Below are 143,869 nucleotides of genomic sequence, written 5' to 3'. Positions count from 1 at the left end.
GAGAGCCGTCTATCGATCAATTGACGGCACCTGTGTAGCCAATCACATTGCACAAATTACCTACAATGTAACAGACAGTAAGTGGGTTATGCTAACAGTTTTACTACTAAAACAAAGTCATGACAAGTACCTCCTGCATATCTTTGGAAAGTTTTTCCTTTTCATTCTGAAGGCTCGTCAACTTAGCCTTTGCTTGAAGTTTTAACTTTCCCATCCTGGCATTTAAATCTCGTAACTCTTTTTCTTTTGCCTCAACTTCAGCTTTTGCTGAGGCAAGTTCCTCGGCGATTTTGTTGTTCTGGTCAAGCGAACTTTGCAGTTGAACATGCAGAGCTTTTTCGCTATCTTTAAAAGCCTCCTTTTCATCTCTGAACTGTTGTTCCTTCTCTGCATCAAGAAGCAAGAGCCGTTCATTAACATTTTCCTTGGACTCAAGCCCTGCAAGACTTTCTTTCAAAGAAGCAATAGTTTTCTCCAAGTCATCATTCACTTTGGTTTGTGATGCAAGCTTCATCTCTTTTTCACTGAGTTCACTTTCATGTTTCTCTTTAATCTCCTCAAGTTCCTGATCCTTGGCATGAATTGTGTCTTGTAACGCCTTCACTTCTGCTGTTTTATCTTCAACTACCTTTTCCAGTGATTCAATGTGAGTTTGTTTGTCTGCAGTATCCTTTTCAAGTGCACTTATTCTATGAGAGTTGTTGTTGATCATCTCTTCACGTTCTTTTATCTTTTCTTCAAGTAGAGCCACTACTTTGTCGCTGTGAGAGGTTGGCGAGGTCCCCTCACTGCTCAAGTTTTTTTCTTGCATGGCTCTTTTGAATACTTGAATGGCTTCATCTTTAGACTGGGAATATAGAAATAGAAAAAAGCATATGGCATCAGCAACATAAATAATTAATTTTATTAAGCTTCAATACAAACAATTTTTGCTAACTTTCTCAGGGGAAGTATGAGAAAACATGAAGGGCAACTCAGTTGAACAGTTAAACATGTATGCATCAAATTTCTTGTTTTGTTTTCTTTGTAATGTGTATCTAAGCGTGAACACATGCGGCCCAAACGTTTGGTCATCAAACGTTTGAAGTTTGGCAGACCGTAACAGAAACTTTCAAGACAAAAGTTCAACGCATTCTGGTTTCGAAATAGTGGAAAGATTGGATATAGAGACTTCTTCTGGAAAAAACTGTGTTGATATGCATTTGCAGGTTTTGCTTGAATCACTTCTAGTGTAAAGTTTCTCCTGTACTCAGTGTTTATGGTGAGCATTTTGAGTGCAAAAGTTTGATTATGCCACAGGCCCTGTTGTTAAACATAAAAAAAATCCAGTGATTATAACTACTAACCTCTATAATTTGTGTCTTCTCCTCAAGCCGCTCTCTAAGATCATGCTCAGTTGCTTTGTAGACTTGTTCAGCTTCAGCAAACTCGGCAGCGAGAACCTTTTCCTTTTCCTGGACATGATGCTGCAGCCTTAGGACAGTTTGTTTGTGCTGTTCTTCAATTTCTTGAATGTGTTGCAACAAAGAAGCTTTCTCTTGTTCCAGCTACATGAACAAGCATTGAAAACACGTTATAGAAACACTTTTAAATCCAGTACAACACACATGCCATGTCCATTTGCAGTACATGACCAAACTTTAGGTGCTGTGGACAAGCATGAATGGTTGGCTGTTTTAACCTATCTTGTCATGAGATAAAATTATCTGACAGATAACACAGTAACACAGTGTGTTACGTATGTATGCGTGTAAATAAACATGATGGATCAAAATCTACCAATCACAGCCCACTAGCATGACCTTCGGAACTTGCAGCTATTTGCAAGAAACAAACACCAGTATGCATTGGTTTGAATTGGCTCATTTCAAACAGCACAAAGATGGATGTTGAAAGAAAGCTGCTATGCACGTAATACTGAAAGCAGATGTAAATGCCATCTTACCTTTTCGGCAGCAGCAATCATTTCACTCTTGGCCTCCAATTCCTTTTTGAGTGCACGGACTTCATTCTTAGCTGACTGAGTTTCATCCACAGATTTCTCAAGCCTACCATTCATTGCTTCCAGTTGTTCTCTTAACGTGGCAACAAGCTCATCAGCACCACTGTCAAGATTCTTCATGGCTTTGAGTTGATCAATAACCTGATCACGGCTATCTATGAGCCTTTTCTGAGCATCAAGTCGATCCATCAGTCCTTCAATGGTCTTGTTTCGATCTTCCAGCAATTGTTTGCATTCCTCAAGTTTCAGTTGGAAACCTTCGGCAGTTCTGATTTTGACGGCCAATTCACTCATAACCTTCTCTTCATTATCCCTTCCCTGCTGTTCAAGCTGTCTGACCATTTTCTCACTCTCATCCAGACGCTGCTGTAAGGTTTGAATGGTGCTGTCTTTTTTGGCAAGCAATGCTTGAATCTGTTGGATGTTGCTCCTTTGGGCTGGATTTTCCTATAAAAGGAATTGTATTAGTACAAAGCTGTGTTCTTAGAAGGGTGCTGGGTGGTCAAAGACTCTTATGTGAGAAATGTTGGGTGCCCAGTGGCCTTTTTTAAGGCCCGAAAAATTTCCAGCTCACCTGGAAAGCCATCGCAAAATCTCAAACCCTATTTATTATATAATATTTTTAATATGGAAAGAGGTTCCCTTTCATACAAAGTTTTAGGCTTAGTCCTCAGGTGGTTATTATCCCTGGATACATAATTTATGTTCTTTCTGTAGTCCACAGGGAAAGGGTTTTCAGACTGTATCTTCTCCTTTCATGGAAATACATGAACTCTTCTATTTAAGAGAAACTGAGGATGAAATAGTAAAATTTAATTACCTTATTCTCACTTAATTTCGCGAGTACTAAATTTTGCGATTTTAAAATCGCGAAAAATAATTTAATACTCGCGAAATATAGGACACGCGAAGTTTAAAATCCCGAAATTTAATATCGTACTGATAATATAAAAAAATAATGAAACTCGATGTGTTTTATCATAGTTATTCTAACATGTCTGAGCTTCATGTTTAGGAGTTTTTTGTTTAATTTTGTCCATTAGTTATCTCCCACTCTATCGGTCGCACTGTTCGAACTGTTCTCTGCCGCCAAGTTCCTCAAAATCTCGCTTTTGCAGTCGTAGATGAACCTATTAGGGATTTAGACTGTTGAATACCTTATGTTTTGTCATATATGTGTATATTGTTTTGTTTGCTGTTTTTACGATGACTTTCATATTAATTATTGTGTTACAGTTTCGAGGTAAAAGCTTCATACTGAAGAAGAGATAAAAATCACGAAATTTAGTACACTCCAATTGTACCTTACTCTCAAAATCGCGAAATTAAGTGCTCGCAAAATATGGCTCTTGAGTTTTCGCGAAATTAAGCACTCACGAAATTTAGTGAGAATAAGGTAGTACAGATGTAGCTTACGGGATCTTGGATCTCTGCAAAGAGTTCAGTACTCTCTAATGATGCTCCTGCTCTGACATTCTCTCTGAGCTGCACAAGTTCCTCCTAGAAAATAAATGAATTGTTTAGAAACAGATCAGTGTATAGCCATGACTATAAAGTTAACATTAAGTTAGTGTAAGTACTGAGGCCTTCCAAGGGGTTTTAGCGATAGGTGACATTGCTCCAAAATAGCTGAAACTGTAGCGACAATCTTGTTCCAGAGCACCAACAGCCGGCAGAAACTAACATTATTTCACTTACCAAATAGGGACAGGTGGGTTGTAAATGAGCAACAATGCGACATCAGAAACCCCCTTGGAAGGCCTCAGGACATTGGGTTGCAGTACTGCAGAGTGTATGTTAAATTTTGACCCACATGCAGTTGTAATGAATCATGAATCCCTATCTTTTATTCTATCTAGCTTCCTGATAAATTTTCATGGCAGTACAGTAGTGGTTCTTTCTTTGATATAAATTATCCAGAAGGTGTGATCAGAAGTCACACCAGAAAAAAAAATTTGTTGATTATGCAAAGCAGACTTAAGAAGTGCAATTTGTGTCCATTGCATACTATTATCTTCGCCATAAACCTCTTGTTACACCGTTAAACAATAATCTAGTCGAGGTAATACTTTAACTTATCTCCTTTTCACAACACTACTGTATTACAATTGACACCTTTTTAATCCCATTACACCAAACTATAAACTACAAGAAATAAACAGTCGGTTTCACAGTCATGTAAATTCGAGAATTAAATTATTTTTTTCTTGTGGTTCAAGAGAAAAGGATAACATAAATTAATCACCGATTGCAAGAAAAAACCATCACCTACATGAATTTTTTTACCTACACAATGTGAAAATATATATCCTGGTCTACGGACCAATATTTTGTGCGGAACTTAACAAAGAACTCAGCATGTAAACACAAAATTATAAAATACAACACCTCCTTCTGTCGCAACAACTTCTGGAATTCGCGGTTGATTTCTTCGTTCCTTTTCTCAGATTGACTTAACGCTGTCCTTAGCTCTTTGATAAAATCATCCTTTAAAAGAAAGAATTAAACATGAGAAGGAACGACACTTTGAAAGAAACGATCTCAACCGAATGAATGAATTTCAACCTTGCTCTGCGACGGACTTCCTGTCGATGCTTCCAAATCTTCGCCTGGATCTTCGCCTAAAGACTCTTCCAGTTTGTCCTGCACGGCTTGGGCCATGGAGGATAGTCTCCCCCACATCTTGGAGGGACTTACCTGTTCCTAAAACGAACAGTAAGCTGTATATGTGGAATGGAATGGATTAGTCCCGATCAGCTGGATTTCATGTTGTTTGACTGCTTCGGACTCCACACTACACGTCAGCCGCAGGCGTGGCTGCTAAGTTCTGTCCCAGACCCTTACGAGCGAAGAACTTTGTCACCGTTCAAAAACCCTCCTGGCCCTCCGTAGCATTTATAGACCTTCATAGCCTTCTTTTAACCATTAGTTCATGGGACCGAGTAAAAATCTGCTCAAAAGTGAACACTACTGTGCGATTGGGCCCTTACTATCCCACTTTTACTGTGCTTGTTCCACGACTTCCACGCTTTTCAAGATGAATACGCAAAAGTCGAAAACTAGTGGCCGATTTCTATCTCAAAAATTGACTTGAACAGTTGAAACATACCCTGCGAGTAGAGCCTTCTTCGATCTTCCTAGAAAAATTGGGAAGACTCTGTTCTTCTATCGAAGGAGACTCTACTCTCAGGGTAGTTGAAACAGAGCATGCGCTAAAGAATTCCAATGACAAACTTGTCTTTGTGACGTCAAGTTTGTCAGTGCATGAAACCGCGTTGGCCAGATCCGCCGGTACATGTGTTTTTCAAACCTTGGAATCTCACTCGCTCCAGGAAAAAAGACAAGAAGCCTAAGTATTGCCATAGTTAGTAACTAACTATGGTATTGCCAATCATTCGACTGAAAAAGAATGTTTTTTTCCTTTACAGCAAGGCATGAGTGAGAACAGTTCAAAACGTGAACTAAAACGCGCTATTTAATGACTTAGATCCTAGCTCTCCTCTGGGAGAATAGGGCCATACGCGCTATTTAATAGTCTATAAATATTTCTGCCGAAGTAACACCTACTTTTTATGTTATATAACCTAGACTGTTAAAAAGCTAGTTAAAAAGTTTCTCCTTATTGATCCCATGATCTTCGATCAGCAGAAGTTTAGCTTTTTACAAGCACACAGATGATTTTTGATGCGATTTTCGTCACACTTTCCAATGTCTTCCAATGCATCTTTGTCATCTTTCGTCACACCATAGTTAGTAGAGGGGACCACCAGTCTCCTCTACTAACTATGGTCACACTACAGCTCACAATGAAAACCGCAAGTGTAAAATTGCAGCGGTTTTTCTGCCGCGATATCGCAAAGTGATCCAGAGTTTTTGAAAAGGCTGGAAACCGCTGCGAGATGCCCGAGATCGCAGCTACAAAATCACCGTTAGTTCACATTTGCGACTCTCGTGCGATTTTCATCAACAGCTCGAGCGCAACAAAAGTTGCACTGGAGAGCGCGACAAAATTCGCACCAGAAATTGCCTGTGTAAGTAAACGGGCCTTGTTTTCCATTCAATACTCCGAACAGCTGCCATGTATTAAACAAGCGATGTCCTAGTGATACAGGAAAGGCACACAGAGCGAGGGTACAGATGGCTGATAAAGAAAGGATACAGAGGGGTACAGGAAGGGTAAAGAGCAAGTAGAGAAAGGATATATAGGGGGTATAGAAAAATTACAGGGACAAACTTTGCTCGTGAAACTATGAGACGGTGATGGCCCACCACAATTTCATTGTTTCACGAACAAAATTTGTCCACCACGGTGGTGAAGGAGGGGGAAACAGTATAATCGTGGTGCGCGTGGTGGTAAACAATAGATTTGTGGCGGTTGTAGTGTAGGGAAACAAACCATACTGAACAGATCTCTTGACTGGCGAGTCAGTGTTGAGGGGTTTGCGAGAGAAACAAGACAAGTTTGTGAAACACTGCAGCTTCAACGGAAACTGAACAAGTTTCAAGAACCAGAGATCAAAACAAGAGACAAGAATATCGCACACGTATAATTTGGCACCCTTTATTTATAAATATAAACACAGTTACCGTTCATTTCCTAGCCTCGTTTCTATTGCAACATCAATCGCAGCTTGAAACGCAGTGTGCTTCATAGCTGACATTTTGAGAGTTCACCTCAGTTGCATAAAAGTTAAAACACCCAGACGACGTCTCATCGTTTTAAGCAAGAGTAAAATTATCATTTCTGATTTTGCGTTTTGCTAAATACAAACACTGAGACGGAGGGGCTCGTTTCATTAACTAAATATTAAGTATGTGAGAAACCATTCAATTTACAGCTTGCAAATAAATAATCATTTCTGTGGACAGAAGAGAATGAACAACTTCGGATAGTTACATGTGTCCAGTGACTTTATTTGAGTTAAAGTTGATTGTTCACAGCTTGTCGGGGGAGGGGCAGCTAGTCGGGACAACGGGATTTTCACGTGTTGTAAACTTTCCCGCGAAAATCCCGTAGTCCCGACTACCTGCCCGTGGGTTTCCGAGGAGGGGAAAGCCTCATATTCAGGAGATATGCAACTGGTAAAGTGGTAAAATGCATTCGCTATTAAAGTTTCGTCTGGCGCCGCGTCAATCTAGATCTGGTGAATTAAATTAAAAACATTTATCACGTTGTCACTTTTTATTTAACGGGAAAACACATAGCTTCGCGACTTTCCGATACTTTCTGCTGCAAAATGCATGAAAACCTTTAAAATCAAACAAAAACCTGCCTTTTCTTGAAGGTAAGTACATCTCGTGTGTGTTCGCACGCTTCTAGCTCGTTAGCACTATTTTTGCATACAAATTCTGGAAAAACGACGTTTTTTTTTAATATGACCATAGAGCGACCCTAAAAATCACATCATCGCTGACAAGAATTTGTAAACGCAAACCAAGTGACAATTATTTTTTCAGATCACTAAGAATCGAACAGCTTTTAAAACAAATCTCTACCGGCAGTTTTGCCACTCTAGTGCTTTTGACAGTAGTGTAGATTGTTTTGTCCTTAATTTATTTCTAATCGGTAGTCTTGTTTCCGTTTATTTCAAAAGTGAAAAGTAAGAATATAAAGCAACTTTGGATATTTACAGATGTTTGTAGAGCTAGTACGAACTAGTTGGAGACATAGAAGTATGCATCTCCAACGATTCCAGTGATTTCACTTGAGTTAAAGTTGACTGAGACGCTACGAAATCCTAGTCTGTTCACCGCAATGAAGGTCGCAGTTATCTCGGTCTTTTTGTTAGCACGTACTGGGCCCCTAAAATATCAAGAAATAAAAACAGAAAAGACGCTAATTCTAAAAATTATAAAGGGACAGTCCCAGGGGTGGCATATGAAAGGGGCAGGGATGCTCGTCGAAAATTTTGGAAAGAACCCATAAAAGAGAGCAATCTGGGCGGGGTTGAAGCTTTTCTTGACCCCTTAAAGATACCGAAATATTAAATATATAATTTTTTTGTATATTTCTTCGTGTGCAACCCTAAGCGAGATCTTGATGGCTAAAATTATTAGCGTTTTTTCCGGAACACCCTAAGTGTGACCAAAATCCGAAATTTACACCCCTAAGCGAGACGACGAGCACCCCCACCCCTTTCATATGTGAGTCCCCCCCCCCCCCGGGACAGCAAGAAAACTCGCAGGTCCGATAAGCGAGCAATTTTGGGGTTCGAGCCGGATGTAGCTAGTGAAGAAAGCTGGCCTGCATGAAAGCTCTATCTTCAAGAAGTCTATAAAGGAAATTCTAGAGATCCACATGCCTGAAAACAAGGATAGCTACTGCTCATGAAAGTAATTCGTCAGTATGCAATCTGTGAATCTCATGGTTTTCATACATTCACTGTCTAGCCATTAGCGGTTGGTCGCTTACCAGAGCTTTTCAACCTTCAGGCTAACACTCTTTTTCAGGCTTACGTACTTTCTTAAGACCTCTTAACCATCTTGAACTCTCTTCTGGATAATCAATTATCCAATTAAATTGTCTAAGTAATGAGGACACTGAAAATAGTTCGTTTGTGATACTCGTCATGTATACTCTTCTCTGGAGCTGTTTTGGTTTGGGGTTTAGAAAACAAAGCTGCCTCAACGATTGAAAACTTATTAAGTAAAAAGAAACCCTGATGGGTTCAGTGTAAGGGAATTAACGATGCGATAAGGGAGATAACAAACCCTTACTTGCAATCAACAACCATTGTTTTCGGCTCCATATTCCGGCTGAACTCAAAGTGGAATTTCCCGTTCGTCAGGTCAATCGGTAACGGGTTTGTTAAGGACACTGACACTGTAACGTCTTTATTTAACTCCAAAGGAGTTGTAAGAACCTGGAAAAAATAATAAAAGCCAACAATATAAAGGGATATGTAGAATATACTCTTCGTGAGAGAGACGTGTTTGTGTATTATGGTCTTTTTTCTCCTGTAATGTTTCAGGACAAGATACTTCAATCCCGTTGAGCCTCTCTCTAGAGGTACTAGCGAAATGATTTAGAAAACTAACAGAATGTAATCGGTAACCTTGATGGACAAGCACCCCACCCAAGTGATCAGAATCTGTATATTCTGTGTCTTCAGTAGTGACTTCGGGTAGCTGTTGTCTTAACCTTTTTCGTAATTTATCTTAATTTTCTTACTTCATTTGCCTTATTAAATCTTTATCAGTCGAAACCATTCTTGGTTATTTTGGTCTTTTATTACTCCTTTGTTGTTTTTCTTTGTTAGAAAACTATTATTTCGAGGTTTCATTCAATTTGAAAGGAATCAGAAAAAATGACTTAATATATCGTGACATTGGTCCTTTAAGTCAAAAATTACAAACAATCTTCGAGTTACTCTAACAGATAACTCTACTAACATTCGTACCGTGACTTTCAACTCTGGCTTCATAAATTCGACCACATCCTGAAGGGCAAAACGCTGATCTGTTTCATCCACTGAACCTCTCATAAATATCTTGATACTGGCGTCTGGTACAGCTGACTTGCCCAGCAATTCACGGGTTAAAATGTCTAGAGTAACACCTTTTTCTACAAAAAATATGGGGAAATATTAGCGTGTTGACAAAAGCAGGAAGGCTTGGACGGGAAAACATTTGGTTCAAGGCCATGGCGTACCAACAACAACAACAACAACTAACAACATTCAGTTAATGACTGATCTTTTCAGTAGTACACTCCCTTTTGAAAAAGAACAGTCTATTTTCGTCCGAGGCTGGACGTTCTTATTTATATGCAAATTAACTGACGACTTGAGCCTGAATGCCGAATGTTCTTAGTTTTGAAATATTTAAAAGCAAAGTGGTTCTACAGTAAATTCACTTTGAAACGATATGTGCATGCATTTGCATGTTCACGTTACTTGCAGGCGTCATAACAGTGTTGTTTCTAGGGTAGTTTTGAATAAAGGTTGATTCATTTTGTACCAAATTTCAGCCTTGGGTACGTTCTGACATGTTATAAATCTTGCCGGCCTTTCACAGCCTTAAAGTTCTTATAAAAAAGCTCTTTATACATAAAAAAACTGAGACTGTATGTTTTGTGACTATTGACACAAATATCTCCGAAGGGGACCAATATAATCGTTGATTGTATAACAGCTTCACAGAATTCGCCGAAATAACCTTCCACGAAAAAAATACCAATGATTTTTTTCTTTCTCATGTCAGTGCTATCTAAAAAGAGTAAGCTTTAACTGAGTAAAACGTAACAATTTCAAATTCATAAATTCACTACTAAGTAGGTGGTCTAAAAACTAGTAATTCCAGTTATCAAAATATCTTCTGTAGTCCTTGTTCCACAATTCCCAAGAGATCAAACAAAGAATACTTCTTTAAACTGCTTCAAACGACACAGTGCAATCATTTACCTTCGCCTGGTTCCAAGACAACAGTGGTTTTTTGTTCTTTTAGAGTTTTGGCTGCTCGTCCAGTGTAATGCACCAAAATGGCTGTAAAATCACTAGTGACTGTTCTTTTTTCGCTTGATTCGTTCTTTACAGTAGCGTTGGCCTTAAACGCTTCTCCAATTTTGACTTCATCAACCACGTCAAGTTTGCAATTGACATCTTTCACGGCAGGGTCGTAGATTTCGAGATCTTTTTTGGAGCTAAATTTGTTTACAAATTCCACCACTCTTCTCTCCGCATCTGAACCTGTGAAGGATTCGTATAAGGTATCTTAAAACAGTAACATTATTCTTCCACCCCCTTCCCCTTCTCTACCCTACAAGTTTAAAGCGCCTAACAACGTTGTATAATTCCAGTGCATGCAACTGGGATTTTGCGGAATCTTCGCAGAAAATATATCCCTTTTGACAAAAGACCAAAATTCTAATATGGCACCGAGGCTTAGGGGGTTAAGGGACTTAAACAAAAAAAAAATATTTATTCATCTTCAAGCTTCGCTAAGACTGTCCCACAAATATTCGGCAGGTGTTCATATTTGGAGCAACCCTACTAGATCCATTACAAGCCACACGAACCTTCTGGATGTTTATAGTGGTTTGTAAGGTCGCTTCTTACTGTTGTCTTCCCAGGCTTTCGAGTACTGATGCATTTCCCAGTTGACTTCTCGTCTATCTGAATTGTTCTCAGCTCGCCGTCGAAGAAGGGAACTTCCCAATAAACTTTGTCGGCATTCACTTCAGCGAAAATGAAGTCCGTATCATAATGGAGGTATACCTCCCCGTTCTTGATGGCATTCACCGAGGCTGGTCCACACTGATATATACCTGAAATAAATAAAGAGCAGTGGTATAGCGAATGGTAGCAAATCGATAAAAATGGTGCCACCATGTGTGGATAAAAATGATATCAACACATGTGTGATATTTTGACCAATCAGCTCGCAGAGTTTGCCATGCTTCAATGCTCAATGAGCCAAAGTTCATCGATATTAAGTCAGCTTAATTAAGTCGAAACATTTCAGAAAATGTTCGGAAACATACGTACGACCTTCGGACAACACTTTGTGAAATTATTCGAAAATCTTCGAAAAATCGTCAAAAACCTCGTTATTAGTAGGTTTATATAATAAACAAAATAACACATGGTTGCTTGGGGATATGAAATTCCTCTTCGACAAATCGATATTCCACGAGTATGCAACAACGTACAGTATGAAAACAGCTTCAAGAGAGATTAAAACAGCGTGAACCCAATAAAACGCCCCTGGAATCGCGAATGATACTCTTCAGCCCAACCAAGGCTTACGTGAATTGTGTAGAACTCAGTAGAACTGAACCCTGGTACAACGAAATGACCTTTACAAATTAGAATAACCGAACATCTATGGATCCCAATATGACGATAAATATCATCACGAACTGGAGTTGAATGCGAATCGGATCAACAGAGCAGAGATAGTTAGACTAAAGGTAGTCTGTCTTTTCTCTAAGGTTCTGACAAGGGCGCGGTTATATCAGGAACGCGAGCTAACTGGTTGAACTGGATAGATCTGACAAGGAGCTTGGGGCGAGACGAGAAAATATCCGATCGCGCGCGCACTCTTGTCCCGCCCCAATATTTCCTTGCGCGTCTTAACCACTCGCCAAGTCTCGCACTCTCGTATATTTTATTATTTACTAAGTTTCGAGAGAAAAACAGACTGCAAGCAGTCTAAGAGTGGTGATCATTCAACAAGTCAGCGCGTGGGATTGGGCGATATTGGGGAATTACGCGTAAAGAAATTATAAAGTGGTGTCTTTGCGCTCGCCGCGAGTATCTTCGACTTACACCTCGTATTTACTTTTTTGACTAAAGAAAGAACATTAAACAGCAGCATTTTTACCTCCACTCTGTTCCTGAGGGGTTCCATCAATAGCTTGCCATCCATCATGTCCATCTGGCAGATCAAGGCGTTTAAACCAGCACTCGTTCCACACGTGATAGTTCCTAAATGGCAATTTAGCGACAGCGTGAGTATTTTAAAACTATCCTCGAACCTTATAGTCAGCCATGTTGTTGACTTATTATTTTAGTCTTGCAAACTGGCGGGTGCCACCATGACCCAATGACTGAGCCAACTATCGCCCCTCTCGTACTTCCCGGTGTTACTCCTCGGTGTTTTAGCCGGGTGGGGTGTGGGCATATGGATTACATTTATTTCTCGGGTTTGCACAGCAAATTTGGCTTTGTAAAATCATCAAGAGAAGTACTGTGAAATTTGAATGTTTACGCGAACGGGGACTTAACAGTAACGGCCTACCAATAAGGGGTAATCTCAATGTTGTCTTATCTTTGTATGGTACAAGCAGAAACTCTCTAAGCGACAGAAAAATCAGGCCGTGAGCTCTAAGAATCGCTGGCGCGCAGAGGGGAAAGAAAACGTACGAGAATTTAAACATGATGTTAGCACGCCGCGGTTTCCTTCTTTCCGCTTTTTTCTCGCTTTCCAAGGTGACAATGCAATGCAATACTTGATTTAGAGTGGTCGGGACACTTAGCTAAAAACTACTTTACAGGTTCGCTACTAAAATAAAAACAATAAAATAGAAAAATAAAAATAAAAAATGCTAAGCTATTATGAAAAATGAATTCGATTTAAAATAGTAATGGTAGTAATATTTGTGTATTTAAGTATAAAAATTTAAAAATTGTAAAAATAGTAAAAAGAAAAGGGAGGCCCTAACATTCTTACCACACTGAATCGTTGTTATAGCTTTTCTCGGCTTTTCCATCCGCGTCAAAGTGGTAATCAATAGTTAAACTTTTCTCTGTGTCGTGTGCTGACTCAAAGTTTGTCACGCTTCTTGTTGGTATTCCTAATGCTCGTAACACTGAAAACGTAACAGATCAATCAAATTATGTCACGCAGCTGTCACACAACCCCGTTACTGGTCGCCTTCCTGCAATCCAAACAACGATAATAAATAAAATTCAAAATATCAAACTGGCTCACGTACAGGAAGTCAGAAGTCCAGAAAACACCCAGCACTGCCCGTATTTTACAGTCTCCTTTGTGTTCCAAAATAGTTCCAGAATCTCAACACTTCCGCTCCAATGCCAGGGAACTTTGCCGTCTGGGAAATCTTCTGCCCAGCGACCTTCCAAGACTCCGCCACGATCTGCAGAGTTGACCTGAGAGGTTGTAGGGAAAATAAGCGAGTAGAAACTTTGTATTTATTAAAGTCAAGCGTGTAAATGGATTCAATGTCAGTGAAGGATAACTCTCATGAACTGTTCAGCCCCCCTCTATCGTCCCCAAAACATATCATGCATGAGTTGAAGAAGACAGGTTTGGGATTTAGGAATTCTGTCTGAGTAAAATGATTGAAATTAAGAGATTTTTCCTATTCTACCAAAGTCACCAAAGTGCTAAACGCGATTGTAAAACAAGAAGCATAATCAAGCTTAAAACCGCGCAGGCAGTTTAACTTAACTTAACGGCTTCAAAGGCATGGTGTGATACAGTTAAATCTTGAAGGTTTGCGCGAGTCGCAACATGCTGTACCGAGTGATGACAGCCGGAATTGCACCCTCTAGCTTCTGTAATTCTACATAAGGGAGGATGGAAGCACTTACCATAGATGTCATGGTTCGAACCACATGGATTACATTAGACATCGACTTAGGGCTGAGTTCTGCTTTTTTCAGCAACCACAGAGCGGATTTTAAGACCACATCATCAAACTGAATATAAAGGAAAATTAAAATACGTTCCATATCAAAAGCAAACGAAAGTTATGAAACATGGCAGCTGACTTGTCCCCAGTAGACTCTTATGCGAAAATCGCAAGGCGATTCCATGATTCCCTCCGTGTTCAACAGTCGACTCAAGACGGGCTCAAAAGACGACTGGGGACGAGTCAGACATGGTAGGCCACGAATCGAATTATTGATATCTATACTTGCCGGCCACCCCCCTGGCCGGCCTCGTCACTCAATAAGCACCTTCGTTTTTTGTTCTTGTACTCTCATTTACGTCACAACGACGTTATTTCACTTTCGAGATGACACCAACCAAGCTGAGGGGCTGCCAATTCATAGCTATTCTTTACTGTTTACCAAATCGAAGAGGGCTTTCCATGTGCTAACTGTCCTGGGAGACGCTCTTAAAATATGCATATACAAGCCAAATATCAAGAATAATTCAATTCCCAAGAAGACTAAGGCGTCAAACGAGGACACATCTGCTGCGGACACAATGTTGCTCATAATGCATCTTGGTGGTTCTTGGTGGACAATTACGAGCGGGACGCAAAGAAATGTTTTGTGCCCTATTTTGTGACCTCTCATCGGCAAACCCATGGCAAATGGAATCGAGCAAGGTCGCAACCCAGTAAACTCAAATGTTGTTTTTCTTTTTCACAATTTAGTTCACCATAATCACGAAGAACGGTAAACCGAGTAACTAAACCGAATGATAAAAAAATTGAAAAATCAACGTATATTCCCCCTCCCGAATTCATAGGTCATACCCAGGGGGGGGGGGGGAAGCAACTTCCCATACATTCTCTTATATGAAATCTGAGCGATGCTCTCACAACTTGCAAAGCAATCATCGGGGCGGTAGTCAGCGGATGTCTCTAAGGCGCATGAGCAGCTCCTTTCTTTGTGAACTTGCCAAAACAAAAACAACATGGGACCAGTGAGAGAGTTCGATTTTTTTATATATGTAGTAATAAAAAAGAATTTCTAAGTTTTGTCTTTAAAGCAGCTAAAATTTCTCCGGAAAGGTTCTTGGTGTCAATATGTGGTGTTTGTTATGAAATAAAACCATCACGGGAATGGTAATGAAAACGTGTCGATCGAATATTCCCGCGCTGGTCGGAGCTATTGTTCTTGCTCTATTGTTTGAGGTTGTTTGTTGACTTGGTCTTTCTTTGTTTTACTTCATTTACAATCCCCATGTGGGCCAGTTGAAAATCGTGGTACAAACATGTCAAACATTTGCATTTCAGCACTGAAAAGTAGCACGGCATGCACACAAAATTCTGCGTTCTTAAAACTACACGACGATGACGAAATTTTCGGATTTAAACACGCTGCTTTTAGATTTTTAGTTAAGAGAATTGAACCCCTTTATAATAAGTGATTCCACGACAGCAGCTTCCATTTCGCGGGAAAAGATTGCCTGTTGCATTATCGTCCAAAAACCGCTGACTACATCGTGAATTGATCGCTTTGCAAGTTGTGAGAGCATCGCTACTCGGTCCCAGACCTCGTTTCTTCCCCCCCCCCCCCTGGTCATACCTGTCCAAAGTTCCAGGGTATTTTTGAAAATCTTCTCCAGCTACCCCTCCAAATATGACCAGCTTCCTTTAGCACGTATTCGTCAACATCCAGATCAAGGTCTTCATTGTTTTCCATGAACACCACATCATCTGTGAAGAGTGAACACAGACACTATAGTATATAATATGTAGTTAAGTTTATATAATATGTAGTAAACTACTTATGGCCACCAGTAAACTATGATAACCTCGTTAAATGAAGGCGTATTATTATTACTATTACGTACTTGCTGGCTTGACCAATTGCGACCAATTGGTCATAGCATAGAAAGCTACGTAATTTTCTAGCTATTCTTGGACGCTATGGATTTTGCCGATCCTCTTTGTTTTTATGCTTTGTACCTTTTTAAAATTTTATTAAGAATTGTCAACTTGAAGTTAATAAATTAAGAGTTTGAAAAGTTGTCCTTGATTTTTTTTTCGCGGATCGTTTCAGGAAATTATGCTTATACACCATAACGTGAGACTTTAATTGCACTATTTGCACAATCCCATTTCTCTACGTGTAAATTACGATTTCAATCGATGAATTAAACTTGTTTTTACGTATGCATTTATTATTTTGCAGTTTTTGATATTCATCTATGAAAATTATACTAAAACAATTATTCGCCTCAGGCTCAGTGATTATATAGTTAAATAATAACTTCGCCTTCGGCGAATAATTGTTAATTATTTTTATGTGAAGGTACTGTCATATACTATCTGCCCACATTGTATTGACCTCAGAGGACGCCTGGACCGAGTCGTTGTTCGCGTGGCAGACATGTTTTTGTCGTATTTGTGATGCAAAATACAATTCCTTCTATCTCTCTTATACCAAAAATAGACGACGTGGCCGTTGCTTGTGCCTCTAACCTTAAATTGAATCATTACAGTAGACTTGTACTAATAAAAGCATAAGACTTTTCAATTTGCTTGGTCAATGACAACATTTTTAATAGTTTCAATTCTCATAATGTTTAGTAATACGGACTTTATGGAAAAAATTACCTTGACACCACGCATTAAACAAGATACAAATCTGTTCTTCGTGTTTGTGTCGATGCAGAGATTGTTCTCCAGTGGAGTCCTTAGACTTGGTCTCCACCATCACATCATAATAGCCAATCGCAGCTTGACTTGAAGACATGACTGACAGGCGAACTGTATTTCCATTGGCTTCTTTGACCTGCCATCCCCATTTCGAAAGGATGAGTGTATCTTGTTTTTGGACTCGCACAATACCACCGCGTTTGCTTTGCTGAGGATTCTTACCTACACAGAAGTAATTAAAAACATGTATATACCGTAGAATTCCGGTTATAAGCCCTGGGCTTATACAACTTCATAAGGGGTTTTGGGTGGGCTTATAAACGGAGGGGCTTATATCCGGGAGGGCTTATAAGCGGAATGAAAAAAATGTTTCGAAACGAGCCACGGGAGTGTTGATCGAAATACGTTTTTAAGTTAAAAACGCGTAATAAAGCAACATTTAGCCCTGTTCAGTACTGTCATCCGGTAGAGGGGGGCTTATATCCGGGGGGGCTTATAATCGGATGTATTTTTTTGTTTCCAAGTAGATGGGCCTATAACCGGGGGGGCTTATAAACGGGGGGGCTTATAACCGGAATTCTACGGTATTTACTCAAAAAATGACTTAACACCATAGGCAACAGGAAATAATTAAGGATTAACTAAAAATACGTTACCGGTGACGAACTGCAACGTAATGACATCGGTCTGTGAATTGTAGTCTCTGTTAAACGTCACAGTGACGTCAAAAGACTGCCCCCTCCTGAGTATCAATTGATCAATCTCGTATTCATCAGTTTTATGAGCTTCTCTGTTTTCTTCTTTATGTAAATTCACTTTTTGCGCCTCCAACTGACCAGCTGAAATGCAATTATAACAAGATTATTAGATCAGTCTCTCCTTTAGAACGTGCCACCATACTATAGAAAGTGTGCGCATACGCGAGTCGTGACCTAGCCCCTTTAAACAACCAGACGTTTCGATGTCATCTTGACGTCGACATCCTCACCATCCTAGGGTAACACAGTAAACCTAATATTCATTATTTATTTATTTTCTTTAAACAACTTGGCAAGCGTTGTTTACTTGTAACTCATGACGAAATTGAAGTGTGACTGTCGCAAGTCACTGAATTCTCTCAAATTCATCGTCCGAAAGTTTCAAATTTTGTAAGCTATGGCTAGAAACGAAAACTGCCATAAAACATAACAGACAAACAAACAAAAAACATTGTTTATGTTGTTTTTTCACTTAGCCACTCATCATGACTAAAACAAAAATCTTCAATCTGATTGGTTATGTGCAGACATCATTTTAACCAAATAAGACAACATACGTGCCATTCTTGCAATTGGACTGCAAGCGTCAATCATTCGTGTTACAGCACGGACAGTACGCGCTTTTTGCGCACGTTGTTTTTTAGACTAATTCTTCACCTTGAATGGGTGGAAAAAGTTATGATATACAAATTCTTTTATAGTTTTAATTTATTGTTTCAATATCGAGTTATAGTCGTCTAATTCTCGTGACGTTAACTGTTTCATGAGCCGAGTTGGATATGAGGTGATCAAATAATCAGTGAGCGCGTAGTTATAGACTATTTTTTTCGAGCCTACTTCTTTCAGCAGTATTTTTTCTTCATGTCAATGAATTTTCCCAGAGTTAAAAGAAAATACAAAGAAACGCGTACAAATTGACACCGCAATAATTTTCCGCAATGAGGTAATTACCTTTTGGCTTCACATTTCCCGGCTTCAAGACACCGTTGGTCGCCCTGATAACAGTAAGAATACTGTTGATTAGGGAAGAGAAAGCAAAACTTCCCGCACCTGAATATAAACTCGACCGTTAAAAATTGGGTTTTTAATTGTCGTCAAGGAGATACGCCGCTAGGCAACGTGACATGTATAGTGTTTAGTGAACCAATTTTTTTCCACTCTATTTATGCCAAGAAAATATAATATATCCCCTGTAAGTTTCACCCGTCATTAATAAGGCATTTATTTTTAAGCTCCGAAAAAGACAGCTTAAAATTAAATAAATAATTTTGAGAATACAACTGTCCGAGTAGGAAAATACATACATGTTGTTATCGTTGTTATTGACAGTTCCGAGTAGTGGTTTAGGCTGGGTTGCGATTGGTTCCTCTCTGTAAAACACAGCAATCAATTAAAAGCTTGAACAATTGGCAAATTTTAACGATTTGTTATATCTTTTTCAGGCGAACTCGTTTCTTCTTTCAGTACACTTCGCATTTCTAGAAAAAACAAAGAAACAAACAAACTAACAAACTAACAATGATCTAGCCTGCGTAACAGGCGATTGTGTAGTTTTTGAGCACGTTTTCATTTTTGCTTCGCGTGGCCGTCTGGCGCCTTGCGCGTTTTCCAAATACGCGCTCAAAAACTACAAAGGCGCCTGTTATGCAGGCTAACTATGATCACGAGCAAACAAGGAATGGATATATAAAATATTTACATAGCAAAAAAACTAATTTTTTGACAGTGAAATCAGCACAAACAAGACGATATCCTCAAGTTTGTGCAGATTGATGAATTGTATTGCCCTATAAGGCCTAAGCCCAAACAATGACACCCCTTTCAACGGTAAAATTTAACGACCACTGAGAATTTTGTGAAGCGAACGTTTTGTTTTCTTTTATGCAGCATGAAAAGTTGAACGAGTAGTTTAGACTGAACACTGACACATCTTGAGTTCAGTTAAGCTGAACGTTCAGTACGGTCTGTAATGTTAGCTTAATTATGCAAGTTAAATAAACGCTATCTAAGGACTACACCCGAAGGATACCCTTTTTAAGGACCGAGATACTAAACAAAGCCATACCCTGTACCGAGGCATATACCTATATAGCCTACTTTTGGGAGTATTCCCAACCCCCGCAATGTGTTCAATCACCAAACAGTAAATCGGATTTCTCCCTTTGGCCTCTCAGGCCCTGTCCACATTAACCCGGGTAAATTTGAAAACGGAGAAATTTGAAAACGCCGTATAAACGTTTACGCAAGTCGTTCAAACATTGTCTCTAAATTTTTCACGCACGTGAACGCATGGAATAAAATACGCGTCAATGGAAATCCACCTTAACCCGGGTGAATTTGAAAATGATACGCTTAATCGTACGCAAAGTTACGCATGACTTTTAGACGTCAGCGTTTTCAAAAAGTTCTGTTTTCGCCCGATTTCGCCGTCCACACTACACCACCTAACCGGCGTTTTAAATTTACCCACTTTGGAGAGCGTTTATGTAAAGTACCGTTTTCGGTGAGCGAAAACGTCGTTTCAGTGTGGACGGTTGGCCTATCTGGAGAAAAAAAGATACGTTTTCAAATTTGTCCGGGTTAGTGTGGACAGCGCCTCAGACAAGCACAACATGTACACTTAACGAAAATGTCAATACACTTACCGTCTCGTGTTGGTATGATAATCCACTGCTGGCTGGACTACGCGGACGCGATTTCCGCTGTGTGTTTGAAAAAAAAAACGACAAACATTGGGCATGTTAGACATACGAAAAACGACAGGGGCTGGGCATATGATCAAATCTGACAGGATTTGATTTCGATTTTATAACCACGGCAGTACTGACTCTGTTTCGACATACCTTATTACCCTAAATTGTTGCGCCCTAAATTTTGCGCGTTGAATATGGTACCAATTTAACACCCTAATTGAGAAAATGATAATTTCTGGGAGATTTCGTTTTCTTTTACGAAACTAGTTAGTTAAACAAAATGAGCCCTTTTTGTCTACAAGAGTTAGCTTCTGCAGATCCTACCAGCTTCGTATATAAAATGCCCTAGTCAGATCGTGTGATGTTTTCAGATGTTACGGATCGTTTTTCGGTTAACAGGGTAGATTTTGAAACAACACAATCTTCTGTTATCTTAACGCTAGTGTATAAGTGTTTTGTACCTGCTCTTAGAACAAAGCCTTTGAAAATTCCTTTGAATAAGAAATGAGCTCGAGGTTTTAAGGCGTGAAAAGTAATATACTTGTAAAATTCATTAAATATTCATGCGGGTGCAAACCAATCCCAGTAACATATTCATATCACATGTACACAACTGTAAACCCCAATATAAATCAAACAATAGAATTAACTTTTGATACAAACTCCTGCTCAGCTAATTAGTATTCGTTAACTTTTGATACAGATCTGTACTGATTCGCATCACAATACTTTGCATTCAATTTATTGTTTTCATTTCACAAGTAGAATAAAATATTCGCGTCCGGTCTGTATGGCCGTTTACAATGGCTCGCCTATCGGCTCGCCATTGTAAACGCCCATACAGATCTCCCGCTCATATTTTATCTACTACTTAGAATTTTCTCTATTTGTATTTGTATATTAAAACCATTTACTATGTTGTATAGCTTACTAAAGTCAAACTGAGTTGTCGAAACGCTATTTGTGTAAATTTTTAATGTAATTTCCACTTTTAATTATTTTTTTTACTATAAAGCGCCGTGAGCCACGGATATGGTGCCATATAAATCTTTTTTTATTATTATTGGCTACAACTCGTTTATGACAATTGTCCTTTTTGTAATAACTTAGAGTTCTGCCTGTAAGCGAGTGAGTCAAGATCTCCATTAAACACCATGTTCCTTGTTTTTTTGGTCCAAGCCATATAAAAGATCCCGGAAGATAGCAGGGCACCTCCCGCTCGGCCATAGAGCTAAATTCCCGAAAAAGCCACTGTTACACAGAGAAATGTTCCTTCTTTATCAGAAAACACACACACTTAGGAGGCAGCGTGGCCGAGTGGTATAGGACGCTGGTATTGCAATCCAGAGATCCAGGGTTCAAAACCTCCACCCTGCCACTAGCTTGATTTGTTTTCGGTCGTCCCGAGTTCAAATCCTCGGTCACTTCTCGGTCTGCCCCCTGCCAGTTGAGATTTTTATCATGTTACGTTTATTTAGAATATTTGTTTCCCCTGTTTCAGTGGCATGCCTGTAAACTATCTATCTCGAAGCTTAGTGCATGACCACTATAAACAACAATTACGTATACATTTTTACATTTACATTTTTACATACTTGTCGACGTAGATACATCTAATTTTAAATGAGAAAATGTATTTTCCGCTGGTATTTAGGCAATTCTTTACAGGTCTCTGCGGGACGTTATAAATGACTAATCGTTACCATAAATTCACTAAAAACCTTCTGCCCTAAATAAAGGCCAGTGCTGACGACTCCAGCCAAGTGCGTAAATTGTAGGAAGCACAGGAGGTAGAAGTTATAATGAATTAAGATTGCGGGCTGCAGGACGGCTGCCTAGAAGTACAATAATACGAGTCGCCATCTTGCCTCAAACACCGAAGACAAGAAACGCCCCAGGAAAGCAAAGAATACAGTTGAAAGAAGAGAAAGGATTGGGACAGGTTTAAGTTCAGGGGCGAATCCAGGGGTGCACCTCGGAGGCGTTACTAAATTTTTTTTGCAGAATACCAGTTGTATTTAATAGAAAGCCGAAGGTCATTTCAGGAGGGGGGTACACACCCTTTGCACCCTCCCCCCAGATCCGCCCTTGAAGTTATGCTCTAAGTCTGACAGCGATAATCATTCAGCTTTTTCGCGGTAATATTTTTTCCTTTTCCCTGTCTTACTTAATGCCTGCATGAGAATCCAACCATCAAACAGTGCTGTTTGCTTTGTACGCATTTCATTTAATAAGAGGAAAATAATTTACATTCGTTTGCGCAAAGCGAAAGCGAATTAACACGTAAACTCTTAACCCTTTAACCGGCAATCGTACATATGTGTACGAAAAACACCAGCAGCGATTGAAAAAACTCTAGCTTTTACATATCTGGGCACATGATAGTAATGACTGCTTTTTATGGCAAAGTGATAATTTTCATAGCTTTAAAAGCCAACTAACTGACTACAACTCTTGATTTCTGTTGTATATGGTTGTTTGTTCAGCAGCAAATCTGAAAATGCCCGTTTTCTACGTAACAGGACAACAACAAAAAACACACATCTTTGCCTCCATTTTTTTAATGAAAAAATAATTCTGACTTCAAAAATATACATTTGCAGCAAACTTCAACCCTATTCCCTTCCGTTCACCAAGGAAATTTCCCATCAATCATTCAGCAGACTCAGCAATTACTATTCGATTAGTGCTATGCTTGCAAACCTGTAATTTCCTCGTTGCTGACCGAAAGGGATGCTTGGGAAAAACAGTCATTGCGGCGGCATGAAAGGCTTCCTACCTTCATTCATATATTTTTTATAAGTGTCGAGCCACCCAATACTGCCGGCAAAATGTTGCACCGATTGCATTCTTTGGAAGTCAGAACTCGTCCAAAATGCCTTGGCAGGTCTTGAAATCCACCCACAGAACGGCCAGAGAGACAACTTTACCCATGAACCGCCATCTTTCGATTCGAATATTTCTGGCGTTCCAATCAAGACAAAATCATCTCTCACTTCTGGTTTCTTTCAGATGCTGGCCTTTACCCACCATTCTAGCTTAATGATGCCAGCTTGGGGGCTTCTGCAGTGAAAAATAACTCAAAAATCACTTATAAACACAAAACGAGCCAAATCCAAGCCCAACATCTCGCCTACGAAAGAAGCAACTGCCGACTACTGACGTCACAATAAAAATCTGAGCCCTCGGTGTTTCGAAACAGCACAAATTTTTACTTGAACTTCTTATATGCAATCACGAAGTTCTACAGAATGTATAAGCCCAGAAAAAACCTTTAGAAAGTCACAGAAATCTGCCGGTTAAAGGGTTAAGTAACATTACATCAGTCTAGAATGGGACAAAACCGCACGAAGCTAATTAAGGAGGTCTATATTTTATGCGAGGTTTCAATTATGTATGAAAAACAAATCGTCGCTGGAGTGAATGCTAAGTATTACTGAATTTAAATTTACACAAAAATTGCTTTGTATATTTGGCAAGGGATAATTATGTGGCAGTTTCTCTTAAAGCGGTCCATCGCATTTCGGGTTCGGAAAATATTTTTCCCTCAAACTTTGCCCAGTGAACTATCTTAGGTTGTAAGTAAATGCAACGACTTTAGTTTTTGGAAATACGTTAAAATATATTTTTTAGAGCTCTCAACAGTGAAGGCTGCAAAAGGCCTAATTTTGAGTTTGGCCAGAACGAGAAATTTCATAAGTTGACGAGCTCGCCGCTCAAAAACAACCAAACGCACCAAATTATTATTATTATTCCTAAGTTAAGTGGTCCTTCAAAGGTTGGAAACGCATGTTAATTTTGATGCATTTTGATTTACGGGTCCGTGAAAATTTAAATATCAGCAACCGTTAGATCGCTTTTTGTAAATATGCAAAAGTATGCCGTCTTCGCCGGCCTTTATTTCACGAGTCCAGACCAGATCATTCTAAATTCCAACTGAATCCTACTAAACAGATGTTAGGAAGCATAGAAATATAAAAATACCTTGCACTTTTTATCTTCCTTTGCCACAGCGACTTCGAAAATTTTGTGCTTTTGCGAGTAAGTAAGCTCATTTGCATAATGTGTATGAAATACTTGCACAAGCACGAAATGTTCGAAGTCGCTGTGGCAAAGGAAGATAAAAAGCCCGGGGGGGGGGGGGGTACTCGATAAAGTTTTGTACGGGGAGGCTCCGCCCGGAGATCTAACCCTTACCCTTTTATATACCATTTTGATAGAAAAAGTATCCCTTTTGTATACTTTTTATTGCAAAAAGGCACCCCTTCCATATACCTACACGACATCACATTTACCTAAAACAGAAAGTTTTCTTGTCATTTTTATGTAGCGCTTAATAAATTACGACGATACAGCCAAAAGTTGCGTCTGCTCGAAATATTTAATGTAAAGGCCTTTTAAAATATCATTATGACAGATTTCCCTACCCTTTCATATACCTAAATTTGTGAAATTCCTACCCTTTTATATACCTGGAGCCTGAAAAAGGTACCCCTTTCGGGCGGAGCCTCCCCGTATAGGCCATTATAAGGAGTACCCCCCCCCCCCCGGGATAAAAAGTGCAAGGTATTTTTACATTTCTATGCTTACTAACATCTGTTTAGTAGGATTCAGTTGGAATTTAGAATGTTCTGGTCTGGACTCGTGAAATAAAGGCCGGCGAAGACACCATACTTTTGCATGTTTACAAAAAGCGATCTAACGGTTGCTGATATTTAAATTTTCACGGACCCGTAAATCAAAATGTATCAAAATTAACATGCGTTTCCAACCTTTGAAGGATCACTTAACTTAAGAATAATAATAATAATTTGGTGCGTTTGGTTGTTTTTGAGCGGCGAGCTAGTCAACTTATGAAATTTCTCGCTTTGGCCAAGCTCAAAATTAGGCCTTTTGCAGCCTTCACTGTTGAGAGCTCTAAAAATATATGTTTTAACGTATTTCCAAAAACTAAAGTCGTTGCATTTACTTACAACCTAAGATAGTTCACTGGGCAAAGTTTGAGGGAAAAATATTTTCCGACCCGAAATGCGATGGACCGCTTTAAGAGAAACTGCCACTTATAACTTTATTCTTTTTCGCTAAGAAGAAAACGAAACACTGAAGATATATTTGTTGACTCTCATGAAAATAATCCGGAGACCATTTCATTGCTTTATACATTGCTGTATACATAGGACACTGAGTTGTTAGTTTGAAATCAATCAGTTCAGCATAAAAAAAAGATATACATGGACATTTGTTTTCTTTAGGTATATTAAAGGCCAGTTTACTAGATATGTTTAAACGCCACTTTTCTTGCGCGGATTTAACCTTGTTATGTTCATTTATAAATTATTTGTTTCCTCTGTTTCAGTGGCATGCCTGTAAACTAGCTATCTCGTTGAGATATGAAGCTAAGTGCATGACCACTATAAACACATATTTATTTTTTTTATTTTTATTATTTTCAAGTTCCAGAAAACCGCTCGATGACATATCCCGTTAAACGATTACACAAATTAAATTGCAAAGTAGAATACGCTTTAACATTTTAACACAGTTTAAATGTTCAAACAGCTGGTTCTCATACGATCGCCCCGATTGTTTCTATCGCATCGATTGTTTGCAAATACTGAGACGATCGAATCGATTGGAAGCGATCGGGTTCTCATATAATCGTCCCGATCGCCTGGAATGAGAGAAGACCCACGAAAAACAATCATTTTAGCCCTAGATCCAACACAGTGGCAGCCTTCAATGAAAGAGCAAACCTCCTGACCTCTATCTTCTCAGTTATTGCAGTTTTACGGCGAAGAAGGGAAAGAGAAGCTTTAAGGATAGAACACAGGCGATCCAAGCGATCGTGATTGCCCCAGTCGTCGCAGACTTGAGCGATCGTTTGTGTTATGTTTTCATATAATCGCCCCGATCGCAATGCAGTTTTAAAATAAGATAGAATTATATAAGAACCAGCCTCAGCCTTAAATATTCAAAGCAATTCTTTACCCTGCTCTACTAGTTCCAGCACCCATTTGTTTGATGCCTGCCCCTCAGCCACTCTTTCAACCTAAAAAAAAAACAACTCCACATACTTACTACAGATGCATGTATCGTTGATAATCTGATACAATTAGTGCTAACTTGATTGCAAAATTCGCTTAGGCTTTCGACGGATGGGAGAAAGAGACACATACCTGTAAGGGTGTTTTATCAGTGCTCGTTAGCAACTAGCGAAAGTCGAATGTTGTTATTTGGAGACAAAATGTCCAGAACGTATGAATGTGTTTATCTTAAGGTCTGACCGCTCTATCGAACCAATATGACAAAAAACACTGAAAATGAATTTTGCAAGGCTATTAAAAGCTCACAAAGTTAACATTTACTCACAGTTGTACACGAAAGAACAAATCGCAAAAACAACATGGAGGCCGTCTGGTTCAGCCATTAAAGTTTGCCTGTCACTATGGTTTTCCACAACAAAAGAAAACAAAAGTATAGTCAGTGAGTGATTATTGTACAAATGTTCATCGTGGCGTCCAGGGAATTGTGCGAAAATTCATTTCGTCTAAAATGCAAATTTCCGTCGGCGCTATTCGATTTCGTCTATTGTTTTTATGCGCGCCGAGTTGTTTTTGGCACATAATCCGTAACGAGGCTATAAAGTGAAAAAACACGCCCCCTTGACGGTTATCATTAGCTTTACAGTTGACCAGTTATTAGCCCAGAGCATTTCTACTTTTAAAAATGTTTTGATCCACAGATCGGACCAAAACAACCAATCATCCAATCAGTGCGCGAATATAAAGTCACGTGATGCGAGGCCTGCTTTATGAATTTCATGAATTTGTTTCGACCTAGCGACGCTGTAGTCGAAAACGAAACAGTCCAACAATAAATTAGCCTAATTACTTCTTGCCGGTTTTAACTTCGTACAGAAAGAGAAATATGTATGCCTTTGATATATTCTCTATTGGCCAGGAAAAGATTGCGCCGAGCACAGGAGATGTTCGCGACACATGCTATGTGAAAACAAATCGGTGTAGAGAACAATCTATTCAGTTTCTATTTACGTTCAGTACGTACACCTTACTCTATAGTTTAATACATAGCAAACGGGGATATTTTGAGAGTTGCGTAGTATTTTTCCTTCCTCTGTAGGGGCTAGTAAAAAAAAGCAATGAGTAAAATTTCCGCGCGTACTACATGTTAAACAATCGAATAAGGGAATTATTACTTCCACTATAATTCCAAGCCTAAAGGTTTGGATCGTTTAGTCCGGCCATTCTATTGCTCCGCTTACCGTCCGTTTTTTGCCCTGTTCTATGTTTTACAGTATATTACCAGCTCATATAGTTTGCGCGCGCTCTTGGCAGTTAAAATGGTCCAATAGACGATATGAAAGCTTTCAGAGAGGAAACAAAAACATAGCTGTGACATCTGTTGCGACGAGCACGCTGATATTTTTTCGATTCTGTTCTTGCCGCGCACTGTGTCAATTGAAAACGAAGCGAAGCTATCAGAGGAAACCGTATAAGAAAAGACAATCTATTTAAGATTAATCCTATTCAGACCGGGCTTTTTTGGACCTTCTCAGACCGGGGGGCGGGGGGCTATGTAATTTCCAGAATATTAAAGCAATCACCATGAAACTTATAGGATGTATTGTATGTCCGAAACTCTTTCTTTTGGTATACGTCACGTGGAATGGTGACGTCACGGCGCGTGACAATTACATCATGATGTCAAAACAGCCGCCATCTTGGATCCGCCATCTTGGATTTCCAAAATTTTTCCAAAATGCCAGAAAACCACCCAAAATCACTGCAAAGTACTCAAAATAAATAAAAATGTGCCTTAAACCCGTAAAAATGTAAAAATAATTCCATTTAAGTTGATTTTTATTAATAGAAACACGCAGAATTACAAATTTGGGAAAACATGCCTGTCAAAATGCTGTTGCCATGGTGATGTCAAGTTTCTGACACATTATCTAACCCTACTAGTCAGGTGGCTTAACGACCTGATCGTGACAAGAGTGATAAAAGCATCAAATTTGGTACACAATTTGCTTACACCCTACCAAATAATATTAGAAGGGGTGCCCAAGTCAATCTGCTCACGATTCCGTTTTAAGGGGATATTTCGGTTTTGACTGATATCAAGGTTGGGTATCCTGTGGTTCTATTTTCAAAACAGATATTTTGCCCTAGTTGAAACAAATTTTTGTAATTTTGTCTTGTTTCCCTTAATTCTCTATAAACTTTTTTATTTTGGAAAAGATGGCATGTTAAATAGTGTCAACAAAACCAATTTACAGTTACTAGTACCTAGTCTTCCTTCGGCTGATAGCACAGGACCAAACAAAGAAACGAAACAAACGGTGTAAATTGACCGCATCTTTTCGTACATTAAAATCTGATAGTATATCGGGAATGCTCATGTTCAATGTTAAGACCCTCACAAATGCCCCTTGCTCTTAGAATGGCTCTCTGGGCAGTCACATTTACACAATGGCGTGCACTGCAACTTTTGTTTGGCACCGGCATTTGCAGCGTCCTTTGCAGAGATACATTTGATAAGCTCTCTGCAAACATTAGAAACTTTTGGGATAATTATCTAAAGTGGCTGCCACTGGTTGTCCTCTCCTTTTGCCCATGAAAACGCTGCAGGAGAAGGAACGTCCTGAAATGCGTCTCGATTTCGTCCAAATTCCTGCCTGATACACTGACAACACTGTCCTCTGAGCATGCTCCAGGAGTGCATGTCTAGAGAGTAAGCTCAAAGTTCTTTTTCTGCTTTTAGGTGTTTTCTTCTTTCTTATCAATTTGTAAGCTGATCAAATTAGAATAAAACGCCATACTTTCTTTTTACCGATAACCAAGCGTTAACGCTTTATTATACCTGTCTCGGAGGAATAGTTTGCAGGTCTCTTTTTAGCTTTGAAAATGGCATCAGTCGTGTGTCGTTCACAGAATCCAGAGGACTTGATTTGTCATATATTATGACCGTATATCTCTCTAGCTTTTGGAAAATCTCTAAGGAGACACTCAGCTGCTCGAAGAGACGTGTCTAGATGTGGTCCGGGGCAGGTGTTACTTGACTACATAATTCTCATGCTCTAAGATACATGCTGTCTTTTTTTTTCCAATTATGCCACAGAACTGAGTTACATCCAGTGAATGCGTTGAAAACTGGTATAGTTTGGGACTTAGACTCTCCAAGGGTAGAACAGTTTCATTGACGTTTATTAGTGAAAAGTGGCGCCCCATGCTGAATGCCATGTTTTTTCAATAATATTAATAGTATTAAAACTTGGACCATAAGAAAACAATCTTAAAAAGACCAGCTGTGGTACCACAGTTTGAAACGTGTGGTTAGAGAGATTCGCCCCCAATTGGCTATTAGATAAACAGTATTTTTCACAGCGGATGAAAGATCAATGTAACGTCATCCCTTGCACGCTTTACCTCATACCCTATTTCCGCGTACGCTGTAGTGTTAAACTATTGCATTCTCTAACGGATCTGTCACTGTGCTCCTGGCGAGAATGGAAGACTTCCTGATTTTTCTTATCACTCTGTGCCGAGAACTATTTTTCTAGTGAGCTCACTAAACTATTATCTAATAGGCTTTTGTTTTCAGTCTTCATTAACTTCTACCGTGTTTGTCTCTATGAACCTGCATATCTTACTTTGTTATTTTTGTACATTTTTAACGGCATGATTTATGCCCAGAAAATGGGACCTTCCAAAAAGTGTGTCAAACTTGACAAAATTCAAAAGAACATGACTCGGCGAAAGTGCTTGCGTCAACGAAAAATCACCGTCATGGTAAATTCAAGAGCATTGTTTCCGAAGAATCAGCAAAGAAGACGCACCGGGGATTGTTCAGAGTCATCATCATCGTCATATCCTTTATTTAAACACAATAAGGGTTTTAAGCACAATGCTTGTGGGGTCGTGTGCTAAACTAATATATTACTTAATGCTTAAAACTGTATAAATATCTAGGGCCTCACCGTTTTATCTAGAGAAAAAGACGTAAACGACAAATGCCATCCACGCATTGTTTTTACATTGTCCAGAGTTTAAAATAAATTCCCGGAATTAAGGTTTCAATGGTAAAGATCTGATCTTTAAAACAAAAACCAAACCTGCTCCTCCTTACCACCCCACAAATAACACCCCCCGGCCCGCCCATTATGCAAACACCAGTGTCTACAGTCGCAAAGCAAGTCGATCAAGGTATTGATGCATAGTGGTTATGCATGTATACTCCATTGTGATTGATGTCAGCAGTAAGTTAGCAGTAATGAAGCCCATTCACACCCGCTGGCTTGTTGGTTTGTTTCGCCTGTGACCTCAGAAACACTGAGACACAATATATCATACAAAAAGTTTTTAAATTGGCAGGAATTTTGGAGGAAATTAAACTAGAAGCAGAAGATCTTTTCCAAGATCTTGCCGCAGTTATTTAAGCAACCTTAAGCTCAATTTTTTTTTCTTTGTTAGGCCATCCCAATAAAATGTTTAGTTTCCCATCGCCCCATCTTTTGTGATGATGGGTCGGTCGGTCGGGCAAAAAAAAAAAAAGAAAGAAAAAACACTTGGGTTCCAGAGAAGGCCGGGCTGCTAAGTAAGAAAGCCTGATTACAAAGTCAACTCGAAAACGTGGTCTTTTCGTTCGTTATTCCTTATCAAATGTCTAAACAGTCTTTAAATAACGTAGTATCGATGTTTATTAAAGACAAAGACATCGTATACCAATCGTTGTCAGTAAAACAAGATCGTGTATTTGTAAATTGAAGCACTTGCTTCTTTAACTAGTGAATCTGAAATTTTTTTTTTTTTTTTTTCGAAAAAAATGGGTCGGTCGGGCGATGGGAAACGAAACATTTTATTGGGATGGCCTTATGGAGCGAACTTTAGTGGAGAGACTTCTCGAGAGCGTAAAGACTTGAGAGTGCAGTTAAACAACATTTTTCACAGATGTTGTTTAAGTAAGTTCCTGTTTTGTATGTGTAAATTTAATTAGATAAGCCATGCTTTAGTGTCTGCAAATTTTGTCGGAAATTGTTCGAAATAAGACAAAAAGTGTCCAAAAGTAAACATCCGAAATTTTTTTGCAAGTAATTATAGTAGTCGAACTCGAACAGGAGCATTTGTATACAAATGATTTAACTCAAAACAGGATTAAAACCATTTTAATGGATAAAACAAGTGCTTATTGTTATGCTCTGTATATAATTTTAACAAATTTCCGAAGAAGTTAAAACATTTTCTTCAAAAAATTACAAAGACAGCAGAATGGCAAGAGCGCCGCCATCTTCGATGGACGAGAGAAGCCTGGGCGCCAATCATTTTGCCGGTTTTGACTAAATATCCCCTTAAAACGGAATCGTGAGCAGATTCACTTGGGCACCCCTTCTAATATTATTTAGTAGGGTGTAAGCAAGTTGTATGCCAAATTTCACGCTTTTATCACTCTTGTCACGATCAAGCCTTTATTTTGCGTTAAGCCACCTGACTATACCAAATTGTTGCCAGATAAATTTTAGGAAAAGTCAGAAAGTTTGGCAGCGTTTGGTTAAATCTTAAAAAAGTTATAAAAGTTCAAAGTCAGCGCGGGCCTCAAAAGCCCCCCCCCCCCCCCCGGTCTGAAAAGGGTTAATACGGATCGCTATTTAAGGCTTTCGGAAAGAGAAGTTACAGTCCGTTCACTGAAAATCGTCGACTTGTCACAAACACAGGGAACCCAGGCTCACGTCATGACCACTCGGTCAAAATGGTGGCGGCAAAATTCGGATTTGTATGGAACTTTATTGGTAAAGTTAATATCGAAAGAAAACATAATTAACAGCCAGGGAAAGTTAATATTTCACTTTATATGATGACGTTTCTCTCCGCCGAAAAATAACTTTTCGGTGGCGAAGAGAAACGACAGCCAAAAATACGTCTGCGTTCGCAGGCTAGAGCACCAAACTGTTGAGCAGCCTGGAAACTGCCTCTGTCTACAATTAATTTGGATTTTATTTTCGTCCCCAGATTCCATCGACTGTTCAGTAAGGCAGGGTCTAGGCACGTGTTTGTCAGTCGTGCAAAGGCTTCGTCGGTTTAAAAAACACAATTTCCTCAAGTTAGGGACGGTAACATCAAGTTAATAAATGCATATTAAGGAATTGTCCCACACAAACTGACGGCACTGTCATTTTATTTCTTTTCTATCTGTCAAGAGTACTTGTTTACAGTATTTGTATAGTCAACTCGACATCACACATGTGCCATCTCTTGCAATGAAGGAAAATAAAAACGAACCGTAAAAATAAATTCACAGCAACACAACCGAATGTCACGTAAGCTTATAAAAGGACTTCTGTCCAGGTAAAAAGAAAACACTCCAACTGATTAGTGCCCGTGTTAATTCACGTTTATAGCACACTCCCCTCGCACGCCAGCCAACTCATCTGACAGGAAACTGACAACAATATTACGCTGTCGGCCTCGGACGGCAGTGAAGGTAACAGTACCCTTAGCTTCCTTCTTAGGAGCCACAGGTCCTCTAAAAAAAGAAAGAAAGAAAATCTGGGTAAGTATATTCTGTGTATCAGTGAATCAAGCCTCATTTACGCATCCATAACAGTTGATTTCTTTATACGAATTGCGTGACATTGGGTACCCGTTTATTCTGCATATCTTTTGACATAGAAGCCAAGTAACCAACCCAGAGTGGCATGTGTGGTCTCGAGCCCCAGCCCCTATGTCCGCCACATATCCATACATTCAGCAGGGTTGCCACGGTCAGGGGAAAAAAATTTTCAAGGTCAGGGAATTTTGCAAAAAGTCAGGGAAAAATCTTAGTTCTTGGTAAATCAGTGAAAAGTCAGTGAATTTTGTTTTCATGCGTTCAAAATCCCTTGAAAAACGTAAAGAGATCGAAAACGAAGAGAAGAATATCGATGGTCTGCAGAAGAAGCTGAAGCAAATGTAAAAGTGGATTTGGCTTATTTGATAATTCGCCCAATGTGCAAGGTCAGTTAAACTTGTTTTGGGGTCATTGAAAAGTCAGGGAATTTTGGGTGTTCTAATGCGTGGCACCCATGTTAAATCAGTCTCTCCCCCCCTCTCACAACCATCTTCCCTAGATAGACTTCTGGTCGATCGCGATTTGCTAGTGCACACTTTACACCTGGCTGGAGAGAGACCGTGAGAATAAAGTATCTTGAAAACTTTTCAAAGCTATTACAATGAAAGCGTAGAAAGATCTGAGTCTTTACTGTAAGGAAGTTTTAGATACCTCCTTAACAAGGTAACGGAAGTGAATGGTTTAAATTAGATTTTAACGGAATCATTTTAAGGCCCGAGTTAAGTTCTTACTTTCTGTCTGAATCGACTTTCCTGGTAAAAGACATCTTATGGTTTGAGAACACAATCTATTGATTTGTTACATGTAATTGACTGTACACTTACGCGCATTCAATGACCGCAGACTTTGGTGACATTCCAGTAGCTTCCAAGTGAAACTGTCCGTTCTTCAGAGGAACTGGTAAAGGGTTCTTGAAGGACACTGTTACTTCCACCTTTCCGTTCAGCTTTACAGTCTTAGGAGATGCCTGAGGAGACAAAGTTAAATAATCAATGCCTGTTTCTCCCCTGTCGCTATTACTCCCCCTTCCGTAGATGGTAACTCATGGCAATTTAAAGAAAGGGGACAAGGCAACTGTACACTTTTAAGTTTATTTACACAATTCATTTATTATTGCTGTTTTTGTGAAACCCACAGGCAGACAAGTCTCTGTGTTTGAGGCCGCGTGACGTAAGCGTCACGGTATGCGCTACTTGATCCCATACATTCACTGTAATTTGTAAAGATTGACCTCCGCTTGAATCAACTGATCGTGAGAAATGCTCCATAAAATACTGAATTTCGCATCTTTTCATCCCAAACTTTGATCTACTCTAATCCCGATAAATAAAGATCACTTACCTTTCATCTTTTATGTGATCTTTTGTGTTTTTATTGGGTTTTGAGGCCGTTAATTCCTCGATGGTAGTCACCGCCCCCAGCTAAAGTAAGAAAAAATTTTCTTACTTTAGCTGGGGGCGGTGACTACTATCGAGGAATTAACGGTCTTAAAACTCAATAAAATGACATCTGGCCAATCACAACATGCCCAAATGATGTAATAAACCAATCAGAACTCGACGCAAAATTGCAGCTGGCGGGAAAACATTTTAGTCACCAGCCAAAAAAAACACCGAAAATGCCCTGGGGACGAGATTTCATTCTTACCGTAACTGTAAGTTTCGGTTTCCGCAGCTCAACTACATCCTGGGTACCGTACGACTGGCCTGTCTCCTGCACTGAGCATTTCACATACAGTTTGATGTTGCCATCTCCCGCCATCTTGCCCATGTAGTCTCCCCCTGCAATCTTCAAAACCACTCTATTCTCTGAAATAGAAAAGTAAAATTGTAAGGTCTACAATGGACACTTTGACATTAATTAATTTAAATAAATTTATAAATAAAATTTATTTCGCTATCTTATTTTTTTGGCGTGGGAGATGCGGTGACCTAATGATTAGCGCCGGATAAAGAGGTCCGGGTGTGAGTCATGGCCGGGTTATCCGTGGTGTGTTCTCGAGTAAGACACTTCACTCTCATAGAAGCTCTCTCCACTCAGGTGTATTAATGGCTACCGGCAAATTTCATGTTAGGCGTAACCCAGCGACATACTAGCATCCTATCCAACGAAATAGTACAAATACTCTTACTCTCCTAGTCACTTTATGCTACTGAAATTAACCGAAGATAAGCACTGACAACGAAGATCGAGTGCAGACTTAGACTTTGCACTACTTCAGAGAGTAGTTTTTTCCCACAATCAAATTTTCACCTATGACATCGTCTATGAGAATTGTTTTACTCGAAATCGGTCGATAACCATTGATTTATTTTATTTTCTTCCATAATTTAAAAACAGTTCACCAATTAAAGCACGATGCAATATTACTGGATATTACTGTACCTGCTCTTGGAGCAAGATTGAGAGATTTTATCTCCCTCTTCAATGGCTTTGCTGGAATTCCGGTGTAGAATGCCATTACGGAAGTGATGTTCACTTTGACAGTTCGCTCGTCATTGGATTTGTTGCGCGCCACAACTTTGACGTCGAAGCTGTCACCCATGGCAACGTCATCTAAAACTTCAAGGCTAAATTCCACATCCTCTTTTTCAGCATTGTAAATGTCATACTCACTTCGGGTACTGAATTTATAAGCGAACTCAACGGCTTTCCTTTCTTCTGCAGAACCTACCGTGATAGAACAGTGCAAGTGACGAAAACTGAGTAAAGCAAGTTCACAGCAACTGAAGCGGTACCTCTCAGATACCTTATTGTAAACGTTTTGTAGGCAATGTTAGCCACCGTAAAGTAATAAGACTTAAAGAACACGGCGAGAAAACGAAAAGAAATTAACAATAGCACCTGAATGGGAAAAAAATATTAACTTCTCGCTAGTTCGAGACATATGGATCCAGTCCCTGTAACTCTCCCTTTCCCACGCGCCCTCTTATAGGGGTTGAATCCACGCCTAGGTTCAACCCCCTATAAAGGGTGCGCGGAAGAGAGAGTTCAGGGACTGGAAAAAAAAAATTTTTCTAGTTCGAGACAGTAATCGGAGAATATCGGCGCTCGGTCTTTTTCGTAGGGACTTCGCTTCTCTCGGTCCCTACCAGACAGACCTCAAACGATATGTCCTGAGGGGCCTCGCGTACTGAGAGGCAAACTGGCACAAACTAATTGCACCGGCTTATGTTCAATTAAAAATCTACACACCCACCTTCTCGGTATTTGTAGCCGCCGGTGACGTCCAACCTGGAGCTCGATCCAGGCTCTTTGGTGCTGATTTTCTTGCCGATGCTGTTTGTATCGACATAACCAGCCTTCATGGAGCCATCATCATCGTCCACATCCCAGTACACACGGTCACCGTTCACTTCAGCGAAAACAAAGCCCGTGTCGTAAGGGAGATACACCTCGCCCTTCTTGATTGCGTTCACAGAGGCGGGACCGCAGCGGAAAACACCTGAGATGAAATAATTGTGTGGTTAATACTCCACAAGGAAAAGATTGAATAAATCGTTGCTGATTTTCTCATTTTACTGGCCTTTAAACAATATAGGTCGATCTTTATAGGTTAGTCTGGGAGAAAAAGGCCAATTTACTATTATTTATTAAACACTTGATGCCTGCTGATCCTCAGCAGTATACAAGGACGCCCCGTGTCACATATCAACCTAGTAAATGACCCAGCTCACCACGAGACTCTCGTAGCTAAGTTGGTTAGGGAGCCCAACCGGTATCTGGGAGGCCATGAGTTCGATTCCCGTCCTAAGGCATAAAGAAGAATTCAGGACGTTTATCATTTATCAGTATAAATAAAATAAAAATCACCAAACTTAGAACTTTACCATCGTATTCATTACATGGCTTTCCTTTGGCTGCCCCACCCAACGGGCAGATGAAACGATCAATACATCGGTGGACAGGCTAGACTGCTATGATTGATGTAAACCCGTCGTTGGTTGATGACTGCATTCATAAATCACAAATAATAACACCGATAATATTATACCTTCGCTTGTCTCTTGTGGCGTGGCATCGTGAGCCTGCCATCCATCATGGCCGTCTGGCAAATCAGGACGCTTGAACCATGACTCGTTCCACACGTGAAAGTTCCTGTAATGAAAGTCACATCGATGACGATACGCTTCGGTAATGGTCTATGTCAATAAATTATGGTCATTTACATTAATGCTAGCTTCCTCCTCTTTAGTATGGCAGACTTCGCCAGAGAGCGCTCAATTGCAACTGTAATTGAATTTTACAGAGCCTACTTCGAGAAACCTCAAAATGTTTCAGAAATTTGCCATACCCGTTCTATCACCATAAAATGTTTGATTAACTGAGTGATTGACTGACTGACTGACTGACTTTCTGACTGACTGTCTGACGGACTGACTGACTTACTGACTGAACGATTAACTGTCTGACTGACTGATCGAGTCAACTAACCGACTGACTGCCTGACTGACTGATTGACTGTCTGACTGACTGTCTGACTGATTACTGACTGACTGACTGACTGTCTGACTGACTGACTGACTGTCTGACTGAGTCAACTGACTGACTGTCTCGCCGACTGCGAAGATCACTTTAAGTGACAATGTTTGTTAGTCGGTTTCATTTGCAAAGGATTTTCTACTGCTACCACTACCAATACTGCCACTGCCACTGCCACTGCCACTACGTACCACTACCACTGCATAGCCTAGTACCTACTTCTACTATATTACTCACCAGATGGAGTCATTCAGATCATCAAGTGGGTTGCCTTCTTCGTCAAAGTGAAAATCAATGGTCATGCTACCGTCAGTGTCGTGAGCTGACTCGAAGTTTGTCACGCTACGGGTCGGCAGACCCAATGCTCGCAGCACTAAAAAATACAAGTAAAACGGTAAGGATGCATACGAGTCAAATTAAATGAAGCTTGGATAAGAGCCACGATGTTAGCAGGTCTCTATAGCTACATGGGTTGGCTCCAGACTATCTATGAATCTGTGCTCTAAATTTGAAAAACATGAAACCGCGTACAACCAGTACTAAGGGACTCTGAGAAGAAATAACAAACTCAATGTTCCATTACCACGCATTAACTATTACGAAAATAGCTTTACCTATTATTATAGCGGCGCAATCTTATGGAACAGTCTTGCTTCCAACATAAGGCAAGCAGAGTTACTTTTCGTGGAAACCAGATTCTTCTTTATATAGCTTATAATTTAGAATATTAGTATTTATGCAAGGATTACAGGCGCGTAGGAGGGGGGTTCGAAGGGTTCGAACGAACCCCCTTTGGAGGTCAATAATGGAGGACTTAAAACACAAACTGTTGATTTTCAGCTTTTAGCAAATAGTGGGGGAATGGAAAACAAACTTTGAGTGTTGCAACTTTTAAATTACCCTGCAAGAAAACGCTAAAAGTATCGGGAAAATATTATATTGTTAGAAGAATGGGTACAAAATGGCGTCTAAACGATCAGCCGGACGATCCAGCTCCTATTTTAAGTTATTTTCCTAAAGGTAAGAGACTAAATATTGTTGTTATGACTAAAAATACCTGTTATTTTACACTCCATCGAGTTTGAAATATTGACGTGCACAATGCTGAAAATAGCATTTCCGGGCCTCTCGATTTCAAAATATTCTGGGGAACATGCTCCCAGACCCCCCTAGGAGGCTCGCGCCTTCGGCGCTTGTATTTAATAGCCTCCTAATAAATATTCCTGTCAATACGAACACCCTTCCAAAAACCTCAGCTACGCGCCTGGATTATGTGTAGTAATTTTTAAAAAGAGGATGAGTTAAACTGTGTTAGAATAAAGATTATCTATCCGGCAAACACTTCTATTCTGCCACAAACACACTGTTTTCCTGCATTCAGTTACTTACATGTTGTGACCAACCCAGAGAAAACCCAGCATTGGCCGTATTTCACATAGAACTTCCTTTTCCAGAACTTCTCCAGAATAGCCGTGCTTCCAGTCCAGGCAGTTGGGGGAGTGCAATTCTTAGGATACGTCTCTGTCCATCGACCGAAAAGAATGCCCCCATCACTGTCATTGTAATTGGACTTTGAAACGAAAATAAACAAATAAATAAATACCATTAAATTAGTCCTGAGAGTTTAACATCTTTGTGAGTATTATACTGTCTTTGGTAAGCCAGCATTTCCCTTCCTCGCCCTTAAGTGGGCATTTTAAATCTCATTGTGGGTTTTATTTTGAAGCTATAAACGATTTCGAATACGATTTGGATCATTTTCGCGGCGACGATGGCAATAATAATGAGGATACAATAAATGCCAGCTCAATAATATCCAAAGCATGGAGTTGCGATGTTCTTATTGCAAGATTTACGCCGAAATATTCAGGAGAAATTAGACCCGGGATTGCTGGTAGTCTATTTTTATTGTTCAGGCTTCTTCTATTTTTTTATGATGGTCTAAACCAAAATTCACCTTTGTCACCTATCCAGTGTACCTAATATATATGGTATGAAACATGATGTGTAGGACTTTTCACTTGTCGTCAGTTCAGGTTTCAAAGAGTGCGTTCTAAAGAAAGGCATTATCCACAGTGCTTACCATTGCTGATATGGTTCGTACAATCTGGATTGGATTGGACCTCGCTCTAGGGGAGAGTTCGGCTTTGTCGAGGAGAAACAATGCAGATTCCAGAGCAACGTCTTCAAACTAAGAAACAAACATACAGGAACGTGAAATTGACTTGGAGTGTTTCTCATAGTGCTAAGATAAGACATCATGCAGTGAATGAAAGCTCATAAAGATCGCCCGGGTCGTGAAAACAAGTCGTCCAATCCCTGAACTCTCCCTGACACGCCCTATATTAGTGATTGAACTCAGGTACTTGGGTTCAACCCCTATATAAGGCGCGAAAGGGAGAGTTCAGGGACTGGATTATAAAACAAGCACATTCTTACTGTCTTTTTTTAGTGAAGCATTTTGAGTGGGTTATACATATATTCACAGGCAGCTAGTTTTTTACATCCTTTAAAACTAGATTATCTTTAAACGCTACATGTAGTTATTTACATTAGGTAACCGGTCGTTTCGCCTACGATTGGATTCGCCAACGACCAGTTCGCTTACGTCTTTGGTCGATTCGCCTATACGTCAAAAGTCGGTTCGCTAACGAACTGTAGGTCGTTTAGCTAACGTATCATATAGAGATTTGAAAGATTCATAAACCTAGAAGCGAAAGGACTTCGGCCAAAAGTTGATCAAAAGTACAAACTAATAACCTAATAACTGGGCGTTAGCGAATCCACTCGAAGGCGAAAGGACTGCAATTCATTTACAACGAATCGTTGAAAAATATTGGAAACTTGACGTTCACCTGGCCAAACTGCCACGGAATTCCTTCGTTATTCCTTGAGGTGCCCACCCAGATGTAACCAAAGTCTGCTAGCACATACTCGTCACGATCAATCTCTTTCTCCATGTACACTGAGTCATCTGCCGAGACAACAAGAACAAAGAAATAAGATATGAAAAGAAACCGCTGGAGTTGGAGTTGAATCGGATGCATTTTACACACACAAACAAAAAAACATTTAATTGCTGACGAGTCCAAGCGAGACAGCACATTAATCTTGTAGGTCCTGTGCGCGTTCTTGCAATCTTTGGGTGATTTTCAGCGGTCTTTAGGGAAGGTCCTCGCGTAGTATTGGGAGAACCTTGAAAACTGTTCGGAAGTCTTCGTCCTGATTGATTTCAGCATTTATCGTTTGATATTAAAACGTTCCACATATACGGCACTTCTCTTAGTAGGGAAATCAAATTGAAAATGTTTGGCATCTGTGAAGTTCTGAAATTTTGACGTTCATGCCATAATCAATCTTCAGTTTTCAAATGAAATTACAAGAGTGTTTCCATTTTCCATGGAGAAATAAAAATCAAAATTCAGTGCTTATTATACATAAGTTATTTTAATCATTCGGCACTCTTAACTCAAGTGGTCGCATCGTAAACTTGCTTTAATCGCGAGCGTCTTCCAATTACCTTTGCACCAAGCGTTAAACAAGACGCAGATTTTATCGTCGTCTTTATATCGAAACACTGTTTTGTTTCCAGCTGCATCCGTCATTCTCGTCTCCACGAATACTTCATACTGACCAATAAGAGCTTTGGCTGAAGGCATGACAACAAGGCGCATGGTTTTGCCGCTGATCTGCTTGATTTTCATTCCCCACTTGTTGGTGGTGAGGTTATCATTAAGGAGGACTCGGACAATAGAACCTTTGCTTTCTTGTGGGCGACGACCTGAAATTTTAAGAAAATCAGCTTAGCTAGAAAGAAAGGAAAGCAGGCTTCTTCGGAGAAGTTGACTTAGTTCTAAACTCTGACCAACCGCCAATGCCCAGTTTCTTCTACGAGACAAGAATACAGGGAATCATGGTAATTGTATTCAACGTTGCAATTGCCAATGCTGATTTTGTTGAATACGAATACTATTTCCTGCAGGCGTGTCTCATAAAGGGAACTGGTCAGTGATGTAGCTTGTGACGAGCCGATCCGGTGATGTTTGATACAACGTTTGTATGAGTCACAACAAGAGATGATGTCGAAGTCGCTTTTCGATACCCATGACCCGTGAAAATTAGTGTTTCAAAATTTATTTGACGGTGAATGTTAAAATAAAATGACGCAACTTATTAACTTGCATAGGAAATCTGTACTGTAAATGTTAATCTTTTTAAGAATAAACGCTAAAAGGGAACGACGTTTCGGCCATTCGTCCTTGAAATTTTTTTAATTGATTCGTGTTAATGCGTTCCACGGGACGATTCTCTCTTGGTAAAACCGAGCTGCCAACCTGTGACAAACTGCAATACAATGACATCACTGTCGGGTTTGTACTCTCTGTTGAACGTCAAAGTGACGTCAAAAGTCTGCCCTCTCCTGATGATCAACTGTTCTGCCTCGTAGTCATCTGTTTTGTGAGCCTCTCTGTTCTCTTCAATATGGAAGTCCACTTCCTCCGGCTTTAACTGTGATGCTGAAAACCAAACGTAACTGTTAGCACGTAGACAAACGGAGAGGTTTAAAAATTGATGACCAGCGAGCAATTGTCCTTCTTCACAATTTTCCGGTTCAACAAGTATGAGTAGTCGCGCTCTCTTTTCGATCAGATCCTAACTGCAATCGCAAATTTATTAATTACGCTAGTTGACGCTTTCTTCTGGCGCTATTGAAACGGAATAGGAAAAGAAATGGGAAAAAATAGGAAATGGGAGAGGCTGTGCGTAACAGGTTAGCCTTAAGATACCCAAAGTAGGACAACAACAACACAGCCAGGTAGCAGAATCTACACATTTATGCTTCAATTCATCATTGTTTATCTGATAGGTAAACATAAAAAAATGTTGTGTAAAATTTTGCAGCGCTCTGTTTCCGCATGCTTTTGTTTGGTTTGGGTTTCGAAGTAAACTGAATATTAGAAACCTCTTGTGACCTGCTTTAACCGATCAGAGTGAAGTTATTTTTTTCAGCCAATCAGAGGTAAAACGAAATCCAGTAGTAACTTGGTTTGCGCGACTCTTCCCGCCCTTGCCACCGTGCTACGAATTCTAAGTGGCCTAGTTGCAGTTGAAGTAATAACTGAATAGAAGAATCATGAAAACCTTGTTAACCAAGCACAGACTTACCTTGAGGTTTCTTCTTGTCGACCTTCAGAGCTTTGTTCAAAGCTTTGAACTTGTCGTCAGTGATGACCTTCGTCCTTCCTTCCAGCCCCTCTCCCAGCTTTGATTTTGCATGGCTCCGTGAGTCACTTAAGGACAAAACGTATTCCTTGCAAACTACACACTGATAATGTCTTGTCGTTAATACAATAAAAACTTTACACAATGACAAAGCTGAGCTATTTGCTTTTTATGGTCTCAAACGCTCAAAAAGTAAAGGTGATCGGACTGTTCCGGGGGAAAGGGGGGGGGGGGTCTCCAGATGTGAAAGGGACGGGATGTCGCCGTCTCTCAATTACGGATTTTGATCTCACTTGGGTCAGGACCCTTACGTTGCATGTGAAGGAAAAAAATGCCGTCATACAGTGTTGGCAGTCTAGACCGAACAAGTTGAAAAATAGCTTTATTTTGGGGGTTATAAAACCTTGAGTCACGCCCAGATTGGTCTCCTTAAGGAAGGAGACAGTAAGCGTGGGATCCACGCAGACCTATGATATGGGACAATTTTGCTATTTTTAGAACATTTTGCGCCACCTCCGACGTCATAAAAATGCGCAGATACACGCAAATTTGCCGATTATAGCTCCTGGTTTGATTCAAGTTTTTCGACTTTTTAGCTTGGGTCACAGTGGCCTGCGAACAGTCTCCCCAGTGGGGTATAGCGCGAAAACAATTTCGCCGAGCAAAACGAGCCGAGCGTGGTCTGGGGCCGGGTAGAGAGCTCGCGCGAGAGCCTCTTTCCCAGGCCACGCTCAGCCCGCCGATTTTTTTTTTCGCTGTATACCCCACTAGGGAGCCTGATCACAGGCTAGGCCGATAGGGTCAGAGTAGTGACAAAACGATATGTCCATGTCATTATGTTGCTAATGCTAATTAATAAACAAAGGGGTTGAAATGTTATGTAAACGGCCGCTTACTGCAAATCGTGTGATTGATCATGCTCTGTCGTCCTTCTTCGCTTGGGTCTGTAAGGAGAGAAAAACAAAGATAGCTGTCACACCCAGGCAAAACTTGTTATATTGAGTTAAATCCTGTTCAATTCACAAAAGACAGCATAGTCAATTTGCGGACCGGTTTGCATTTTAATACCTTTAATACAATAATGCTCGATTTACATTTTCCTCATTTTAATGCGTTACTCTTTTGTTTCGATTACTTCTTCTTCTTCTTTTCTTTTCTTTTTAGACATCTTCGGTTTAACCAAACCAAACGCACACACTGAGTCGTTATACAGCAAACTACATCTTGCAACTAAACTCGAGTAGGGCAACGGCTGAAGCGCACAAACACGAGAAAAGACAAAACTCTGACAAAGTTTGAAAGGTTGCATGACGGATATTGTGCGCTGTGTGCCATGTTGAAGGGCACAGACAAGCAACGCCTAGACTCTTCGATATGTAAATTTCTGCAGGAAGTCTTTGAATGGAAACACAAACTGTACGAAAGACAAACAAAACATATAGAGCCAAAAGGTAATTTTTTGCGAATACTTTGCCAACTATTTTCTTTACTTCTCTTCCAGGGACCGATAAAAGTGTTCACGGTTTCCGCCAATTCCCACTGTAATTAGGGTCGTGACCAGCCGATCGTGACGAATGTGAAATTTATTCCTGATTTCGTCTGTGCTGTTTGATGTTCTGCGATATGCTTTCTATTCTATTCTGTCTATCCAGTCTTAGTACTACCAAGTACTTGTAGACTAGATCATTCTTAATCATATCAAGACGTATGACTCCCCACCGAATGAAGCCAAAGTGCTTTAACTACTCTTTAAGAGTTTAGCGTCCATGCAGCTGGAATATTCAAATGAAGGCACGTAACGCTGCAGACAGCTAGCCACGCGGTGGCGATCAGCACGCAAAGCAAGTTTGGCCTGATCGAGCTTTAAATCTCGTTTAAAACCCTTTAGGCTGTTTCGATTTCGGTTTGTAATCATTTTAAAGCATTTTCCTGTTTTCAAAATTGAGTCAAAGCAAAACTAGAGTAAAACAATTCCAATCCTGGCACGATTTGCTTAGTGCATAAATTTATTTGTATGTCATGTATACTTACTCAGGGCTGCTCGCGGCTGCAGCACGACGCGATCCTGATGTCGCTCTTGCGCCGCTGCCCGATGTTGAGGCACCTCCGCTCCTACGGCTCCTTCTAGTTGGCGGCATTTTCAGGGATTCGCGTTCTTCAAGACACCCGTTTAAAGTCACACTTCACGCTCTGGTCCTGACGCCTGGCAATAACAATCGACTCGTGGTCTGTCACCTAATGCAATAATGAATTTGAAATCTACATAAATTCTCGAACATGATTGGTTCCGTAACGAATAATTAGGCAACCACACATGCAGTCTCAAGTGGTAGCCTCAAGTGTCAGTATTGTTTGTTGTCCAAAGAGAATCACAACCGTGACCGTGGTTTAGATATACGATCAATTAGCATAGTTGTTTACGATTGTATTTCTCCGTTTAATACTTCGTTGTAATATCGAATTGAAAGAGGCGAAACATCAAAAATTGTCGGTTGTTAGTAATCCACGTAACGGCGGAACGCGGAACGGCGAACGAGAAGCGGCGTAACGAGATTTTTTTTCTGTTTTTTTTTTTTTTTTTTTTTTTTTTTTTAACAAACTAACCAACAAACAAACATTAAATATATCTCACAAAATAAAGGGCGTGTATATCTTCTATATCCTTCGAGGTCAATCTAGAGCCAGGATGTCTTGTGGACTATTCACAGGCTAGTGCAATGCTTCAATATAATAAGCGACGATAAGATTATTAGGCTCATCCTTAGTTTGACTATTTGACGAATCACTTGATCATGTAAAAAGATGAGCATTTATATTTTTGCTGAATCTGAAGAAAAACTGCAGATGATATGTAAGCAGTAAGACATGGCTATTTATTAAAACTATAAACCTGCAGTCACTAGCTGTTTGAATGTTGCCGTATTCACATTTTTCTACAAGGAAATTTTGCCGCATAGGATTGGCGGGCAAATTCGCAAAGCTAATTCATATTAATCGCTGTTACGCCGTCTGAAATGGTCAGCGACATCTCTTAGGACCGGTATATTGGAGAACAGAATTATGTTGTTAGTCAGATCATAGGTGATTTCCCTGAATTTGTGGGAAAATCTACAAAGCGTGGTCGAGGATTTGAACTCGGGACAAGGAAAAATGCGTTCTCTTTTATCAGTATCAAACTTGATGAGTAGGTGCATGTGGGTAGGCCGTACCGCCTCAGACAAAAGAAAACCACTGACTCACCTACAGTTCTCGTATTATAGAAGAAGTTAGTTCTACTGCCGTTATATGGACCACCAAAACATATAACAACGTGGAAAAGAAGTAAGTAAACAAGGTGAATACTGGCTCCAATCAATGACGAATCACTCTACCATGCATGAGCTATTAAAGCAACAGGTAATTCAGTAGCGGGTGTCCTTAGCCAGTAAAAATGTTAGTGCGCAAATTGTACTGTGTCGGCAGGCAAGTGAAACACTTAGTTGATTATAATTATCACCTGGAAGTTGACTTAAATAAATAAATTAAACCGCCCTAGCTATTTTGGAAAAGCTGGCGTTGCGAGTTAGCACCGCAGCAAAGACGAAGGCGGAGCTAGTGATCGCTGACGTCAGTTTTTCAAAATTAGTGACCTTTATCGACCTAGCCTGCGTGGCCGGCGTTCAAAGGGGAAGGAGAAGGGGAGTTCGCGCTTCGCCCTCTTTTCTCGCACCTCGCGCTTCGCGCTCTAACTCTCCTTCTCCTTCCCCTTTCAACGCCGGCTGCGCAGGCTATTATCGACCCTGACTTCCAGTCAAAAATAAAAATGAAAATAAAAGGGGGACAAGCCGATTTCAAGATTCGAGGTAATGGTACCGATGATCAAGTTCTGCACGGCTTCGCTACCCTCGTTAATGACTTAGTTTTTCGCCTCAGCCCCCTCTCAGTTAATAAGCATCTGCTGACTACCGTTCTTCTTTTCAAGTTTCGGTTTAGATAGGAAATTCAAGCGTATTTTTGACATTTTGCCGCGTTAGATGTTGCAGTCTGTGCATTTTTTGATCATATATCATATAGTGGATCTATTTTATCTCAGTATAGCCTGTTCTAGGCGTTCAGGGAAGCAGCGCGAAAAACGGGATGAGCGCGAAGAACGGCAAGTGTAAATCAAAGGTCTCTGTGAGACTACGACTATTTTGCTATGGTTTATCTGTTGGCAGTCAATTGTGGTATGGAGTAGTTCTTTTTAAAGGGTGAATTAGGCTTTTCACTTTGTTTAGGAGTGCAAGTGTTGAAATATGTAAATTTGTGTTGTCCTGGATATTCTGGTTAGTTTATTATTAGGAATGTAGGAACGGTGGAACGGCGGAACGGTGGAACGGTACGGTTGATGGGAGGAACATTGTAAAATGCGCATTGACGTATTTTCTTAAAAGGCAGTATGTGTGAATTTTGTAAAACGCAGAAGTGTGAAACATTTTAAAAAGTGGCAACAACAGCTACCAAAACAAAGAACCATTTCAATTAAAAATACGCCAATTTAAGGTAAAGAAGGCGTCGAATAATGATTATTTGGGGGGGGGGGGGGTAGGGTGAAGTGGGGCATAGGTTCGAGATAAAGAAACGCATAAAGCCGAAGTAAGTTAAGAAAGCTGTTAAAAGGGAAATGAAAGTTCCTGAAGTTAATAAGTTTGTACTGAGAAATTTCTAATGGAATCACAAGAACAAGGGGTTTCTATTAAGGTAATTTATCCAAGTCAAACCCTGCTCAAGGTGAGCTGTTGTGAGATGAGCTACGTGTTCTCTTATACCACATGGAAAGTAGTTGTTGTCATCTTATCGCCAAAGTTAAGGTTTGTTGGGCGGGTTTAGTAATTGGATGGGGTACCAATAGGAAACGCCTTGTTGTTAAATTTTGTTGTTGAGTTTTTGAAATCCTTTTTGTCCTTCAAAGTGTTATTGTGTTTAACAAATTAACTGACAAAAAAGTAACAAGCCAAAAAAGAAAGCTCAAAAAATGAAAAAAATTTTAACCCCTTCTTATAACATAAAAATACACAAAAGACCATGATGCATGTTTTATTTAATAACTCAAAACTTATTTACAGCAGTTAAAGTTTCAATATCACATTAACGAGCAAAACATTTCGTTTTTAAGAGTAACACATCGGCTTATGTAAAAGTTATCAAGTTTCCAAAAAAAAAAATTCAATCACTTTACAAATTTGGAACTACAACAATACATTTTCCTTTTTCTAAGATGAAAACTAACCTGAAAACCTGAGAAAAATCGACCGAATTTCAAATTAACTACCAATAAATTGTACTGCGTAAACACAAGGATTGCATCTCAAAAACCATGGCAAAGTATTAAAACTTTACATTTCCAAATAAATCATTAAAGACACATAATTTATGATACAAGCGAGGTTTTCAATCTAAAAAAAAAGGTGATCCAAAGAGCAGTTTGTACCATTTGGAATTTTATCTATTCATACGCAGAAGAACCCAACGAAACCGCTCCACAAAATTTCCGCTCTGCAACCTGAACTTGAGCTGGCTGGCAAATTTAGGAATGAGACTGTTCGCTTGCTGGGACGGTTTTCCTTGGAGAAAACTTGCTGGGATTTTACAAAATATCGATTGTACCTGGGGAAAATGAACCAAAACCTTCTGCTGGCTAAAACAGAAGAAAACGACGCGCGGATTTATAAACGAGAATTTAATAACTGACTAACTTGTATTTGTAAACAATAAAAAGTAATTGTTGACTTTATTTCTATTGTTTCCGTCGGTTATTCTGCTGTCACTGAAGAGGCAAAACAGGTCTCTTTCTTTTCTGTATGTAATATGAGCATGTGAACGATTTTGAGTCAGTTGAACAGCGCGCTCTGCCCAAAGCTAATGTGTGGCTATCTATAACCAGCGTTTTATGGAATAACTACGTATAGGATAACCAGCTTGACCGACATAGTTCTTGGTGAGTATCGATTGTTCCGTTTTCTCTGCCGATTAAGCAGCCTTGAGCAGTTTGAGGGGCGTTCTATGAATAATATCGTGTTCAAATTTTCAGCTGCCCGGGGCGATGGGATGTAAAAAACACACACAAGTTATTCAACAGCATACGCAACAGACCGAAACACGTGCGAAGCAACAAGAAAGATAATTTACCTCAATTTCTAGCTTCGAATATAGACCCAAATCTCCAAGTAACTTTCTCTGACACTCGAAAAACGTTTCAGATCATAATTCCTTCTCAAAGACCATCTTAACGAGCTTTTAAACCCTATTAAAGCTCGTTAGACCGAGACCGCCATATTGCTGAAGGAATAACTTCTGCAAAAATCGTCATGTAAGGCACATTAAAGTTTCTTGGCCGGAATCACTAGGTAATTGGCGGATAAAATTCACTTCCTGTATACCAAACTTGGAGGAGAACGGAAGTAACGCGAATTAAAATAATTTTGGCGATTTACGGTCTAATTAGACCAAAAATCTGTTTCAAATTATAAGAAAGAATAAAATCTTGGGTGATAACTTAAAAAGAAGACTTCATCTGTTTAGTTTCTAACTAAAATTTATAAACTGTCGGGCTTGCTTATGCCCTACGTCAAAAACGTAATGTAAACCCGGTTACGGATTTTGGGAAGCAGGATCCGTGTTTTCCACCACCTATGTACTCAAACAATTACCGGAAATTCGTTTTATCTTGCTGTGCGTCCATTGTGTAAATTCAAAAGCATCGCTCACGAAAACATACTAAGGAAATTCAGGATTAAATACTAAAACTGCCATACCAAAAATTCATAGAATGTATCATACCGTAGAAATGGAATAAAGTGGTAGCTTATCTCTCTAAAAAAAAAAAAACTTCTTTTTTAACGGGAGAATTTTATCTCAACTGGTGTGTCAAGGGGTGTGTCAGCATTGATAACAACTAAGACAACGGAATAGCGTAAACGGCTATAAATAAACACGGCAGAACAAAAGAAAACACGTGTTAAAAAAAATTGAACATAACAGAAGTGAGAGAAAAAAAAGAACGAAAAGCGTAGCACTTTAAAAATTGTACGTTTTGGCAAACGATGGCAAATGAGTTAACCAGTTACTGATGGCAAAAATCACGAGCATAAATGAGAATTGCCAGATACTGCAACTGCGTTGATGTTTCCCCACTCGCTTACCAACCGCAGTGCGGAAATACTTCAAAGACTAAAAGCGAAACCATGTAGCGATAACTTTATCGAAAAAACATCTGTACCACATGACACATTCATACAAACAATCAACGCAAGATTGTACTCACTTAGCACTCAAGGTAACTCTCTTGCTCCACTGAACATGTCTCTTTTCCAGAGTGAATTCTTCCAACGGTGAAGAAAAGTTTATGACAACTGTCAAGTTCAGTGCTATTGAAAACAAATTTATTGAGCAGTAGATAGAGCTCTATTGCTCCTTTAAACTTCGTAAACCGTTGAAAACCACTCCACTCCGCAACAGTTAAGAACCACTGGAATTTGTATCCGTTTATGTTATTTCATTAACTTCACTCTTGCCAAACTAAAGCATTAACGTGCGTATCTTTGTACTGATAACTTGGTACTAATGGATAAAACGCACTCTCCAAGAACTTTCCTTTTAATACAAAGAACAAAACGTTTTTAGACAGTTTATGACCGATTTGGCTTGCGTATGCAAAAATTACAGTTATCTTCAATCCATGACGCCGCAATTTGAACCCGAAAGTGTTTACGCAATACTAATGAGAGCCCCTTTCATCACCTACAGCGGAATATGTGACAAGTCACGTCTTTAACACCAGCTCCCCAGTGTTATGTTGACCCAAACATTGGAAACCACCCCCAAATTGCTTGTGCCGGTCTCACCAGGCTTTGAAAACCAACAAGAAAAATACCATCTTTGGGACTTAAAACGATAAGGAGAAATATAGAATTTTAAAGTGGCCTTAAAACGGAAAACCATGGACTACAGAGTGCTAAAACATTGTTGATGAAGGATTTATCTTTCCTTCCACCGCCGCCATGCTGTAATGGTGCTTACAAATGCGTTTTGAATTCAAAACACTGACTAAATGCAGCTTATCAAATCTTTTAAAAACGAAATGGTAATGTACTGTTATTGCTTTGAACTTGGATGTAATTTTTTGAACGATCGGTAAATCCATTTAGTGTACAATTGACTTCAAAAGCTGGCTGCTAAAATTAAAACTTCGCTTTCAACATGAACATGTGGATAATTATTTCAGCCGTGCAGAACAGCACGGTGCGACGAATTTCGATACTCTGCCACTTGTTAACACATTTTTTTCTTGACTTCATACGAACTAAAAATAAATTCTAAACAAAGTTTCTTTCAAGGTTCTCTTTAGGAGTCTGAATTCTGTAATTTTGTAAGCATTTTTAATGCTTTTTCACGCCGTTGCAATTTGAACCCGCAAGTGTTGAAGCAATACTAATGAGAGACCCTTTCATCACCTACAGCGGAATATGCCCTTTCCCACCCTCCCTGGAGTTTTTTTGGTTCTTCTATTGTTCTATAGATAATAACGGCAAATAAACCAATCAAAATCTGTTTTCTGCGCATATTTTTAGAGAACTCTTGGGGTCCTAGAAGAAGGTTTTTCGTATTATTCCGTGCATTGAAATCGTACAAGGAAATCGTAGAGCCGCGCGGGTTGTATTTACAAACTTCCAAGGCCTTGTTTTGATTCTGAACAAGAAAAAAAAAAATATTTGGGACTTAAAACGGAAAGGAGAAACACTATAGAATTTTAAAGTGGCCTTAAAACGGAAAACCATGGAGTACAGAGTGCTGAAACCTTGTTGATGAAGGATTTATCTTTCCTTTCACCGCCGCGAAGATATGGTGTAATAGTGCTTACAAATGCGTTTTGAATTCAAATCACGGAGTTAAACAAGGACCAATTGCGGCTTCTCAAGTCTTTTGAGAACGAAATGGTAATGTACTGTTATTGCTTTGAACTTGGATGTAATTTTTTGAACGATCGGTAAATCCATTTAGTGTACAATTGACTTCAAAAGCCGGCTGCTCAAATTAAAACTTCGCTTTCAACATGAACATGTGGATAATTATTTCTGCCGTGCAGTACAGCACGGTGCGAAAAATTTCGATACTCTGCCGCTTGTCAACACATTTCTTGACTTCATCCAAACTAAAAATAAATTCTAAACTAAGTTTCTTTCAAGGTTCTCTGTAATTTTTTGGTAATGTACTGTTATTGCTTTGAACTTGGATGTAATTTTTTGAACGATCGGTAAATCCATTTAGTGTACAATTGACTTCAAAAGCCGGCTGCTCAAATTAAAACTTCGCTTTCAACATGAACATGTGGATAATTATTTCTGCCGTGCAGTACAGCACGGTGCGAAAAATTCCGATACTCTGCCGCTTGTCAACACATTTCTTGACTTCATCCGAACTAAAAATAAATTCTAAACAAAGTTTCTTTCAAGGTTCTCTGTAATTTTTTGAACGATCGGTAAATTCATTTAGTGTACAATTGACTTCAAAAGCCGGCTGCTCAAATTAAAACTTCGCTTTCAACATGAACATGTGGATAATTATTTCTGCCGTGCAGTACAGCACGGTGCGAAAAATTTCGATACTCTGCCGCTTGTCAACACATTTCTTGACTTCATCCGAACTAAAAATAAATTCTAAACAAAGTTTCTTTCAAGGTTCTCTGTAATTTTTTGAACGATCGGTAAATCCATTTAGTGTACAATTGTCTTCAAAAGCCGGCTGCTCAAATTAAAACTTCGCTTTCAACATGAACATGTGGATAATTATTTCTGCCGTGCAGTACAGCACGGTGCGAAAAATTTCGATACTCTGCCGCTTGTCAACACATTTCTTGACTTCATCCAAACTAAAAATAAATTCTAAACAAAGTTTCTTTCAAGGTTCTCTGTAGTAGTCTGAATTCTGTAATTTTGTTAGCGTTGCTTTTTCACGAGGCCGCAATTTGAACCCGCAAGTGTTGACGCAATACTAATGACAAACCCTTTCATCACCTACACCGGAATATGTGACAAGTCACGTCTTTAACACGAGATCGGAAGTGTTGACGCAATAATAATAAGAGACCCTTTCATCGCCCACTAAGCGGAAAGAACTCCCTTGAGAAATTAAAACAGTCCCTTGAGAAATTAAAAAAGTCCCTTGAGAGTAGACAAGAATGTTCCAAATTTTGCCCACATCACTCCTAATCTCCTACTTCTGCTTGTAAACAAGCAAAATAGTCGAAAAAATGGCGACTAAGTAATCTGGGCCGTAATCAGACCTTTGGCATAGACGAGGCAAGACCTTGCCAGGAGGTTCTAAGGACATGCCCTCCAGAAAATTTGAAAAACTAGAAGATCGGAATCTATTTCCTAAACATTTTTCATGAGGTATTTCTTGAGAAAAATCAATCTTGTTCAACTGGGGATTATTTTCCCAACAAAACATATTTGGTTTTTAAGTTTGGGTTAAAATCAAGACGAGGCAAGTGACTCGTCTTGCCTCTTGCTAGTTATGGCCCTGGTAATCCTTGTCTTTTTTCTCATTTTGTCTCTTTTCGCTCGCCGTTCTTAACGCTGATCCCAGACTAACCGATCGCCGCGATCAAGCTAATGTTAGTAATATGCCTGTGCAAAACAAACAATCACCGGAACAAAAAATGAATTGAAGGAGAAATAAATCTATTTATGACCGCGGCATCGACCCCGGGCATCGACACGGGGATTGGCAAAAAGCAAAGAAGCTCCCCCGGCGCTATCGGCTCTCAACGGCAAAAATCACTCCATAGTTTTGAATACCATATTCAGTCCAAAGTCAAGAAATCGTTATAGCAGATGAATTACTCAGAAGCTTTTAAACTGCTGCAGTCGCTTCTTCTCGCTGTCAGCCGGTTTGGTCTGGAAAATATAGACGGCAAAGATTTTCCCTATATTTCGGTTTGCAATACAAAGACAAGTTTTTTCAATACATTTTAGTTATTATTTTTGACCGCTTTAGCCGTCAGGATCAGTTTGCCGTCTATATTTTCCATTTTAACTAAGTAACTGATCCAGGCCTTCAATAGATCCGGCACCACTCATCGGTTTGTTGCTGTGATATTGCAGATTTTTATTACTGGTAGGTTTGGTCTGGAAGCGATTTATGAATGAGGCGGTTGTTCCCGCAAGCTACTGACATATAAATTTACAACAGTAGCCAGAATGTTTCGTCTTCTTCTTTTGATTATTTGATTTAAAGTGCTACTACGATCAAATTTTCGATTTCCATTTTTTTACATTTTCCGTGTACAATTTGACTTTCTTACTTACCTTGCCAATTTTCAATCCATTACGAACATCAGAAGTCGTTTTATTTTAACGTCTATTTCCGATAATTTACGGCCGCCATTAAAAAACCTTGTTCCAAGGCTTGGTTGCGAATAGAGAGAAAATGACGTCAAAGACTCCAAATACCTCACGGGTTGAAATTATAATAACAATCAGCATAGAATATTGCACGAAAAATAAGCCCAAACTTTTTGTTGCTTTTCGCGTGATTTTCACTGCATATTGTTATTATAATTTCAACCCGTGAGGTATTTGGAGCCTTGACGTCATTTTCTCCTTATTCGCAACCAAGCCTTGGAACAAGGTTTTTTAATGGCGGCCGTAAATTAGCGGAAATAAACATTAAAATAAGACGACTTCTGATGTTCGTAATGGATTGAAAATTGGCAAGGTGAGTAAAAAAGTCTTCTTGTACACGAAAATGTAAAAAAATGGAAATCGAAAATTTGATCGTAGTAGCACTTTAAAAATTAAATTTATTTTCCATGGATAATTGCTGAATATTCACAAAAACCAACCTTTATTTCTTTGTTAAACGTATATTACGGAAGTAAAATTTAAATTATTATTAAATTATTAGAATCAGCCTAATTCTACTTTATTGGTAGTTTTTTGTTATGTCAAACAATGTTTCCTATGTTTCTGATTACCGACGTTTTCCATGGCCACAGAATGCAGTTATTAAGTTTATTGTTATATTTCTAATTCAATATACTGTTCGATCATTCCTTGTGACGGCCAATGAATCCAATAACCCAAACAGTATTCTTCTTTCGACATTTTTAGCGTAAATTAAGAATATCTGCAATTGCCGGTTTATTCCAATTACACAAAGTTCTTTACTTATAATTAGAAAAAGAACAAATTAAATTTAGAACAAATTTATTTTTATGAGACGGCAGCTGTTCAATTCGTTGCCAAGCAACAGGGTATGAAAACGAGGCTCGAGTCGGATTGCATAATCGTGAGGCATGACGGGTATTGCGAAGCTTGGAATGAAAATGGCGGCTAGTGATGTTGTACTGAATCATGAAAACGAAACTAGCGATAAAAAGAGTAGTGATAATTCTGTTAAAGTAATATGTCTAGGAGACAGTGCGGTAGGAAAATCCAAGTAAGTTTGTCTGTGTGATCGGTTATATTTCTTTTCCTTGTACGTGCTGTAGCACAGGAAACTGTGGCGTCTAACCAACCGGCTAAATTTGTCTATTATTTCCTTTCCAGATTAGTTGAAAGATTTCTCATGGACGGATAGTATCCTTTGCGTTTATCGTTGTAGTATAAACCTCTAAGCATTCGAATCAATGCCATGTTGATAAGAGTTAAGCAGAGATGTTTTGATTTGTTTTAAAAGCTGTCGATCAACGCGTTCTGTTAGGTGAGTTTATTTATACGGAAGCTCATTTGCTATATAAGCTTAAACCTGTGAGCTTTTATACGTGCAAGAGCTGGTGTCCGGGAAGGGATTTTATTCCGTTTTGTATACTGTGAAAATTTAACGGCTCAATTCGATTACTTTAACATTGACCCTTCAGCTTCTACATATCATGGCGTTCAATTTTAAAAAATATTCATGTACATGCAATGACACCTCTCGTCATTTAATTACTGTTCTAACAATACCACGAAATGTTCTCTTGCCTCAGGCTGGCTATTATGTTTTCCATAGCATTTATATATTTAGTGCTTTGCATATTTCGGACTTCTTTCTTTAGATAACACTTCGGTCTGTGCAGTACATGTAAAAATAAACATTTAAAACAGCTGTACCCTTATAACACTAATCCATGTTACTGTAATGGCTTTGAATGTTTGATGTTGTTAAAAGCAAAGGCTGCACCATCTTACAAATAATTATATATATTATGTTTCTTGCATTTGCAAAAAGTCCTTGAATCTGCCAAACCTATCCTGTCCTTTATGCTAAAAAACTTACAAGACACTTTTTCTTACTTGTACTACATCCCTTAAGTACAATAAATTACTTACTCTGACTGGGATTGCATGGTTTCAAGTCATATTTAACAGTCTCTTGAAATTCAGATCATTCTCTGTTATGTTCTTTCTTTTTATTATTTTTTGTATTTTAAAATGGGGGTTGCAAAAAAGTCTTACTAGGGCTTTGGTTCTGACACTGAATTATTCTTTTTGTGAGAATCTATTTGGAGGCATCTCATGTACAAATACAAGAAAAAATTTGCAGGCCAGTCTGACTTAATAATAGATACATGTAAGTCTGATGACCTTGTCATTTTGTCATGTATAACTAAAATTTCCTGCTGTACATGTATGTCTCAAAAAACTTATCCACTGTTATTGGTTATGGTAGCCATTGTTTTAGATCTGAATCAGTTAAGCACTCAAAGTTTCCTTGACGAAAACCACAGTAAACCTCAGCAACTCTCTACTTATGCTCTAACACTATTTCAGTACAAGACACGTGTAGACGGAATTGATGTTCGAGTTGGTAAGTACATTGTATCTGTAAATGTGAAAGAAGGTTTGTAAGCATTAATCCAACATTCACAGTAGCATAAACAAACTGTCAGCTGGTGATGGGCAAACCAGCTTGCATGTTAGCATTGGGGATCTTCCTTTGAAAAGGGGTTTTCCATTTTTCAGTGGCGTTGATCTCTTTTAGAACCTACATGTACAGTACACACAAAAAGTCTGTCCTCTGTAAAAAACGTGCTGCGGGTGGAAGGTAATAATGTCCTGGGAGAGAAATGGGTGCACAGTGCTTACTGTTCACAAGCACTGAACTCAGATCTTGCAAAAATTTAAAATGCACTTCTTGGTGAAGGTCAAGGTTACTGGAAGATTTTAAAAAAGTGATTACATGATGATGAATTTGTTTGTTTATTAAAGGAAATTAAATCTTGAGGAATTACCTCAAAATGTGCCCTATCCACCAATTCTTGTTGGGGAAGTTGCTTTGCAATAGTTTGTTGATTTTCTTTTACAGTTATTACTTTCGTACATGTATAATCTAATTTTTTTTACGCCAAAGAATTCAAAAGGTGAAAATGGAAATGGAAAAAAAAAATGGAAAGCGCCCTGAGTATCCAACTTTTGCACAAAACTGATACATGTAATCTTGACAATTTTTATTGCACACAATTACCAGTTTCTTTCTCCTTTTGACCACTTTTATAAGTCCAGCAAAAGAGACAATCATACCAGCTGCCAGCCAAACACATTTTATTAAATATTGCTTGTTAATTTTTACCCACATTTAGCTTCCAACCACTTTACCAATTACTGCAGTTAGTTTCTGGGGTGAAACTCAAAATATTATGAAAAACAGCATCTGAATTTTTGAATGATTAATCTTATTTTGACCAGAATCACTCTCCTTAATGTCAGGTAGTCTCTTTGTTGTTAATAATTGAATATAGGATAAAGCATAACTCCAACATAAAATTTCATAAGTCACATTTTGTAACAAACTTTGTGGCACATATTGTGTGCGAATGGCTGTTTACTTGTAAACTGAGCCCAGAAGTGATTGGCATCTACATGTAATTTCTCATTACAATGTCAATTACAGTAAATGTCATGCAAGCAGGTAAGGAGAATTAAAAAATGATCATCAGCTAGATTCTTACAATCCAATGAGTCAGTAAAAAAGAGTTGCCGATAATCTTCAGAGCAGGTGAATAAAAGAAAGGGCTCAATGTCGTCGTTAGAATTCTTCCTTGCTAAGGATCATGCACTTACATTTAAATGTATAATACATTTAAATGTATAATTTTAAGTTAACTTGCTGTGTTTTAGATACATGTATGTTGCTGTGATTTGTTTTTCAATCTTCTGGGCATGTCTTACTTAAGATTGCATACAGTCCGGGAAAACAAAAAAATGGTTTTAATTTACATGTAAAGTGGTGCTTGTGTGTGTGTGTGTTTTTTTTTAAACTAGATCAATGCCATTGGGTGAATCCTTTTATCATGTTAAATTTTCAGCTACTTTGCTTCCACTGTCTGTCATATAATTATAAAATAAAGCAGCTGGAAATACAAGACTGATATTTTTATTAAAAATCAAGTTTCGTGTGTATCTGAGTGAGCAAAGCCTGCTGATAAGAACACTGTGTTTCCTTTTAAGCCTCAGTTGTCAGTGATCAGGCATTTTAATTAAAGAAGATTCCAGAATCTTTCAGACAGAAGCAATGAAGTAATTAGCATTTTTGTGTATAAAAGTTTGGAATACCCCTGGAGAGAGTTATTAATAGTACAGTGTAGGTTCAATTAATTCAGCACAAATTTCATTAAAAAGTATTGTCAGTGGGGGAAATAAAATCTAAATTGCTTTTTCCGTAGCCAGTAAGTCTCAAATTTTTTTTTTTATTTGAACCTTGAAGGGGCTTTGTCATAGATTCTAACAGATTATTGAACAGCCAAAATTTATTTTCGTGTCGCAGGAAACCTAAAAATAATAGTCATTTTTTGATTAAATATTGCTAAATATATTTGAGCACTGAAACTGTTAAAGAGCGTCTTTGGCTGTGGATGGCTGGGATGGAAATGGATTACCTAATGGCAACTTGAAAAATTAAGGCTTAAGGTGGCTCGACCCAGTTTTTTTCTTGCGATACCTATCAACTTTGAAACCCTCATACTTAAAGGGATTAATGTCAATGACATATCCACTATATTACATGGATTACACATAGACTGAACTGCAATATGATATAAATTTTTGGGAGATCAGAATGAATATCACGTGACAATGACGTCACACAGGTTTTTGCTCTGAATCGAATTTTAGCCCTTAACCGCATTTTCTCTGGGTCTTTGCCTTCAGCTCTGCGGAGTTTCATCGAAATCTACAAGAGGAATTTTAAAATATCTTGGAATTTGTTTTTAGATGGTATAATTTATGCATAAAATAAAGACAAGACTTCATATAAAGAAATTTGCCTCTTTTTTATGTTTAATGGGAGGCTTTAGCCCTCATTCCTTTTAAAAATGTCTCATATCCGATATCCAAACCTTAAAATTAAAGTAGGTAGACTTGCACGATTTCGAAAAGTATAAAAAAAAGGAATCATAGTGAAGCTCAATGTTTAGCTCTATTTACCAATTTTATGCCTACTTTCGCAAAAAAAAATGATTATTTCAAAACTCGTCAATGAATTTTCCCCAAAATTTTTCAGGGTGGCAATTGATTAGTACACTACACAATCCCTGAATTTGATGCTCATTGAAAACTTCTAAGATTGTCTAACATAAACGTAAAATTGAGTAAATATTGAAGCGATCGTAGTTTTGTGCTCTGGGATTTCTTATTGTTTCGAGTTGAGCACAACATCGAATTCCTGTGCACCACGCGTGAAATAACAACGCTTGGCCACCTTCCGAAAGCGTACCGAAATCTTTCGGAATATGGTAATATTCTTGAGTTCAAGTAAACAATAATGAATGAATAAAACTCAAAGCCGGTTATGTTTTGACGCCATTCCAGTCATTTACATATGACTTGACAGCGTACTCAGAAACTTACCTCGTTTACACTTTCTTTCTTTTGATGTTTAGCGTAGCATTTAGTACTTCTGCATTTCTTGCTCTTGGCATATTTAACTTTAAACTCAGCTAAGACGTCGACCACACAAGAAAAGTTGTGGCGTGACAATTTCTTTTCCATTGTTTACTTTAAAACAGACCATATTTCGGAAATATTTCGGTGAGCTTTCGGAAGGTAGCCAAGCGTAGTCATTTTACGCGTGGTGCACAGGAATTCGATGTTGTGCTCAACTCGAAACAATAGGAAATCCCAAAGCACAAAATTATTCAAAACTACGAGATCGCTTCAATATTTACTCAATTTTGCGTTTATATTAGACAACCTTAGAGGTTTTCAATGAGCATCAAATTCAGGGATTGTGTAGTGTAAGGATCAATTGTCACCCTGAAAAATGTTGGGGAAAATTCATCGGCGAGTTTTGAAATAATCGTGTTTTTTGCGGAAGTAGGCGTAAAATTGGTAAATAGGGATAAACATTGAGCTTCACTGTGGTTCGTATATTTCATATTTTTCGAAATCGCGCAAGTCTACCTACTTTCTACGGTTTGGATATCGGATATGGGACATTTTTAAAAGGAATGAGGGCTAAAGCCTCCAATTAAACATAAAAAAGAGGCAAATTTCTTTATATGAAGTCTTGTCTTTATTTTACGCATAATTTATACCATCTAAAAACAAATTCCAAGATATTTCAAAATTCCTCTTGTAGATTTCGATGAAACTCCGCAGAGCTGAAGGCAAAGACCCAAGGTAGACGTAGCTTGGAGGATCTCGAGAGAAAATGCGGTTAAGGGCTAAAATTCGATTCAGAGCAAAAACCTGTGTGACGTCATTGTCACGTGATATTCATTCTGATCTCCCAAAAATTTATATCATATTGCAGTTCAGTCTATGTGTAATCCATGTGATATTATTAGTAGATATGTCATTGACATTAATCCCTTTAAGTTTGAGGGTTTCAAAGTTGATAGGTATCGCTAGAAAAAAACTGGGTCGAGCCACCTTAACTTTTCAAGTTGGTTCCACAGGTCTTCAAAAAATGGATATTTATAGCTGTGTGTTGATTTGTATCCCGGAAATTAATTATATCTTCCTTTAGATGTTTAAAGATAATGTTTTTCATAGGTTTAGTTGCCTACCACTAATTTCAGAACAGTTTAGACCAAAAATCTGCAAAATCCTCATGATGTACATGTATGTAGCTTCTTTAATTTATACATAATGTTTTGATGTAAAAAACAACAACACTCCATTGTACAGTTTTCTGCAATGGACGAAGTTAATGATACACATTGTACATTTGTTGCTTTTTAAATGTGGATACCAAGTGAGATGCCGTGCTAGGTTCTAATTACTTGGCTTGTTATTTACCACATGTAGCTGTTGCCGTGATTATTGCCATGATCTCAAAATGCAACTTGCAATAATTTTCTTTTCAGACTTCTGGGATACAGCAGGACAAGAGAGATTTAGCAGCATGCACCCATCATATTACCATCAAGCACATTCTTGTTTACTAGTAAGTACATGTAAATGTAAATTCCATTTAAATATATTATAATTATAGCATATTTTGATGATTTTGAAGCTAAAACCAAAGCAATCATAGAGCATGATCTGATGTACATGTATTTTATTTTTGTTACGTTGTGTGAAGAAATACAACCACGCCTGTTGAACATGTAAAAATTATTGACAGTACAACCCTCCAAGTTTATTTTTTTGCTTAGTAGCCATTTGGCCACCGACTGCCCAAGTTTGGTCGCCAGTGAAAAATTTTAGTCGCTAAATTAAGCTCATGCATTCAATCCTTCTTCTCAATTTGAGTCGCCAGGCTGGCGACTTCAGTTCTAATTTAGTCGCCAGCTCCAAAATTTAAGTCGCCATGGCGACTAAAATGGTCTTAACTTGGAGGGTTGGTTACGTTGTGCGAAGAAATACAACCACACCTGTTGAACGTGTAAAAATTATTGACAGTAATGTGTTATCATTATTGTTGTATTTCCAGGTATTTGACATCACAAGGAAGGTGACATACAAAAATCTGGCAAAATGGTACAAAGAACTAAGAGATTACAGAGAAAACATCCCTTGTATAGTTATAGCAAACAAAATTGATGGTATCCTTTTAAAACAGATTCCAGTTTGCATTGTTCTCTCAAAGTTCATATTTGTTTGTAATGTGCATTTGATCAAATTCACATGAAATACACTGTATACAGTCAACTCTCTCTTAAATGGACACCACTGGGACTGGCTCCAACTGTCCGTTTTAGAGAGGTGTTCTTCTTGTAGGGAGTTTAGTTTCAGTAAAATAACTGAAAATGGCAGAGACAGCACCAACACCAGGTGTCTGTCTTAAAGAGGTGTCCATCTTATACAGGTGCCTGTTAAGAGAGAGTTCACTGTACATGTATGTGCGATACATATTAAGTGCTAATCATCATTCTAATGTCAATTAGTAGAAACTCAGCTGTGTTCTATTGGAAATCCGCAAATCTGATTGGTTCTCCCACTGTTTTCTATTCGCCGATAGAAAACAGTCGCGCGCGCGAGTAGCTCTTTAAGCGGTAAATTTTCTTAATTTTTGTCTTCAAAGTGCACAATATTGTAGGTTTTGGACTGCAATCCTTTAGAGTTTCTACTAAAACAATTAGACTACTCGCCCTCGTTTTCAATGAGCGATAGTCAACTCGGCTGCGCCTCGTTGACTATTTGCTCATAGAAAACTCGGGCTCGTAGTCTAATTGTTAATTATTTCAAAGTGTTAATGTTTGCGCAGGGGGAATGCATTTGTACAAACTGATCAGGCCCAGCTCACCACGAGTCTCTCGTAGCTCAGTTGGTTTAAGTGCCCAACCGTTATCTGGGAGGCCATGGGTTCGATTCCGGTCAGGGACTTAAAATTTTTCTTTGTCCCATGCCAGCGTAACATTTCATATTTATCAAACTGATTTACCATACACTGTAATCTCCATTTATAATGCTATGATGGCCCTTAAATGCATGTCGAGCTGCATTCCCCGATATCCTTTCTCCAATTCATTAAACATACAGAGGTCAGCGGTCATAACACCAGAAGCTCCCAAAAGCTGGAAATTCCTAAATTTAAATCTTTAAAGATTCCACCTTGTAAAATTTTGACTCTGATTAATTTTGCAAAACTACATGTAATCTTCAGCGAAAAACAAGCAAACATAAAGTAGTAAATAATAAAGATGGCAATTTTTTTAAACGGGCTCATTATAAATAATCATAGTTTTCCTTGACTGCTTTGTTTTTATTAAAGTTGACTACAGTATAACACAGAAAGGCTTTAATTTTCCCAAAAAACATGGGCTTCCATTCTATTTTGTGTCAGCATCTGATGGAACAAATGTTGTAAAGGTAAGTGAAATAAAATCAAATTGCATGTGAGGTGTTTGCTATACTACTGTTAATGTTTCTGTTTTGTGTCTTGAAGGCACGGGGGCACATACTGTATGTGGGGCGGGGTATACAACTATAGACTGTACATGTACATGTATTTCTCTTCAGGTTGGCTTGGGAGTGAGGAATGGGGGGTTTTGCTCATCATTTTAATAGAGACATCTCTGTGAAAAAGAACTGATAGCACAAATGAAAAGAATAAACTTAAGTGACAACAGATGCATTGAATACATGTTGTGATACTACTACTGTAACAGCTAGAGAATTTCCAAGATTGTGTTTGTAACCAAAAAAAAATTAAAATATTTATATGCAATTACATTGTCTCGACATGAAGACAGGAATTCATGTAAGGGAAATGCAGTTACATGTAAAGACAAAGACATAGACAAACTTTCTTTAGACCGGGTTAAAAACAATCAGTATGTAACACTATGGTGCGTGAATTGTATACAATTAACATATATTTGTTACAGATATAAATTTTTATTGTAAAGTTGTTGAGTGCCTTGATTTTGTCAAATTGATTTTACATTTTCTTTTTTTAAGGCATTTCGAGAAGCAATTAAACTGGCTGTAAAGTATAAAGAAAACTCAACAGATTTTATGGATGAAGTTCTACGTGAACTAGAGGTACATGTACATGTACTTGGTCATACCATTATTATGCTAGCAGATAATGTGAAGTGTTATAGAACATTATAATGCCTTATGCCTTGTTACCAATTCTTTGAGTTAAAAGGTATAAAAAAACCATCCTTAGAATTCTTTGAAAAAGAAAAATCAGAACCCATGTTTTGCCCTTGTTGTTGTAATTTAATTGGCAGTGATTCTTTACAGTTACTGTCTCCATTTGATCTGAAGAAAGTATACTTGCTTTATCCTGGGGGGTGGGGGGGGGGGTGGGAAAAGAGGGAATAAACGATAAAAAAAAAAAAAAAAAAAAAAAAAAATTTGGGGGGGGGAGGGGGGTGGGAAGAGGAGGGAGATCTTGTAATTGACATTGTGAATTCTGATCTATATTTGAACTGGGAAAGGCAGGAAAGCTCTTGAAAGCCATGTATGTCGAATTTTTGTGGCACTACAAAATCATATGTTTAAGTAAATTACAAAGCTATCAATTCAGGTACTGAGATGTTTTTCCTTGTGAGTGCTGGTGGTGGAGTAAGGGGGAGTTGTGTCCAATTACAGTAGGACAATTGTGAGAGGCATGGTGACCAACACTGTAATGGTTAGTGTGCCAGCCTCTGTATCACGCAGTCTGGGTTCGAATCCTAACGTGTCACTGCATTGTGTCCTTACTGGCTTACCTGTAGGCAAGACACTTTAGTCTCATAAAGCCTCTCTCAATCCGGTGTATAAATTGGTAGCGGTGAATTTACTGCTGGGGGTAACCCTGCGATGGACAAACATTCCATCCATGGGGGATTAGAAATACTCCTAGCCGCTTAATGCTACAGAAAGCGGGATAAGCTCCAGCCTGGTGAACAATTTGGCTCAACAGAAGGTGTTACCTTTTTACCTTTACCTTGTTCGATAAGGAGGGTTGTTCTGTTAAATTAATCCCTGTGCAATATCTGAATTTTAGAACTTCGATGACATGAGCCTCAATCAAGATGGCTATGATTCTTCAGATAAGAAAAGCAGTGAAGACGAAGGAAAAACATGATAACAACTGAGATGCGGCTTCGTTGGATTATGTACAACGCTATTTATGTCAGAGGACAGAATATTTCAACGCAGAGTAATTTATTCTCCTTATTAGAGTTTTTAATTATTAGCTATAAATATTTAAGAGATTTACATTGTAATGAATGTATTGACTGTTAGACATCTAGCAGTCATTGGTGACGTGAGATCACATCACAAAATGTCCTCCTAAGGCTGGAGAAAATAACATCACCATCAACACAGCTGAAAAATACGAAAATTATTTCATCCCATCAAACCTTTTCGTTGCAAAAGGTACATGGATCCCTTGCCAGACTTTGGCTGGGAAAAAAATTGTTTGAGTTTAAATGTACAGAATATATAACCAAGTATTCAATTTCATTTGTTGTAAATTTTTGTGACATACAAATCTGTGAGCCCATTCAGGGAATTGTGATAGTTTTCAATATGATGCCATCAAATTCTAAAATTTAAACTGTGCCGCCTATCCTGCACACCTGTTGTTTTCACGTGAGTTTGATCTGAAAAATAGTCAAATTTTAAGCAAGTTGTGAAGTCAATATACATGTAGTTCTTTACTTGGAAACTAGATCTGGTAGGATAATCGAAGGAATTTTTAGGTAGTTTGAAAGATTATCTCGATTCCGGATTTTTTGAGTAGGCAAAATTTGTTAAAATGGCTACCAGATGAGGGAAAGATAAATTCAGATTGTATGATGAATAAACAAACACGAGCGTCCAATTTCTAATACTTTTCTTTGTAGAAACAATGTATTATCATTCCCCCTAGGTGTTCTGAAAATTTAAAGGGTAAGAAATTTCGGTCATGGGATTTTTGGGGGTTAATGTTTGGGGGTTTTAGTTGGAAGCCCAAGGGATTTTCCTGGGCCTTGATTTTGGGGGTGGGGGTGGCCGCCATTCGATCATCCCCGTCACTTGAAATCCAGAGTACCCCCTCCCCCCTTGGGCATCAATAATAATTTTGCATTTTTATACGATTTAGTGTACATGTAGCTTGTGAACGCAGACGAATTTCTAGTGGTCCGCAGGCCACTGTATTTGATCTTCATTATTGCTGTATGTTTTCTAGAACATCACATCACATCTAAAATTATGCACAAGTTTCTTTTTCTTCAAGTTACACGAAGTAGAGTTAAAATGTGTGAGAACAACAATTCAATAAGTAGTTTGAAATTTCAAATTTGATGGCATCACGATGAAAACTTTCTGTATAGTTTCAAACCTTGTGTACTCGTTTAAACGTGATTAACTTTAAGCTTCCTCTTAAATAAGAGTAAAAAAAAAAAAAAAAAAAAAGAGAGAAAAAGGGGGAGACCGAAAAAGAAAGGAAAAAAAAAAATTTAAAATGAAGGGGAAAAAACAAAAACAAAGTAATCACTCCAGCCAATCACGAAGAACACAGACAATCCAGTAAGCCAATCAAAACTTGAAGCAAATACATGAAGCCAGCACGAAGCGCGGAAAAACGTGCGCAAGCGAGTGATGATTGGTTTTGGCTTTACTTCTGATTGGCTGAGAAAGTAGCGTGAGAGCTTTAAACCAATCACTAAGCGTAGTAATGCAAAACCAATGCAAACGCGAATTTTTCAACACTCAAGTGAAAACTGCTCTAGTATTAGAATTTACTTTTCTTTGGAATGGACGAAGCCTTTGTGTGAAAGCGAGGGAGAGGTTTTAATTGACCATGAGACGATACAGACCAGAAACTAGTTAAAAACAACAAAAATCGTTCGAAAAGCTGAGTGTATCAGAACAAAGTCAACTCTTGCCTCGCCTCTGCTCAAAGGCTTAGATTCTAAACACAATGGTAAAATGGGCTATAATGAGGTGGACAGTTTCCAGAGACTGTCCAAATTGTATTTGCTATATGGTGTTGTTGTCAAAAGTGTTTATATTTGCGTTGTTGTTTGTTTCGTCGTCAACCTAATCAAACTTATGGCCTGACTAACGCACGTTTTCCCGTGCAGTGATTTCGGTGCATTACACTCCTTTTAATTGCGTTTGTAGGGACTCGTGCAGCATGCTCTAAGCCAATCAGAGCGATACTCACTTTTTGGGGCCAATGAGGTGCAACTTACCCTGCGCCGCAGACGAAGCTAAACCCTTGTCAAGTCCTAGCCGGGGTTAGATTACGTCTGCGACGCAGGCTAGGTACAACTCGGAAGTCTGAATTTTTTCCGTTTTGACAGCCGTTGCATGTTTCTATTGAGAACCCTGATTGGTACTTATAATGTAAATGATGCTAACATGTATATTGCACACGGTCTGTTTAAATACTAAATTCTACGGCTTTTTCAGTTTTAATACAAAACCCACAAGTGGTTGAACAACCCTGTATGAGTGCTGATAGCAATTAGAAAATAGTTAGAACAAGGTAGCAACTGTATGGTATGCTCCAAAGCAAGCGATGGCTGCAGAGAAAAAAAATTAACCTCTAGATAGTTTCAAGTGGAATGCTGTGGAGCTGAGAATGGCGAGCGTATTGTACGAATTACACTTTAAGATATAGAATGGAAACCTTTTCTTTTCTCTCTCTTTCTTTACAAAATTAAAGTCTTGTTTCACGCTCTAGCATTGGCCAGGATAGTACATGCTGTATACGATTAACTTCTTGGAAAACCGCTAATCGTCAGCGTAGGTTTAGCTCCCAGTAATGCACTACTGGAATGGAAAGAAACAAACGAACAAACGGACTGTGTTTCAAGTATTACTGTTGGCTATTGCGAGCCTTTGTCAAAGTGCTCCGCCGTCATACTGTATAGTTATGTAACCACTGTAGTTTTTTGTGTGTAGATGTGTAAAAAGAAAAAAATTGGAATCGGAAATATGAGTGTACAATGTAAATGTCTGTAAGAAATTGAATGTACAGAACGATGTAAAATAAAATCGGTTGCTCTCCGGAAGAAAGTAACTTGATTAATTTGGTAAATGTTTTCAGCCAGTTAACTAAACAAACGCAACGAAAAGAGATTAATGCAGCCTTGTCCTTGGCTCTAGGAAGCGGGCAGCCCGAGGCGCGTGCTGCCACGTGTCCCAAATAACCGTTGTCATTTTTTTATTCTACTCCTCAACCTCGTTCCCAGGGCTTTTCCCTTGGTGATTTGGAACGGGCAAATCACCAGGGGAAAAGCCCTGGGAACGAGGTTGTCCACTCCTCATTGCACAGAGAATGGCACTGGCTCGTCCCCATTTATTGAGGAATGATTTTTTTTTAAAAAAAAAAAAAATTTAAAAAAATAAAAAAAATCCCAAAAAAATATTTTTTATTTCACTCCTCATCCGCAGAGAATGGAGACTAGTGCGATAATACGCATGTGAAGCTTTGAATGAAAGGTCGCCGATCGAAATTTCCCTCGAGGTGATATCAAAACTACCAAAAGAAACCAACTTAAGTAGTTCATGCGAACGATAACCCTCGTAACAAATTTTCTCAAAATCCAGCTAAGCTTACTTCGATCTTTGGTCATAATTTTGAACTTTACGAAAATGTCATTACTTCTAACCTTGTTAGACTCTTCTTAGTCCACTGTCCAGAGTCCCTTCTCATATTTTTCTTTGATCATTAAGCGCGCGAAAAAGAATCGCTAGAGAACTGGACGCCAGCGCAAAACGGAGAAAATATCCCCTCCCCCCCCCCCCCCTTCCGTGCTTCTCGCTAGCTGTGTCTCTCGTGTTCTTTTGCGTTGAAAAATAGAGAGGTTGTGAACAGTTTACATTACATGCTGCAGGTTACCAAGTATTTAAATATTCAATATTTTATTGTCGTGGCACAAAAGACGCCAACATCATGCCGTAATAACTAGGATGAAAGTTAGCGAGAAGTCGAGATTCCCAATCCATAGAGGCTTGCTTTTAACATTCCGTCCAGCATAACCAGCCCAGTGAATCCACAAGAAAGAGCCTTGTCCACGTACGAAGCTGCTTCAACTGCAAGTTTGTCTGAATCCTGAGTGGTCACCCACGCCCCGCTCGCTTTATCAAAGGGTTCTGCGGCTGTGGAGAATCCATACGGTCCTGACTTCAAGTGAGTGTGCGCCAGGTCGGCGCTGATGATCACTACAATCCTCTCGGACTGCGAGTGGAGAACCTGAAACAAGCTCTTGCCAAGATGGCGCAGTTCGGGAATCATCTCCACGCTATCTGTGTATCTGCGACTCGGCTGGGACAGAATGATAACTTTGCTCCGGTTTAAAATACTCTTTGTGAAATACAGCGGAACTATCTCGCCCCAGCGTAAAGGGAAGGGGACATCTTCGTTTCCTGGTGGCCCGAATGCGCTCAAATACGAAACTTTCTCGTTTTCAGCTTTCAGGGTGCTGACAAGTGTCTTGGTGCCGTTGGTATCCATGGCAACAGACAGGTTGTAGCAACATGGTGGACAGGCGCAGTTGTCAGTGTCGGAGAAGCCCGATCCTTTTGGACTAAGGTAGAAAATGAAATCTTCAGGAGCAGCGATTCCATGCGGAGAACTCAGGACAATTGTGTCTGGCTTAAGATCCTCAATCTGTCTTCCCACTTGTATTGCGGCTTTGTGTACCAACCAGGCTTGTGCTTTGGCTGTAGCGTTGGTTGTGTTGAAATAGCGAGGGTCTAAAGCTATTCCTCCTGATTTGTTATTAAAAAAGTAACAAATAATAATGACATTGGCAATTTTAACTTTTAAAAGGGGAATTGTACTCTCGGAAAAGGTAAAAACAACGTTTAAGGTTCGGTTAACACAAGCTGGCATTATTGCGCGCGCCACTCGTTCAGTCGCGAGTGTTGCAAAATAAAACGTAGAGTTGCAATGTTGTCCTTTACTTCCTCCCCAGCGCCCCCTTCTTCTTCCCCAACGCATATTGGGGCAACAATTTTTAAATCGTTAACTGACACTTTTGACTATCCAGAAATGCCCTGGAGTGTGAAACTACGTTCAAATGCCCAGCGTATGCCCGACCTCCTCCTTATTACCCTTCCACCACCTGCACCCCCACCACCGCTCCCAGTGAAACGAAAACACTATCTTGCATCACATAAATTTCCTTGGTATGACTGACATGACTGAGCACGCCACTCCCGCTGGGATGTCTGCGAGAATTTCCGTTTCGTTTTATCTTCGAATTTGCATTTTTTCTGTTTTCTTCGATGTTTTGTGTCTCAACGTAGTTTTAAACAGTAATATTTTTCTGCAAGGAGGGGGACATTGGAGTTTGCGGTGTTGCGGTTTGCTCATTTTTTTTTATGCGGTGTTACGGTGAAAAAATTAAATCTTGCGATGTTGCGGTGATCTCAAACCTTACGGTGTGCGATGTTTGTGTTTTTTAACCTACGGTGTTCGGTGAAACGAAATTATCAGCGATGTTACGGTTTCTTGTCTAACACTTGCAGAACTACAATTATCTCTGTTATGTTCGTTAATCCGTCCTTATGTTAAATTTATAACAAAATACAGCCAAATATTGTCTATTTAATCTTTAACCCAATCCTAGTACGTTTTTATTGACTTGATTATATTGCGGTGACGGTGTTTCATCAAATTTTCTTGCGGTGATGCGGTGTTTATGTATTATTTTTGCGGTGTTGGGGTGTTCAGGGTCCCCCCATGTCCCCCACTGCAAGGAATCTAGAAACACGTAAATCTAATCATTACAAGACTCACATTTTATGTATATCTTTTTCACCATTCCTTCTTGATTCCTCAGTATCCCATACAAGTTTTTGATACTCCGATAAAAAAACGTGCAAACGCTTCCAAAGTCTTTGTAAGAACATTTGTTCGGCTCATCACGAGACTTTTTCACGGGATCACGAGACACAATTATCGCGGCTAGGGGTGGGGTGGTGCAGCTGATGACCACAACTCGACACTGTTATAGATGTAAAAATGTATAGTCCGTTCATTTTTCTACTGTTGTGTCCCTGTTCAACCCTTCTTGTCTCTCCCAACTCAATTTCTTGGTATTCGATACAAAAGGTTACCCTACCCCCTCCCACACACCATATCCAACTGCATCCATACCCCCTCTGGACGTATTCTCCGGCTTTTCAGCAAAAGCATTATTTGGACAAGATGTTTACTGAAACAGTGCTCCTCTAGCTAGTGTGATCTTCCAAAAGCAGTCATGTTTTAAAATCTAGAACAATTTTCGTACATGCACTTCAGTACGAAAAACTTACCGTGTGGCATGACAAAAGCTCCAACTACGTTGCCCTCAGCTTGAAACGCGAAGAATGATTTTATGATAAAGATTGCTATCGCCGTAGCTAGAATCATGCTGGAAATGAACGATATATAACCAAAACCGCAAAGCTAGACTGATGAACAACTCAAATGCCTCTGTGCGAAAACTAAAGATGATTGAAATGATTTCACCCGGACTGAAAGCATTCGCAGCCGTTACTTGAAGCGACACACACGCTCAGATTGGGTTGCGTGACGACCTGAACAAGACATGACTCGTGACTAATTTGCGTGACATACGTTGAATAGCCGTGACACGGACTCACGTTTGCGTGTATGGCTTAATTAGTTTACTGGGCCAATAAACATCGCAAAGGGCGTTAAATGTTTTCGAAATTTAAAGGAGAACGTGTAGGCAGCATCAGCTGCAGTTCTAGCCTGTTTACCTCAAAATACAGATTTTTTTTTAAAACGGGGGGACGAGAGTATACAGCCTATATAGGTCACGTAATAAATGCACATTTAGCGATCACAATTTTAAGCGCTTGTTTAACCATGAAAATGCACGTAAAAACAAGATCCCTGTGGTCCTTTTTTTCGAGCATAATTGTTAAACTGTAAGAGTTCTTGTAGCATATAAAACATAAAACGGTCACGCCATCCAAGAAGGATGCCGATAAGCCTCCCACGTGATCAATGGAGGCTTTTTAATTTTAGGTCACACACTACTGATGCATCGGATGTATCATGGCGACTGACGCAGACCAACAGAAAAAGCAGTCCCAGGATCAGAAAATGGTGCTAACCAACATCTTTTGTGCCTGGGTACTGATGTTTTGTTTTGGCGTGATCGCTGTATACGCTCCTTTCCCCAAACCTCGCCTTCCGACTTTGCTTGATAGAGTTGTGTTCACGGTGCGCTGGTTGATAGTTTCGCTGCTCTCCGTCTACGCTGGGGTCATTTGGGTCGGAAACATGCGATACGCAACCACTGCTATAAATCCATTGGACCCAAGCGGCAAGAAATATGTCGAAATGCGTTCAAAGTATCTTCAGAACACCGTTGAACAATTCCTGCTTCATTCGTTCAGCCTGATCGCGTTGTCTACTTATCTTTCTGAAGAGAACATGAACTTTGTTCCTTTACTGGTTTTCCTGTTCAGCATCGGTCGACTTCTGTTTGCAGTGGGTTACTCCATGCATCCTCTCAAGAGAGGCGTTGGTTTTGCCACGACATGTTTTCCGACGGTTGGGGTCATTGCATATTGCTTGTACTGCTTGGTTGTTTATGGCTTAGAGGTATATCATTAAATGAAAGAAATGTAAACTACATTCTATTATATTTTTTAACACAGAGCTCTCACACGCACAACGCAAAATACTTGTATGGACCTCTATCGACTTTATCAGCTTTTATCGCTAGTAAAATTAACGTTACATGAGAAACATACCCACACACAAAGAAGAAGGAACGAACCAAAACTGATTAGCATAGCACCCAAAGAAATCATTTGTGAATTTGCGCATGGTTAAACTAATTGATGACTTACTCACTGAGTCGTGTAATGTTAAGTGAATCATAACGTAGTACCAAAAAATAGCTACTCTTAACACACAAAACTGTATACAAATGCAAAACTAACAGGCGAAGTACGTGTCAAACAGCCCGCATCCGACCTGTGCCCTGTGACCGCGTAAAAGATAGAGGATCGGGGATTATGGTGGGAGTCTTTTTGTGTACCTTGAATTTATTTTAAAAAAATACAAAAAAAGAAAAGAACTAAAAATGACAGTAAATCTAATTCTCATGATCCTAATCGATACATGCTTGTGTCAGCTCGGTGTCAATGATCAGTGACTCGCTTTGGTCAGCGAATTTTCCCCACATGAAAATCTGCGTTAGAGAAAGATGAGTGGCTTCGAATCTTACGGCTGCAACTTCATCTGCCGTGACCTATATATCGTAGTCTTCTCGTGGTTGGCTGACTCCAGGTCCAATCCATATTGCGAGAGGAGAGGGTATACACGTCCTAGGTCTGACCTGATGTAGTTAAACCTTCGTCCGAAATTTTGTAAAAAACCTATATAGTTACACTCTTTTTTTTTCTATAAGAATATATTTTCTAAGAATATCGAGACTGAAATTTGCGAAATTTTAAGAATATTTTAAGAATAAACCCGAAGCTGAGATCTTGAAAAGAAAACAATTTTGTGTGTTGAAAATGTGTAAACACCAATACAATTTAATATGTATTTTCAACTAAACCGTTAAACTTCTTCCTTTCTCTAAATGACAAATGTAGCTACAAAACATCAAAAGCAGCAGTTGCCGCATGTTTGCTGCTAACAACATTTCTGCAAAAAGTTTTTCACTTGTCAGTAATTGTTATCCCAATACATTCTAAAACGGAAATATCAACGCTATATAATCTAAAACTTTTGCGAGAATAATCCAGCCTTTAATCGAGAAAAAATAAAACAATATTCTTAGAAAAAGAAAAGAGTCATGTTGCCGTCAGAAAGGTGCAGTTTCTTTTGAAATATTCAGGCCATTGAAATTATATTCCTTTTAATACTGTTATATCAGCCATGCTTTTTCGTTGTACCAGACTAACCTAAAATACAAAGTTTGCAGTTCCCAAGCTATAAAAATTGTTTTTCGTTTTAAAAGGCAGAACGAAAGTTTCTGTTAAATTTATATCACCTTTCTATGTTTGGCAAATATTGCTTTCTTTTTGGAACTGACTTAAATAAACGATACGTAACTAAAACCACAAGTTAATAGACTGATGAACAACCAAAATGCCGCCTTGCTAAAGCTAAGTATGGTTAAATGTTTTCACCACGTCTTGAAGCCATTTTCACGGGGTTTTTTTTAAACACTGTTTTCTGATAGTCACACAACGATATTGTCTACAGAATAGCGTTGCGTGATGACCTGAACAAAAAATAAGAACATGGGGGATTTTTCGCCTCCCTTTAAAACCTCCAAAGTCTTTCATCATTTAGGAGTTATTATTTTCCTGCCCAATTTGCTTTAAGCTTCTGATTTCCAGTTTTTATGTCATTAGTAAATTAGACAGGTTTAAATAAACAACTATTTTAAAGCAAAGACACTCACAAAAGCAAGACACTCACATTATGCGTGGCTAGCTACGTTGCGTGACAGGACTCGGAGGAAAAAAGCCCCGGCTAAACGATGAAACATTTTCGTCAAACATCGTGTTTGACGCACACAACATCGAGTGGCTAAACGAGCAAATAATGTTTAATCAAACATCGAAAAAAGCGAGCCCACATAATGCTTTGTGCGTATAACCGCTGAAACGTCACATAGATTTGGTTTCTGATTGGTTGCTTTTTACCGCTTGGGCTTGCTTTGATCCAACATTTGCTCGTGAAGCAAAACGTTGCATTGGATGAAAATGTTTGATCTAGATCAAACATGGGAAACCATTTATATGCAATGTTCAGTTAGGCGGCTAAACGGTCAAACATGCTCTTCCAACATGATGTTGGACGAAAACTGTTTGATCGTTTAGCCATCTTAAAACCTGTGAGGTTTTTTGTTATTTAGAAGTTATTATTATCTAGCTATATATTGTTTTAAGCTATTGTTTTACTTGTTTAATTTATGCCATTATCGAGTTATCTACTTCTACAGTTTAAACGTACACTGAACGACAATCCTATGTAGTTGCAGAGCGGCCTGGTAAGATAAACACTGCAAAGGGTGTTCCAAAAATTTGACAACGTACGCGTGTGCCGGAGGCAGCCCGTGCTGTTTGACACAGTAAAAGGTCACGCATGAACTTGCAGTGAAATGAACCTTTACTGATCGGGTCGATTTATTTGCGCTCGTTTTACCATGGCAGCACGCGTAAATAACTAGACCCTGTACTGTCGTTCTTTTTAGTGTGCACAGTTATAGTTTAAAAATCATAGAGTTCTATAAAAAAAAAAAAGAGTAGCATAAAAATGGTCACAAGGATTATAAATCATGTTAGTTACCTCTTCCCCGGTTGGGAAACCTCAATTTATCTGTTTGTTTTGTTTGCCCAATATAATAAAATTTTAAACCGCGTGATCAATTATGGCTTGTTTAATAGGTCACGCACGGCTGCAAATCATATCCGTGAGTACTATCCACGCACGAATCATGGCGACCGACACAGATCGACAGAAAAAGCAGTCCCAGGATCAGAAAATGGTGCGAACCAGCATGATTTTTGCCTGCGTACTGATATTTTGTTTTGGTGTGATCGTTGTGTATGTTCCGTTCCCAAAACCTCGCCTTCCGACTTTGCTTGATAGAGTCGTGTTCACGGTGCGCTGGTTGATAGTTTCGCTGCTCTCCGTCTACGCTGGGGTGTTTTGGGTCGGAAAAGTAAGATACAGAACCGGTGCTATAAATCCATTGGACCAAGGCGGCAAGACGTTTGTGGAAATGCCTTCGAGGTATCTTCAGAACACCGTCGAACAATTCCTGCTTCATTCGTTCAGCCTCATCGTGTTGTCTACTTATCTTTCTGAAGAGAACATGAACTTTGTTCCTTTCCTGGTTGTCCTGTTCTGCATCGCTCGACTTGTGTTCGCAGTTGGTTACTTCATGGATCCTATCAAGAGAAGCCTAGGTTATGCCATGACATTTACCCCAACCAATTTAGTCATTGGATATTGTTTGTACTGCTTGTTGATTTATGGATTTGAAGTATATCACTAAAAGTGAACGGAGACTGAACCACAGGTAGCCAAAGCTTAAGATACGACTGAAAATAAATAAAATGATCTGAAAACTTAATAAAATGATCTGAAATTATCAACGGCTTATTGTTTTATCTATCTTCTATTACATATTCATGTGAGCTTTGTTCTACGAGTGAAAATTAGCATAATATATGCTAATACTAAAATTGCTCTCAACTAAAGGCTGGTTTCCATATGATCGCAGACGATCGCATCGGATCGCAGACGATCGCAAAATCGCAGAAATTTACTGAACCGTGTGATCGTAACGATCGCAGAGCGACCTGTTTCCATATGATCGCAAAAGATGGTAGACGATCGCAGAAGTGTTGAATGATGGGAACGATTGTCGAAATTATGGGATAGTTTTCGATCGCAATCGATCGCAATTGTGTTTCCATATGATCGCAACGATCGCAGACGATCGCAGGCGATCGCAGGCGATCGCAGACGATCGCAAACGATCGCAGATGCGTGTTTCCAAATGATCGCAGATCGCAAAACCTACAATTCTGCGATCGTCTGCGATCCATTGCGATCGTCTGCGATCATATGGAAACCAGCCTTTACAAAGCGAAGCGAAAGGTCGCACACTCGAGCCGTCAGAATGCCGACCCGTGTTCACAAAATGAGCTGTAATTCTCAAAGTTTGCCATTTCTCACTCAAAACGCCTCAAATTCATAGGCTACGATAATCATCCTGAAAATACATACCGAAAAATTGCCCAATGTTACATCCTTTCCCCGTTAAAATGACATTATTTCAGTGGTAAACTTCAACGAACCATCCGTGGCCCGAGCTCTTCTGCATTTAATCATATGCAATTTGGAACAACAAAAGCCACTTTCGAGGGGAGGTGTATGGAATTTTGTTTGTTTACTTCTCATCCCTGAGCTCATGAATATGAGGTCATCATGTGTTGCACGAGACATTCCGTACACCTCCCCTAGAAAGTGGCTTTTGTGGTTCCAAATTGCATATGATTAAATGCAGAAGAGCTCGGGCCACGGATGGTTCGTTGAAGTTTACCACTGAAATAATTCATTTTAACGGGGGAAGGATGTAACATTGGGCAATTTTTCGGTATGTATTTTCAGGATGATTATCGTAGCCTATGAATTTGAGGCGTTTTGGGTGAGAAATGGCAAACTTTGAGAATTACAGCTCATTTTGTGAACACGGGTCGGCATTCTGACGGCTCGAGTGTGCGACCTTTCGCTTCGCTTTGTTAGTTGAGAGCAATTTTAGTATTAGCATATATTATGCTAATTTTCACTCGTAGAACAAAGCTCACATGAATATGTAATAGAAGATAGATAAAACAATAAGCCGTTGATAATTTCAGATCATTTTATTAAGTTTTCAGATCATTTTATTTATTTTCAGTCGTATCTTAAGCTTTGGCTACCTGTGACTGAACTAACAGACCGTGTGACCTTTGTTCATCGTTAGTGTGAGTGTTGTAATTTGAGCGTCACGGCGACCGTTGCGTGACGGCGAAATTATAAGGATTTGTATGGGAATAAACGATTCCTACTGAGGAATTATTTTCTCTGTACAGTAAAGCTACTGACACGTCTTTCTTTATCAATCTGAAACATTATAATTTTGTCAGTGAAAAAGATCAGGATTATCTGCACTATATAGATATAGCTGTATTTTAAAGGAAAAAAAACAGTCCCGTTATTACTAAAACGTAAAAACCCCCGAAGTAAATCCTCTCCTGCATACTTAAGTGGGAATATTTCAAGTAGGATTAACAAGGATTAACAAAGTACGCGATCATTATATCTTGTAATAAACAACTGCTCAAATCTAATTGGCGCAACTTCCAAAAGTTGTGATATCAATCTTGTTTTCTTGAAATTCTCACTGAACACTGCCCATAAAAGAGTATTACAGTACTCTCTGGGCTTGAGGTATCTACAGTTTTGCGGTTAAGCCAGTGGCTCGGTGATGTATCGTTCTAGTGTTCCTTACTACAGTAGCAGGACTGCGGGGTACTCAGCCGGCTCAGGCCGATCAAATGAATACACCCGAAGACCGGATTCGTCAACGCTTTCAAGTTATTCCTCGCATGGTTCGAGTTATTCTTCTCAGCCAAGCTCGACTACTGAGAGCTTAAGTGGCTCAAGTGCGCCTTCAGCAAACTATAGCATCTCTGGTTCAACTCGAGGGCGCGCCACAGCCGCTTCTCAGGAAAGTCCGAGGTAAAGTCTCAATCCATGTTAACCTGAAAACAAGAATTAGTTTTCTTTCCAGTTTTCTTATGTTTCTGAGCCAAATTGAAGATTTCTACCTCTGTAGTTGAAAAATAATCAGTCAAAATCGGCCCGTAAGATGATTTTTTTGGGATGTCCTGTATTTGTTTTAATCTTTCTTGTCTCATAGTAACGCTTTATTCATATTAACCTTTTAAGCTTGTCAGTTAAAAATACTCGAAGATCTTACTCAAGTCTAGGACTCCAGTGACCAAGTGCACACCCTGGTACAAAGCTGATATATTTTTAATCAGGCTTAAATTTGTAAGGCAAAGAAAGTGGTGAATTTAATTGTAATATGTTGGTTTATAGTTATTGGTTTTCATTTTCACACTTGCAATTTCGCGATTCTGGATAGAAAAATCCTCAAGGACGAACAACAAGTTTCATTGACTTGTCTTATAAAGTCTAACATTAACAATAGGAAAGGTTTGATATAAAATCCTAATCATACATACTCAAAGATTATAGCCTAGCTGCTATAAAGAAATGCAGAACTATTTTTTCAAAGAGAAAGGAATGGAAACGGACCGTAAACGTTCCCTCGGGAATAAAGCCGTGTTTTTCATGGCATTATAAAATAAGTAAGAACACGATATAAAATCAATAAAAGGGTAGGGCAGACAGGGAGAGAGAACGGAATTAAAATAGAGGTTAAGTAAAATTACTGAAATTATCGAATATAATTAATCCTGCGATATTGGACATAATGCGTTAGGTGACTGTGAGACGCTGCAATATTACTGGTATAATGTGAAGTTAAAGTTGAAAATTGCAAACGAAAGTGTAAATAATTCTGGAAACGACTGACGCAAAATGTGTAAAGGAAAAAAAAAGAAACTTTGCGTGTCCGTTAACAATACCAAAAGATGAAAAATATTTTGTTTAGCGTTTGAAACACTGCTTTTAAAAGATTAGGTTTTCTCTGCACATAGCAATATCAAGTTAGGAATGGTGTTCTACAAAGCGCACAATACTGTCAGTTACGCAAACCATACTTGCTGAGATAAGATAAATTAATCTGCAGATTTTTGATTAAATTCAAAATTGCAACTACAATAGTTACAGTATATAGATTTTTCAGCTTCTGCCCCGATAAATGTTTTGATAAAACCACGTCCTAGCTCTTTTTGGGAGCAAAAAACAGTATCAGTTGTAGAAGCTACTTTCACCAGAAGTCCATAATCAAATAATTCTTAACGGCTAATTTTAGCCTTATTTTAGCTAATGTTAACAATACTGTTAGTCGGTGGATTATGGATTTCTGCTTTCACCTAGACCACTATTGTTTTGTTTTTCCCAATCAACTTATAATTTGAAAATATTAGTCGTTCAGAATTATTGGACTGGACTATGTTTAACATAGAAACGCCCAACAGAATAAGTTATTCATTGCGCACCTGCGAATCAGAACGAAGAGGGGCCTAAATTAAACTCTTTTTAATAGCACACTGAATAAAATTCACCTATGCCGCGAAATAAAAAAAATAATAAAAAAATAAAAATAAAACCCAGATGTGTTAAATCTGATCAATTTAAAAGGGGCGTGCAATTTAGATTCCCGGCGTAACAGCTCTAACTGTAATAAATCATCTGTAGGGCTTCAGGTTATTCCGGATCAGGGCGAACATCCGACTACAGCAGGTCGACTGAGTCTGCAAGACCAGCTGCTTCTTCATCTGCCTACAGCTCAAGTTATTCTCCCCGAACAAGTGCAGTGACTGAAAGTTCCACCCGTCCAAGTGTGACTTATGGTGCTTCTGGTACAGCGGGCTCTGGAAGCACTTCAACAGAAAGTCCAGGGTACTGTTTTTAACGTAATCTTAACATAAAACAGTGGAACTTTAATTTAACGAATCTCTATATATAGCAAATTCATCGGTATAACGAACGATATTCTTCACTCCAGTAATAGTACAATATATGAAAAAGAACCCCGGTAAATCGAAAACCCGTCATAGCGAACATATTTTGTCTGTCCCTTCGCCCTTCGTTATATCGAGGTTATACTGTTTAAACTTCATGTGGACTGTTGCGACTGTTTGCATCTTTGACTCAATCACAACTTATAAAAATCCATTACAGGGCTTCTGGTTATTCTGGGACAGAGAGGACATCTCGTTCCAGCAGGCCAACGGAATCCTCGAGACCAGCGGTTTGTTCTTCGTATACGTCGAGTTATTCCTCTCAGCCAAGTACAGGGAGTGTAAGTAGTTCTACTCGTCCAAGCGCGAGTTCAACTACGCATGGCGCTTCTGGTGCAACCAGCGCTCGTGATACGTCATTGGCTCAGGGAACACCTAGGTAAGTCCTTCAGCAAACAGGCTGTAAAACCGATATCAGTCTTCACCTGTTCAAAATTAGCACCTGAATATGTATGTTAGATCTTAGAGTGTGCTTGGCAGAGCTCTTGAAAACAAAACCAAAATTCCCGTTTATTCATTCATGATAACGAAACAATGGCTCAAATTGACGCAGCAATCCCCAATTACCACTCTTCTTTTATGCAAAAAGTTACTAGTTTATTCTGACTTAATTTCTTCAGCCTCAACAAATATTTATTCCATGGAATTATTTCATTTTCTACCTGAATTTTACTTGGCCATGGGCTTAGCTTTTTGTGACCAATGTAATCTTTTAAGTGGTGCAGATGACAGACATGACAGAAGTTCAATTGTCTCTTGCACTAGTCAGTATAAAACGAAGTCATTAATGAGGTAATTTTTTGAGCTTACTTTCTTCGACACCGTAATCGCCATACATGCAAAAGGGATGTTGTATGTCCTTTATGAACAAAGTATAAGTTTCACCATGTATTACAGGACCTCGGCTTATACTCTATCAGGACGACCATATGATTATTCCAGGCCGACGGAATCATCGAGACCCACCGGATATTCTTCGTACTCTACGGACTCTTCCCGACCAGTAACGAGTTCAAGGTACTCAACTTCCGCTGCAGGCTCTCGTCTTGTATCGTCGGCTGAAGGAAGTGCAAGGTAACTACGTTTGATTATATACTCGTGATAAAAGCCTGGGGTACTTTTTTTAACTCGGAGGCTCCGCTCCTCTTTCGTTTTTGACAAAAAGTACCCTTTCGTAGACCTTCAATAGATAATGACCTCTTTTTACATACCTACAGTAGGGAATTTAAGCATAGACAGTAGGTTAAGATTTACTGTACTTAATACACATTGATTTCAGCAGAATGTTTGCCCTTCTGATCTAAACTGTAGATTGCTTTTTAACAGAATTGCAAAATTGCTTAGAAGCAATCAGAACTGCACCTGAAGCAAACTCATGTAGCTGGTGGCAATTGGCAAGTACGGTCAAACTTGTATCATTAGCTAATCCCAGTTACACCCAATTAAGCTTGCATCGTAAATTCTGATGGCAGAAATTCAAGTATGGTAGGCCTTTTGCGGCATCGAGCATTTGCCGGCAAAAGGAATTTTCGATCAGATTTGGAGCAGAATAAGCAACAACGTGGCAATTACAAAAATTAAACCAGGTGATTACAATAACAAAATGCCAAATTATAATGCATGAAACAGTCTGAAGTTCATCAGTGATAAAAAAGAAAACACCAATAGATTACTAAATACAATTAACAGTAGGCTCATAAATTATCACAATATTGCGACGAGACGACTTAGAGAGTCACAAAAAGAATCATGGGCTCCCACTAAAATTTCGCTGATGAGGCCGCCGAACAAAAATTCTACCGAACAGAATATGAGAAAATTGGCTATATCTAAGCACATTTTTGAGCAGGAGAGGATCTCTACGGACACTGCAGCAGGCAGAAAGGGCCAATTTAGGAGCAGGATTTATCCGGCCAAGCCGACCACAATCCGTTTGGGTTTTACACCTCAGGATTCGCATAGAATACATTTACTTTGCTTTGATTGGTTATAACCTACATAGATTATTAATTTTTATGAGCATTTCTAAGGTTAAATGAAAGGTAATACACAAACACATATATTTACTGTCAGATACATTTACTGAAAGACGTGTAATAGAAAACATGGGTGACAACAAAACTTGTAAGCGGAGTTTTCTGGACGAATCCATTCAAACCAAGAACTTGTTGCTAACCGACGAAAGGCAACGGTCGGTAGAATATGTAGAGCGTTTTTTTGATGGTCATCACTACAAGAACCCACACTACAAGTCGCAGATTGGCCTGGTTTACATGAAACCGGTAGTCAATTATTCTGTGACCCTTTATTTTTATCCCGAGAAGAACAAGCCTGACAACGCCCGCACGGGAGGTTGCCACCTTAGGCCTCTAAACGACTCCAGGTAAAATTTTTAGTTTTGACCAGTTCTCTACTCGTTCATGTTGTATGACAACATTTTCTGTCAGAAATTGTGTAACAGAAAATTCAGCTCGTCAATGTAACGCTTCATTTAAGTTATGCTAATCTCTTTTCATGTTCGTTCACATTTTTGACATTTGTATAGGGTCTGAGCAAATGGGTTTACCTGACAATACAAAAGTAACTCAAATGTAAAACAGTATATTAACTAGACAAAAAGGTCCAAATTTTAACCGCTAAAAATGATATTTAACTTCCCTGAGAGACCCTTTTTACATTCTAGATTTGTCTTTAGCTTATTGCTTCACCTGAAATAACAATTTTGCGAAAGCTGAAATATAGTTCTGCACAGAAACCGATATGGGCGCATCAAAAAAGAACCACACATAATTGTTACAAATCCATGCCAGATAAAGTCAGGTTGTTTCACTGGAACTGGTGTTTTGACAGTTCTTACTTAATTGTTTTAAAAAAATTAAGCGAAAAATAAAGCTGTTATTGAATGTAGAAACCTGGAGCCCTATTGCTTAACTGACGAAAAGCAATTACCGGTAGAATATGTCGACCTGAGGCTTTGTAAGTTATCTCATGTTTAAGACAGTAAAGTTAACGAAGGTTTTTGGCTACTTTGTTCAGTTAATAATCAATTATGCATAAAAAGTCTTTACTTAATCTTCAGAGGACAGCAACAAGAATGTACAATATAAGACATATAACTGTAATTTTCAGAAAGCCAATTTCAGACAAAGTTGAAGCTAAATTATTATCAGACCTCCAGCCAGTTACAGGTACAGTTGTATACAACTACAACGAAGCACTGCCTTTCCGATATTTTCAGCTGTGAATTCTAATACCGTCAAATCAAATTACTCAGTATAGCTAGAAGCGCCAGACAACTAATTGATATGAACGACATGATATAAACAAAGTTTAATTTGCGCCAGCCCCGCCCCTCCCCCTCCCTTAAAAAGTCGGTTGTATGGTTGCTATAGTTACTGCGTAACCTCTTAACATAATAAAGTACAAAATTTTGGCATTTGAGTACACTTAAAAAGAGGCATAATTCCCTAAACGTCAGACTTTCATAAATCAGCGTTTATTTGTTGCATTCCATGGGACTCTAAGCTTTCATGGGACCAAGGTAAATACACATTACACGTTGCTGAATTCATAAAGTAGACACGGTCGCTCGTTGCTAAAGAAACACAGATTGTAGTTTATAAGTAAAGGTATGTTTATGTATAATTTATCCGTTGATTCTCGACCAGACGATTCGGGGGCAATTTTTGTATCGAGGCTTTCTCCTAATATAAACATTAACACGGATTAAAGGTCTTCAAAATTACCTGTAGATCTGGCATATAGTTCTTAACATGTTTACAGTGAACTTGTCTTTATGCTACTTACCTTCCACTTAATTTCCTAAATTTCCTAAATTATCGCTCTTCTTCTATTTTGTTTGTAGAAATCTCTATAAAAGATTTTTATCAGACAAATATTTGGTCAATTTAAAATGTGTAAGTACAAGATAAACAAGACAATCTACGGATTGTTTTTTCTATTGACATTCGTTGCAAAAGTAGTCAGATAAAGCTTGCATTGCATCCATACAACCCAATCAAAATTATGTAAATCTCTCCCCCAGAAAATGTATTAGATTAATTACAACGAAACAGTATCAGTTTACACGCTGCTTAATTACCGCATCACAGGTACCAGTAGAAACCGCGAATTTTCACGTAACGCCTTATCACGCAAAGTGCGTGGAACATTTCGGCAGGCCTTAAATCTGTTGAAGTGCAGTTAAGCTTCTAAAAAAGAATTTTTTTTTTTCAAATAAAAACGTAAACGAGCAAGTAATGTCTAATGGCCTAACTAAACACCATCACTTAAACGACAGGTTTTAAAAAGATGTTAAATAAGTTGATCCCAGCAATTTGCGAACGACTTCAAACAAAAATATTAAATCATTGATTTTTGTGCGTTGAAGGAGTGAGAGTGTTCAGTAGCTTGAATTCTAGCCTGTGTTTTTTTGTAGTTTTATTTATGAAGTCAACAGCATCTTAACGAAAACACCCACAGCTGGTTAAAATGTATTAAAATATGGCAGGAACCTCCTGTGAAGAAATCCAAAACATTTACAAGACATAAACAGATCGGTATTTTGATGAACTAGCCCAGAAGGGAACGTCTAAATACAAATAACATCGAATTAGTTAAATTACAGCATTTCAATGACGACTTTCTGGCTCGTTCACCGCCAAAAGTCGTCAAGAGAGATAGACGTCTTAAAAGCAACTCCTGTTAGCAACATTTTAGAAGAATATAACAAACTCGACGAGCGACATACCCGAAGGCCCCGGAAAAATCATGCAACGCACGCTATTAACGGAGGACACCAGAAATCCCATTACACTTCGCAGATAGGTTTAATATACCTAAAACCCACCGTGCGTTACTCTACATCAGTTTATTTTCATTCAAACAACGATTTTTATGAAGATCCTCGATCTGCAGAAGACAACAGGTACGACGAAGCAATTGTTTTTCTTGTAAATTTACTTTACCGATTTACTTTTCCCCTTAAAGATGACCGTGAAATTCAACCTTGCGTCCGTTTATCTGACATTTATTTCTGATGATGATGATAATAATACAGTAAAAACAAATTAACTTCTAATTCGGGCAGAGTTGTTTATTAAATATGGCGTTTATCTTGAAACTGATTTACAAGCAAAGTTCGAAAATTTGGCATGTTTTCAAATCAGGAGGGAGTAACAACAACTATCTGAGGGTCTCAATGGGGTGGGGGCTTTTACGGTTAACGGTTAAAATTTCGGCCTCTTTACGGCTAACGGTTAATTTATTTCCATTACGGTTAACAGAAGTTAAAAGTTAATTTTCATTGTTTTTAATAGTTAAAAATCAATTTCCATTATTGAAAAACGTATTTTTGGTCTTTGGACCATTTTTGGGACGATGAAGTGAACTAGTTTGGGTTATTTATAATCACTAACCGATTTTTACGGTTAACACATTTTACGGCTAACGGTTAAAATTTTCCATTTTTTACGCCTAACGGCTAAATTTTTGGCCGTTTTACGGCTAACGGTTAACCCCATTGAGACCCTCCTATCTGTGTTGTTAAAATTCAGCAATGAAAATTTTTTTATTTTTCATGACTGAATTTCTGATTTACTATGATAAAAGTTTGACTTCAGAAATTCAGGAAAGACTGTTAAAGGCTTTCATATCGGGAAATGTTTGAGTAGTTATAAAGAAGGCATCTGTTCTGGTTGCGTTTATCAGAAGAAAATCAATGTGCTACTTGAAGCTCACGGAATTATCGGATTTCAGAAGAAAATTGATTCACTAGTGTTGATTCAGGAAGAAACAGTTTTTCTTGCCATAAAATGATTCCAAAAGCTCTTTCTGCCCCTTAATGATGATGATGATGATGATGATGATAAATTTATGCAGCGCGACTTTCATGAAAATGATCAAGTGCGTTGAGTTTCTGAAATAACGGCGTAACAAAATGAGGTTTTCAAGTTGCCATTCCTCACTACCATAAATTTTGATGTTTTGATCTCTTTATACACACAGGGCTGAGGCTGAACGAGTACGATGTGGGTTGCTTGGCGACGGAGTCGGTGGTCGTGCAAACGTGATATCGGATAAAGAATTCCGGGACAAGAACAAGGCGCTTGCAACGTCAAACCAGCAAAAACATGGTGAGGAAAAAGAGGGAGAAACGTCTGCTTTTACCACAAGAGACCCTGAATAAAGCTATTTTGTGCTAACTCTAGTGATCGTCGGAGACTAAAGCCCTGACCAAACGGCTACTACGCAAGAAGACGCAAGTTTTATACAAAGCTTACGTCCACTTGCGTCTCCGTTTGGCCAAGACTTGTGCACACTTGCATTCACTTTGGTCAAAATCAAATTCGCACTTAACTTTGCGCAATTTTTGCATCGTTTGGCCACCCAACGCAAGTCTGTACGCAAGTTGAACTTACGATTACTTGCGTCACCGTTTGGCCAGAGCTTAAAGACCAATTACCCATGGCGGCGCTCAACCCAATGAAATTGATTTAAAGTATATAACTTTCATGCCAGTCGATCACATTACCTATACCACTTTTAGCCCTTTTGACCGTCACATTTCGTGCTTGGTAAATTTTATCTTTTTTCCTAGCCGAACTGCTTACAACCAAGGACATTGAACTGCACAAGGACGAGAATCGCCGCGCTCACCACACCGACAAATACGAGCATTCTAACTTGATTGTGAGAAGGGGCCAGAGTTTCGACGTCACTTTGACCTTCAACAGAGCTTATGAGGCCTTGAAGGATACAATCATCTTGCAGTTTGTGGTTGGTAAGCGAAAATTCATAATTACATATTCGTTTTCATTGACGTAACTTAAATAAGGTATTATGAAGTCTATGAAGCTTATACATGTGCTTATGAATAGACGTTTTGGAATCATTCGCAGCAAACGAAAAATTAATATTATCCTCCTTGCTGTCTTTGGCGCGTAATATTTCCGGGAGATCTTTTTATCCTAAAACGTCAAGTTGTAACTGCTAAAGCGAGGCAAACTCGGCCGCGATCCTTCTGGTCTGGGCCAGGGGTCGGAACCTCTGGGCTAATCAGAAAGCCCGCCACAAAGGCGACTGAATCTGATTGCCGTTAAAAATTAAACTCGTTCGTTTCACCACAATATCCGGCGCTCGCGCACAACTAAACCGGAACCAGGATGTCCTGGTTCCGGTTTCGGATAAGCCCAGGGCCGTTGAGTTTCCCTATCACTGGTCGAGGGGAACGCCTCTTAGAACTGACGGGATTGAAGCAAGACTCGCTTTTCAACTCATTGATAACTAAAATAATTTTGAAGATATTATCTCACTTTTCAGGTTTCCGACCGCAAGAAAGCAAAGGCTCCATCATCCGGGTACCAGTGAAGCTAACCAAAGAATATGTGTACGGCGCATGGTCAGTAGTATTTGCACAGGTCAACAGTGAAAACGTGCGTCTTCGAGTAACACCGCCAGCGGATGCCGTCGTGGGTAGATACCAGTTTTATGTAGAAACTAAGAGCGACGTGCCTGGTACAGAAAAACAGCCAGAGTTTCGTTATCAGTATCCAGAGGAAATGATTGTCTTGTTTAATCCGTGGTGCAAAGGTTAGTGTACCAATCTGTCGATTAGTAATTGGATTGGATGTGATTGTAAATAATTGTGTAAAAGATGTGTATTGTAAATTTTTTTATCTACAAAACCTTTATAGTAAAATCTACGTTCCACTCTCCTGAAGGAATCCTTCCCCCTGTTAGGGGTGGACAAGGGAGAGTAAGAGCATTTGGTAGCCAGATCTTTTTTACCGGCTTCAGAGGTGGCTCAAGGTTTCCGCTAAACCTAGAAACATGGAACTACTATACCTAACAATTAGCTGCATTATTCAATCATTATTTAGCAAACAATACAGCAAGGATGATACTACGGGAAAAAGTAGATTTTGCGAGACACCAACAGCAAAAATGATAGAGCAGGGTTGCAACGTGGGTAGGTGTTTCGCCCTTATTGGGGCTCATCAGCACGGTGTAGCCAAAATCTAATGATATGCTTGCTTGTTATTTTTGTTACAATGGTCAGAGGACACAGTGTATCTAGACCAGGAAGCCTCGCGCGAAGAATACGTACTCAATGACAGCGGGCGCATTTGGATGGGAACTGCTAAGAAAAACTTTGGAATGCCATGGAACTTCGGCCAGGTGAGACAGAAAGAGTATAATGAAACTGACTACATCTAGTATTCGATTGTAGTATTTTCTATTCTGTGGTAAGCATAAAGCGGCCTTCACACGAGTCGACAAAATAAAGTTGGCAAACTCAAGTTGGTGTGTGTGAACGACACAATAACATTTGGCAAACTGTTGGTGAGAATAGAGTCAAGTTCTATTTTGTCGCCAACACTTAGCCAAATTGTTTGCCGTTGTTGTGCCGTTCACACACCAACTTGAAATTGCCAACACGAGTTGGCCAATAGTTTGTCGTGTGAAGGCCGCTTAAGAGCAGCAAGTATGTTAATGATTTTACAGCAGTTTCGCTTCAGCTTTGACTTTTCATTCGTTTTTCATTGAGTTTTCTCTTTTTATTTCTATTTCTGTATTTTTTTCCAGTTCGAAGATGTATCGTTGAATTCCTGTTTGTGGCTGTTAGAAAGAGCACAGCTTGCTACTGCGGCGCGTGCAAATCCTCTTAGAGTCACACGGTGTATCTCTGCCATGGTAAAGACTTTGTTGTATTGTTATTTATACGATCATAATTAGGGCTATAGGTCAGTGCTTACAATTTTAATGAATAAATTAATGTCGTTTTCAGCCCAAGGAAAATTAAGTGGTAAATAATAAGACAAAAAGCCTTTATTTTCAGTTGCATTGGGGGTATATAAAACTCTTAACGACTGCCACCACGGGAAACACAGAGAGTTTTGTTTCCCCTCGACCCTCAATGTTCGGCTCCGCCGGGGGAACACTGAGGTCTCGGGGAAACAAATCTTACTGTACGTCTTTCCTTGGGGCCAGTCATTAAGCACTTATGATTAAGCCGAAATGGCCGTATACTGACGCAACACCATGTAATACTGATTAGCCATCCTATAGCAGGGACCGACCAAGCACCAATCCCAATGTTAAATTGCATGCCAGACTTGATCCGTGTGTTTTTTAGGCAAACTTTAACGATCAAGATGGCGGAGTTCTGTTCGGTCGCTGGGACGGCAAGTACCCCAGGGATACCACTCCTCCAACAGCATGGTCTGGCAGTGTCACTATCTTGGAGCAATTCTGGCAGAGGAAGAATGTTGTCAAGTTCGCTCAGTGCTGGGTCTTTTCAGGACTTGTTACTACATGTATGTGAAGTTTGGACCTTTACATTGTTATATTATACCAAGTAATTAATTGAAGTCAACCACAACCGTTTTTTACTTACCAGAAAGTATAAACAAAGTAATTAGTATAAACAAACTTTGTCAAGAAATATAAAAACAATGTAGATTTTAAATTGTATTTACAATATAAGTGTCAGCTATTAAACATCGATCCAGTTCATTTTCTAATAAGCAAAATGCAAATGCGGGTGTTTAGCCTGTTTCTCAAACAGTCCAGGTCCCTCGAGTCTCCCGCGCAGTCGTTTTTAGGGGCAATCGTGTTTCACTCCTTCCCAGGAGTGATTCTCAAACGGTCCTGATCGCTCGCGGCCACGTTCTCTCTATCTTTCACCGCGAGCGACCCGATCTTGCGTGCTTGCATGTCCGACCTGATATAAGAACAAAATGACGACTCGGCAAGAGGGCAAAAATTGCTCCAACTGTATACGATGCTAATTAAAACTCGCTGATTTCTGTTTAATTCTGTCGGCAGTGTTGAGGGCGATAGGCATACCCACCAGGTCAGTGACAAACTTTGCCTCTGCGCATGACTCAGATGCCAGCATGACAATAGATTTCCATTTCGACGAAGATGGAAAGCCGCTCAAGGAACTGGATGATTCTATTTGGTGAGAACAACTCTCTGTAAAAAATGTGTTAGTCAATGATTCAAAGTGTTCAAGGGTGGGACCGGAGGTATTTAAGAGAACCCCAGAGCCGGATTGCTAGCTATTGCTAGTAAACTGAAGAAATATACAATTCCATTGTCAGCAGTTTATTCCTTTTTGCGAGATATGGGTATTGAAAATAAAAGAACTGATTCAGAATCTGTCTCTGGATTCTGTTACTGTAAAAGCGCTCTCAAACTTAGCTACAGTATCAAATCGTGTTCCTTTCATGCGGCTCCACTGATCATGCTCAAGAAAGAAAATAAAATGAAGTTGAAGAATTCAAATCCTCAAGTTGTAATTCATTCATACATTAGGAACTTTCACGTGTGGAACGAGTCATGGTTCAAGCGTCCTGATTTGCCAGACGGTCATGATGGATGGCAGGCTCACGATGCCACGCCACAAGAGACTAGCTATGGTAGGAAATAGATAGATAGATAGATAGATAGATAGATAGATAGATAGATAGATAGATAGATAGATAGATAGATAGATAGATAGATAGATAGATAGATAGATAGATAGATAGATAGATAGATAGAAATTCAAAAAAATTATATAATGTTCTTTCATCAAAGTGAATAAAAGTAAAAATTAAAGTACTCGTTCCGAACTTATCCTTTAAACGCGTTCCTTCTTAAAAGATGTTGGTACATGCAGTTACTAAGCTAGTAACCCTTGTGAATATCGTTTCTTTCGTAACGTTAACAATTTAATTTAGAAAACACGTTGCATGCGTAAGAGGAACTGTGCACGAAAGAAGCGTGAAAGCTTGGAGCTCGAGACAAAAAAAAGCAAAGAAAAAGCAGTTGCATTAGGTGGGGAGGGGGGGGGGGGGGGAGAGGGGAACGGTTAACGAACGGAGATGAGTTTCTTGCAGAGAAGCGTGAAAAAGTAGGGGAACGTTTTCGAGTTTGCTTTAAGGTTCTCTTGGAAATTTGGGAGAATGTAATAACATAGAACTGCTTTTAAAAAAATCGCTTTTTGTCGCATATAATAAAGTTCAATTTTATTTATATATCGTGGAAAAATTTCCTGAATTAATCTGTTACCCTCTTAGCTAGGCTAATGTGTACCCAGCAACATGTAGTGCTTCTAAAAACGTGTTTTAATCCTGGACGTATGAATACAATGATTCACTTTTTCTAGGAGTATCTCGCTGCGGTCCTGCGTCAGAATTCCTGAATTAATCTGTTACCCTCTTAGCTAGGCCAATGTGTACCGGCCCGGCAACATGTAGTGCTTCTAAAAATTTGTTTTAGTCCCTGACGTATGAATATAATGATTTACTATGTCTAGGAGTATTTCGCTGTGGACCAGCTTCAGTGAAAGCGGTAAAACAAGGAGAGGTGTATCTACCTTTCGATACAAACTTCGTGTTTGCTGAAGTAAATGGTGACCGTGTGTTTTGGGAAGTGGAAGAGAATGGTGAAATGAATGTGATCAGAGTGGATAAAAAGTGCATTGGGAAGATGATCAGTACCAAAGCTGTTGGCAGCGACCAGAGGGACGACATTACTCACGAGTATAAACATCCTGAAGGTAAACTTCAGAAACTATTATTGTCAGGAGAAAACCCAAGAGTAGTGTTGTTATTATCAAAATCTGGACAAGAATGATAATCCGTAATTGCCTTAGTTTTGCTTTTCTACGCTTTGTGATTGGTCGCCCAATCTACTTGAACTTAACTAATCAGATCCCAAACCAAAACCAATCGCGATTTCAGAAGCACGTTTTTCCGAACTTGGCACTGGTTGCGTGCATTTGACTTGAGTTATCATTGGACACTATGCTGTTCAGTTAGAGCAATTTTCACTTGAGTGTCGAAAGTAATTCGCGTTTGCTTTGGTTTTGCATTTCAGTGCTTAGAGATCGATTTAAAAACACTCGCCATACTTTCTCTACTAATCAGGAGTAAAACCAAACTAACTCGATATTTGCTTGCATGCGTTTTTTTTTTCGCGCTTCACGCCGGCTACATGTATTCGGTTCAAGATTTGATTGGTTCACTGAATTGTCCGCGTTCTTTGTGATTGGCCAGGTCACATTCATGACTTTGATTTTGATTTTATGAGACCAAGAGAAATGAGATTAAAAAATCGCTCTAATTTGATTCGATTGGTCATTATAATTGCTTTTAATTTGACAGTAGATACAGTCGATCTTCTCCGTACGGACACCTCTCTTATACGGCCACCTCTCTATTACGGACAATCTTCGATGTCCCAGCAAAATTGACATATATTTGCTTTAGAAAAAACAACTGTAATACGGACCCTCTGTTATACGGACAACGGACACTAAATGTCGGCCCAAGGGAACAAATTCATAAAAACTTAACCTCTTTATTACGGACACTCCGGTGATTAAGGGATGATATTTTGTGTTCGTAATGCAATTTCCTGTTTGTGGTTACAAAATTAATAACGTAACACTTTATTCATCTTAGACGTTATCGGATTTGTGCTTAGTGTTAGTCTTTTACCTGCAGCATTGCGTTGCAGAACATTTCAAATTACTAAATACTAAATGAAGAAAGCTGAAGTCAAAAGTGACGTCTCTACTAAGGACACTTCGGTGTCCGTATTAGAGAGGTTCGACTGTAAAAGATATAGCTGACCGTCATAGCTCAGTTCTTTAACAAGTCATTAATTTCAACCAACGTTAGGCTCCATCCAAGAACGCCGTGCTGTAGAAATGGCGTACAAATACAGCAGCCGCAAAGATCAAGCCATATATGGACTCCCAACAGAGGACGTGAAGTTCTCTTTTGAACTGCCGGATGACGTGCCTATAGGCAAGGACGTCAGCGTGGCACTGAAGATGAAAAACACCACGTACAAAAGTCGTACAGTCCGGGGTAAGATTACAGGTATGATTGGTTTCTACACGGGAATACCCTGCAAGGATTTGAAGGAGGAAGCATTTGAAGTCACCGTGGAACCAAGGCAAGGTGAGTGGAAATTAGATCATATATCTTTTATAATCCCAGCCTTAAATTATGCTGTTCAATTTCCGCAGTACAGTGAATACTATTTACGGTTGAAACTTCAGATACCGTATTTTCTCGTTTAAACGCCCCCGGCGTTTATTTCAAACTTGGCCCCATAGAGCCGGCGTTTATTTGATTCCAGGAGTTTGTTCAAACCCTATGTTTCTCAGAAATGATTTTTATTCATTATTTTTGACAGCAATATATTTAGACATTAATTTTAAAGCATGTTAAACCTTAAATAATTGTTTAAGGGGTTTATTTTTGAATACAGCTTGGAGACCCGGCGTTTGTTCGGGGTCCGGCGTTTAATCGAGAAAATACGGTATTACCGTTCATTTTTTATGGAAAGTATTAAAGGAACTATGTCACGGGGATTTGGCAGATGTTCGGTCTAAACTGTTCTGAATTAAGTCTTAAGTGGTAGGCAACTTACCCGTGAAAAACATAATCTTTGAACGTTTAACTGAAGATATAACCTTTATTTGGGGATAGAAATCAAACTTCGGCTATAAATATCCATTTTTGAAGGCGCGCGGAAACTATTTGAAAATGTTGGCTAACGTTTTCAAATTGCATCCATTTACATCCGAGCCATCTGCAGCCAAACGCGCTTAGCAATTGTCAATTAAAATGGACCATTATTTTTAAGTTTCCTACGACACAAATATAAGTTTTGGCTCTTCAAAAATCTGTTAAAATCCGTGAAAAAACAATGCGTTATTTTAGAGGGTAAGCGCATTGAGTAATATCTTTTTCGTGTTAAGATCATTATGCCATACATAATCGAGGTGTATGTTCAGAATTCTACTCAACAGCAAATCATTTTGAGACATGTCACCTTATGATCAGGTTTCCATTTCACATTCTTTTGGTATGACATCGGACACGCAAAGGACTGCGCCTCGTTTATCTGTTTTGACCGGATGACGATAGAGAACAGACAATATACTGCAAATAACGAAATAAGGGCGCTAAAATAACACAAAAAGATTGACCGTTCTATGTTTTATTATTAATTGTATTTGTGCATATTATTCCGCTACAGAGAGAAGCTTTGTCCTGGATTTCCCAGCCGCCTTGTATCTTGACAAGTGTGAAGCGGATGGAGGGCTCAAGGTTTATGTCAAGGCAACAGTGAAGGAAAATGACCAGCAGTTCGCTTCGTACGACACGGTAGACTTTCAGAAACCCGACTTGAACATGACGGTATGTTTGATTTGAATTTCCCTAAGAGTAAACGGAATGGTCGGGAAAAGTGCTTCCATGGATCGTGCAAAAACTTAAATAGAAATGTTTTGCGTTCGCTAGAAATTTCGTACTGACTGGTTGAGAAATAATTTGCCCTTGCAAACGGTACTCGAAATTGATACAAAATTATACGGAGAGGTCGGAAATTAATCACAGGTTTACAAGTTTGAAAAGATTTTATATACCTGTCTATTACATTGTGAAAAAAGCCACTTACTTCTTACTTGAACCTTGTTTTTCTAGATTACTCGCGGTGAAGCTAGAGTAGGCAAAGACTTTGAGGTTAAGTTGTCGTTCATAAATCCTTTGCCAGTTAAAATCACAGGAGGACAGTGGTACATTGAGACTTCAGGAGCTAATCCAAAGTCGAAAAAAATTCCCAATAGGTACGTATTAGCTACTGAGCAATCTTTATCCTGTGTACGGGAGCTCCGATCCGCTGGCCATACACTCCCTTGTTTAGCTTGTTAACTTTTATATGTCCTTTATACACGGTACATCTGTATTCGTTGCTACGACAACACAAAAATACACGATTGATTTAAGTCTTGCCATACCATTTTAGAAAACAGTGGTTTTACACATGTTGTTAATCTATGTGGTACCGTTGACCATCTTCACTGTTTTATTGGTCGTTGATACCATCTTAAGAGTCATGCGTTCACACTGTAACGAGAGGAAAAATGATTATTTGGTTTAGTTTTATTTATTGCTTCGCTGGTAAAAACATTGAAAATCCAACGTAGAAATTATTGTTTTGGTTTGTTAGCTGTGAGATCATAATTGTAGATAACTGTTAAACTGTAAATGCAACCTGCAGAAAGTTGTAATCCACCTGCGAGTTTTTGAAAGTAATTAATGTTTCAGAACTATAGCTAGGATTAACTTTAGCCAATCGAGCTTAGAAACGTTTGTTTATGTTCTCAAAAATAGCGTTTTTCGTATGATGTAATCTGTATCGCGTCACTAGCTTGCCCTTAAGTAGAACAGCACTGTAAAATATTCTTTGGTGATCTTTGGTACTGTTCTAGCACCCCAAGATTATTTTAGACAATATTCTGACAGAAAGTTGCGCTGATTTGTTAGCTCCTACAGCAATTTTGGAGCCAATTACAATTACTGTATAAAATCCGCAGAGTATAAATTCACTAGATTTATTTGTTTTTATTTCAGCGCAACTGTCCCAGAAGGAAAAGAAGTTCAGACATCTTTCAAATTGACACCTTACCGCGTGGGACTGTGCCGAGTGTCTGCCACTTTCAGAGCCGACATGCTCAGCGGTGTTCGAGGATCGGGCGGCATGCAAGTTTTGGAATAAATATCACAGCTTTAATGTGTAATTTGTATGATACCAGAACGGCTATATCTGGAAAGTAATACAATGGGATTTCTCAACCTCTTCCCCAGGATGATTGCGTGGTATCGCGGACAATTTTTTGGTGGGTGCCGCGCGGATCACCTAGAAACGAGGTTGAGGATTTCTCAAGTTTGAAAACTCTGGCTAGAGCAGCTTAAGATAGAAATATAAAAGGCCGTTTCAATTTAAAATCAACCAGTTGAATCGCGATTTGCAATCCTGTCGAACACGCGATGCATATTGCCACAAAATTAAATTCTAGCCATATTAAAAACGTAATCGGTTTCTTTAAATGTTCACTTTTTACCAACCACTCGAAGAAGATTCTCCAAGGATGCATCCTTTGAGAGTAGAATTCATGTACACACTAATGGGCCAAGAGCCAAGGAAACTTATGGCGTGGGGAGGGCGATAATTGCAGGCGTATAAAGGAAGGGAGGAGCCCTTCTCCGTTTTCTCAAGAAATTCTCTCTCTCTCCCACTGCATAATACGCCTGCTACGCTGGCTAAGGAAACTTACATTAAATCTCGATTATGAAGTACAACTGCGACTTGGCAGAGGAGGGTGAGAGAGGTGTGGGGATGAAGTAATTTGCTGCAAAAAGGTTTCAACAGCAAACCGCCAGCTACGCAGGCTAGGATCAAAGTTGCGACTCCCTCTCTCCCGCCATTCAAAAATTCCTGGAGCCACCCCTATATCGTTTGTCTATTGTTTAACGTTCGGTCAATTGATCAGTAAGAGTTTGCACTGGCTAATCTTGTTCCCAGATCTCGCGGGTAGACGAGCCGTTCCAAAACTAAATATATTATGATTGCGTGCACGATCTCTAATTTGCATAAAAAAAGCAGACATTGAATTCCCTTGGGGCCGCATCACACGTTCAAATTTTAGCGCTGTGACAGCCATGTTTTGAAACAGCCAATCAAAAAATTGAATTTTCTTTCTTGACCAGATCTCGCCTTCCGGCTTGTCTCCCCGCGAGATCTGGGAACGAGATTATGCACTGGCATGATTATAGCAAATATGGTGTTCAGAAAAAAAATCAGTTTTTTTGATAATGAATTTACTGGTGGTAGGATACTGGGATTCGTTAGTGGCGCATGACGTAATGCCTAGCTTACTAAATGTTTGCTCCTTAGGGATTCAAAGGTATTATCAGCAATTTTTAAAAGCGTAATTTGGTATACTGTGATAATGATTTTTTGGAAAAATTTAATAGTATTACAGGAGAACAATGTTTTTCATCACTTTGTTTATGCTATGCATACTAATGAACTAATAAACTACGAGATTAAGTTGGTTATAATCTTGTCAGGTCTAACAAGAGTAAATGTAGTAGTTGACTGTATGAAAAGGCGGCAAAATTGTGAACGTGCACTTTCAAGCTGAAAGAAGACGCGAAGAAAGCGAGAACGAAGAAAATTATTCCGTAAATATTCTTTCAAATCACAGTATCTCCCTTTCAGCCACGTTTACACCAGTGGATACATAAGAGGCTGTAAAAGCGGTATGGTCGATCTGGCTAATTTCTTGTGTGTTACTTGACTTTCATGTACTTATACTAAACCCACAATCCGCTTGATAAGATCAATTATTTTTTCGAGTTTTAAAAGATTTTTGGTTTACCCGAACATAGTTTATAGAGGGGACTGGGTCTTCTCTACCAACTAAGACCCGAACGAGCGCTCGTATCGACCACTGTCAAGGCTTAAATTTACCACAACTTTCAAGATAAATTAAACAAAAACTAATAACTTCTGTACCAAACAAACACCACAGCCAGTTATATTATGTCTTTTTAGTTTATCACAGCAACTTTCATGAACACCGAGCACGAATCAAGCCAGCAGCAAGATATTAACGAAGCCTCAACCACACACCGTGATGAAACACGCGAAACACGCTTCCATTTTTAAAAACGATTTAATCTCTTTCAATTGAACTCGGTGATGCACTTAGATTGATTTTTCTGTATTTCCGGCGGTTTTAATTTAGGTCTCTATGCGAGGCAAGTTGATGAAACGTCTTGTCCTGACGACAGACGAATTCCTCAAAATGGCGGCAAATATGGAGATCGTCGAAATTTGGCAAGTTGACACAGTCACAAATATTTCATTAAGATGATGCCGCAAGGTTTTTTCCTTTTCTATTCTATCGACATTTCGGCTGCGTTGGTTTAATTGAAATAGACCGCCTCATTTTTTAAAAAATAAAGTTCGAATTCGAGCCGTTTTCGCGTGTTTCATCGAGCTGTATGATAGGTTTGTCGTTAATGTTTTGCTGCTAGCTTGATTCGAGCTCGCTGTTCATCAAAGTTGCCGTGATGAATTTAAATGTCCAAGAGAAAATAAGGGGACTGAGAGGGACACTTCAAGTCTAGGCTTGGGATATGTCAATTTCGCTAAGTTATTGAAAAGACATAATTCAACTGGCTGTGGTGTTTCTTTGTTGCAGAAGTTATTACTTTTTGTTTAATTTTTTTTTTGAAAGTTGTGGTAAATTTAAACTTTGACATTGGTCGTTGCGAGCGCTTGTTCGGGTGAACCGAAAATCCTTCAAAACTCGAAAAAATAAATGACCCGTTCTAGCAGATTGTGGCTTTAGTATAAGTAGTATAAGTACATGAAAGTCTTGCGAAAGCCAGATCGACCAGACCGTTTTTAAAAAGACAGCCTCTTAATGTCGTAGTTCGCGTGTGCTGATACTTTTCAAGGAACGTCGGTGTTGAAATTAAATAAGACATTCTTTTGGTAAAAACGAGGTTCCCTTAAAAAAAGCGAGTGTCCCTATGTCGAGAACTGTCATTTGACATTCAATAAGAAGAACGTTTAGTATTCGTTTGTGTCACGTTAGAGTCACTTTAAGGTGTTGATCACGACGTTTCGACTAGGTTTGTTCCTCTGTGGGTTCACTTTGTTATCAATCGACTGTTGGTCTTTTTGCTTTTTGTGGAGCAGTCGATCATGACTATGTCGTGAGATAAACAATAAACGTTTATCTATCTTTCAAATCCCGATGAACAGTACTGCTTCTGTAGTGACATCACCCATAGATAAAGATGAATACAAGACGTAATTGCCCAAACGTTTTCTTTATTAGATACGTTTTCTGCCGCCTAAACAGCTGATGCGATTACAACTGAACCACTAAAAAAGGCATTTTATGTTTCACCAGTCCTGGAAAGGCTGCTTTTGCGTCTTCCTGCCAAAGGATAAACACATGAAAAATCTTATTTTTTTAGAGAAGAAATTGCAATGATATTAGTTATCCATAGAATATCATAAATATAAAAGATGCAATGGGCTTAAAGGCTATATATAGCTGATTGTATAAGTTCCCGGCTCTGCCTCGAACGTAGGTCAGTTTTGCTTCCAGTTCGTAAAGCCAAATTGTCGCATAGCCTTTCTCCACAACCTTGAGCTTCTACGCGTCCATTTACTGTTTTACCGCATCTTCAGTTGATAATTTTTCAGTCTATAAAAAGTATTTTTTCATGGTATCTTTTTAACTGGGTCCACATAACAGAGTAAAATATTTTCTTCTGTAGATGCGAGAAGCTGCATTAAAGCTATGCAACCTGCTTTTCCAGAAGACAAGGAGCAAAACTATAATAGCTAATTCTACAGTCCGGCGGACGAGCACTATTGCGTCACCTGTTCCATTTAAACCAATCAGAATCGGAGAAAATTTAGTGGTGAACTATAAGGGCTAATAGTGCCCTCCGGCGGACGAACACTATCGCGTCACGTGATTAATTTAAACCAATCAGAATCGGAGAAAATTTAGTGGTGAACTATAAGGGCTGATAGTGCTCTCTGGCGGAAGAACACTATCACGTCACGCGATCAATTTAAACCAATCAGAATCGGAGAAAATTTAGTGGTGAACTATAAGAACTGATAGTGCCTTCCGGCGGACGAACACTATCGCGTCACGTGATTAATTTAAACCAATCAGAATCGGAGAAAATTTAGTGGTGAACTATAATTAAACAATAGCTATAGAGTGTTTCTGTCGAGGAACTATCGGCTGATAGTTGCCCCGCGGAAATTTGATGTTCTTAAAACAAATATTAGCCCTCGAAGCTTTGCTTCTCGGGCTAATATGCTAGTCAGTTTAAGAACATCAAATTTCCAAGGGGCAACTATCAGACCGATAGTTCCGAGACAGAAACACTCTCTTGTCTGGTTTTGTTTCGTTTGTTAAATTTCGGCTTTCAATTGGGTTTTTTATCCTGAAAAGTAAAAATAATTCAAATAAGCTTCGTTTTTGAATGTGCAGAAGAAAATTGGTAAACAATAAAAACGATAAAATATTTCTGTCTCGGAACTATCGGTGCGATAGTTGCCCCTTGGAAATTTGATGCTCTTAAAACTAGCATAGCTCATTTCTTTTTGTCAAATCGCTTCTTAGACATTACCGTACCTGTTTCGACGGAGACTTTCACTGACCAGGAACAGTCCTGATAAAGTAATACAACCTTTTGAACTCTCTCTTGTTACCGTGGTAATGGTCAAACCTCACTTTATATCTCCGTGTACCTCTTGTTACATCGGCCATGATGACCCCAGGGTAGTAACTGTTGTTGTTTGTGTCTGGTGTTAAAGCAGCAATAACCCTCTGACCATTGGCAAGTTCAGATATGGAAGGAATCTTGTCGCGAATTACAGCTTTGGGGTTAGACTTATAGTCGTGGTCAACGTATTCACCGTTATCAAGCCTTATTCTCAAGACAGAGTCCCGAACATTGATGACGAAGCCTCTGAGGTACTGGCCGGCAGACGCAAGAGCAAACACACGCGCTCCAACTGTTCATGAAAACAAAACGTAGGACCGTTTGATGGCCATTTTCAGAACTCCATTTAATGAATAGATACCAGCGAGAGCTAACATTTATTTTAACTAACTAACTAACTAACTAACTAACTGACTGACTGACTAACTGACTGACTGACTGACTGACTGACTGACTGACTGACTGACTGACTGACTGACTGACTGACTGACTGACTGACTGACTGACTGACTGACTGACTTACTTACTTACTTACTTACTTACATGCAAAACCCTCTATTAACCCGAAGTGTTTTTTCCTCTAAGAGGTTTTATTTCTTCTCAATTCAAGAGAGAAACCTTTAGGGAACAGGGTTATTAACTGAGTAAAAGTTACCTGATTGTACAAAGGGAGGATTCGGAAAGAATCGCAATCGAGTAATGTTGTATATTTTCGGCCTCCTGTCGCCATCTATCAGCACCATATACCTCGTTCTTGTCACGGCACCTTGTATTGATATTAAGCCAAGTACAAAGCCAATGTCCCAGTGGGGCGTATGATTTTCTTTCTTGACCAACACGTGCCGTCCTCTAGTCTCCTTCCAAAAAGCGGCTGCGAAGGAGACTAGCGGTCCCCAAGTGTGGCTCCAAAATGTGGGCACCTCATCACGAATAAACATGTGTTTATCCAAGCTGGGGTAGCTGATGCGTTGATATTTCGGATCGTCGAATCTTACCGTTGTCTTATCATCTACATGCTTCTCAACCACACCAGGATAATACTTGTTGTCTTCCCTGAGTGCAAGGACTTTAACGCCAACTGAATTTTAAAATTCAGAATAAAAAGTATTTTATTAGCTTTTATTAAACACGCGATAACATGAAGTCTGCTTGCAATGAATCAGGGTGAACTCATTTCGTTTTCTTGTCATTTCAAAATTTTAATCGAGGATTGAAATGATGTTATCAATGAAATGATCTCTGCATGTGCTAGAATCGACAATCCAAGGAAACCAAAATGGTGTCGAATGTATGTACTATTTCCTCTCTAAAACAAAATATCGAATCTTATGATGCAGTCTTTTAGTGTTTGTGTGATTTTGTTTCAACTTTTTCTTGCATTATTTAGTATACAATGTAGTCATTCTCTGTCTTCTCATTGGCTAAAAGCCTACAGCTAATTGCGCTAATTCTGGGAATCAGCGCAACCTACAGATAATTTACGTACTAATCTGCTAGCAGGGGCCTTCTAGTAGACTAGTGAAAAATATGTAGATTGCGCGCGCAATGCATGATTACCAGGGCAATTTCAAGTTCATGTGTGGTGAGTGGCATAATGCATCTTGTACACAGCAAAATAAAAACATGCCTCGTCGATTTCGACCGAGGAAGAATTTAAAAAAATGCTGGACGATTAAGACTCAGAAAATACAAAAAGATCGATAAAAGTTGCGAAGGAACTGTTCCACGAACACCCAATCTCGTTCCTAGAGCCTGCGTTCCCATTGACCAGCGGTCGCGAAACTCAACGGCTCTGGTCGAATCCAAAACCGGAATCAAGAAAAAATGTGAAAAAATGTTACCAAGAGTCTGAGCTTTAAAATAATAATAATGGCCGATTGGCCAGGCATATGCATGTTTTCTTCAGCTGACTTTAGAATTTGTTATGTCTCCCAGCTTTTATAGTAGCTTACCAGAGTAAAGCTTCTAGTAGGTTGCAGTTGTATTGAGGGAACGTTTATGCACGCTGGGCTTAGCGACAAACAAGTAATCTTACCCCGACAGTCTGAGTCTAAAAAATGATGATTACCGGGGGGGATCAGGCATGCTTTGTTCAGCTGACGTCGCTCAGCTTTTATGGTAACTTACCAGGGTATTTAGCAGGGACGCCGAAAGCTGGCAACAAAACCAAGATGAAACCAAAAAGGATGCTCTTCATTCTTGTGCGTACAGAATTCTGTCTAAAAAACGCATATAGATAATGTTCGATAGGAAATATGTAGTTATGCAGTGAACAAATTCTTTGTTCCCTATTTTTTCGAAGAACCGGTTAAGTCGGAAACAGTAAATCGAATTTCTTACGTTCAAATACCGCAAAACTCCGAAGGACCATAGTGTAACAAAAGGAATTAAAGAGAATGCCCGAAAATATGATCAAGTTGATCCCATGTGAAGAGCAAAACTTAAACGCAATTTTAACCCGGACTGTAAACAAAGTACAGGAAAAAAATATCAAATCAAGACGCACCTCAAAAACATGCGATATTATCCTTATGTCGTCTTACTGGTCTTTGTATTACAGAAGAACCTGTAAGAAAATTAGGTTCGTCAAGATATCGCGGAATTTGTATGGACATACGTGAATAAAGGCGAACAGGAACAAAATGAACCTTTGATTAGAACAATACGAAGTAAAATACTTTGATCTGACTAACCTTAAACCAAAGAAACCTCAGTGCCTCGTGTCTCTTTTTCACAGTGGTTGTAAGAATGAAGGAATTCTTTTATACCTTGCCTTTTGCCAATTGGTAATAAATTATTTGTCCTGTGTCAGAATACCCTTTATTTTCATTGGTCACTTTTCATTAGTATGACGTTTGTGGTGAGCGATGTTCAAAATGACAGAAAGCCATAATGGCATTTACAGGATGGAGAAATTGGATTACCTGCAACTTTTAAAAACCCATTAGTGATTTGTGATCGATTCGAAGTTTGTTAATTATTAATCAGTTGTTAACGGTAGACTTGGTTGATTCTACAGTAAGAAAGTCGTCTTTCCTAAAAATATAATTCACATTCGTTTTTTAACCTAAGATTTTCAAAATCGATGGCCTCGTGTTTTAACTGTTTGAATAATGGAATTCTGTAAGACCTTATCTTTTACCCTTGGTAATAATCCATTTGGCACAGATACCTTGGGCCTTTTTTCATTGGTCCCTTTTGAAATTCACCTGAAATTCCAACGTGTGACCTTGGTGGTGAGCGATTATCAAAACGACAGAAAATCGTAATGGACATTAGAAAAAGTTGGATCACCTGCAAGTATTTTTAGAAACCATTTGGTCAAAAATTTGTAAATAAATAAATTAGTAGGTAATTAAAGGCTTTGTTGATTCTATAGCAAGAAACCCGTTTTTCCTTAAAACATAAAGGAAATTTACCGTTAGGTCACTGCGAAGTCAGTATAATTTTCTGTGGTGAATATAACAAGATAGGTAACGGACATTCTCAGTGATTAGTAAAGAAGCTCAGCTTATGACACAATATTTAGCACGCCACGCCAATGAGTCTTTTACAGTTACTGAATGAAACGTTGGCTTATTGAAGAGAAATCACACCACTGAAATCCTGGACATATAAAGCATTTGAAAATGTCTACAAAGGATTTGGAGCCAAAAGTTCTTTCAGAAAATGGTTGAGATTCAAGGCATTAAAACTATAAATTGAACGCAATGGTTTTGTGGATAACCAGCCATAGCAAACAAACTGTGTTTGATCAATCTGTTTCTCTTCGCGTAGACCGGAGCTACTTATTTCTATACGATAAGTGCAATTTCCCATGAAGCCGCAAATGATCAAACAAAGGTAGAATTTTGCTCATCCATGCCGCTTTTTGGCCTTTCTGTGTTCCTTTTGAGTTCTTCTACAGTTTTAAGCCGTTATTGTGATACTTCAGTTAATTCTATGACCAGTTGGTCAGTGCTGGAATTTCTTAAAATTGCGTGACATAGCCCCTTTAAATTGGATTCAGCTACCTGTTGATGTTCTTGTATCCTTGTCAAATTTTTCAACGAACACGTCCGTTTCTTTATTTTCAAAACAGGGTGAAGAAGAGCACGAGTCAGACAATAATAAGATGGTGATTTTGATTAAACAGACACTGTCAAGAGCTTCACTTCAAAAATTCAAGAGCCTAAAGACGTATGGAAACCTATGTACTGAAGGTACAAATAGAGCGGTTTTCACTTGAGTCAGTCAAAAGTAAATTGCGTTTGCTTTGGTTTTGCATTACTACGCTCACTTTCTCAGCCAATCAGAACTAAAACCAAAACCAATCGTGACTCGCTCGCGCAAGTTTTCCCGCGCTTCGTACCAGCTACGTGTATTTGCTTCGTGTTTTGATTGGTTCACTGGATTGTCTATGTCCTTTGTGATTGGCCAGAGTAATTACTTTGGTTTTGGTTTTACGACACTCAATTGAAAACTGCTCTAAGTGATATAATTGTGATGCAATCAGGAACTTTAGATCTCAACTTGAAAAAGTTAGCCTGACTTTTTCAAGTTCTGCCCTTGTGGACTGAAAATAACAGCTAATATTAAACCTAATAATGCCCCCCTTCCCTTCAACAACAATTTACTTTATATCTTCATCTTGATGTTCAAGGCGCATGCGTGTACGAGCGAGAGAACTTCGCCAATTTTAGTACTTTTTATTGAAAAGCAGAAAAATCCCCGTGACAGTGCGTCCCTTTAAATGGGCCAGGCTCCAGTTTGCCGAGATTACTTTTATCCCGGTGTTACATGAAACGCAGCAAGCTCGGAGCTGGCTGGCGCGATGAGCCGCGCGAGACCAGAACGATGTCAGTTTTGGTGGAAAAGGGCCGCTTGAAGTATTTTGGCGGTCTTGAAAACTGGGCTGGCCCGGTTAAGGTAATTACATGCAAATTTCGAGCCGGATAATCATGTAAATACGAAGTTGATTTTTGTTGTGTTTAATCATGTGCCGTGATTTTAGGCTTTACGGAAAAAAGCTGCCTCAATTTTCTCGTAGAAATAAAACATTTGGTGTTTGGATTCACGTCCCTATTAATCAAGCCAACTGCCAAACTGTTTACAAAAGCCATGCATTGAACCTCGTACACTGGTCCTTTTTACGCGCACTTGCCTTCAATAAATATTTTATAAACTTCGTTTCCTCGGTCCGAAATGCAAGTTCATTTAAAAATTTCACACGGGTAATGACAAAAAACATCAACAGGTAGCTAATCCAATTTAAAGGGGCAATGTCACGCAATTTTTAGCAAATCCGGCACTGACCAACTGATAACACCCGTGGTAGTAGAATATTAACTAAAATATCCTGCCATCCACCCCCCCTTTTGAAATCCTGGATCCGCCCCTGAGTTTAAAGTTTAAAAGACCCTCTTTGCTTAGTTTCTGTTTCTCAAAATTTTCGTCCAACCACAAACATTTTATAGGAGGCTCTTGTGAAATGTTGACTAACAAAAAGTTGCAAAGAGGCCGCTGGAGAACACAGATAGTTTGCCATTGCTGCTCATCCACAAAACCATTGCGTTCAATTTATAGTTTTAATAATAATAATAATAATGCCTTAATGCCTTGAATCTCAACCATTTTCTGAAAGAACTTTTGGCTCCAAATCCTTTGTAGATATTTTCAAAAGTTTCAAATGCTTTGTATATCCAGGACTTTAGTGGTATGATTTCTCTTCAATAAGCCAACGTTTCATTCAGTAACTGTAAAAGACTTATTGGCGTGGCGTGCTAAATATATCGTCATAAGCCGAGCTTCTCTACCAATCACTGAGAATGTCCGTTACTTATCTTATTATATTCTCAACAGAAAATTATACTGACTTCGTAGTGAACTAACGGTAAATTTTCTTTATGTTCTAAGGAAAAAAACGGCTTTCTTGCTATAAAATCAGCAAAGTCTGTAATTACGTAATTATTAATTTATTTACAATTTTTTCACTTAATGGGTTTTTAAAAATAATTGCAGGTGATCCAACTTTTTCTAATGTCCATTACGACTTTCTGTCGTTTTGATAATCGCTCACCACCAAGGTCATACGATTAAAATTCAGGTATTTCTCAAAAGGGACTAATGAAAAAAGGCCCAAGGTATCTGTGCCAAATTAATTATAACCAAGGCGGTAAGGTCTTACAGAATTTCATTATTCAAACAATTAACCCGCACAGGGAATAACACGAGGCTATCGATTTTGAAAATCGTAAGTTTAAAAACGTATATGATTTATATTCTTAGGAAAACCGACTTTCTTACTGTAGAATCAACCAAGTCTAACTGATTAATTATTAACAAACTTCGACTTACAAATTACTAATGGGTTTTTAAAAGTTGCAGGTAATCCAATTCATCCATCCTGTAAGTTCCAAGCGCAACTTCGTGCGCGAGGAGCTGGTTGTCGTTCCACCTGATACCACCCTTCCGCCGGTCAATGTCAGCTAAAGGTGATAATCAATTGGTTCGGTGTGGATGCCGTCCGGCAGCACCCAGCGTTTATCGTAATAGGCGCTCAGCCCCAGCTTCTGCTGCCATAGGTAACCACTCGCCCGTCGTTTATGCGGAAGCCTCTGTTTGTTGCCATGTCTTTGCTGCCTTCTAACGCGGCCTTGAATCGCGCTCACGTGATTTCGTTCTGTTTTTTTGACACCCCCTTTGTGCTGAACTTTTTTTTCCGTCCCTTCTTCGTCGACATAGTAACACTTCGGGCAGAGCGCAATCATCCGGCTGCCTTCACATTCCAGCTTTAAAAGCCCTTGCGTGCGGCCACTCTACTTGTCCCAGGCCAGCCACTGCTGTGTTTCGGCTTCGAATTTGGTCCGCAGCTTTGGGTGCACTAGGTTCTCAAGGCGCGAAACCCTTCTCCGTTTTTTCAAGGAATTCTGACTCTCCCCCACAGCATAATACGCCTGCTACGAAGACTAAGGAAACTGACGTTAAATCAGGATTATGACGTACAACTGCAACTTGAGAGGGGAGGGTAGGAGAGGTGTGAAGATGAAGTAATTTCCTGCAAAAAGGTTTCAACAGCAAACCGCCAGCTACGCAGGCTAGGATCAAAAATGCGACCCCCTCTCTCCCGCTATTCAAAAATTCTTGGAATCGCCCCTAAACCGTTTGTCTATTGGTTAACGTTCGATTAATTGATCAGTAAGAGTTTGCAGTGGCATGATTATAGCAAATATGGTGTTAAGGAAAAAATCAATTTTTTTGATAATGAATTTACTGGTGGAAGGATACTGGGATTCGTTTCGGTACTGGCGAATGACGTAATGCTTAGCTTACTAAATGTTTGCTCCTTAGGGATTAAAAGTATAATCAGCAATTTTAAAAGTGTCATTTGGTATAGAGTGAAAAAGGTTTTTGGGAAAAATTAAATAGTATATACAGAAGAAAAATGTTTTTCGTCACATTTTTTGTACCATGCAAACAAATGAACTAATAAACTACGAGCGCAAGTTGGTTATAATTTTGTCAGGTCCAACAAGCGCAAATGCAGTAGTTAACTGTATGAAAAGGCGCTAAAATTGTGGGCCTGCACTTTCAGCTGAATGAAGACGCAAAGAAAGCGAGTAAGAGAAATTATTTCGTAAATATTCCTTTAAATCACAGTATCTCCCTTTCAACCAAGTTTACCCCAGTGGAGGCTGACTCTGTAAAAGCGGTCTGGTCGATCTGGCTTTAAAAAAAAGATTTCTTGTATGTTGCAAGAATTTCATTTACTTATACTAAAACCACGATCATCATACTAATGAACTAATAAATCGAAATAAACTACGAGCGCAAGTTGGCTGTAACCTTGTCAGGTCTAACAAGCGCAAATGTAGTAGTTAACTGTATAAAAAGGCGCTAAAATTGTGGGCATGCACTTTCAGCTGAATGAAGACGCAAAGAAAGCGAGTAAGAGACATCATTTCGTAAAAATTCCTTCAAATCACAGTATCTCCCTTTCAACCAAGTTTACACCAGTGGATACATCAGAGGCTGGCTCTGTAAAAGCGGTCTGGTCAATCTGGTTTAATTTTAAAAATAGATTTTGCTAATTTTTGCGTGTTGCAAGAATTTCATTTACTTATACTAAAACCACAATCCGCTTGATTGGATCATTTTTTTTGGTTCACCCGAAGGAGCGCTCGTAACGACCACTGTTAAGTCAACTTTTATGAACACCGAGCCCGAATCAAGCCAGCAGCAAGACATTATGGAAGCCTATACCACACACCCTGATAAAACACGCGAAACACGCTTCCATTTTTAAAAACGCTGAGTTATTGAAAAGACATAACTTAACTGGCTGTGGTGTTTTTTGGTACAGAAGTTATTAGTTTTTGCTTAATTTATTTTGAAAGTTGTGGTAAATTTAAACTTTGACATTAACTATTACAGGCGCACGTTCGGGTAAACCGAAAATCCTTCAAAACCCGAAAAAATAAATGATCCGATCTAGCAGATTGTGGTTTTAGTATAAGTAGTATAAGTACATGAAAGTCTTGCAAAACTTATTTTTTTAAGCCAGATCGACCAGACCGTTTTTAAAGAGACAGCCTCTTAATGTTGGAATGTTTCTTTCGTTGCTTTAATCAGTATTTTCTGCGTGCCTTTAAGATTCTGACACATGAAGGGACATGTCGTAGTGTGCATGTGCTGATACTTTTTAAGGAACGTTGGTGTTGAAATAAGACATTCTTTTGGTAAAAACGAGCTTCCCTAAAAAAGCGAGTGTCCCTAAGTCGTGAAATGTCATTTGACATTCAATAATGAAAACGTTTAGTATTCGTTTGTTTCACGTTAGAGTCACTTTGAGGTGTTGATCACGACGTTTGGACTAGGTTTGTTCCTCTGTAGGTTCACTTTGTTATCAATCGACTGTTGGTCTTTTTGCTTTTTGTGGAGCAGTAGATCAGTGACTCCATCGTGAGATAAACAATAAACGTTTATCTATCTTTCAAATTCCGATGAACAGTACTGCCTCTGTAGTGACATCACCCAACTATTTAATTAGATAAAGAAGAATACAAGATATAATTGCCCAAGCGCTTACTTTATTAGATACGTTTTCTGCCGCCTAAACAGCTGATGCAATTACAACTGAATCACAAAAAAGGGCATTTTAAGTTTCACCAGTCCTGGAAAGGCTGCTTTGGGACAACTTTGCATCTTCCTGCCAAAGGATAAACACATGAAAAATCAAATTTTTAGAGAAGAAATTGCAATGATACTAGTGTTTTTAGAAAATCAGAAATATAAAATATTTTTTTCTGTGATCTTTCTATTGCTAAGCCGTGCAATGTGCTCTAACGAGAAGTACATCGAGGCTTTAGATAGCTGATTGTATAAGTTCCCGGCTCTGACTCGAACGCAGGTCAATATTGCTTCCAGTTCCAAATTGTCGCATGATCAAATTTTCACCCCATGCTTTTTTAGACGATTCATAGAGTATCTAACGAATGATATAAACTGCCGTTTTCCGTTTTCAAATATCTTTTTTAGTTCTGGAGTTATTTCAGCTTAAAAAAGAGTTAAATATTCAAATTAGGGGACTGATGACGTCATCTACTCAACCCAATTTTATGTCAGGTCATTTTTCTGCAGAGACCGATAAAACTTAAACGACTACGAAAGGAAAGATGCGAATTTCATCATAGTAGTTGGCTGCGGATGGCTCGGATGGTAATGGATTGCAATTTAAAAACGTTAGCTAACATTTTCAAGTTGTTTCCGCGCGCCTACAAAAAAATCAATATTTATAGCCGAAGTTTGATTTCTATCCCCAAATAAAGCTTATATATTCAGTTAAATATTCAAAGATAATGCTTCTCATGGGTAAAGTTGCCTACCACTTATTTCAGAACAGTTTAGATAAAAAATCTGCGAAATCCCCGTGATATAGTCCCTTGAATTTTAATACGGGCGTAATCAGTTCAGTAACAATGTTTTTACGGGAAACAAACACGTAACTCTGCGCGATACGAGAACCGTCTGCAATCCATCAATCAACATGCAGATTTGCGACTACGATAAAGGAAAAAAGGAAGCGGTCATCCCGCGTAATCTGCGAAGTAAATCTCGCATAATATTGAATATAACATCATTCTCCTCGGGCACGGCAACTATCAGCCCATAGGTCCGAGACAGAAAGCATTCTATTGTATAGATATTCGCAGGTTGTGCCTGTTGGGTGCTTGTTTATTTTCCCATACAAACCTTTTAATTGTTTTGCTGCCTTTTTCTTGTCTAGAACCTGGGGATTCATTTTCTCTTTGGCAGATAGCTTTTTTAATATACATAATTATACCTGTTTCTACAGAGGCTTTCACTGGCCAGGAACAAGCCTGATATGGTAGTAATTTCTTATCTCCGACTCGGGTTCACCCTCGTGGTTATCAAACCTAACTATAAACTTCGGCTTGCTAGAACTTCTTCGGGCTCTGATGACTGCAGGGACATACTCATCACCGTCTGGTTGTAAAGCAGCAATAACATGCCTGTCGTCGGTAAGTGCAGTTGGGGAAGGAAGCTCGTCGCGAATTACAGCTGCAGTGTCAGACTTAGCGTGGTCAACGGTATTACCGTTATCAAGTCTGATGGACAAGGAGGAGCCCTCGGCATCGACGACGAAGCCTCTGTAGTAAGAATCACCGATTACCCTTGGGCCCCGGGCAATCACACGGGCTCCAACTGTTGACATAAACAAGACGAAGGACCGTTTAATTGACAGTCCCAGATCTCCCTTTAAGCCTGGTTTTTATTAGCGACGCAAGCAGAAGCGTGAGCACATGTATAAGCGCAAGCATAATAAGTAGTTTGTACCAAGTGAAAACGAACGTCGACGTAAGCATATATAAACACAAGCATAAGAACTCGATGTTTACCACAGGCAGCCCAAGCTCACGATGAGAGAAGTTTGTAATAATAACATAATAATCGCTAAAATACGCGAAAAGTGACTCTCGCCTGGTGGCATATGGAGGTGTTGTGTTACAACGGTTTGAAGTTTATAAAGGTTTGTATGGGAAAAACGCTTTCAAATTTATAGTTTAATATAATCATATTTTGACAATAAAATCAACTTTTTAGCTTTACTTCTTCTTAGCAGTGAAAACCCGAAATGGCATAACTCGCCTAAAAGGCCTCAGATGAGCAGCAGACATAAGAAAAAAGCAAGACTTTGAGGAAAGTTGATTTTATTGTCAAAATATCATTATATTAAGATATACATGCCACCAGGCGAGAGTCATTATTTATTTAAACGTCTCTCATCGTGAGCTTGGGGCCGCCTGTGTGTTTACTAGTTACAAGGTTCAAATGCTCAGACGCAGGGGAATCTTGAACGAGTGTTTTAATTGGGCAGACACGGCCAGACGTCGTAAGTGTGCTTACGCGGTGTTTCGTTTTCACACGGCATACACTAAATTGCACAAACGTAGTCAGAAAAAAGCAAAATGGAAAAAGACAAATAGGAATTGATTAGGCATTAAAACGACATGTTTGAAATTTGCGCTAAGAAACAGTCTCACACGATTAATATGTGTATAGATATAAACTCTTGAGTTTCCTGTGAATGAAACCAGCTATGATGATGAAGCTTATTTTAAAATTCTTATTTGGCTTTTTTCATTTTTTCCTTTTCACATGATAATGTTATTTAATTGCAATTAGGTGTAACGCGAACACAAGCGCAATTAAGCATAAGAAAAGGAAAAATTTTGATCTTGTGCTTGAACTTACGCTTGCGTCAAGGCCGTTTTCACGGTGAAATAATAGTTTTGGAATTTTTAATACTAATAATTTCATCGGGCATTGTGGCGTATTTTGCGGGCCAAGATAGAGAAAATATATTTTAGCCAGCTACTATGGACCAATCACAAACAAAAAATAATGAAGCCAGCCAATCAGAACTGAAAACCATTCAACTGTTCGCGCCGTTTTCTTGCTGCCTGGCAGCATTTTAAGCTCCGTTAATTTGATTTGATTCTAGGCACAACTGCAAACTGTTCATGAGCTTTATAACGACAAAATGGCTAAAAAACTTAGCAGGGAAGCAAATTCTCAGTCTTCTCGAAGAAGAATTCAAGAGGAAAAGTGAATGTAAGTTTGTCTTCGTCGAGCGAAACTCGCTCAGTTCATGCATATTGCTAAACTACCAGTTCAGTTACAGCGCAATTAATTTTAATCCTTCTAAATGACGACTATTTCTTTGCTGTCGACAGAATTCTGTAATTTCCTTTTTAAGCAAAGATTGTTTTGAGTGATTTTGCGGTTTTTTGCCGAGTTTTGTAAACTTTTAAACTTGCCTTTCAGTCAAACGCCGACTCGCAACCAGTTTTCAAGATATTGCTTACTGTTTTGATTCCTTTTCTAAATGCCCTCTGAAATTATTATAATAGTAAAAGAGTTGATGTTCTTGGGCGTAAATATGTTTTTTCCCCTCTCAGATAAATTTGGCCAAAAACATATTCATGCTCGCGAACATCAGCTCTATTGTTATATAAACCCAAAGTGCTTTCTTCTCTGCCGGAGAGGTTTTATTTCTTCTCAATGCAAAATAGAAAAATTATGGTAACAGAGTAACCAACTGAGTAAAAGTTACCTGTTTGTACAGAGTCAGGAATAGGATTAGGAAGGTGTCGAAGTTGGCTATTGCTGTAAATTTTCGGTCCCGCGTCGCCATCTATAAGCACTCTAAACCGCCGTGCTGTCCCGCTACCTACTACCCCAGTTACAAAGCCAATGTTCCAGTGAGACGCTTGGTCATTCTTCTTGGCAATAACGTGGGCTCCTTTATGAAGAAACCGGGTCGCTCTATCAATAATAACCTCCGACATAGCGCTGCCTTGGTAGGTGGCCGTAGTTGGCTGATCGTCGAATCTTACAGTTGTCACACTACGGTCGCGGTCATACTGCTGAACCACACCAGGATAATACTTGTTGTCGTTCCTGAGTGCTATGACTCTAGTGTCAACTGGATATACAAAATTTCAGAAGAAATGACATTCAAGTACTTTTATTAATATTTTTAACCATGCGATAACATAAAGTTTGCTTGCAATGAATCAGGAGCCTCTCTATGGGTATTTCTGAAGAAATCGAAGACGCGAGGATCACCGCGGAAAAAACGAAGATCTCAAGATTGAAGCGAAGATCTGAAATTGACCAAAATTCGCGTGATCAAATTGAACACTCGTAAACATTACAGAAAATATCTGTAATTTCTGAATTTGGACTTTTGACCACATTTCAAGAAAAAACGAATAAAACGAAGATTTGCAAAAAAAAATTGCGAAGAAAACGAAGACCGTGGGTACCCAAAGAGAGGGCTTAATCAGGGTGAACTCATTTCCTTTGTTGTCATTTCAAAATTTTAATCGAGGATTAGAATGTTATAAATGAAATGATCTCTGCATGTGTTGAAATTACAAACTAAGAAAACCAAAATGGTTTTGAATGTATGTGCTATTTCCTCTCTAAATAGAACCTTATGATGCAGTCTTTTAGTGTAAAAGTGATTTTGTTTCAGCTCTTTTCTTGCATGATTTGTAAATGGGCGCGAAATTATTATTGCACGAATTATCACTTGTGATAACAACACGCTTTGTCATAAGAACTTTTTTATAAGAACGGCGAGGCTGAAAAAAGGCGTGTCCAAGGCTGAAATATGGAATTTTAATTTTTCCTATTTTTTGTGAGTGACAAATTTGTATAGCAAATGAATAAATCTCTATTCAATTCCTGACCTGTAACCAACATTGTCATCACTCTTTTCTGACGTGAACATGTACATATAATATGAATTTACTGCAATGCCACTTTGTTTTTAAAATTTTAAACGTTCAGCCTTTGCCGAAAATTAAACGTTCTTATAGAAAAAGAGTGTAGCTAGCCAACGAGGCCCGTAGAACCTAGTTGGCTAAATATTTTGATAATTGCTGTTATTAAAGACTCCATAGGTAGGTTTGAGTTTTGTGTGTGCCAAAGCAAACCAATCAAGGCTATAAACATATTAAAAACGAAAGAAACATGCTGTGATTTTTAGGTTGCAGTTGTATTGAGGGAACGTTTATGCAGCACGTAGCGATGAACAAGTACAGTCTGAGTCTAAAAAAATGATGATTACCGGGGGATCAGGCATGCTTTGTTCAGCTGACATTAAAATTTGTGACGTCTCTCAACTTTCATGATAACTTACCTTCGACAGCAGGGACGCAGGAAGCTTGCAACAAAACCAAGACGAAACCAAAAAGGATGCTCTTCATTCTTGTGTGTACAGAATTCTGTCAAAAAAAAACCCGCATATGGATGTCATTAAAAACGATAACCTCCATTTGGCACAAAAATATATATACGTACTGATATTTGTCGGCGGACATTTAACTGTTCCGAGAAGCGAACAGTTTTCCGAGGGCGAAGTTCGAGGAAAACTGTGATCCTCTAGAAACGGATATCAGTGAATATTTAATAGTGTTTTCTTAGTAATTTAATTTGTGAAGAAGTTTCAATCATATAATTACTGTAAATGAGACTTCTGCTCAACGATAAATCGATAAGTCGAATAACAAAGGTTTCATTCCTTCCTTCCTCTCTCCCTCCCTCCCTCCATTCCTTCCTTTCTGCCTGCCTCCCTTCCCTTCCTCCCTCCATTCCTCCCTCCCTCCCATCCATACTTAGTTGGCGGTTTGGGTATCGGAAGCTAACAAATTGCGCAAAATTATATATTTTGGATAGTAAACTTTGATTACTTTCTTTTTTTCATTTAAGGATGAAAAGCCAGATCAAAAGAGATAGACGTGTTTCTGTAAACACGATCTAAAGCAAAGATTTCTTAAGGTGGCCCGCGGGTATTTATGAGGCTGACAGTTCCCTTTTTTAAGCGCTTTTGTTATGGTGGCTGTTAACTTAGCCAGCGTTTAACGACTGGTACCTGTGATTTGCATTTATTATATCAATATTACTTTCAAAAAATCAAGCGTTTAATGCCAAGGACTCCTCTTGAAACAACCTATCCACTAGCGTGCACAAATTATTCCACATGCCAACATCACCTGTGGTATGAATATTGCATTATCCTTCTTGCATACTCATTAGCATTTAGCTATGAAAAAGTCACCCCAGACTGCGTTACGCCTATCGCTGTAGATCTCCTAGCTAATCCAGACAGACATACCAAAATTAACTCCTTGCCTTTCTAAACCTCAATAAATCAATTTCCCAAGCCCTTACTAAACTTCGAGCTTTGCTGCAGCATAAGCTAGCGAAATTTCCCGGCCATGTTTCACCTTAAAAGACTTCTAGATTGTTTGGCCAGTTTTGTCTCAAAAAATATTGCTTAAGTATAAAGAAGCTATCAGTGCAGGTTTCAATTTGTGAAAGCGTTATTTCGTGGACTTTTATCAGACCGGAAAAATTTCAGTAGTAACGATCGGGTAAAACCGAACACAAATCTTGATTTGGTGGCAGAATTAAGTGGAAAATCGTTTTCTGTCATTTTTCGCACATAAACAGCTGTTGGACAGAAAAGATCTCAACTGTAGTTTGTTTCTACTATAATTCCTTATCTCAATAAATAAATTAATTAATTAAATAAAAATGCGAAATGACAACATCGGTGTTCTTGACCCAGCTCGCAAATTGACCAAATTTTAATCTCGAAAATCTTTATAATAAACACTTCTCAAGCCACGGTGCTTGTGTTCGAGTTAAAATAAACTATGCGATAATTTTGTGACTCAAAGCAAAAAGTTTTCAGCCGTCGCCAAAAAAGAGAAATGCTTTTCTTCTGAACTTCTCTTGAACTCAGGAAAGTGTGTTTGCATGCATGCATAAATTTAGTCGTCCTTAAATTTTTCAAAGTAACTATGAAATAAGATAATGTCTTCGAGGAAATGTTAAAAACATAAAAAAACCCTATAATACCAAAGCCCAGTTTTGTTTTAAAAGTTTTCTGTTTCTTCATTTATCTTGCTTATGACTGAGATTATTTTATTTTACAAAAACTGTAGACATTTCTGCGCACTCTTTGGTGGAGAGCCATTGTCAATAACAGAAACATTAAAATTCGTTGCTTTTCTCTGAAGTCATGTACGCAATCATTTTGCCTTGAATCGCGCGCGCGGAATTGATTGGAAATTATCTTGGAAACAAACCGGACTCTAAAATCCCTTAGAAGTAAGAGAATATTTTTTTAGCCACGAATTGAAAACCGAACGCTTTTATTTTTGTTCTTTTTAAATTAAGAGTAGCAGCGATTTTGAAAAACCCTCTCTGAAATGTTCGCATTAATATTTTGATTGCAGTTGAAACCATCCGACCACACTTAAATACGTAAATATTTAATTTCACCTACAAGCAGAATGTTTGTCGTCTTTCAGCCTTTCAGACTCTTTTGGTAGTCGGAGATCTAGAAATATAATTGAAGTAGTATCTTTGTTCATTTATGAAAAAGTCGCCAAAGAAAAAATCAAACGCTAAACCTTTACTCTACGTGCCGATGTTGCGCACTTTGTGACTACCGAGTTCTGTGCTATTAAAAAACATTTTTAATGCTATATTCTAGACAAACAAGAAGATGGTTTTCCTTTGTCTTATAGGAAACTGATGTTCTTTTGAGATTTAGAAAAGCAGCTGAATGCCATTAGCTATGTGGTAAAGTGTGCCGGCTTCTCGGCCTAGCTCCTCAGCCTATGGCTTTAATTTATTTTATTTTTTTTCTTACTTCAAATCACATGTCTCTCCCACCAACTATTTTGAGTAACCGTCTGGTCGTTCCTTTAGGAACACGAGTAGAGGAACGCGTTTAATATAAATTACTATAGCCAAGGACTTTTAAATGAAGAAACCATAAGTAAATAAAAAAATCTACGTCTTGATACACCGATTTCCAGTTACATATAGTATTCAAATAAAACAACGTTTTTCAATATATACAGAATTTGAATAATAAGGCGAGTAAAACCTCTACCTCCAATCTCTATTTCAATTTATTGGTATCACAAGCTAAGGAAATTTCGTAAAGATAGTGTAAAATAAAGACTACTAACCTTTTGAGTTCGCTTCAAATTCGCCGGATGTTTCTGATATCTAGTGTTCAAACTGTGCGTAAATTATGTATTCCTTGCAAGGAATATAGTGTTCATTTGTTATTCTTACCTCAGGTAATGTGAACATGTGGCACAATTTGTGTAAGCGGCGGATAGGGTGTTCCAAGGCAGGGGCGGATCCAGGAGATTTCAAAGGTGGGTGGCTGTTTACTATTTTATTTTATACCATAACCGAGAGAATTCTCGCGCACTGATTGGTCAAAAATTATGGTCGATGAGAGTAATGAAAGTAACGTCAGATCACGCCACGCACACGCGCGGGTTAAAAGATGTGTAAGTTTGGTCTCCATGAATAAAAGCGAATTTCGTCTCGTTTTGTTTGAATCAAGTGCGTATTTGTTTTCGGAATTCAGGATTGGACTTCTACTTAGGTGATCTGTCGAAAGAAAATTAACCAGGCTTTTGAAGTTTTGGTCTAACTGAGAAGAACGGCGCTAGCGAACTGGCAGCGGACTGTCGATGTTTAGTGAACGAGCGCTAACAAGATCTTCAGAAAGAAAAATAATCTTGCTCGCTTCAAGCGATAGGCACACACTCAACGAGAGAGGAAAAGATAATTAAAATTGTTATTCTTTCTGGTTCCACTTGAGTTTTGAACATTTTCTGACGTCATTTCTATGGTCTATAAGAGTGTAGACCATGGAAAAATGTGGTCGATTTGTTAATTAGCCCCAGGTTTTTTTATATGGACGGGAAGCGTGGATGATTTTTTCAAATCTATTTCATTTTAGTTAAAGTTATCCACAGTTTTCACACCTTTTTCATCGTCATTGTCGTTATTTTATATTTTAAAGTGCTTGTTTATATTTCTTTGGTGGAGCTACGGGGTGGCTAGCCACCTAATCGACTCCCTGCAAGGGCGGTCCTGAACGCTTGATTGTACTTGAATAGGTTGATCTAGCAGGTTGACTTCATAATTAAAGTCTTTGATTTTAAAAGTATTCCTGAAGTAAGAAAGGCAAATCACTGGTACCAGTTGTTAACTTATTTTTACTAATAAAGTTCGCACACATTTGAGAGCTGTATTTCGCGCTTATTAATTTTTGCAAATTAAGGAAAAAGGTGTATAGAAATGTATTTAAGTTCCCGATTTTGTCACTGTTTCAAGACCTTTCAGTCTCATAAGCCTTGATCTAAATTACTGTTTAGATGGATCATACGTCAAAAAAAGAAGGAAATATAGAGTGGAAAGCTACAAGGGAATTGTTAAATCTAACAACAATGAGTCTACACTTGATTCAGAAGCTCGTATTTTATTCTCGAAACAATTAGGGATTAATTGTACTTGTGAACAAATCGGTCTTTTTTGTAATTTTCACGTGTGGCGCACTTTCTCGAACAGGCCGTTTTCTTATACAAATCGCACGAAATGCGGTCTCGAACAACCTAATTTCGAAATTTCTCGTGGAGGCAACTACATACTACAGGCGAAGCTCTCGTAAGCGGACACCCTCGGGACGCGAAAAAAGTGTCCGTAACTGGAGCTGGCCGCTTACGAGAATGGTTCTCATAAGCGGCCACTAGAGGTGTAAGGGATAAATGGCCGCTTACAGGAGCTTGCCGTAAGTGTAAGTGGTGTTTCGAAATGTAACCGGACGTGGATGACGACAAAACAAACACTGAAATATGTTACTGTAATTACTGTAAAATCATTGTGACGAACGGCGATGTAAAGTTGATTGGTAAGAACAAGATACAGAGGTTTTTAATAGGATTTTCTTTGGGGTGTCCGCTTACGGGAGTTAAAAAACAAAGAAAAAGTCTATCTCGTTATCTCTGAAAGTGTCCGCGGCCGCTTACGGGAATGTCCGCTTACGAGAATGTAAAAATACAGAGTTTGTATGGGAGTTAAAACTGGGGTTTCAAACCAGGTGGCCGTAAGTAGAGCTGTCCGCTTACGAGAGTGTCCGTTAAGAGAGCTTCGACTGTATACATTAATCACAGGCGGCGACGCAGGTGGACAGTTGGTGGGGTGCTTCAGAAGCGTACATTTTCTGCCCTCCGACAACTAATATAAATGGAGAGGGTGGAATACCGACATAAAGAAACGCTTCTGCTGCTGCTGCTGCTGAAAAACTACCTAAAAAGCACCGTGAAGCAGGATCGTCCGATCTGCCAAGTTATGCATTGTCACAAATCGATTACGGACACAGTGCACGCTGCTAAGACTGCAAAAAGGTGGGAAATATTTTGGAAAATATAAGGAGGGTTTAGCTATAAAGATTACACGCATATTTAGATGAACGGTATTACTTATCAGCAAGCATTGTGGGAAACATTCAATGGAAACGTAAGAGTTATTTTATTTGTTAATATTGCACCAAAATTGAGACGATAATACAAAATCTTTGTAAGATGACAAATTCGAATCAACAAGTTTTTGGAAGTTGATTGTATAATAAAATTGAATGCTAAAAAATTAGAACGACGTTTCGACCGTTCGACGGTCATTTTCAAGTTAGGTGTTAGAATAATGTAAATATAGTAAAAGCGCTAAAATATGTACATACAAACAATAGACGATAAGAACTGATAAAGAAGCTAAAAATGGCTAAAAATAACTTTGTGTGAATGGCATGCATAGTTGTAAAAGATATAATTAAAAACGTAAAGCAAGCGAATACGACGACAAGAATAAGAACATTAAAATACCTAAAAATATCTAAACAAATAATTTCGCGCGGAGCGAGTCACTCTGTTTGTTAAGTTTCGGTTTCAGAAGTCTAACAAGAAGCTTAAAGATTAAAGCTTAAAACCGGGCGGTTAATGTTTAACTACTTGATAAGGCAAGTACAGCAAAAACTTTTAAAATACCATTTAATTAAGTAACACACGATTCTGTGGTTGTTTGTCCATGCTTGGACAAATTCCTGCTTAGTCTTTCAAATTTTTATTTTGTTCTGAATACTGAATAACCTCGGTATTTTTAGATTTTAGTTTTTATCTTTGAATAATGGCAGATTAGCTGAATAGCGCTATATAAATATTATTATTAATTATTATTATTATTATTATTATTGTTATTATTTTGCACTTCAAATCTTTGAACATAAAATTTTGAACTGCTTCTAAAAAGAGAACCATGAAAAAAAGTCAAAGGTTGCGCGATACAATCAAGCATAGATTTTTATTCAACCCCCCACCTCCCCCTGTTTCCCCCTTTTCTTAGCCATTCACCTTCGAATCTCCCCTTACACTCCCCTCCATTCCCCCATCCGCTGCAGGCTTTGACTCTACTCTCTCCTATCACACATTCTACTCCTCACACTTCTCCCCTGCCCTCCTCAGCACTTTGGTGGTGGCGCCAGCCGAGCAGCAGTTTGTGGGTGAGTAACTGTGACACACAAATCCGAGGTTTGCATAAGTTATTCAGTTTCCGTGAGTTGTAGTAGTGTGTCAAAATGTCCTTCATCACATTAGCTGCTTTTATCAACATGCCTGGATAAATGACTGATTAGGTTGAAAACGTTTGGTGTGTTCATAATCTTGAATAAATGAACTCAAACCAGTTGAATGGCATTTACAAATGATCTCCGTGCAAAACAAACAAACAATTAGAAAGAATTCGTTAAAAACAAAGACGCGTTTATTGTTTTTAAAAAATTGTATTATACCAAAAAAAAAAAAAGAAATTAGAAAAAATTAGAAAGCTTTTAAGCTTTCAAACACATGAGCTCTTTAAGTCAAGTTGATTTTTTGATCGAAAAGCCTGCCTATCTGCTGCATTTTAGGATGCAGTCACGCAAACGCCAGTTCTAACTTGCGTGATTAATTGCAGATAATTTCTCCATCGCCGATCGGTTCCGACTGAAACTCAGAACCCTTGAATGAAAAACAAAAAAACATAAACTTCTCGCTAAAAAGAGCGGAGTAAACAGAAAAATACAGTATTCGCTACTGGTTCAACAAAGCAAATCACCTAAATATCAAGAAAAAAATTCTTCAAAACACAATTTCAAATAAAGATAATAAAAAAAGGCTAGCATGCATTAGATCACGCGTATCATGCAGATAACACCACACGGTGTGTCTTAAATCTAATAGATGCTGTTCGTTTCAAAACCTTGAAAACGAATAAAACTATTCATTTAAATATCAACAATAACCAAAAATCTTTAAAACAAAATTACAAAAGAAAATAAAAAAAGACTAAAAAAGGGCATGCATTAGATCACGCCTAACAGATGCTGTTCGTTTTAAAATCCTAAAATCCCAACTAAATGTGAAAAAAGAAAAAAAGATTCAAGATGAGGCCAAGAAACATTTGAATGGCATTACTGTAAAATTTTGAATACTTAAAAAGCCGTGAAATTAACATGCCGTGGTAAAATTTAATTAAATATCCGCGCCAAAGGGCAAGTTTTCATTTTGCCGTCAATTATTTCACTCGATGGCTTTACCGATCCTTTTAAAAACTCCATTCTAGCTTGTAGAAATTATTATATAATTACTTTACATTTCCATTTTGTTTTCTGAGCTCTTGAAAAGTGTGCGAGTAAAGTTTTTACATCAAGAACTAAAATAAGGTTGTTTTTGTTGTGCAAACATTCAATTCGTCTGTGACAGACAACTTTGTCGGGCCAACGGTACATGGATGAAAATGCATGGACAAAATGGACACAATTCTTGCTAAATGGAAAATATCTTCAAAGTGGGATCTGGCCGAAAAGTTCTTTGGCTACCAGCCGTTTTCAAAAGCAGAAGCTTGCTGCAAAAAACATTGCGTGACTGACGTAATGGCTTTTAATGTACAAAAAGTCGAACGCTTGAATAACACAAAAATATATAATTAATCGGGCGTGGCCGATTTATAGCGGAGCTCCACGCGCCGAAGGCGCGTAGCGTAGCTCCATTGGTAACATGCGGGTACAAGGGAACAGACAGGGCAAATGGTATCCTATCGAACCGAGAAATTTTGGTTGTCGCGTACGTACGTCCGTACGCACGGATTAGGCCTGGGAACGAGCTAGGCTCCGGTGGCAACCCGCGTCTTTTGGCGGGAAAAATCATTACTATCAAGGCCTTAGCAAAAAAGTTTTTTAAAAACGATTTCTACTCAGCTAAGCTTTATATAGTAGGAAGTTTTAAACGCGAGGAAAAAAAAATCATTCTTAGCTCTTGTTGACAATGTTAGAATTACATGAAGGGGAGACTAACTTGAGGAAGTCCGCTGTGTGAAAAGTCAGGAAACAATCTCACAGCATGCCGATTTACCAAGCGTACGCATGAGTTCACTACTAAGCATGAAGACTCCTCGATTGAAAAGCACACGAAGAACTCAGTTTTAAAGACAGTTTATTACAGATACATTATTTCTGGATATATTCCTCGTTTCACCCGCGATGACAACCATAGTTAGTAGAGGAGTAAAGATTGTGGCCGATCGAAATGGAAAATCTTCCAAGCTTCTTGGTGAGTTTGAAGCAAAGACGGTCAAAGACAACATTCCTTTACGAAAACAAGGTGAGCTATTGATGTTCATTTTTTAACAGATTAGAAAAGTCTTTGGTATTTAGATTAACCAGCATTCAACCTAATACACTGTACATCATTTTTAAACGAAGCTGGGTTCTAGCTCTCAGTCGTGTACCGGTATGTCAAACGAGGACATAGACTTAATGAACTGAAATTCGTTTTGTCTTAAACACGAGTTGTATTCAAAGCATACCTTACTTCTGGTTTTTCCTATCCGCGTTAATTTGTTTATTCTGTAGTTAAATCACCGAAGTAGGAAGAACACACCACTTTTAAACGTTGGAAAGAGTACAGAACAAGTAGAGAACAAAATTTACATGAAAATTTGTAAGAATGTGGTCGAGTTAGATGCAATACAGTATGGGGCCCAGTTCTCGGCCACTATAGACGTAAACTAGTATTTCTTTTCTCAGAATAACCAAAGAAACTTGAAATTTCTCCCAGAGCTTTCTACATTATTCAGCTTTTTGGTGTAAAGCTATCGACCGGTTAATAATTAATTATTCCGAACAATAATAAAAATAAAATCTCCTTTTGTGGGCCCAGTTCTCGGGCACGCGGCCCAGTTCTCGGCCACCAAAAAGCTTATGCGTAATTTCCGTATAAAAAGGCTCAATTAATTTTCACAGTCATAAAATCACTCTGTAAACTTATTTATGTTATATCGATCGCAAATTATTTTTATGAGGCTTTTTGCAGGTTCTTGCAAAACCGCAGAATTGTGTTGTGTGACCAATGCATTTAGATGGTTTACTTTGCAGTGGAAGGGTCTTGAAAGAGTTAGGTGTTGTAGAAATAATAAACAAGACAAGAGTTAGCTCAAAACTTAGAGATTTAATTGAACTTTATTTTTAAAACATTTCTTTCTTTTATTCTGGCTGCAGTAGATGAAATTATATTAAAAACCAAGCGCTAAGCTGTGATAGCGAGCAGGGTGGCCGAGAACTGGCAAATACGCAAAAGTCGCACGGAAAAATTCCGAAGTAAATTAAGACCAACAAAATACAAAGAATCAACGAAAAGTTAACTTAAGCAGAAAGCTGAATTATTTTACGTTTCACATGCAAAAAAATTAGCTCTTTTGGTTGGGGCTTTCGGATAAAATACGAATTTAACTGCATCCAAGAATTTCAAGGAGCCGTAAACAAACAAGATTTCGGGATAACAAATTAACCTACCTCCGCGTAAACTCGACGTGTGAGCTTTCTATAGCGTGTTGAAGGATCAAACTAACGATACTTAGTAGAAACTCAGCTGTGTTCTATTGGAAATCCGCGAATCTGATTGGTTCTCCCACTGATTTCTATTCGCCGATAGAAAACAGTCGCGCGCGAGAGAAGCTCTTTTAGCGGTAAATTTTCTTGATTTTTGTCTTCAAAGTGCACAATATTGTAGGTTTTGGACTGCAATCCTTTAAAGTTTCTACTAAAACAATTAGACTACTCGCCCTCGTTTTCTATGAGCGATAGTCAACTCGGCTGCGCCTCGTTGACTATTTGCTCATAGAAAACTCGGGCTCGTAGTCTAATTGTTAATTAGAGCACAAGAATCAGTCTATCGCAAATGTAAATCTATCGCTGGATGTAAATAACTTTTTGTTTTAATTCAACTGAGGCGTGAAAAAACGCGTTGAACACAAAGTGGCCGAGAACTGGGCCCCATACTGTATAGGGGACATTGCTAGCTGAGAGTCTTAGCGAAATATAGTTTCTCCATGACCTCTGTTATTTTTCACTGAGAACTTTGCGTAGTCTTCCTTATTTTAGTTTTTATATTTTTATCATATGAATGTTATGAGTGAAAACGTTTTGTGAAAGTTTTGTATTTCTTATCTGATTTTACAGCCTTTCTCAGAATAAATTGATTAGTTTTTTCATATTTTTATAACTTACCGTATTTAATCGATTAAACGCCTCCCTCGAATGAGCGCTACATGTACATATTAGAACAGAAATATTAATAAACGTCGCCCTCAAATAAACGCTGCATCATGATGATGCAGCATTCATTCGAATAACAGACTCGGAAAGCAAATGCAGTAATAATCAAGCTTGAGCAGGCCAAAAAAAATATTTTTCTTGATTGTAACAAGGTTTTAAGGTATTGAAATTGACTTTTCAGGCATGCACTAAAACATGTTTCTGTTTTTTTTTTTAAATTTAAATGTTCAGTTACCATACTATTGTTTACAAGAAATAAATTGAATTTTAAATGAACGCCGCCCTCGTATAAACGCTTTCCTCTAATAAACGCCGCACTCGAATCACGAAAAATTAAATAAACGCCGTGGCGTTTAATCGAATAAATATGGTACATAAAAGAATATAGCACAGATTCTAAAATGTTATGCGAAAGATCATGAAATTTTCTTAAGTTATAACAACCAAGCTGATCCTGAAGTTATAATGTAGGATAAGGGCTTGGAAAAAAATAAATTCCAGATTGCCCTGTGGTTAACAAGCAGCTCTCAAATTTTGCTTGCCTAGGACTGTGCATGATTATGTTTCTTAGTAAACTTGTGACTGTATAATTTACATGTAGACGACTTGCCTGGGCCTTTTAACCTAAATTACGCAAACAGGCACGAAAAATTAATTGCTTGACAGAAAAATCTACTTGCCCCAGATAATCAGAGGGTACTTTTTTAGCCCTGTGGCTATGAGCATTGCTTTCTGGAAGGTTGCACATGACTCGTACAATTCTTTAAGCCTTTCAAAGTTTTCCAACTTAAAGCAGTGACTAAATCAAATATTTTTGCCAATTTTTTTTCTACAAGAGAAGTAGGATTAGTTTTTGATCGTGAAAAAAATAAGTTCAAAATGGGCCTGTCTGCGATGACTCGAGGATTATATAATTAAAAGTAAATAATACATACATGTATTATTTATTTACATGTACAACAAGTTTTTTGAGGTCAATTTCAGTGAGAAGTATTTATGGAGGGTGTAAGATGCAGTTTGAAGTTATCATTTATTTTGGTAAATCTGTTGTCTTTCTAAAACTTGCTGTTAGGATTTCCATACTTTTTGCCAGGATGCAAGTTAAGAATTTTACAGGTTTTTGATATGTATAAATTTTGTTTTCAGTGCAGGGAAAACAGTCAAGGGGTGCAGTTAGTGAAATTGGTGATGCAGGTAATCATTACATAAGTGTCAGCTTATACCTTTCTTTAGCTAGATATTAAAGAAGCTCCATGACACATTAGTGCATGAAACTTGTTTTTCAAGTGTAAAACTTTTGGGTGTGAAAAATGGTATGCGTTTTAACCCCTTGGTAAGTTTTCATTGTATATTTCCCTAAAATCCTTGTTCAATTGAGGAATTTAATATACACAATTTATATGTAACAGTACATGTACATAAAATGTTTTTATTGTTCAAGTAAAATGTTTTCGTTGTTCATACAATGCACCCCTCCCCCACCGTGGAGGAGGGGTATGAGGGCAAAGAACCAACAAGATCTGCTACCTGACCCGACAAAATACCGGAATACTTGTAATGATTTTGTGGGAGAAGTGCAAATTGACCTGTTGTGTTTGAATTCCTTTTGTTAATACCTTAATTAAACCTTAATAGCTAATAAGCTCAAGCCCTAACTTAACATAAATTGTCTTGTTGTGGTACCAGGCAAATGTAGAAATAGAACTTAAACTCAGCTGAAATTTTACGTGAACACAAAGACTTAGTAAAATTTTAGAGCTGTTTAGGCCAGAAAAGCCAGCTGGGCTTGTTGATGAACTGGCTAAGTGTTTTCTTAGCTACATCCCTGATAAAAGTTTTAGGGAGAATATGTAAGCTTTCCTGGACTTAATCACAGTACTTTCAACAGCACCTGTCAGAGATAAATAATTATAAGAGTCTCAAAAGACACATCATTTTGTAGGGAACTCTTGAATTAAGCCGGTGTTTCACACCCCAAAACATTCATCAAAGCCTCGCCATGTGTCGGGTCTTTTTGATAGCACTATTAGTGTCTTCAATAGGTAAAAAAAGGTTTTGCTGACACACTCACTCTGAAAGGACTTTTTGGTTCTAAACATACATGTATCCCCCAACACATTCCCTGGCCCATGCAAAAATTGGAAAAATAACTCTCTTTTTTATGTATCTGTATAATGTTCTGAATAAATTCAATTAAAATTATAAATATTCATTTGATGTCAATGATCATCAACAAAATGGTATCTGTTATTTTCCCTTTTTCAGGGTTAACACGAGTAGCAGAATTTCCACAGAGAGTTGCAGACACACAGAGAGAGAGATAAATGAACAATCAGAATATATTATTTCTTCATTGCATGTACAACTAATACTTATGTACTCTGTGTGAAATACAATTTATGTGGTCAGGTGTAATTTTAAAGTTAATGAAATAGAGCCAGATAAGGCTCATCCATGTACGTATTTCTTAAGGGATCTCTGACAACACAATATAATAACCGGTATGCAATGCATACTAAGGCGAGGACGTTCCAGTTAAGCAAGTCAGTATGTTAAAAATTCCAGACAAAGAACTGAGAATAGACCTTTTGGGCTTTGTTTGTTTGTTGTCCCTTTTCAGACTATGTGCATCACTCTTGAGAATCACTTTTTTCAAATTCAAACAAATGCTCTTGGTATTCAGATAGTTTTAGTTTTTCTTTTTACTTGTTTTTTTTTTTTTAAAAAAATACCAAGTTCTCTGGGCAGCATCATGTGGTTTGAAATGGCAATTTACACTGACAAAGCCAAAAATGTCTATTTAGTAAAATTGTGAGTCCAAAAGATATCCAAGTAATTGAACGCCGAAATTGATATCGTTGATTAAAGTGTGATTTACAGCGAGGAGCCCACATTTGTGACCACTTTTAATTAATTCACATTCTTTCATGCAGTAGTTTTCCAATGAGAAGCTGTGACGAGCTTCTGATTGGATAAAACCTGCAAGAAAGAATATGAATACATTAAAAGTGGTCACCTTTTTGGGCTCCTCGCTGTAAGTCGAAAGGTGAGACACTGAGTCATTTGCTATAAAGGAGGGAAAATGGGTTTGTCAGGTAAATAAAATTTTAAAATACGTCACCTTGTTTTCCAGTGGTGTTTTTAGTTGTGCATTCCAAGGTATGGTTATTTTCTAACCCCATGTTAATTAATAAAAGGCAAATAATAAGCTGCTTTGATCACAAAATTGGCAATTTAATTTGTACAATTCTAATATGATGTCTTTTATCACAACTTTTGACAATGGAATGCATCATATTTTGTAACTGTACTAGACTGCAAGGAAACTTCCACGAGTTTGGCATAAAAATATTGTCTTGCAATAATGTATCTAGATTGCCTCTTGTTTAAATATAGCTGACAGTTGCACTGATTGTACAAACTGTAACGTACCCTTTGTCCAGTAGGTACAAATTTAAATGGGGCTGATAGTTGTTTGCACTATCTGTACAATCTGTGTTGCAAGCAAGTCCAATAAGTCCAAAATTTTGATACAGTACAAGTGGAGACTAGGAAGTAGAGTTGATACAGTGGTTTGCCAGTGATGAATTTGTATTGAGGGTCTTTCAGTAGTAAATCCAGAGATGTTTTACACCGTCTTTTAACTTTGGTGTTATTGCTACATGGTTTTCGCTGTGTTTTGCTTAAAATATATCTGCCATTCATAGTGAGGATTGGGCTTTTTATTATGTACATATTGCATAGAGGCAGAATAGAGGCCAATAACAAGTTCCAATGCAATAGCTACATTCACACATTCATGGTGCTTCTTGACAAAGTGCAGATTAAACATATTGAAGCAATTAGGACAAAGCACAGCAATCAGTGGATTCTTTGAAAACTGTATCTTGGATGTTTTCTGTTGTTGTTGTTTTTATTTCTGTTCTGTAAACATAATGAAAGAAAGAATCAATAGTTAAAAAATAATAATTGTTTAACACATATTTGTTTAGACACCAAGACTGATTAACTTCAACAATTTAATGCAACATAAGTAGTTACTTAATTCACTTAATTTTTTCTTTTTTCTGAAACACATCTTTCTACATGTACATTATATCTTTCTTAAATCATTTACTAGTTATCATAGCCTACAAAAATAAATGTATATACTCTTTTTTGGTTGTTAACCACACAGCTTTCAGGTCACTGAGGTGTGTCTCTAGAACACCAGTTTGGACTCTTGATTTATTTAGATTTGTATAAATATATGATCAATTGTAGTTCTGTTATCAGTGGTAAGGCTGAAATAAGTTTGTTTGTATCCATATTTTACAATCATTTGTTTATATATATAGATTTACTGCTGCTTTGTACACCACTATTAAAATCAATGTTGAAATCTGACCTAGTAGTAAGAGTGAAAACGTTCTGTTGACAGAAGGGATCGCGAATGAGCTTTCTGTTTTTTTAATTTTAGCAAATTAAATTAAATACAACAACATCTGGCAGATATTTCACTTTTAAAATCGTTGTTTCGATTCCATAAATACTTTGACAATTATGTTATTCCAACACTACGGTATTCAATAAAGTACACGCAAATATAAACTTTAGATAGCTCACCTCAGCTGCAGTTGTCGCAGTATACGTCTTCTGCACTTCTCGTCTTCAGTTAAAGCTCAGGTTACAATGTCGCCAGGCAGTAAATCAAATCACAAATAGTTTAGTCCCTCGACTTTTAGGTGTGTCGATAAGGTTTTTGTGTACTTTGATATCACAAAAAGTTTGTAAGTGGGCGAAAAAAATATCAGCTACTAATCGAGTCAAGGCTTCTGGCTGCGAAAAATTCTCACACGCTCGACCGAACAACCAAGTCCAACCAAGATGGCGGACGCAAACAAATCTCAAACCATGGTCTTAGTTACCAGTCCTCCTCGGTTCGAATCATCACATCGCGCATCTTAACACGAAGAATCCAAAATCGCTTTATACTAACATGATAACATTAGGCTCGAGACTACGTCCTCGCCTGAAAATCATCCGGCTACCCAAACATTTGTGGGAGGTTTGGTGACCTAATGATTATTGTGCTGGACTCTGGATCGAGCGGTCCGGGTTCGAGACCTGGCCCGGGCACTACGTTGCGTTCTTAGGCAAGACACTTTACTCTCATAGTTCTTCTCTTCACCCAGGTGTATAAATGGGTACCGGCTTATTTACTGCTGGGGGAGGGGGGGGGGGGGGGGACTTAACCCTGCGATGGACTAGCATCCCATCCAGGGGGAGTAGAAATACTCCAGCCGCTTAATTATGCTGCAGAAACCTGGTTACGCTCCAGCCTGATGAGCCACTTGGCTCAACAGCAGGCTTTACCTACCCAAACATTTAATTCCCAGTGCCCACACTGTGAAGAACAGTAATCATGATAATGAGATACACAGTTCATCAATCTCTAAATTAATCTCACATGTTGCAATACAATAATAACTGATAAAATATATGTTGTTCATAGGCAAATTTTTACTTCACCAAAACCGAACTCAGTCATTAAATAATAAAACATTAAACACAGCTGTTTTGTTTTGTGGGTGTGTCTCACAGATTAGTTATTTGTTGTTATTTATAGTATCGGGAAATAATACTGTCACTGTTCCAATAGGGCCCCCGTTTGAGGGGGGGGGGGGGGTGGGACAAGCTACATGCAAAACTTTCCAGTTGTATGCTATGTACAGCTATAACATACCAGTTATGGTGGGTGTATGGATATTTTCTAGAGCAACGCTTTCTTTGTTCTAGTTTCTCTTTGAGAGTTTATATATCTTTGGGAGGTTATGCACAAACTGCTAGATGATCATCCTCTTTTGATTGATCAACTATTTTTACTTTTATTTGGTGCTGTTGTTCATGGTGAAAAACAATACATAATATATATAAAGAAAATAATACGAATAAAAAATCATTCTAAAAAAAATGTAAAGGGCATATAACCGGGGAGCTCCGCTTTTAGGCTTGCCTAAATCTATATATTAGTTTACCCTTTGGTCGTCCTAGAGCATAGTCTCCTGGCGCGGCCAAAAAGACGGGGATAGCTTGGGGTTGCTACAAAACCGCTACGGGTGACGCATACCGCAATGGTTTTCATTTTAGTTTTGACAGGAAATCGTTGCAGGCACACTTGGTCGACTTTTGGGTTAATGTGTAATCAGGTTGTGTTTTTTTGCTTCGGCGGAAGGACAGAGAAAAAAGCTTACGGGGCAAAGTACAGTATGGGGCCCAGTTCTCGGCCACTTTTGACGTAAACTTGTATTTCTTACCTCAGAAGAACCGCAGGAACTTGAAATTTCTCCCAGAGCTAGCTACATTATTCAGCTTTTTGGTGTAAAGCTATCAACCGGTCAAAAATTAATTTGCCCGAGCAATAATAAAAATAAAAGCTCCATTTGTGGGCCCAGTTCTCGGCCACCTTGGCCCAGTTCTCGGTCACTAAAAAGCTTGTGCGTAATTATCTGCAAAAAAAATGCTCAATTAATTTTCACAGTCATAAAATCACTCTGTAAACCTATTTATGTTATATCGATCCCAAATTATTTTTATGAGACTTTGTTTTACTTTAGAAAAGAAGGATTTTAACGCGCCTAGTTGCCTATGTGCAGGTTCTAGCAACGCATTGTGTGACCCGTGCATTTAGATGGTTTATTTTGCAGTAAAAAGGTCTTGAAAGATTTAGGTGTTGTAGAAATAATAGACAAGACAAGAGTCAGCTCAAAACTTAGAGATAAGATTGAACTTTATTTTTAAAACATTTATTTCTTTCATTCTGGCAGCAGCAGATGAAATTATATTAAAAACCAAGCGCTAAGCTGTGATAGCGAGCAGGGTGGCCGAGAACTGGCAAATACGCAAACGTCGCAAGAAAAAATTTCGAAGTAAATTAAGACCAAAAAATACAACGGTTCAACGAAAAGTTAACTAAAGCAGAAAGCTGAATTATTCTACGTTTCACATGCCAAAAATTAGCTCGTATGGTGGGGGCTTTTGGATAAAATACGAATTTAACTACATCCATGAATTTTAAGGAGCCGTAAACAAACAAATTTTTCGGGAATGCAAATTCACCTACCTCCGCGTAAACTCGACGTGTGAGCTTTCTATATCGAATTGAACGATCAAACTCAAGATACTTAAAGCACATGAATCAGTCTATCGTTTGAAGGAAATACCTTTTTCTTTTAATTCAACTGGAGTGTGAAAAAACGCGTTAAACACAAAGTGGCCGAGAACTGGACCCGGCCGAGAACTGGGCCCCATACTGTACTGATATTCACCATTGTGAAATTGCACTTACTTTGACAAGTTAAAGTTATTTTTGTAAATGAAAAAGGTAACGTCATTGATGTCACGCAGTGTTTTTTTTAGCAAACTAGATGGTTTGCTGGTTTCTGACTATGAATGGGGGTGTGATCTTGCGGTATATTTTTTGAGCCTGACTCCGCCGTAAAACTTTTTTTTTTATTTAGCAAGAACTGTGTTAATTTTCATTTCTGAACAATTGGTCGTCAAGTCGTTTGTCACAAAGAGTAGAATGTTTATACAGCATGTTTTGGAATTATTTTAGATTTGGTTAGTAAGACGCTTCTGAAGACCTGAGCAAAACATTGGTAATGTACAGTATTAATAGGAACTTGAATGGAATTTTTCACAAGTTGGATAAAGGTATCAACTGAAAAAAATGGACTTCAAAATGAGAACTTGGATTTTGTTGTAATTAAATTTTATCGCGGATTGGATGCATAATATCACGGCTTTGAAAGTCTTCAAATAATTAGAAAGGTTCCTTTTTTCCTTTTGATCTTATTGTTATTTTCATGTATTGATTATTCGAAAGTGGTTTTCGTTGATACGAAAAAAAAACGGGTTTTCACTGAATTGCTTGAAGTATTTTTAGACGTGATAATATTGGCTTAATCAAATTACATTGTTCACGAAATATTTGTTATTCTTTTGTCTTGAAACTTTGAGGAAATTGAAATTTTTGTTTGACAGTAGTGTATGAAAGGCATTTTATAGAACTGAATAAAAATTAAGAAACATTGATAAAGGTTATTTCAAAGATTTATTTTGCCTGATTTTGAAGGGTTTCAGGAGTTTTAAAGAGTGCTGGTAAACGGCTGTATGTTGTTTGTGATTACGGATCTTATTTAGTTTCGAACGCTCTAATTTTTGAAAGGTTAAAACAGGTTAAAACCGGGCGGTTTCATGAGTTTTTTGGGTAGAAAGGTACGGTGGTGGTCAAAAAAAAAAATGTTTAGAAAGGAATGACTGTAGTAGCACGTAAGTCGGAGGTTTGCGTGAGTCACGGGGTATAGTATGCGTGAGCTGGATTTCCGGCGTCATAACGGCATGTTTTGTTAATCGGGCGTGGCCGATTTATAGTTTACCCTTTGGTCGTCCTAGACGATAGTCTCCTGTCGGCTAAAAATTACGGGGATAGCCTGGACCAATCGGTTTCATTTCAGTTTTGACAGTAAATCGTTGTAGGAATACAGGGTCGACTTTTGGGCTAATCTGCAATCTGGTTCTCTTCTTTGCTTCGGCGGGAGGACAGAGGAAAAAGCTTAAGGGGTAAAGTACTAATAATCACCATTGTGAAACTGTAGTTGCTTTGACAAGTTGAAGCTATTTTTGTAAATAAAAGGGGTAACGTCATTGATGTCACGCAATGTTTTTGTGGGAAACTTTTGAAACTAGACGCTTTGCAGGTTTCTACAAATAGCAGTGTGATCTGGCGGTACATTTTTTTGAGGCGGACTCCACTTTAAAACTATTTTTTATATATTTAGCAAGAAGTATGTCGATTTTCATTTCCGCACAGTTGGGCGTCAAAGTCGCCTGTCACAAAGATTAGAATGTTTGCACAACTTGGTTTGGATATATTTTAGATTTGACTAGTGACGTTAGTAAGACACTTCTCAAGACATCAGCAAAACATTGGCAGTGTACAGTATTGGTGTGAACTTGAATGAATTTTTTACGAGGTCAGTAAAGCTATCGAATAAAAAGATGACTTGAAAATGAAAACTTCGAATAATTATAATTAAATACCAATTGAATTTTAGATGAGAAATTCCGGAAGTGACATCTGTGTTTAAAATAGGAATTTTTGTACAACTTAAAGTTCCGAAAAAAAGACCACATGTTTGGTAAAAATCACAGACAAACATGATCAGGAAAACAAAACAGGCCAATTGGTTTTATTCACGAAAATACAACTTTCTTGAGAATGAGTTTGTAAACAAGACAATGAAATCGAATTACATTTCACACGAAATTTGCATACATTTGAACTTGCAAAAAAGAAGTATCTCTGCCGAGACATAATAGCGTCAGACCTTACATTAATAATTATTGTATTCTGATCTGATTGTTATTTTTTATGCATAACTATTTGAAAGTGGTTCTCATCGATGAAAACAAAACGGTTTTTCATTCACTGCTTGAAGTATTTATAGACGTGAAAACATTCGCTTAATCAAATTACATTCTGCACGAAATATTTTGTATCCATTTGTCCCGAAACTTTGAGGAAATTGAAATTTTTGTGGACAGTACTGCATAAAAGCAGTTTATAGAATTGAATAAAAAGATAAGAACCATATTGATAAAGGAAATTTTAAAACTTTATTTTGGTTCATTTTGATGAAATTCAGGATTTTCAAAGACTGCCAGTAAACGGCTGTATGGTAGCGGGCAGAAGTCGGTTCGTTCTGAATTTTTCAATACGGTATACAAGTTACAGGTCAATAAACAGACCCTCTGTACAGTAAAAAACGTTTTGGGAACAAACCATTGTGAACTCATTTTCTATGTTGATCAGTAAAAATCCTTAGTACGACATGGGGCTTGTTATCAAGTTTGTTAGTACGTTAATACTGCAAGGTGTATAACCTCAGAGAATTATTATCAGTGTGTTTTGTTTTATTAGCGGTTTATACTCCAAGGTCTTGGAATGGGAGATCAAAATTAAGGCAAATTTCTGATATTATCTGATTGCTTGGCACAGATTAGTACGATACTGAATTGGTTAGGGAATGTAAACAAACATTAAATTGAATGAGAGTAGAAAGGGAGGGACAGGTGGGGGTAAAAGGCTAAGGAAATGGAAAGGGAGGGAGAATTAAAATCCATGCTTGGTTATATCACGCAACCTTTGACTTCTGTTGTTTTCTCACAAGAACAAAAATTAAGATGGGGTTCTACCTGAATTTGAATGGAACTTTAAGAGATTTAAAGAAGGGATTGAAGAAAAGAATGGAAACACCTTCAAACAGTTGACCCCCTCGCAAGAGCACTCCGGGTTGTCAGGAGACTGTTTGTTGTCCGTCCACCAATTTTTAACTTCAAATTCAAATTTTAAAATCACATTAAATCTTCAATATTTCTTATTTGTCTACATTTTACTAATCCTTTGAGAAAAACTATCGCCTCCCAGACATCCCCCAAAATCGTTCAAAAATTAACAAAATACTGCAAAACAAATATATATGGGATAAGTAAAGCTTTTTTGGATTCCTTGAAACGCGGCTGAAATGGTTTTCAGTGTTTTCCAGCCCTTATACTTTGGGTCAGTACTACTATTCTTTACCAGTTTCTATTACAGTAATGGTATGAAACAAATACCTAATCATTGGTCAATAAGTTGTGATCATTTTCTTGACAATAGTACCTGATTAGGAGTTGTATACTGTTCCATTAAAGTGTAAGGACTGGAAAATACTGAAATGCGTCAGCCACCTAAAGCGTTGGAAAACTTGGTCTTCAGGTAAAACCCCGCCTTTATTAAAAGGCTGCACTTTGCTAAGTGTTACAAATTTATATTTTCTAGACGTCTAGTTCAATCGTTTATTTGTATTGTGCGAAATATATTTTTATAAATTGAGACCATTTATGTCATTAAGTAATAATACAATCTTGAAAACATTCCAGATTTTCATTATTAAATAGAAACACGAAAAATTCAAATTTGGGAAAACAAGCCTGTCAAAATGACGTTGCCATGGTGATTTCAAGTTACTGGCACAATAACTAATCCTACCACTGAAATTATTGCGAGATAAATTTTCGATAAACGCGCAAAGTTTGGCAGCGTTTGGTTGAATCTTGAAAAAGTTATAAGCGTCAAAAGTCAGCGAGGGCCTCAAAAGCCCCCCCCCCCCGGCCTGAATAGGTTTAAGTGACTGTTTTTGCAGTGATTTTTACTGTACTGTACCCTGCCTTTCAAGTCAAAACAGATAGCTAATTATTAAGCGCCCGATTTTAAGCTTCTCGAGCTTCACAAGCTTCTTGTTCACGTACGCTTAACAGAAATCAGGGTTTAGATAAAATTTTAAATAGGAGAGTGATCAAATAGCTCCTGCTGAGTAAACATCAAAAGTGCGTGATTTGAATCCTGGCCAAGAAAGCGGCCGAGTGAACTACTAAGACAAACAAGGTAAATACGGTGCCTCAATCTTTAAATAGACGTTATTTCTTACAAAAGCCTGAAAACCCCAACTGAACGTAAAAAAATAAATGAAACATGAAAAAAAGTTTCAGATGAATTTTTATTCAAGATGGGGTCAGGAAAAATTTTGAAAGGAATAAAGAAAGAGAAAATGTCAAAACCGTGAAAGTTTGTAGCCGTGGTAGAATTTAATTACATGCAATTACCTAAACCAGGATTTCATTTTGTAGTCCATGGCTTTACGGATCCTTTCAAAAATTTCCATCATAGTTCGTAGAAAAACTATACATTACCGTTTTGTTTTCTGAAGTCTTGGGAGGTGTGTAAGAAAAGCTTTTACATCAAGAACAAAAAGAAGATTATTTCGCTGTGCAAACATTCAATCGTCTCTGATACGCGACTTTGCCGGCTCAACTGTACACGGATGAAAATGAACACAATTTTTTCTATTAAATGGAGAGCATCTTCAAAGTATTCCGGCTCAAAACTTCTCTGGCTACCAGCCCCTTTTTTTAAAAGCAGTTATGCGTGAAGCTTGCTGCAAAATCATTGCGTGATTGACGTAGCAGTTTTCAATAAAAAAAAATAATTGCTTGGACTTGTCAAAAAAATCACCGGTTTCGCAAACCAGTACTCAAACGCTTGAATAACACAAAAATATATATTTCACGCTTAAGAGAATTGAGGGTATTAGATAAAATTTAAAATAGGAGAATGATTTAATAGCTACTTCCGTGTAAACATCAAGGGTGCGTGATTTGAATCCTGGCCAAGAAAGTGGCCGAGTGGGTCTGGAACGATTTACCGACAAGACTACTACTACTACGACGAAAAAATTCCGGGCGATTTATGAACCGGGCCGGCTGGCCCAGTCTCCGCCCGGTTAATAAAAAGCATTTCAAAAATCAAACAGTCAAGCTTGCTTTGGCACTTCCTTAAAATCTTAAAATTCTTCTCGATGTTGTGTGGCTCCTTTCCATGTTGTTCTTTCACGTGATGTCCGATAGACGATCCTTTGTGTTCTTCGATACGCTGGTGCAAGTGTCGTAGACCAACAAAGCGCTGTTTATTATTATAAGTGTGATCTGTGTGATGCAGATTACGTCGGCTATTCTTGTCGACACTTGCACCCGCGCATCGAAGAACACAAAGGATCGTCTATCGGACATCACGTGAAAGACCACGAACGTTACGCTTCGTTCTCACCATTATGTAGTTGCGACACTAGCCTTGCCACTAAAGGTTATGACTTCATGCGATGAAGGCGTATAGATATCGGATATACTTCAATCTAAAAGAAAGAAAAAAGGCATTAATTTGAGGAAGCAGCCAGTCTCACGAGAAAGCGCCGCTTGTAATTAAAAGTTAATTGTTTGTGGGTTTGTGGAACAGACGTTTTTGGAGAGAGGTGCAGTATTGCGTATTATCATTATATCAGGACTAATAATCAATTATGATATATCACGATTTTTTCTATATGTTTCTTCTAAAGGATAGTGCTAATATCATGATATATCTTTGGTGATTTAAGGGGTTGATTTTTTGATATTCCGCAATGGGGTTTTCTCTGATTATAAAGATATGTTATCATGATATTATCAGAATACTTAAATAAGTAACTATTTCTCTTTTCCCTGTGATACAGTGATTTATCATGATATTATCAGAATATATAATTAAGTGGTTTTTCTTCTCCTCCCAGTGATAGAGTGATAAATCATGATATTATCAGAATATTTAATTAACTAACTTTATTTCTCCTCCCAGTGATATAGTGATAAATCATGATATTATCAGAATATTTAATTAAGTAGTATTTCTTCTACTCCCAGTGATATAGTGATAAATCATGATATTATCAGAATATTTAATTAAGTAGTATTTCTTTTCCTCCCAATGATAGAGTGATTTATCATGATATTATCAGAATATTTAATTAAGTAGTATTTCTTCTCCTCCCAGTGATATAGTGATAAATCATGATATCATCAGAATATTTAATTAAGTGGTTTTTCTTCTCCTCCCAGTGATAGAGTGATAAATCATGATATTATCAGAATATTTAATTAACTAACTTTATTTCTCCTCCCAGTGATATAGTAATAAATCATGATATTATCAGAATATTTAACTAAGTAGTATTTCTTCTCCTCCCAGTGATAGAGTGATTTATCATGATATTATCAGAATATTTAATGAAGTAGTATTTCTTCTCCTCCCAGTGATAGAGTGATAAATCACGATATTATCAGAATATTTAATTAACTAACTTTACTTCTCCTCCCAGTGATAGAGTGATTTATCATGATATTATCAGAATATTTAATGAAGTAGTATTTCTTCTACTCCCAGTGATATAGTGATAAATCATGATATTATCAGAATATTTAATTAAGTAGTATTTCTTCTCCTCCCAGTGATAGAGTGATTTATCATGATATTATCAGAATATTTAATGAAGTAGTATTTCTTCTCCTCCCAGTGATAGAATGATAAATCATGATATTATCAGAATATTTAACTAAGTAGTATTTCTTCTCCTCCCAGTGATAGAGTGATTTATCATGATATTATCAGAATATTTAATGAAGTAGTATTTCTTCTCCTCCCAGTGATAGAGTGATAAATCACGATATTATCAGAATATTTAATTAACTAACTTTACTTCTCCTCCCAGTGATAGAGTGATTTATCATGATATTATCAGAATATTTAATGAAGTAGTATTTCTTCTACTCCCAGTGATATAGTGATAAATCATGATATTATCAGAATATTTAATTAAGTAGTATTTCTTCTCCTCCCAGTGATAGAGTGATTTATCATGATATTATCAGAATATTTAATGAAGTAGTATTTCTTCTCCTCCCAGTGATAGAATGATAAATCATGATATTATCAGAATATTTAATTAACTAACTTTACTTCTCCTCCCAGTGATAGAGTGATTTATCATGATATTATCAGAATATTTAATGAAGTAGTATTTCTTCTCCTCACAGTGATAGAATGATAAATCATGATATTATCAGAATATTTAATTAACTAACTTTATTTCTCCTCCCAGTGATATAGTGATAAATCATGATATTATCAGAATATTTAATTAACTAACTTTTCTTCTCCTCTCAGTGATAAAATGATAAATCATGATTTTATCAGAATACTGCACTTACCCTAAACCCTAACCTAACCTAACCTTAACCCTAACCTAACCTAACCCTAACCTAACCTAACCTTAACCCTAACCTAACCTAACCTTAACCCTAACCTAACCTAACCCTAACCTAACCTAACCCTAACCTAACCAAACCTTAACCCTAACCTAACCTAACCTTAACCCTAACCTAACCTAACCCTAACCTAACCTAACCCTAACCTAACCTAGCCTTAACCCTAACCTAACCTAACCTTAACCCTAACCTAACCTAACCTAACCTAACCCTAACCTAACCTAACCTTAACCCTAACCCTAACCTAACCTAACCTAACCTAACCTAACCTAACCTAACCTAACCTAACCCTAACCTAACCTAACCTAACCCTAACCTAACCTAACCTTAACCCTAACCTAACCTAACCTTAACCCTAACCTAACCTAACCCTAACCTAACCTAACCTTAACCCTAACCTAACCTAACCCTAACCTAACATAACCTTAACCCTAACCTAACCTAACCCTAACCCTAACCCTAACCTAGCCTAACCTAGCCTAACCTAACCTAACCTAACCCTAACCCTAACCCTAACCCTAACCCTAACCTAGCCTAACCTAACCTGCCTAACCTAGCCTAACCCTAACCTAACCTAACCTAACCTTAGCCCTAACCTAGCCTAACCTAACCCTAACCCTAACCCTAGCCTAGCCTACCTAGCCTAGCCTAACCTACCTAGCCTCCTAGCCTGACCTGACCCTAGCCTAGCCTAACCTAGCCTAGCCTAGCCTAACCTAACCCTAGCCTAGCCTAGCCTGCCTAACCTAACCTAGCCTTAACCCTAGCCTGGCCTAGCCTAGCCTAGCCTAGCCTAACCTGGCCTAGCCTAGCCTAGCCCTAACCCTGGCCTAGCCTAGCCTAACCTAGCCTAACCTAACCTAGCCTAGCCTAACCTAGCCTTAGCCCTAGCCTAGCCTAACCTAGCCTAACCTAGCCTAGCCTAGCCTAGCCTAACCCTAGCCTAACCTAGCCTAGCCTAGCCTCCTTAGCCCTAGCCTAGCCTGGCCTAGCCTAGCCTAGCCTAGCCTGGCCTGGCCTAGCCTTAGCCCTGGCCTAACCTAGCCTAACCTAACCCTAACCCTAACCCTAACCTAACCTAACCTAACCTAACCTAACCTAACCCTAACCTAACCTAACCTAACCTTAACCCTAACCTAACCTAACCTAACCTAACCTAACCTAACCTAACCTAACCTAACCTAACCTAACCTAACCCTAACCTTAACCCTAACCTAACCTAACCTAACCTAACCCTAACCCTAACCCTAACCTAGCCTAACCTAACCTTAACCCTAACCTAACCTAACCTAACCCTAACCCTTACTCAAACGCTAACCCTGAATAACATTGTCTCTGAACTCTAACCCTAATTTTAAACGATAACTTACATTAACCCCAGACAATCCCAATACGTAAATCTTACCCGTATCTTACTAAATACGTATTTGAAAGTTGCAAGAAAAATGACGCAGTACAAACTAAATATTTTCTGGTTTGTGAATGACAGCCATTAAAATGCCAAAGAGTGAGTTAAAAAAAAAGCCAAAATCGGGTGTTACGAAAGTTAATCTTGCCGTGTCTAAAAGGAGTAAATAGCAATGTGATTATGTAGTTTTGTGGACAATTTTGATATTATCACGATATATCATAATATCATTGTGTCTGTTATTGCTTGAGTGAGATTTGAAAATGATAGTGATACATGATATGATTCTAACTTGATAGTGATACCTTGATAATGATAATTAAAAAATTTGATAACAAAAAGTATTCTAGCAACTATCATGTAAATAAGATATGATAATGATATTTTTGACATTTAAAACGGAAAAATATTTTTTGATATTATCATGCAGTTATCACCAAAATATCACTGAGATATCAAAATATCAGTTATCAGACTAATGATATTCTATCATGATATTTTGATAAACCGCAATCCTGCACCTTAGTGCGTTTTTGGTTCATTCTCGTACACCAAACAACATTTGTTGGCGCTATTACGTCAGCGTGTCGTCATCAGGGCACGTCATGTAACTTAGCAACGTGTCTTTCAAAAACCACGAGCTCAGGCTATTCCTCAAAAAAGGCACTGAAGCAAAAGGGCAGTTATTTCTCCATGTGACATGAATAAACACAATCATATTACTAGTCCACGGAAAACTTTCACCCCTCCCCCACACCGGCTTTTTGCCAGTATTGCGCGACAATTTGCCGGTTTTGACAGGAGGTGGGGTGGTGGGACATTGGTTGAACGTGCACATTAGCTATTCGATTTCAAATGCGTTAAACTCTTGCACTAACTTACTTGGTCTGCTCACAAAACTGAAACACAACGCGGGCCTGAGAAATGGAACAATCTCTTATCACGCACTTTATTAGTTTGTCCATATAGCGAACATTACAGCATGCGATGAGAAACCGTCAGATTTGGAAGCCTTTAGATATCGGTATACAAAATTATTAGTTAAGCTTACAATCTTGGCTGTGGGCTTTCCAAATACGTGTCCAGCTATCGTGTCAATTCTGATTAGAAGTGGGTTAGTTTGCAAGGAAACGAGATGGGTTCATCACACCAAGAGTTAATAAAAGCTCGAATTATCAAAATATAGTCGCACTTATTTCTAACTTGAAACAAATTGATTTGATTTTGCTTTTTAACATTTTACCCCGACCAACTCGAACTTTTCAATAACTGGAGTTAATTTCTGGATGTGGATGTGCATTTTCCTTCTGAACACGAAGCAGTGTGAAGATTGAAGATGCGCCACCAACAGGGGGGGGGGGGGGATAAAGTCGGCACTTTTCTTTGGAGACAAAGCCGTGCCTGAAAACGGTGCGAGTCTATATATCAATCAAGCCGATGCTAAGAAAGACGTCACCCAAAGTTTTGTTTTCTCAGAAAGATTTAAATATTAATGACTGCATGCGTGTGAAATGCTAATAAGAGATGGAGATATGCGACCGCTCTTTGTTTAGTTGGAAGCGGAAATGGAAAGGGTGAGGGAGGGTGGGAAAAGAAAAATCACGGTATCATAGAGAGGCAAGCGCGAAAGGAAGAAACAACAGGTCTCGGCCACAACAGCCCGGAGTCTTACGCGAACTGGGCCGAAATGAGATGCAGGGCTCTTACTTATACTCGCTCTTGTAAGGGACTGGCGCGAATAGCATACTATTCGCACAGTCCCTTTCACGCTCGCTAATAAGAGATGGAGATATGCTCCCGCGCCCAGAAGTCTGCACATTACATGGCCCAAAACCAGATGACCCAACACATCGCCAATACTCAAACCCAAAGACCCAAAACTCAAACCAGAAAAATCCTACCCAGCAACCCATAACTAAAGACGAAAGGCTAGCAAGACACTAAACAATCTAGCTGACAAGGTCTTAACTAGGTTCCAGGGGCTAAAGTTCGCTATCCACGGCCTAAGGCTGAGCACTTTTTTACACAGACAAACCATACAATAACTGAGGCTAGACTGTCTTCCCTTGGGTGGCAGAACTTGAAATGCTGAAAACCAGGATAAATAAGATGGCATAGGACAAAAAGATTTGGCGCTGGAAATACACGAAAGAACCCACCCAAGGGATGGCAGCCTGAGCGTCAGTAATCCGACTAGAACATTAGACACCCTTTCAGGCTACCATGGGAAGAAAAGAAAAAGAAAATGACCATGGACAGGACGCGCAGTTATCTAAGCAAAAGTTCGCTTTCCCCGGCCTAAAGCCGAGCACTTTTCCACAAAGACAAAACATAAAGCAACTGAAGACAGACTGCCTTCCCTTGAGCGGCAGAAAATCCAGGATAAATGCACATGGCATAGGACAAAAATATTTGGCGCTGGAAATGCACGAGAGAACCCACCCAGGAGGATGGCAGTCTGAGCGTCAGTAATCCGACTAGAGCATTAGACACCCTTTCAGGCTACCATGGGAAGAAAGGAAAAGAAAATGGCCCGGGACAATAGGGCAGTAAAATCGAAACGTGTAAAAAACAGTGAACTCTGCTGTCAAGAAACCTAAACAGATCGATATGCCAAAGGAAAACATGTAAAACAATACGGTGGCGAAAAGAAAAAACAAAAGAAGCTGCGAAGTGGCTGGCAAACAAAAGAAAGCTAACGATATGACACCAAATTAGATGCAAATGACGCAAAAAAAGAAAACATGACAGGAAAATAACAAAATAAAAGCAATTATTAGGGCAATAAACGAGGGGAGACAATGGGAACCATGTAAATCCAACCTACACTAGAAAGCTACAAAATCTTCAAGCGTGCAAACTCAAAAATTGGAAATTGGGACACTGAACTGAACTCCACCAACCTATGTTGGGAGGCGAGACACGCACAAAGAAACCACATTGAAAAAACTCACGCGATGAAATTAAAAAATGGGCGCCTAGGGAATAGCACTGCTCAAACTCGAAATTTGAGAGGCAAAGTATGCATAACAAAAAACATCAAAAAACAACACAGCCAAATAAAAGCACTTCACAAAACCCGTTGTTTGTGAGGCAAACAACACGAAACATAAGTTCACCGGAAGGAACGAAACAAACCAGTGTACAAATTAAAGGGAAGCTAAAGGAGTGGAAAGCACTATGCAAATCCGTAGTTTGCACAGCAAAGAAGGCAACAAAAAACCTCACAGTTACAAGTACAAATAAAGCATAAAAGCCTACAATCCCACAGGGGCCAAGGAAAGCACAGCACAAACCCGGTGTTTGCGAGGCGAAGCACGCTGACTAAACAAATCAAAGGCGTGCAAAGGAAAGCACTGCACAAACCCGATGTTTGTGAGGCGAAGCACACTAACATAACAAATTTTCGTGTGCAAAG

At 38.6% G+C, this 143,869-nt stretch overlaps 8 protein-coding genes, 2 long non-coding RNA genes and 1 pseudogene across 13 annotated transcripts in view; 5 read left to right on the top strand and 6 right to left on the bottom strand.

The window, feature by feature from the left end:
* The window catches only part of LOC144644491 (uncharacterized), a 34,227-nt pseudogene extending 29,440 nt beyond the window's left edge, over positions 1-4,787 (bottom strand). Inside the window, exons 1-6 of the transcript XR_013569125.1 lie at positions 4,568-4,787; positions 4,391-4,489; positions 3,419-3,502; positions 1,946-2,449; positions 1,347-1,547; positions 131-847 (exon numbers count right to left, since the gene is read on the bottom strand). The product of XR_013569125.1 is annotated as an uncharacterized LOC144644491 (transcript). The remainder of the gene's footprint in view (positions 1-130; positions 848-1,346; positions 1,548-1,945; positions 2,450-3,418; positions 3,503-4,390; positions 4,490-4,567) is intronic.
* A 1,764-nt stretch (positions 4,788-6,551) lies between these two features.
* Positions 6,552-17,654, bottom strand: LOC144644489 (protein-glutamine gamma-glutamyltransferase K-like; the record flags this gene model as incomplete). The annotated part of the gene is made up of 12 exons (XM_078503980.1): positions 6,552-7,805; positions 8,720-8,865; positions 9,403-9,566; positions 10,405-10,689; positions 11,019-11,267; positions 12,326-12,429; positions 13,175-13,313; positions 13,440-13,614; positions 14,059-14,166; positions 15,730-15,860; positions 16,764-17,027; positions 17,462-17,654. Coding segments are annotated over 12 exons (2,106 nt in total), but the record flags the coding sequence as incomplete, so codon positions are not given.
* Positions 17,655-32,431: 14,777 nt separating this feature from the next.
* On the bottom strand, positions 32,432-45,084 carry LOC144644494 (protein-glutamine gamma-glutamyltransferase K-like). Its single transcript, XM_078503986.1, has 15 exons — positions 44,617-45,084; positions 43,482-43,529; positions 42,529-42,653; positions 41,697-41,879; positions 40,883-41,143; positions 40,218-40,336; positions 39,446-39,553; positions 38,752-38,932; positions 37,600-37,735; positions 36,875-36,978; positions 36,080-36,325; positions 35,266-35,550; positions 34,528-34,688; positions 33,705-33,847; positions 32,432-32,796 (listed from the first exon to the last, which is right to left on the bottom strand). The coding sequence occupies exons 1-15, from the start codon at positions 44,721-44,723 to the stop codon at positions 32,655-32,657; spliced, it is 2,349 nt and encodes a 782-aa protein (XP_078360112.1). The 5' UTR covers positions 44,724-45,084; the 3' UTR covers positions 32,432-32,654.
* Positions 45,085-54,846: 9,762 nt separating this feature from the next.
* Positions 54,847-65,112, top strand: LOC144644495 (rab-like protein 2A). The gene is made up of 8 exons (XM_078503987.1): positions 54,847-55,044; positions 55,155-55,184; positions 56,318-56,397; positions 60,896-60,975; positions 61,465-61,576; positions 62,746-62,843; positions 63,435-63,518; positions 64,474-65,112. The coding sequence occupies exons 1-8, from the start codon at positions 54,902-54,904 to the stop codon at positions 64,552-64,554; spliced, it is 708 nt and encodes a 235-aa protein (XP_078360113.1). The 5' UTR covers positions 54,847-54,901; the 3' UTR covers positions 64,555-65,112.
* A 2,729-nt stretch (positions 65,113-67,841) lies between these two features.
* Positions 67,842-70,944, bottom strand: LOC144642042 (protein TTE1956-like). Its single transcript, XM_078501040.1, has 2 exons — positions 70,734-70,944; positions 67,842-69,182 (listed from the first exon to the last, which is right to left on the bottom strand). The coding sequence occupies exons 1-2, from the start codon at positions 70,828-70,830 to the stop codon at positions 68,389-68,391; spliced, it is 891 nt and encodes a 296-aa protein (XP_078357166.1). The 5' UTR covers positions 70,831-70,944; the 3' UTR covers positions 67,842-68,388.
* A 535-nt stretch (positions 70,945-71,479) lies between these two features.
* LOC144644488 (transmembrane protein 79-like) lies at positions 71,480-72,618 on the top strand. Its single transcript, XM_078503979.1, has one exon. It carries the CDS (start codon positions 71,485-71,487, stop codon positions 72,046-72,048), a length of 564 nt encoding a protein of 187 aa, XP_078360105.1. The 5' UTR covers positions 71,480-71,484; the 3' UTR covers positions 72,049-72,618.
* A 2,238-nt stretch (positions 72,619-74,856) lies between these two features.
* LOC144644487 (transmembrane protein 79-like) lies at positions 74,857-75,539 on the top strand. The gene has a single exon (XM_078503978.1). It carries the CDS (start codon positions 74,897-74,899, stop codon positions 75,458-75,460), a length of 564 nt encoding a protein of 187 aa, XP_078360104.1. The 5' UTR covers positions 74,857-74,896; the 3' UTR covers positions 75,461-75,539.
* Positions 75,540-77,412: 1,873 nt separating this feature from the next.
* LOC144644492 (coagulation factor XIII A chain-like) lies at positions 77,413-96,924 on the top strand. Of its 3 annotated transcripts, XM_078503981.1 has the most exons (17): positions 77,413-77,694; positions 79,345-79,548; positions 79,873-80,049; positions 80,568-80,744; positions 85,677-85,804; positions 86,269-86,451; positions 86,991-87,260; positions 87,730-87,848; positions 88,257-88,364; positions 88,807-88,987; positions 89,499-89,634; positions 89,991-90,094; positions 90,976-91,218; positions 92,345-92,629; positions 93,717-93,877; positions 94,163-94,305; positions 95,093-96,924. In XM_078503981.1, exons 1-17 carry the CDS (start codon positions 77,441-77,443, stop codon positions 95,235-95,237), a joined length of 3,018 nt encoding a protein of 1,005 aa, XP_078360107.1. In that variant the 5' UTR covers positions 77,413-77,440; the 3' UTR covers positions 95,238-96,924. The 3 variants fall into 3 exon arrangements, with proteins under 3 accessions (XP_078360107.1, XP_078360108.1, XP_078360109.1); XM_078503982.1 differs by lacking the exon at positions 79,873-80,049 and having other exon boundaries at positions 95,093-96,922; XM_078503983.1 differs by lacking the exons at positions 77,413-77,694; positions 79,345-79,548; positions 79,873-80,049; positions 80,568-80,744 and adding an exon at positions 84,248-84,597 and having other exon boundaries at positions 95,093-96,896.
* Positions 96,925-108,847: 11,923 nt separating this feature from the next.
* On the bottom strand, positions 108,848-116,177 carry LOC144644471 (uncharacterized). The gene is made up of 5 exons (XM_078503967.1): positions 116,160-116,177; positions 114,006-114,090; positions 112,410-112,781; positions 110,115-110,497; positions 108,848-108,980 (listed from the first exon to the last, which is right to left on the bottom strand). The coding sequence occupies exons 2-4, from the start codon at positions 114,070-114,072 to the stop codon at positions 110,133-110,135; spliced, it is 804 nt and encodes a 267-aa protein (XP_078360093.1). The 5' UTR covers positions 114,073-114,090; positions 116,160-116,177; the 3' UTR covers positions 108,848-108,980; positions 110,115-110,132.
* A 5,592-nt stretch (positions 116,178-121,769) lies between these two features.
* LOC144644428 (uncharacterized) lies at positions 121,770-127,401 on the top strand. The gene is made up of 3 exons (XR_013569111.1): positions 121,770-122,376; positions 125,475-125,522; positions 126,594-127,401. It is a non-coding gene; the product is annotated as an uncharacterized LOC144644428 (long non-coding RNA).
* A 12,068-nt stretch (positions 127,402-139,469) lies between these two features.
* LOC144642041 (uncharacterized) lies at positions 139,470-140,704 on the bottom strand. The gene is made up of 3 exons (XR_013568685.1): positions 140,290-140,704; positions 140,122-140,152; positions 139,470-139,496 (listed from the first exon to the last, which is right to left on the bottom strand). It is a non-coding gene; the product is annotated as an uncharacterized LOC144642041 (long non-coding RNA).
* Positions 140,705-143,869: the final 3,165 nt, after the last annotated feature.

The sequence above is a fragment of the Oculina patagonica genome, chromosome 2 (assembly GCF_052425735.1).
Source record: "Oculina patagonica isolate OP01 chromosome 2, crgOcupat, whole genome shotgun sequence".
Classification (NCBI taxonomy): Eukaryota; Metazoa; Cnidaria; class Anthozoa; order Scleractinia; family Oculinidae; genus Oculina; species Oculina patagonica.
The sequence above is the reverse complement of the archived record's forward strand: the minus strand, read 5'-3'. Positions and strand labels throughout refer to the sequence as shown.

Coding starts and splice junctions, on each gene's coding strand:
- LOC144642042 (XM_078501040.1), bottom strand. CDS start 70,830: ATGATTCTAGCTACGGCGATAGCAATCTTTATCATAAAATCATTCTTC. Junction 69,183..70,733: donor AGCTTTTGTCATGCCACACG/GTAAGTTTTTCG, acceptor ATAACAAATCAG/GAGGAATAGCTTTAGACCCT.
- LOC144644495 (XM_078503987.1), top strand. CDS start 54,902: ATGACGGGTATTGCGAAGCTTGGAATGAAAATGGCGGCTAGTGATGTT. Junction 60,976..61,464: donor AAGCACATTCTTGTTTACTA/GTAAGTACATGT, acceptor TTGTATTTCCAG/GTATTTGACATCACAAGGAA. Junction 63,519..64,473: donor AAGTTCTACGTGAACTAGAG/GTACATGTACAT, acceptor TCTGAATTTTAG/AACTTCGATGACATGAGCCT.
- LOC144644492 (XM_078503981.1), top strand. CDS start 77,441: ATGTATCGTTCTAGTGTTCCTTACTACAGTAGCAGGACTGCGGGGTAC. Junction 80,050..80,567: donor TTGGCTCAGGGAACACCTAG/GTAAGTCCTTCA, acceptor CATGTATTACAG/GACCTCGGCTTATACTCTAT. Junction 88,365..88,806: donor CACGGTGTATCTCTGCCATG/GTAAAGACTTTG, acceptor TGTGTTTTTTAG/GCAAACTTTAACGATCAAGA.
- LOC144644488 (XM_078503979.1), top strand. CDS start 71,485: ATGGCGACTGACGCAGACCAACAGAAAAAGCAGTCCCAGGATCAGAAA.
- LOC144644494 (XM_078503986.1), bottom strand. CDS start 44,723: ATGCCGCCAACTAGAAGGAGCCGTAGGAGCGGAGGTGCCTCAACATCG. Junction 41,144..41,696: donor TGTATTGCAGTTTGTCACAG/GTTGGCAGCTCG, acceptor TTAAAATTTCAG/GTCGTCGCCCACAAGAAAGC. Junction 39,554..40,217: donor TTCCGTGGCAGTTTGGCCAG/GTGAACGTCAAG, acceptor TTTGTTTCTTAG/TTTGAAGACGTTGCTCTGGA.
- LOC144644471 (XM_078503967.1), bottom strand. CDS start 114,072: ATGAAGAGCATCCTTTTTGGTTTCGTCTTGGTTTTGTTGCAAGCTTCC. Junction 112,782..114,005: donor CTGCGTCCCTGCTGTCGAAG/GTAAGTTATCAT, acceptor TTGTATATCCAG/TTGACACTAGAGTCATAGCA. Junction 110,498..112,409: donor TCCTGACTCTGTACAAACAG/GTAACTTTTACT, acceptor TTATGTCAACAG/TTGGAGCCCGTGTGATTGCC.
- LOC144644487 (XM_078503978.1), top strand. CDS start 74,897: ATGGCGACCGACACAGATCGACAGAAAAAGCAGTCCCAGGATCAGAAA.